A 144,179-nucleotide genomic window follows, 5' to 3' on the forward strand; every position below is an offset into this window, starting at 1 on the left:
GCATACGATAATTCGTTAATCTATAAGGAAAGAACGAAGAAATGGCATGATAAAAGAATCAGAAGTTTAAAAGAATTTAAAGAAGGAGACAGAGTTCTTCTTTTCAATTCACGATTCAAGCTATTTCCTGGAAAATTGAAATCAAGATGGTCTGGACCATTCATAGTTAAAAGAGTTTTCCCATACGGAACGATAGAATTAATAAATTCAAATGGGATTGAATTTAAAGTTAATGGTCACAGAGTTAAACACTACATAGATAGTCCGATGGAAGTCGACAACGAAGTTAATCACAATTTCAACACCAAAGCTAACTAAGTGTGGGGAGAATCAAGTCTTTAAAGGATAATATGTATTTCTGTTAGAGTTAGATTGTCTGTTTTCATGTAGTTCTCGAAAATGGAATCCGAATGGTCTTTCCCTAGAAGACCCTAAAGAACTAGTCTTCTCCCCCCATTCTGAAATTTTATTTTTTTAGGAAATGAAGACTGCCTGTGAACTAAACCATGGTCTAATGCTACACGCTTTGATCACTAAACGTAATAATGACACACTACCGAGTGAAATAGTATCAGTAATCAGAGAAAGATTGGACGGAGTTAGAAAAGAATCCAGATGCGAAGATAATAAGTTACAATTTGGTAAAGGAAAATCAAAATCCGCAGCGAAAAGAAGAGCACGACACCTAGAAAGATGTCACAAATGCGAAAAATGGTCACATGGAGGTAAATGTTCAAATAATCAAACCTATTCAAATACCGAATTTGTTACTTTATGCAGAGACGGACCGTTCATATGTTTAGAAGAAAAAACACTGAATGCTCGAGGTTACGCCTATGTAGCTATGGAAAACCAATTAAACCGACTATCTTATGAATGGGATAGATCATATAACTAAGAATACTATCTCACAGGTAAGTCTGTACAGTTTTTTTTTAACCTTTTGATAATAAACGCTAATTTGTTCGCTATAAAGTATTAAATTGGTATTGAATAAAATTAGGTTTGGCGACCGAAATTATTGATATCATACAAAAATTTATTACATCACTGCGAAATTTAACGTTTATTCTTAAGGTATAAATATCTTTAATCAATCAACACAAAATATTTCAAAAATTCGTCATGAGTTAAATTAGGTTTTGGAACCGAAATTACTTTACCGAAAAAAGGGGCGTATATTTTTGATAATATTTGATTGATTAAAGTGGGATAAAAAGCCAAAAACATTTTTAATTTTATTTTTACCATGTTTTTAAAATTAATATATAAATCTTAAATTAATATTGTAAACTTTGTAAAATCAATATATTTAAAATTGTAAATATTTGAAAAATTAATATAAGTTTGATGTGAATTTATAATATGAATTTTTAAATTAAGTTTAGTGTGAATTTTTAATTTTTAAAATATGAATTTTTAATTTTATGCATTTCAAATTTTAAGTTTGGTGTGAATTTTTAATATTAATTTTGAATTTTATATTTAAGTTGTGTGAATTTAAAAACAAAAATTTACTTTATCTCATTAAGTTAAAAATATGATTTTTAAAATTCGTCGTAAGTTGAAGACTAGGTCTTTGAACCGAAATTGCTTTACCCGAGGGAGGGACGAGAACTTTTATTATCATTATTTTTAATCTTATTGAATTAAAGTAAGCCAAAAACATTAAAAAACCCAAAAAAATCTTTACTTTTAAAAACCGCGCTTTGATTTGACAAATTTTAAAATTTTGTCGAGGGACAGACTAGGACAACGATCCGAAACGCCCTCGCTCCTAAAGGAAAACAAAATTTTTAAAATTTAATTAATTATAAGTTTTATAAAGTATAAGGTTTTATAAAAAAAAAAAAATCAGAAATCACTGTAGCCGGCACCCCATGCGATCGCATGGGGTTTGCACTTGGAACCCATGCGATCGCATGGGGACCAAATGCAGGCCTAATACATACAGCAGTTCGGTTCTGCCTCACCACAAACACACACATACATTCACGAAACTCACCCAAAAATTCACCGATTTTCGCCATTTTTCCACCGTAATTCATCAAATTTCTTGCTCTAATCATGCCTAGATTCTCATTCTTCAGCAAATTGGTAAAAGTTACACCCCTAAACTCTATAAATTCCTAGTTTTTGTGATAATTACCAATTTTTTTACCTAATGCAATTTTGTTAATTTCTAGTGTAATTAGTGTTAAATTGTTAGTATTTTATGCATGTATAACCTAGATTGATGCTATTTAACATGATTTGAAGCCAAAAACTTCAAAAATTTTAGAAATCTAGGGTTTGTGTTCTTGAGCAATTTGGGACTTTTTGATATAAACAGGTTATGGCCGATTTTTGTCATGAATTATTGCTAAATTGAGTAGTGTAACATGTTTAGATAGTTAAATGATCCAAACAATGATCCTAAACATGATTTTTGGAGATTAAAGTGGACTTTTTAAGTCCAAAATTCATGAACTTGATTAATTTGATGTAATTGTCATTTGAGACTTGTTTAATTATTAGTAATGACTATTTTGACATGTTATTTGAGTTAAATGCTTATGAATTTTGTATACATTTTCATATGTGCTTATTTGAAAAATGTAGAATTGTGAAAAATTGTGAAAATGTGTATAAGTTTAATTTTGATTTAACATGTTATAGTGATTGTTTTAAGTTGTTATTTTGCTAACACTAATGCATATTTGGATGCACAAATTTTGTGTTTAATGTGTTTTGCAGAAAGCCGATACTGGAGGTTCAGGAGCATCATCATCTAGACGACCAGCACCAGCACCAGAACCAGAACCAGAAATGCAACACGAACAAGAACCACAACAGGAACAACAACAACAGCCTGATCAGCACATACCTTATTATGATCCGGTACAGTTTGTTGATGAATTCATAGTATTCCCAATGAGGCCTCCAGTAGAATTCCCAACGATTCCTGAGCACACTCTACATCCTAATCTGAGATTTGATAGAAGATGGAGAGATTACGAGTCATATCAAAGGAACAAATTCAAATTGGTAACAAAAAATGTAGAGGTGCCAAGCGTAATCGATTGGGCCCCTTTGGAAACGGTCCATCTAGCTGACCGTGTTAGACAGCTTTTAGTTCAAAGGTATGGCAGTTCTTCTTTTACAGATTGGGAACGTCTTTTCACCATTCGTAAACCTGTATATAAGGAATGGTGTGTTGAGTTGATGAGTACTGTATCACTTGATACAAATATTGTTAGAATAGATGATAGAAGATTTCTTAGGTTTATCCTTGGCGGTAGGATGTACAGAATGTCCATACTGGACATGGCCAGGGCCTTACAGATATATACTCCTGGTGAGTTGCTATTACCCGATTGTACAAACTTGATTCATTATGGTGAACGGGTAGATAGTAACTTTGACGCCGACGCCATTTGGAGGCGTATGTCACATTTTGATGTTTTTACACGAGCAGGAGGACACTCCTATACACATATTGACAGAGCCGAGCTTCGTATTATTCATAGATTTTTGGCTAACTCGATTACACAAAGAGGTCATAATAAAGAAAAAATTACCTTATATGATTTATTCTACCTAAAGTGTATTCGGGATCCTAGAAGCTTTGTCAATATCCCTTACTGTGTTGCTTTTTATTTATCTAAAATGGTAGAGGGAATGCAGGACGGGAGTATAATAGGACGAGGTATTTTTGTTACTCTTATTGGAGAGTATTTAGGTGTTGATAGGAACCAAGGGGTCCATTACAGATTTGTAGAGAACAGGTTGAGCCCTTAGGATTGAAAGTTTATGTGGGTGCTAAGGTATTGAAAAGTAGATGTAACTAGGCAGTACCCTATGAGGGATCTCATCCTCAGGTAGAGAGAGGCTCAGACGAGGAAATGGAGGAGGCGGAAGACATTAGGGATGTCTTTCGAGATGCTATTCTTGACGTCCACGTTCGTATAGATGACGAAGCAATGACGAACGCGGCAAGACATAGTATGTATGAGCAGTGGAACTCCGAGCGAGTATACGAGGATTATAGGCGACGCCAACACGATAGCTAGTTAGTTCATCAGCACCAAATCATGAGCCAGCTATCATATCAGGTACCAAATAACTATGTACCTACGCGACCTGCTCATTTTCCGCCACATAGCCCCGATATCCGACTACCCTTTAACCGGTATGACTATAACCAAGCCTATCAAAACACCTATAACCAACAATGGAACCCACCTGACGAGATGAACTGGAACCCATATCCAGACTGATTTAGTTCCATTTGGTTATTTTTATGATTTTTATGTTTTTATCTTTTGACTTTTTCATGTTTAAACTTATGTTATTGGATATATTTGTGTAATTTTTATTATTTTATTATTATTGTGTACTAATATTTCATATTTAGAATTTGAAAGTGGGATATTAAGTCCCATTTCAAATTGCCATGCATGATTATATTTGTATGTATGTATATTGTCGATTGTACAAAATAGGGTAAAACAGCGCATTTTCAAAGACTGGCATTAAGTTCAGCAAAAGCTACTAATTTTGACGACAAGATGACAAATAAATGTGATGTAACAACAGAAGAAATGAACAAATGATATGCACCATTTATCATTCAGCAAACAAACGCCAATATGTTTGGAAACTTTGGTAAAATTTAATCATTTCTACGCTAATCACCCTCAATAATTTAAATTGTACTGATTTCTTGCAAATGAGGGCATTGCAAGATCTTAAGTGTGGGAAGGGGTTAAATTCTTTCGAATTTTTAAAATTTTTATCTTTATACACTTGGTTACCATTAAAAATACTAGTAACGTAGTAGTTGTATTAGAATCTAGTGCTCTCTGATAATAAAGAACAGCCCTAGTCTTATATACTGACTACCCAATTCTAGTAAAATTTTTCAAAATTTTCAATTAAATGAACTCAAAATCATGTTTATACATATTTATGAATGATAAAACTAGGTGTTAACACCGAAATTATTGTTACCTCGGAAAGGACATAAATTGAGAAACAAACCAAAATGTTAAAATTCATTTAAAATGGAATAGAGAACAATAAAAAGTAAAATAAAAGCCAAGTGTGGGAAAAATTACCAAGTTATCTTAAACATATGTCACATATTTCTGTAACAAATAACTGAAAATACTTTTGCTTTGGACTAAACTAAACTATTTTACCCGATGAAAGAAAAGAAGAGATGGATCTACACGATGAATCAATTCCATCATTAAAAGGAAGTAAAGTCTTCCGAAAAAGAAACGCGCTTCTTGAGTTAGGTCATGAAGTTGTCGTCCAGACCAGCTGTAGGTTGACGAAAAACCTAGAAAAGTCATCACTAAAATCAGCAGGAAATCCACGAACCTCAGCATTAAACAGGGTCGCCAAGTGGTCAGATTTATCCTAACCATGAGAAGGATTTATCTCGTAAAATGGGGGGGCACCGTGCAAATTAGCTGGATAAGACTAATGAATCAGATCCCCAGAAAGGATAATCTCCTTAAAGATTAAAAATTAGCTTTTAAGCCTGATATTACTCAATCCTAGAGATTGACCTTAAAGATTGAGAATTCAAACTCATGGAATTCAATGATATCTAAACTCGAGCTTGAACGAGAAAATATTTTGATCAAAATTACAAACCGATTTGTTTTCTGAAAACCCTATTTTCAATGCGTTCATTACCATTGAACGTAAAATCCTAGGAATTCACCTGGAATTCATTAGGTCACCTGAACCAAATCGGGTGTCAACCGTAAGAACGGTGGTTGCATAGTGGTCAAAGACAGGACCTTGTGCCAAACCTACAAATTATAAGGGTGAGCTTTACTATTGCTCCTACAAAGGATAGTAATTGCGTCCGACACATTATAGACCATAATTAAAAGCATGTCAGGGGACATTGCCTTAACAGTTGATTGTTCAACGCTTTCCTTTACAACCGGACGGTAGTTTACCGAAAGGTAATATACGGGACAAGTAAACTGGACGTGTTGCTTTCCTAATACAAGGTTAGCAAGTGGGTGACACAAAACCATAAGTTTTGAGCTAAAATTTTCAAATCTGAAACCCACCAAGCCCACAAAAATATTTTGCAAACACCGGTGAAGGGTTATTCCGGAAAACTTATCTAGGGTAAAAACTAGATTTAATTTTCAAAAGATCAAATGTTTTCATAAAGATCCAATTTCCTTAATGGATCTAAATTTTTATAGTCATGTGGGACTGTAAACCATATCGTTACTACCATTGTTTATACCGCCGTATAGAAATCACTGATGTACAAAGTGTGAAGAATAAAGAAGTGATTCTAGTATTTCAAGACGATATTGCTTGAGGACAAGCAACGCTCAAGTGTGGGAATATTTGATAATGCTAAAAACGAACATATATTTCATAGCATTATTCCTCAAGAAAGACAAGCATTTAGTTGCAATTGTTCTATTTACAAGTAATATTCGTTTAAATAATAAAAGGTGAAGACAAAAGACAGATTCGACGAATTGAAGACACAAACGACCAAAAAGCTCAAAAGTACAAAATACAATCAACGAGGTTCCAATTATTGATAAGAAACGTCTCAAAATTACAAGAGTACAAGATTCAAAACAAAAAGTACAAGATATTAAATTGTACGCAAGGACGTTCGAAAATCCGGAACCGGGACCAGAGTCAACTCTCAACGCTCGACGCAACGGACTAAAAATTACAAGTCAACTATGCACATAAATATAATATAATATTTAAATAATTCTTATAATTATTTAATATATTATATTTATTTATAAAACCGTCGGCAGAAGAAAACAACCAAATGTGAGCCTCCCCAGCTGGCCATGCGATCGCATGGCCTTGAAGAGCAAAGCTCATGCGATCGCATGAGCTCCTTTTTCAATTCACAGGCCTATAAATTCGCAGTTTGGTGAACGTAAAATCCATCTATCTTTCTCTTCTCCATTCATACGTAATATTTATATTTATAATTTATATTTTAATTTTAATTTAAATTATAATTCTAATAATAAGGGTATTTTAGCGAATGTTGTAAGGGTGTAAGTCGAAATTCTGTCCGTGTAACGCTACGCTATTTTTAATCATTGTAAGTTATGTTCAACCTTTTTAACTTAATGTCTCGTAGCTAAGTTATTATTATGCTTATTTAATCCGAAGTAATCATGATGTTGGGCTAATTACTAAAATTGGGTAATTGGGCTTTGTACCATAATTGGGGTTTGGATAAAAGAACGACACTTGTGGAAATTAGACTATGGGCTATTAATGGGATTTATATTTGTTTAACTAAATGATAGTTTGTTAATGTCAATATAAAGATTTACAATTGGGCGTCCCTATAAATAACCATTTACACTCGATCATACACGATGGGCAGGGTATTTATATGTACGAATAATCGTTCATTTAACCGGACACGAGAATGGGTTAATAGCCACTAGAATAATTAAAACAGGGGTGAAATTATGTACAAGGACACTTGGTATAATTGATAACAAAATATTAAAACCTTGGGTTACACTCAGTCGACATCCTGGTGTAATTATTAAACAAAGTATTAAAATCTTGTTACAGTTTAAGTCCCCAATTAGTTGGAATATTTAACTTTCTGGTATAAGAATAATTTGACGAGGACACTCGCACTTTATATTTATGACTGATGGACTGTTATGGACAAAAACCAGACGGACATATTAAATAATCCAGGACAAAGGACAATTAACCCATTGGCATAAAACTAAAATCAACACGTCAAACATCATGATTACGGAAGTTTAAATAAGCATAATTCTTTTATTTCATATTTAATTTCCTTTATTTTATATTTAATTGCACTTCTAATTATCGCATTTTTATTTATTGTTATTGTATTTAATTGCACTTTTAATTATCGTATTTTTAATTATCGCAAGTTTATTTTATCGCACTTTTATTACTCGCGATTTCATTATCGTTATTTACTTTACGCTTTAATTTAAGTCTTGTATTTATTTTTAATATTTTACATTTGGTTTTAACTGCGACTAAAGTTTTAAAATCGACAAACCGGTCATTAAACGGTAAAAACCCCCCTTTATAATAATAATATTACTTGTATATATATTTGTATTTTTATAAAAGTAAACTAATATAGCGTTAAGCTTTGTTTAAAGATTTTCCCTGTGGAACGAACCGGACTTACTAAAAACTACACTACTGTACGATTAGGTACACTGCCTATAAGTGTTGTAGCAAGGTTTAAGTATATCCATTCTATAAATAAATAAATATCTTGTGTAAAATTGTATCGTATTTAATAGTATTTCCTTATAAAATTTAATAGTATTTTATATACACCTCGCGAAACATCAAGCCTATATATATCGCATTATAATAAATTTACACCCACGAGTTTATCATTGTTTAACACTATTAAACCCGAGCAATAGTCGAACGTGTTCTATCTGAAACCCTTCGACAACCAATCTCCTTAGTGAAAAGAAGCTCTAACCTGCCCACATATTTCAAGCATATTAAAATATCCGACCAGTCATTTGGTTATACCGTTTCAAAACACGCAAGCACCAAACCTCCCTAATAACTCCCACTGTCGATTTCCAAACCGATGCGTTCCGTTCGTTACCCAACCACTCTAACCCCAAGAGAAACCACCCTTTTGAGCTCCCATAACAACTAACATTCCTAAAAATCAGCTCGTATCGCTTGAAGTTTTACAAGACAAACCGCCTCGCACTCGCGTCATCAAACCCAAATAATTCATCCTGAAACTTCAGCATTTCAAAAAATCATATTTGAAAACCTAACGGTCCGATCATCACAAAATTTATACTGCGTGTATGATAATGCTAAAAATGAACATATATTTCATAGCATTATTCCTCAAGAAAGACAAGCTTTTAGTTGCAATTGTCCTATTTACAAGTGATATTCGGTTAAATAATAAAAGGTGAAGACAAAAGATAGATTCGACGAATTGAAGACGCAAACGACCAAAAAGCTCAAAAGTACAAAATACAATCAAAGAGGTTCCAATTATTGATAAGAAACGTCTCAGAATTATAAGAGTACAAGATTCAAAATGCAAAGTACAAGATATTAAATTGTACGCAAGGACGTTCGAAAATCCGGAACCGGGACCAGAGTCAACTCTCAACGCTCGACGCAACGGACTAAAAATTACAAGTTAACTATATATAAATATAATATAATATATAATTAATTATATAAATTATATATATATATATATATATATATATATTATATTTATATATTTAAACCGTCGGCAGACTAGGATCCAAACTTGTGTGAGCTGGATTTACGAACTCCGCGACTCGCGGAGTTTGTAGTGCAAAAATGCCGCAACTCGCGGAGTTGTCCTGGACAAAAATGCCTATAAAAGCTCGCGCATTCTGAACGTATCATATATCTTTTTCTTCTCCTCATTCATACGTAATATATATATATATTTTAATTTTAATTTTAATTTTAATTTTAATTTTAATTTTAATTCTAATAATAAGGGTATGTTAGCAAATGTTGTAAGGGTGTAAGTCGAAATTCTGTCCGTGTAACGCTACGCAATTTTTAATCATTGTAAGTTATGTTCAACTTTTTTTAATGTCTCGTAGCTAAGTTATTATTATGCTTATTTAATACCGAAGTAATCATGATGTTGGGCTAATTACTAAAATTGGGTAATTGGGCTTTGTACCATAATTGGGGTTTGGACAAAAGAACGACACTTGTGGAAATTAGACTATGGGCTATTAATGGGCTTTATATTTGTTTAACTAAATGATAGTTTGTTAATTTTAATATAAAGATTTACAATTGGATGTACCTATAAATAACCATATACAATCGATCGGACACGATGGGCGGGATATTTATATGTACGAATAATCGTTCATTTAACCGGACACGGGAATGGATTAATAGTCACTAGAATTATTAAAACAGGGGTGAAATTATGTACAAGGACACTTGGCATAATTGATAATAAAGTATTAAAACCTTGGGTTACACGCAGTCGATAACCTGGTGTAATTATTAAACAAAGTATTAAAACCTTGTTACAGTTTAAGTCCCCAATTAGTTGGAATATTCTAACTTCGGGTATAAGGATAATTTAACGAGGATACTCGCACTTTATATTTATGACTAATGGACTGTTATGGACAAAAACCAGACGGACATATTAAATAATTCAGGACAAAGGACAATTAATCCATGGGCATAAAACTAAAATCAACACGTCAAACATCATGATTACGGAAGTTTAAATAAGCATAATTATTTTATTTCATATTTAATTTCCTCTATTTTATATTTAATTGCACTTCTAATTATCGCACTTTTATTTATTGTTATTGTATTTAATTGCACTTTTAATTATCGTACTTTTTAATTATCGCAATTTTATTTTATCGCACTTTTATTTATCGCAATTTCATTATCGTTATTTACTTTACGCTTTAAATTAAGTTATATTTATTTTTAATATTTTACATTAGGTTTTAACTGCGACTAAGTTTTAAAATCGACAAACCAGTCATTAAACGGTAAAAACCCCCTTTTTATAATAATAATATTACTTATATATATTTTTATTTTTATAAATTAAAACTAATATAGCGTTAAGCTTTATTTAAAGATTTTCCCTGTGGAACGAATCGGATTTACTAAAAACTACACTACTGTACGATTAGGTACACTGCCTATAAGTGTTGTAGCAAGGTTTAAGTATATCCATTCTATAAATAAATAAATATCTTGTGTAAAATTGTATCGTATTTAATAGTTTTTCCTAGTAAAATATAAGCTATTTCATATACACCTCGCATAACATCAGTGTAGATCCATGTGTTCTCTATCTACAGTCCAAATTTCAAAGCTATCCGACGGTTAAAGAATCTGCAATGAATTTTCTCCTACAGTTGTGCAAGAACTTCCAAATTTAGCTTGATCATTCCTTCACACAGGATAGCGAGTAACAAGAACTCAGATGCGACACCCGAATCTCCTAAAAATTTCTCCTGCAACAAAACAAATCGATATGATCACCAACTTCACTTCCGTAGCAAAAAACCATCGTCATAATGCAACTTGGCCTGGTTACGTTATCACTAAATTAGAATCAGACTGAATGATCAACTCTTGAGTATAAAGACCGTACTCGTTAAGTTCATCGCGAGCAACCTAAAAATATCCCTTGATCACGATACATGTTGTATACAAAAACCTATATCTGTCATTCGTTCACCCGATAATAACCGAATCATCATATCGAAAATGGTGCTTTCAATTCGCCATCGTGCTCGATCTTCGAATCTTGAAGCACTGCTACCACTTGTTAGGAATTGTGGACCCAACAAGACAAACACAGAGAAAGGTTTAGTCCATGGGCGCAAACCATAGATTTTCTACGTGGTTATACCATAACTCCAAACACGGAGAAGGGCTTAGTCCATGGGCGCAAACCATAGATTTTCTACTATAAATTTCGTGCACACATGTACAGGTTACGATAGGGCATCATTTATAGTGAAAACCTAACAAGGATGTACCGACCCGCAAAATTTTGACTAATTTTAAATCAAACTCTCGATACGATTTAACATTTTTGACACAATAAGCAAAGTCTGTTAGGTTGAGTCTCAAAATTTTGAACTGTTTCATATATTCAGTTAACAGTGACTATTCCCAACGATTCACGAACAATTATGTGTAAATAAATATGGAAATATATATATATATATATATATATATATATATATATATATATATATATATATATATATATATATATATATATATATATATATATATATATATATATATATATATATATATATATGAAAACCACTACCCCAAGAGCAAAGTATGGAAAGACAGATGCTATGAAGAATTATGAAAACCACTACCCCAAGAGCAAAGTAGAAGTAAACAGATTCCTCTGGTGGGAGTTAGAATAGAAGGATGGTTGTTGCGATAGTCAGAATGAGATCAAGGATCAGAACGAGATTAAGCATTTTCACAATCTTTGAAATAAAAATTGAGGAAGAGAAGAAAGGAGTTGTGAAAATAATGGAACGTGTGATGACCCGGAAATTTCTGGCCAAATTTAAACTTAATCTTTAACATTTCCGACACGATAAGTAAAGTCTATGAAGTTGAATCTCAAAATTTTGAACTATTCAATTACCCTTCAATTGTTCTCAACAATTCGCGAACAATTATAGATACATATACTATAACTTGAAAACGTAACAAAGTGTTATGAAAATGATACTGTGCATTAACCTTATCGGTTTGATTATCTGATTGATATTTAGATAAGTTAACTAAAACGTATAAGATGAACCAGTAAAACACTAATTTGCTACAGTATTTTAGAATTGCTACGATACCCGAAAAGCTACAGTGTTTTCGAAAATCACTATTTGCTACAGTAAAAAAATTTTGCTACAGTAACTTTGCTACAGTAAAACACTATTTTAAAATGTATTTTAACAAATAACGAGACAATGATTTATAGAAGTAAATGACCAAAACACTCGAAAGATTAAGATATACTTTGAGTGGTATAGTTTATGGATAATTTAAGACTATATTTTGACAAAGGTACGTGACACGAAACGTGAAATGCAAGTTTTCTAAATGTACGAAAGGACATTCGAAAAACCGGAACCGGGACATAAGTCGAGTGACGACTTACGACTTATCGGAACAAAAATTACAAATCAACTATGCACGTGAATTTAATATAATATATAATTAATTATATAAATTAAATATATTATATTTATATTTATATTATAAAAACATGTCGACAAGCAAAATGTTAAAACAATGTGAGCTGGATCCCTTAGCCATGCGATCGCATGGCCAAGAAGGCTAAACCCCATGCGATCGCATGGGGTACTATTTTAGGCCAGGTCTATAAATTTCGAAGTTTTCAGTTCGTTTGTGGCACACTCTTTTCTCTGATATATATTACTCCGTAACTATTTGGTTATTTTATTTATATTATTATTATTATTATTATTAAGATTAATATTATTATTAATCTTATTATTATTAATATTATTAATTAGTATTATTCATAAAATACTACGACGAGGTTATGAGCGTGTCACTTTCAAAATGGTTTTCAAGCGGGATAGAGCTAAGGAAATTATGGGTTATAGCCAAGGAGGTTATGGGTAATGTTCGGGAGTATATTTGTGAATCAAACCTAGTGTTTATCATCTCCGTTGCGTCTACGTACTTTTCTACAATATTAAATCACAATATTGATACGTAAGCATTCATATCTTATCTTTTATATATTAATTGTGTATCCATGTCTAGTGCTCGAGTATATATATTTATGTATGCTTGTATGCTAAATTTTGTCGTTAAACAGTTATGATGAATCACAAAGTAAATACATATATTACTGGTAAAAGGTATATGATATACATATTTTTAGAAATCTGACGAAAAATCAATAACTTTTCATTTAGATATCGAATAGTTTCGATGAACGGATTAAAAGATATGATCAACTGAATTATGATTGACGTTAATTGAAATTACTTTTGAATCTGCAATTAAGATTTAAAAAACTTATTTACAAGATTGATAAAATGGATTTTTAAATATTACCAGCCGAGTAAATGAATCCTTATATAAGGTACGTCTCGTTTGTTGGACTATTGTCAAAATTGACTTTTTGAAACGACTTTGGATAACTTTTGTATGTCGATCTCGAGCATTAGGATTATGATACACTATGACCTGAACTAGCTTGATAGACATTTATTGACCAACATATGTTCTCTAGGTTGAGATCTACGATTAATTGGTAATCCGAGTTTCGATCACATTTTGATGAACAACTTTATATGCGGCGAAGGTGAGTTTCATTGCTCCCTTTTTAATTGCTTTTGCAATATATTTTTGGGCTGAGAATACATGCACTTTATTTTAAAACGCAATGGATACAAGTACATACTAAATTCTACACTGAGTTTGAACCGAAAATCCCTTAGCTTTGGTAAATGTTAACTGCCAGTTATAAGAACTGGTGGGCGCGAGTAGTAGTATATGGATCCATAGGGCTTGACATCCCCGTCTGTTCCAGGTATAGAAACCCTAGCCTGAACTATAAAACAGACGTATGCTATTTGAGTGTATCGTACATGTTGGTTGCATGTTAAACACAGGGGTACTTATTAGATAGACGTTAAAGCTTAGTTACCAGAGTGCTCAATCTTATAGAATATTTTGATAAACGTTTCTGGATGAAACAACTGAAATCTTGTGATCCACCTTTATATACAGATTATGTGAAACACTAAAACAATGAACTCACCAACCTTTGTGTTGACACTTGTTAGCATGTTTATTCTCAGGTTTTCTAGAAGTCTTCCGCTGTTTGCTTATATGTTAGACAAGCTATGTGCATGGAGTCGTACATGGCATATTTTTCAAGGAAACGTTGCATTCACCAAATCATCACCATGTATCTTATTTTAACTGCATTGTCAACGGAAGTACTATTGTAAACTATTATTTACGGTGATTGTCTATATGTAGAAATCATCAGATGTCGAAAACCTTTGATTTAAATATTCATTTATGGTGTGCCATTTCAAAAGAATGCAATGTTTACAAAACGTATCATATAGAGGTCAAATAACTCGCAATGAAATCAATGAATGACGTATTGTCCATATGGATTTGGAGTGACCGTCACAGTTGGTATCAGAGTGTTGGTCCTAGTGAACCAGGTCTTGCATGAGTGTGTCTAACTGATAGTTGTTAGGATGCATTAGTAAGTCTGGACTTCGACTGTGTCTGCATGTCAAAAGTTTTGCTTATCATTTCTTGTCAGAAATTACCTGCTTATCATTCTTAAGTCTAGACACATTTTCCTGCATTTATTGCATAAATAGTGTATAGACAAAAATTCATATCTTAGTGTATCTGTTACTGTAAACTTTTCCTGACATCTTCCGAAAATTTCTCCGTGATTTATGGAATTTGGTATTATATACTATTATATATACATATGTAAATTATGTATTGAAGAATACCAAACTAAATTCTATAATCTAATTCATATCAAAAATCATCTCCCTAATTATACAAGATGAATCCCGTATCTAGTTCAAATTCCTTAAACTCCGACAGCTATTCCGATATGGATATTCACCTGAATTCCGAAGACAGTGTAACCGGAATGGATCAACCAATTAGCCATAATCTATTCAGGATGAATTTGAGATGGGTTCATAATCTACTTAATCATTGGAGACAGGAAGAAGGCGATCCCTTCCATCCACCACATTCACCTCTTGGCGAAGAACCTGAAGCACTTATCGGCGTACCCGTTCGTAACACCATGTTCACCCTCATTTCCAGAACAACTCGCAACGACTACGTAATATCCAATATTCTAAATCTTATTCATCCGCTTGTCCGAACCGCCAACCATCCGGGGGTAGTAGAAGAAGTCAACGAGCTTCGCGCTCGAGTAGTTACTTTGGAGAACATGATGTGCAACTTGCAGGCATCACAGGCACCACCAGCATCGGCGGCAACATTACTACCGACAACAACACCAACAGTACCATTACCACCACCAACAACATCCGCATCGTAAACCTCAACTTCACAATCTGTTCCATGAGCATCAACGTCATACGCACCGTAGTTACCAAGAAATACCAGCAACAATAACCGATGAAGTATTAACTCATTTTCCCTGAAGAAATTTTATGTATATTTAATATATATGAATTTTGAAATCAAAATAAATCTTTTCGTACTAAGCTATTACGTGTGAATCTTAACTGGTAGGTACTACTCGGTTAGTTCATATTACTAATATGCAATGATGTACATCCTTCCTTAACAACTTAGTGATTGTTAACTACAATCTCTGTTTCAACCCAATGAATTCCATTTCATAATAAACCAAGTGTATTAATCAATTACATAATTGATTTTACATTTTCAATTTTGATATACTCGAAACTTTCCAGAAAACATCATCTGTGCCTTGTAAGGTTCACAAAAATTCCACGATCACCAACATCCTTCACCGAGGAATATCAATAAGAATAAATAATGAAGTATTGATTTCATTAGTGAAAAACTCCGCAAAGATTATGTAATCTTTAATGTTTTAGAGATTAATCATTTCTAAGTCAAGTCGAAAATCAAATGAGCTTAATATGATATTAACTCATTAAATCCGTATTACGTCTGAAGAAATATACATACATATATTTTTATAAAGACTGCAATGAAAATTCTTTTGTACAATATATTACTTGTGAAATCTTTAACGGGTAGGTAATTCCCAGGAAATATATAAGTTCACAATTAATATGTTATACTGTACATTCTTCAACTTTGATTCAAAAATTATTAACTATACTCACAGCGATATACAATCGTTTCCATACAAATTCAATTACATATTCTGATATTGACGGATCAGAATCCAAGTCATAACTCTGAACTAGTGACATCATTCTTAGATCTCTACATCTTTCAAAGCTATACTTTGACTTCAAAACTGTGAAAGATCCTTTAGCATTGTTATTACCGAAAATAATCTTGCAATTCCTTTTCAAAGTATCCAGTTTTATCACACTTCCAATTAGTCAACTTCAACTTTTCAAATTAGCCTTATTATTACCTTGACATATACGTTCTTGTTACTGGGGAACCTTTCATGTTCCACCACATTAGCAGTAAATTTACCAACAACTTTATTAATCCTTGACCTTTATAAAAATCCTTATACTCATTGAAACCCTATCATGTACTCATCTACATCCTGTAACAATAATTGTCATACCAACCACCGGAAATTAGCAATCAGTATTTTGAATCTCGTAGCATTTTCTACGACAACAGTTATGTATAGATAACATCTATCTTCTAGACTTACATACTTCGAATGTGAAGTTTCTGAAAAACACCCCAAACTACGAAACTAGTTCTCCGAATTTTGGAAAAATGCTGATGAAGCAGCAAAAACTGTAAACGACCTTAACAGTCAAAAGTTTGATGATAAAGAATAGTATGGTGGTAAAGCTGAGAAAAAGAGAAGGTTTGGAACTGGAAAACGGATTGAGCAGACCATGAAGGAGGCTGTGGACAAATCACAAAAACGAAATCTACCTTCAAAGAATACAAATGATTCAGTGTCTGCTAAAATCCTTAGCAAATACCTTGCTCCTTACTCTAAAATCTTTGCGGACAATATTCTTCATCATCATCTTATCTTAAATATTCTAAGATATCATCGTATCTTCCATTATAAATATCCTCCATATTTCTGAAGATATTTTTTATAACCATTCTTATCTGAAATCATTCATCTCTTCGCGCTATCTGTGTTACATCATAAAAGAAACTATTTTAGTTTCTAAAATCTGAAAAATTTGAAAAATAGATGTTTTGAAGTAATGTTGGGAATTGAAGCATGAGTTAGTATAATATAATGACACTTGATCAACGTGATTATATTACAGTAAGTCATGCTGAGTTTCTAATGGAATGTGATAAAGGTTCACAGATCACACCCTCGTCATGAACCATGTTACATAACTCTTTCATTCTATTTAATCTCTAAATATATCAAGAAAATACTTTTCTTGATGATTCGGTCTTTTCCAGATATTCTGGTAATTTGTCAAATCAAGATCGTGCCATTACAATTTCTTTCTTAGAACATTAACTATGTTCATTCCGAAATGTATAGCTACGAATTCTGGACCATTATTCGCTTGACTTGAAGTCGGGAAGGAAAAATGAAAGCATGGAGCTCCTAAATATAAGGGAAAATATAAAGCCTGACAACAACACATATATTACAAACTGTGTATATCAATGCGTATAGCAATATAAAGACACGGGAGAATGAAAAATACTATAACCCCAAGGTAATAGTAGAAGAAAATAACTTCCTCTGGTGGCAGATGAAAAAGAAGAATGAAGGATACGATAGCCAAGAAAATATCAAGAATCAGAACTGGATTAAGCATTTCACAATCTTTTGGATGTATGAAATAAGGAAGAAGATGTAGGAGTGGTGAAAATAATGAAACGAAAGAGGTTAATTTATAACGAAATATCAGACATAGCAATCGAGGCAGATTACGCATTTAATCAAAGAAAATCCTAATTTCCGCAAATTCCAAAAAATCAAATCTTATTTAGATAATGAAGATTTTCTATTCCTTAAATTCCGGAAATCAATCGTTACTACGTCAAGAGTTAAAAACGAATCTCTATTCTCCATTTCACTCTATTACGATAACTTCCCTCATACGCTTCAAGTAATTGGATTGTTTTATCCATATTATTCAACGGTGATAAAAATTCTATTTATCAACTCATATTCATCATGAAAACATTTTTATTGTTAGCCATGACGACCTCACTCAAATTTCGGGACGAAATTTCTTTAACGGGGTGGTACTGTGATGACCCGGAAATTTCTGACCAAATTTAAACTTAATCTTTAACGTTTCCGACACGATAAGCAAAGTCTATGAAGTTGAATCTCAAAATTTTGAACTATTCAATTACCCTTCGATTGTTCTCAACAATTCGCGAACAATTATAGATACATATGCTATAACTTGAAAACGTAACAAAGTGTTATGAAAATGATACTGTGCATTAACCTTATCGGTTTGATTATCTGATTGATATTTAGATAAGTTAACTAAAACGTATAAGATGAACCAGTAAAACACTAATTTGCTACAGTATTTTCGAATTGCTACGATACCCGAAAAGCTACAGTGTTTTCGAAAATCACTATTTGCTACAGTAAAAAAACTTTGCTACAGTAACTTTGCTACAGTAAAACACTATTTTAAAATGTATTTTAACAAATAATGAGACAATGATTTATAGAAGTAAATGACCAAAACACTCGAAAGATTAAGATATACTTTGAGTGGTATAGTTTATGGATAATTTAAGACTATATTTTGACAAAGGTACGTGACACGAAACGTGAAATGCAAGTTTTCTAAATGTACGAAAGGACATTCAAAAAACCGAAACCGGGACATAAGTCGAGTGACGACTTACGACTTATCGGAACAAAAATTACAAATCAACTATGCACGTGAATTTAATATAATATATAATTAATTATATAAATTAAATATATTATATTTATATTTATATTATAAAAATATGTCGACAAGCAAAATGTTAAAACAATGTGAGCTGGATCCCTTAGCCATGCGATCGCTTGGCCAAGAAGGCTAAACCCCATGCGATCGCATGGGGTACTATTTTAGGCCAGGTCTATAAATTTCGAAGTTTTCAGTTCGTTTGTGGCACACTCTTTTCTCTGATATATATTACTCCGTAAGTATTTATTTATTTTATTTATATTATTATTATTATTATTAAGATTAATATTATTATTAATCTTATTATTATTAATATTATTAATTATTATTATACATAAAATACTACGACGAGGTTATGAGAGTGTCACTTTCAAAATGGTTTTCAAGCGGGATAGAGCTAAGGAAATTATGGGTTATAGCCAAGGAGGTTATGGGTAATGTTCGGGGGTATATTTGTGAATCAAGCCTAGTGTTTATCATCTCTGTTGCGTCTACGTACTTTCCTACAATATTAAATCACAATATTGATACGTAAGCATTCATATCTTATCTTTTATATATTAATTGTGTATCCATGTCTAGTGCTCGAGTATATATATTTATGTATGCTTGAATGCTAAATTTTGTCGTTAAACAGTTATGATGAATCACGAAGTAAATACATATATTACTGGTAAAAGGTATATGATATACATGTTTTTGGAAAGCTGACGAAAAATCAATAACTTTTCATTTAGATATCGAATAGTTTCGATGAACGGATTAAAAGATATGATCAACTGAATTATGATTGACGTTAATTGAAATTACTTTTGAATCTACAATTAAGATTTAAACAACTTATTTACAAGATTGATAAAATAGATTTTTAAATATTACCAGCCGAGTAAATGAATCCTTATATAAGGTACGTCTCGTTTGTTGAACTATTGTCAAAATTGACTTTTTGAAACGACTTTGGATAACTTTTGTATGTCGATCTCGAGCATTAGGATTGTGATACACTATGACCTGACCTAGCTTGATAGACATTTATTGACCAACATATGTTCTCTAGGTTGAGATCTACGATTAATTGGTAATCCGAGTTTCGATCACATTTTGATGAACAACTTTATATGCTGCTAAGGTGAGTTTCATTACTCCCTTTTTAATTGCTTTTGCAATATATTTTTGGGCTGAGAATACATACACTTTATTTTAAAACGCAATGAATACAAGTACATACTAAATTCTACACTGAGTTTGAACCGAAAATCCCTTAGCTTTGGTAACTGTTAACTGTCAGTTATAAGAACTGGTGGGCGCGAGTAGTAGTATATGGATCCATAGGGCTTGACATCCCCGTATGTTCCAGGTATAGAAACCCTAGCCTAAACTATAAAACAGACGAATGCTATTTGAGTGTATCGTACATGTTGGTTGCATGTTAAACACAGGGGTACTTATTAGATAGATGTTAAAGCTTAGTTACCAGGGTTCTCAATCTTATAGAATATTTTGATAAACGTTTCTGGATGAAACAACTGAAATCTTGTGATCCACCTTTATATACAGATAATGCGAAACACTAAAACTATGAACTCACCAACCTTTGTGTTGACACTTGTTAGCATGTTTATTCTCAAGTTTCCTAGAAGTCTTCCGCTGTTTGCTTATATGTTAGACAAGCTATGTGCATAGAGTCGTACATGGCATATTTTTCAAGGAAACGTTGCATTTACCAAATCATCACCATGTATCTTATTTTAACTGCATTGTCAACGGAAGTACTATTGTAAACTATTATTTACGGTGATTGTCTATATGTAGAAATCATCAGATGTCGAAAACCTTTGATTTAAATATTCATTTATGGTGTGCCTTTTCAAAAGAATACAATGTTTACAAAACGTATCATATATAGGTCAAATAACTCGGAATGAAATCAATGAATGACGTATTGTCCATATGGATTTGGAGTGATCGTCACAGAACGGAAGAGATTAATTGATAGTGAAAATATCAGACATTGCAATCGAGGAAAATAACCGTATTTAATTAAAGAGATCCTAATTTCCTTAAATCCCGAAGTATCAGATCTTATATAGATTACGAAGATTTCCTTCAAATCCCTTCAATTCCGGAATTCAACAGTGGCTACGTCAAAAGTTAAGACGAACCTCTATTTACTTCATTTCACTCTTTTGTTATAGCTTCACTCGTACGCTTCACATAATCGAATCGTTTTATCTATATTACCCAATGATGATAAAACTCTATTTATCAACTCTTATTAGTCATGAAAACATTTTTATGGTTAACCATAACGACCTCACTCAAATTTCGAGACGAAATTTCCTTAACGGGTAGGTACTGTAACGACCCGCAAAATTTCGACTAATTTTAAATCAAACTCTCGTTACGATTTAATATTTTTGAGACAATAAGCAAAGTCTGTTAGGTTGAGTCTCAAAATTTTGAACTGTTTCATATATTCAGTTAACCGTGACTATTCCCAATGATTCACGAACAATTGTGTGTAAATATATATATATATATATATATATATATATATATATAATTGATATATTAATATTATTATTACTTGCATTACTATTATTAATATTAATATTAAAATCAGTATTAGTTATATTATTGTATATATAGATATGAAAATTGATATATTTAATATAGTATTATTACTACTAATATTATTGTTATCCTTGTTAATATCATTATTATTATTAGTAGTAGAAAAATTACGAGTAAGATTATTATTATTATTATTTTTAGAATTACCATTATCATTAAAAATTATTATTTTTATTATAAATAGTAGTAGAAAATAATATAATTTATTATTAGCCATAAATAATATTATTATTACTATTTTTATTAATTATTATTAAACTCATTAAAATTATCGCTATGGTTAATATTAATATAATTATATTATTATCATTATTTTTAAATTTATTGTTTGTATCTTGTCAATAATAATATTATTATTATTAATATAATTATTTAGTATTATTATTATTAATTATATATTTATTAAAATTAAATAATTTATAAAATTCAGAAAATAAGAATGGATTTAGTTTCACGTAACTATCAAATTTTTATTGAAATTGTTTCCTGACTCTAAACTGGATTCCAATCAATCTGTGGATATCACAGATAAATACAAAACGTAAAGATTGAATTATTTTCTTCTGTTAGCAATCACAATCAAGCTTTAATTGTTTTATATATTTTTCTATCCTGGTGATCTGCTAGAATTGAGAAAAGATTTTCATTGCCATTACAAACAAAATTTTTAAGATACATAAATCAGATATAATCAAATTCAGTTGAGTATCACTATCATTTTTCTTTCTTTTTCTCTTCGTTCTTTATTCTTTCTCCAAACTCTGTTGAGCCAACCAAAGCTACAAAACAAAAATTAAATCGATTCAAAATCCGTTTTTTACAACACTGGTTTTAACCTCATAAACACTATATAAAACTGTAACTGATACAATTCAGGAAGAAACAGAAAAAGAAAAATCAATAAAAATCAGGGAATCTGTTTTACATCGATTCAATTGTCCTTCCTGTCTGTTAAAAGTAATTGAGTTGAATAAATTACCGCTATAAGACAATTGATCGATCACATATCGTAACAAATTCAGTTGCACATCATTATCTACTTTGTATATTTTTATCTTCTGTTTCCTCCTTTTGAACTTGATTATCGTCGACCAAATCATACTATATAAACGACCAAGACATATAGCTCGATCAACCAAAAAACCACCTTCACACCATATCATCATTTTCTATATATATATATATATATATATATATATATATATATATATATATATATATATATATATATATATATATATATATATATATATATATATATATATATAAGTGTGTATATATAAATACATACACATATATACTAGATATAAACGTTTACATACCTTCTTGTTTTTCTTCTTGATGAACCGACACCACCACCACCGACATCCTCTAACCATTTGTGTAGCGACCCGACCAAATCATGTTTGACGGCGCCGTCTACTTAGGTCCCGTTACGTGGTCATAAGTCTTTAAGACAAAGTTTGACCAAAATATGTCGCCTTCATTTCAAAATAAAGATTGTTCCCAAAGTTTACAAGAATTGTTCAACCAATAGTTAAGTTACAACGTTATATTACGAATGAAATCTAGGCGACACGGTTTAAAGTAAAGTCAAAAGACGCTCCATGAAATGCACGTATACTCGACATCCAATGCAAGTATCAAATAATGAGCGGAAGCATGTATCATGTATCGTTCAAGGACCTGAGAAAAACATAGAAATCTGTCAACGAAAACGTTGGTGAAATCATAGGTTTAAGTAAGTAAGTACAAGTGAACCACAAGATTTGCATCAATGAAATAATAGTAATACATTCCAAAAGTTTGTTTCACGAGCACCCAATTATCAAAGCTTAACATTCCTTCCATTGTATACCCCATCACTTAGTGCTAGAACAAACACTGATTCTCGAAAATATATTTCATCCGTAGACGGTAGCGAACCGTCAAAGATGAGGGTTGTCAACCCATATGGCCATATAACATAAGTTCTCGCTTACACCCGGCAAGTGTAACTAATGATAATCGAATTGAGGATTTTTGTTCTAAACTCGTATGTAGAATGTTTGTTTTCCCGTTCTTGTGTTCACTTAGTTCAAAAGAATCGTTTATGTTTTCTCATCCCAATATAAGTTCAAAAAGAGTAAAAGTGGGACTATGATCTCACCTTGAGTGCACGAGTAGTAAAGTACTTCGACAAGTAAACGTGTGCAAAGAACAATGCTAGTCTTGACCTAAACAAATAGGTCGTATCAATAACGGTAAACACGATAGGTCAAAGATGTTCAATTAGTCCTATGGCTCGTTACGACTCGATTATTTAGCATGTGAAATCAAATTGTCAAGTTTCATGCAAGATACAAGTATATAAACAAGTTAGGAAGGTTGCAAAATCATTTGGTTAAGTTTGACAAAAAGTCAAACTTTGGTCGGTCAAAGTCAACGAAAAAGTCAACACGTTCGGGTCGTGTCCCGAACTATTTTTCTGAGGTTTTTAATCATGTATGAGCATGCTAGGACAAGTTACATGTGAATCGGAGGTGCGTAGCATAGCAAACATTATTCGAAATTTGACCAAGTTGGACAGACCCAATCGGCGCGCCGCGCGGGTATATGGCGCGCCGCGCGGGTACCTGTGCAGGGAATTCTGGCAGTTTTTAAGTTTTATGCACGAACCTAACTTCAAACAATCACCATTTATGATCCGCAAACAATCAAGACAAGTATCTTATACCGTTGGGAAGGTAATTTGACGAGGAAAACAACTAAACACATTTCATCAATCAATCTACCTATCACAACAACCAAAACCGCATCTAATGCTTAACATTAACCGCATACAAGTTCATAAATGCAATTCAATGATTCGGGCAACCAATTTACATGAATGATATGCCGTTTCGAAGGTAATCAAGCATTCAATCCAACTAAACACTTACCAATAATAATCCATGGCATTCAATGCATCAAAAGTCCATTTCAAGTTCATCAAACCCTAACCCAAATTCACCAAAATCAATAATCAAGTTCATGAAGTTTTCTAAGGCAACCTACACATCAAATTGAAGCTAGTGATGCTAGTAACACAATTAAAGCATCAACTTTTAACATCTAACAACATATGATCATCCAAAATTCAAGAACAACACACCAAAATTCAAGTTCATGCTAGTTACACTAAAACAACGAGATCGAGCATATAAATCATATATTCATGTTAGACTTGAGCCATAGACACTAATTAACACTTTTATAAGTTAAAAACATCAAGAACACAAAATCTAGTGATTTTAGAAAGTTACCCAAATGAGATGAGGTTGGTACCAAAACGAAGAGGATGAAGAGAGGATCACGAATATGTAATTTAATTGGTTGCTAGCTCCCTAATCCGGATTTAGATGATGAATGAATGAGAAAGGAAATTGGGTGTGTTCTTGCTAGAGAGAAAGAGAGAGAGAGAGAGAGATGGTAATGAATGGGTGAAAGGAGTTGACCCTTTGACCTAGTCAAGGGTTTGATCCCTTGTCAAGTTTAGTCCCTCAACTTTCGTTCGGGTGCGGGAATTACCTAAACGAGATAATTTAAAACGCGTATCAACGGGAGATGTTATAAACATATAACGGACTTTATATTAGTATAACGGAAAAGCAAAATGGAAAAAGGCGGGATGTTACATTACCTACTCCTTAAAAGAAATTTCGTCCCGAAATTTAAGTAGGCGTAGTAGTCGTTGTTTCTTCCTCGAGATCTTGCGTTTCCGAATTCACGAATAGATGAGGATACTTCCTTTGCATTTGATCTTGTCTTTCCCAAGTAAACTCGGGTCCTCTTTTGGCGTTCCAACGGACTTTAACAATCGGGATTCGACTTTGTTTCAATGTCTTGACGGAGGTGTCCACAATTTCAACCGGTTCTTCCACAAAATGAAGTTTGTCATCAATAATAAGTTCTTCGAGAGGGATGACGATATCGGGTTCGGCAAGACACTTTTTCAAGTTAGATACATGGAAGGTGGGATGAACGGAGTTCAATTGAGGCGGAAGATCTAAACGATAAGCAACGGTTCCAATACGCTCCAAGATTTCGAAAGGACCAATATACCGCGGATTTAGCTTCCCGCGTTTCCCAAAACGGATTACACCCTTCCAAGGTGCGACTTTTAACATTACTCGGTCACCGACTTGAAATTCAAGATCGTTGCGTCGTTTGTCGGTATAGCTCTTTTGACGACTTCGGGCCGTCCTAAGCCTATCTCGGATTTGAACGATTTTCTCGGTGGTTTCGTGAATGAGTTCGGGTCCGGTGATTTGTACGTCGCCTACTTCGGCCCAACAAAGAGGTGAACGACATTTGCGGCCATATAGCGCTTCAAAAGGTGCGGCTTTAATACTCGCGTGATAACTATTGTTGTAAGAGAACTCGGCGAGAGGTAAGTGCTTGTCCCAAGCTTTTCCGAAATCAATCACGCAAGCTCGTAACATGTCCTCTAAGGTTTGAATTGTACGTTCACTTTGTCCATCGGTTTGAGGATGATATGCGGTGCTCATGTCTAAACGCGTTCCCAACGCTTCTTGCAATGTACGCCAAAATCTAGAAACGAAACGGCCATCTCGGTCGGAGATAATCGATAAAGGTACACCGTGTCGGGCTACGATCTCCTTAATGTAAAGTTGTGCAAGTTTCTCCATTTTGTCCGTTTCTTTCATGGCAAGGAAGTGTGCGGATTTGGTGAGACGGTCAACAATAACCCAAATGGTATCATAACCGCCCATCGTTTTTGGTAGCTTGGTGATAAAATCCATCGTTATCCTTTCCCACTTCCATTGCGGGATCTCGGGTTGTCGAAGTAGTCCGGACGGTCTTTGGTGTTCGGCTTTGACTTTGGAACATGTCAAACACTTGGAAACATAAGTAGCTACGTCCCTTTTGATGTTCGGCCACCAATATAGTTGTTTAAGGTCGTGGTACATCTTATTGGCACCGGGGTGAATCGAGTATCGTGACTTATGGGCTTCATCTAAAATAAGGCTTCGTAGATTCCCATAACTAGGCACCCAAATTCTTCCGGCGAAATATCGGAGTCCGGTTTTGTCATAACCCGTCCTTAACCATAAGAACGTGTTAGATAACGTATGATTTCATTGCGAGGTATTGACCTCTATATGCGACATTTTTAAAAAAAGAAAACTGCATATATTATACCTTACAAACCAAACCATTATTTTTGTTACAAGCTTTAGACAATAAAAAGATGATTATCGTTTAACGATAATCTTCGACTTACAAACTTTACAAATGATAATAACAACACGATTTCTAGCATATTTTACAACACACGTCCTCGGATATGCAGTTTTATTTTTGACACAAATATGAGTACGCATGATCCTGCTTAGATTCAACATAATGCAGCGGAAGCTTTAATTATCACCTGAGAATAAACATGTTTAAAAACGTCAACATAAAGTTGGTGAGATATAGGTTTAGTGCGCAGCAATATATATATATAGACCACAAGATTTCGTATATAAACATTTCAATAAAAATATTCTAAGTGGTTGAGCACTTGGTAACCATACTTAACATTTTCACGTCGCATATTCCCTTTAATATGAAATCTTACTACACCGTACCAAGTGTAGTCACAAAACGAAGTACTGTGCAACCGTTGAATACTGGTCGTCCAGTCCGGTTGGGGTTGTCAGGCCCGATAGATCTATCAACAGGATTCGCGTTTACAATACCGCTGTAAATAACAGTTACCAAGCTACAGGGAAGTATGCCAGTGGTACAACTCAACGTAGAATATATTTTTCAGTTACTTGTGTCCATATCGTAAAACATAAAATACATGTATTCTCATCCCGAAATATTTAGAGTTTAAAAGTGGGACTATATACTCACTCTTGTCTTGATGATATAAATAATTTGACTCGGTCTTCCGGTTGATATCACGAACCTATCCATATAATATATCAATATGTTTTCATTTTTAAACAAACGTTATAAATATATACTTGTTATACTTTTAATACTTTGAATAATTCCTTAGTCCGTAGTTAGCAGTCCGAGGTTAGCAATTCAATTTTAATGGTTCATTTTTAGATGTTTAATATACCCGCAATGAATAAATATAACCCCCAACGAAATAAATAAAACTCCCGTAAAACCCCATCATAAATGTATTGGTCGAGATTAATCTTGACCCATGGTACCGGTGTTGTCAAATGACGTGTTGCGTACATAAAGTACTGGTGTTGTCAAATGACGTGTTGCGTACAATCATGGGATCTTATGATTAATCTTCTCGTGTTGTTTACGGGTGATCCTGAACCATATAAAATTGAATTATAAGTACATATATATAAAATATCATGTTATCTTAGAAATATGTGATTTATATCATTTTTTTCCAATTGATCCCGTAGTTGAAATGATCTAGGATAACCAATTTTGTTTCGGTCATAGTTTCTTCGTTACAAATCCGTTTTCGTTGATTCAAATTGCCATCTTCTTGGATCGAGTTCTTCTTTAAGACTATGAACTGTAAATACCTTGGTTTGTATTCAAAATCATACGGCATAAGTGAAACATTAGTGAAACATATGAAGTTAAACATTTTTGTTACAACAAAATCATTTAATGACCATTTTTCTAAAAATACTTATACTTTGAAAAACCAAGTTTTACCTTGTTAAATTAGCATATACATAAGTTATATTACAGGTCTTGAAGTATTTTAAAAGTTAAGTTAGAAGGATCTATTTAGTTTGCAAACAAGTTTGAAAACATTCAAACTATGTTCTTGTTGTTAAACTTTTGTACCACAAAATAAGATAGCTATATATATATGAATTGAATAAGGTTATGAACATAGTTACTACCTAAAGTTCCTTGGATAAGTTTGCTGTAAAAGAGGAGTAAGAAGCTAGAATCAAAAGGGTGATAGAAGTGGATGAAAGATTGGAAGTAAGTTGGTGTTCTTGGAGGGTTTTCTTGAAGTGTTTTTGTATGGTTTTCTTATGGTGTTTTAGTATGGTTTTTGAAACTAGATCTTCTTGGAAACTTTGCTGAATTGATTAAGGGTTTTAAGGGTTGTGAAAGAGTGTGTGTTTAACTAAAAATGAGGTTAGAAAATGAACTAGAAATGGTGATACTTATAACCTAAAAAAAACATGTATCATGTAATACATGATAAGATTTTTAGTTTGTAATTTTGTTAATTAGTCAAGTAATCATCCAAAAGTAATTACCTAGCTCTAAGGGCATGAATAATGGCTGGTTAGGTGGTGATTTTGATTTGTATTTACTATTAGTAAATACGTATAGGAGCTAGGTATGATACGAGTACAAATACTCTAGGTATACGTATAGAAATTTTGTGAAAAATGAAATGAGAATTCAAATATAGCTATCTTTTGTGAATACACTTATATGGTTTTATGTATTTAAGTTCTTTAAAAGTAATTAAATACATTACTTATACAATATATGTATAACATTATAAGTCTTAAGTATATATGTCAAATAACGTTACGTATTGTTATCGTTTTGAAAACTTAAGTTAGTAGTTTCAAAATACACATATAACTTGTTGTTATTAATATAAAATGAGATATTAAATCATTCTTTAATCATGTTAAATATGTATATATACATATATATACACAGACGTATAATTATCATATATTGTATAGTTCGTGATATCATCGGTCAAACTAGACGGTCAAACGTTGTATAAAACTCTTTTCGGAAATATAAGTCTCAACAATTTGGATTACTTATCATGTTGGTAAGGTTTAATTTATGTAAATATCAATCTTATAAGTATAGAACGATCGAAAAAGTGTGGGTCGTTACATTACCTCCCCGTTAAATAAATTTCGTCCCGAAATTTTAAAATTGTACCTATTTTGCGTTATCGAGAAACAAGTGCGGATACTTTCGTTTCATCTGATCCTCGCGTTCCCAAGTAAACTCGGGACCTCTTCTAGCATTCCAACGAACCTTAACAATCGGTATATTACTCTGTTTGAGCTGTTTAACTTCACGGTCCATGATTTCGATTGGTTCTTCGACGAATTGTAGTTTCTCGTCGACATGGATTTCTTCAAGAGGAATGGTGAGGTCTTCCTTTGCAAGACACTTCTTAAGGTTTGAGACGTGAAAGGTATTATGTACTCCGGCGAGTTGTTGCGGTAACTCGAGTCGATAAGCTACCGGTCCAATGCGTTCGATGATCTTGAACGGGCCTACGTACCTTGGGTTTAGTTTACCCCTTTTTCCAAAACGTATTACACCTTTCCAAGGTGACACCTTTAACATAACCATGTCACCGATCTGAAACTCTAATGGTTTCCTTCGAACATCGGCGTAGCTCTTTTGGCGACTACGGGCTGTTTTCAATCTCTCCTTGATTTGCACTATCTTCTCAGTCGTTTCATGTATGATCTCGGGACCAGTTAAATGCCGATCTCCTACTTCATTCCAACAGATAGGAGATCTACACTTCCTTCCATACAATGCTTCGAATGGTGCAGCTCCAATGCTCGCATGATAACTATTATTATACGAGAATTCTGCTAACGGTAGATACTTATCCCATCCGTTTCCAAAATCGATCACACATGCCCTGAGCATATCTTCAAGAGTCTGAATTGTTCTTTCACTCTGCCCATCGGTCTGCGGATGATATGCGGTACTCATATCCAACCGAGTTCCTAGTGCCTCCTGTAGTGATTGCCAAAACTTTGAGGTAAATCTACTATCACGATCGGATATAATGGAAATAGGTATTCCATGCCTTGAAACAACTTCCTTTATATACAATCGTAATAGTTTCTCCATTCTATCCGTTTCCTTTATAGGCAAGAAATGTGCAGACTTGGTAAGACGATCAACAATTACCCAAATGGTGTCGTATCCCCAGGCAGTCTTTGGTAACTTCGTGATGAAATCCATGGTAATACCGTCCCATTTCCATTCTGGAATTTCTGGTTGTTGAAGTAACCCTGACGGCTTCTGGTGTTCTGCTTTAACCTTGGAACAAGTTAAACACTCCCCAACATATGTTGCAACGTCTGTTTTTAAATTAGGCCACCAATAATGCGTCTTAAGATCTTGGTACATCTTTCCAACTCCAGGATGTATCGAATATCTTGTCTTATGTGCCTCGTTCAATATCAACTTCCTTAATCCACCCAACTTCGGTACCCAAATACGATTTGCAAAATATCGAATTCCATCTTCCCGCATAACGAGTTGCTTCTCATACTTCTTCATTATTTCATTTCCTATATTTTCTTTAGTAAGTGCTTCTCGTTGAACTTCTTTGATTTGTGAGTTGAGATTCATGCGAATTTTTATGTTCATCGCTCGTACTCGAATTGGTTCTCGTTCCTTTCTGCTTAGAGCGTCGGCCACCACGTTCGCTTTCCCGGGATGATAACGAATTTCACAATCATAGTCATTTATTAACTCAACCCACCTACGTTGCCTCATGTTCAGCTGTTTTTGATCGAAAATATGTTGAAGGCTTTTATGATCAGTAAACACAGTGAATTTAACCCCATACAAGTAATGTCTCCACATCTTCAATGCAAACACGACTGCTCCCAGTTCTAGATCATGTGTCGTATAATTCCGCTCGTGAATCTTCAATTGTCGGGATGCAAATGCAATTACTTTCTTTCGTTGCATAAGAACACAACCAAAACCTTGTCGCGAAGCGTCACAATATATTTCAAAATCATCGTTCCCTTCAGGTAACGATAAAATAGGCGCCGTAGTTAACTTCTTCTTCAATAATTGAAATGCGTTCTCCTGCTCCGAGGTCCATTCGTATTTCTTCCCTTTTTGCGTTAATGCTGTCAACGGCTTAGCTATTCGAGAAAAATCTTGAATAAACCTTCTATAATAACCGGCTAAACCCAAAAATTGGCGTATCTGCATTGGTGTCTTAGGAGTCTCCCATTTTTCAATGGCTTCAATTTTTGCTGGATCAACCTGAATTCCTTTGCTACTAACAACGTGGCCAAGAAATTGTACTTCTTTCAACCAGAAAGCACACTTAGAAAATTTAGCATAAAGTTGTTCTTTTCTCAACAACTCCAGTATCAACCTTAAATGCTCTTCATGCTCTTGCTCACTCTTGGAATAGATAAGAATATCATCAATGAAAACGATAACAAACTTATCTAAATACGGACTACAAACTCGATTCATGAGGTCCATGAATACAGCTGGCGCATTTGTCAATCCAAATGGCATGACCAAAAATTCGTAATGACCATAACGTGTCCGAAAAGCAGTTTTCGGAATGTCCTCTTCTTTGACGCGTAGTTGATGATAGCCCGATCTTAAGTCGATTTTCGAATACACACATGATCCTTGCAATTGATCAAATAAGTCATCAATTCTCGGTAGTGGATACCGATTCTTGATAGTTAACTTATTTAATTCACGATAATCTATACACATCCTGAAAGATCCATCTTTCTTCTTAACAAACAAAATTGGAGCTCCCCACGGTGAAGTACTCGGTCGTATGAATCCACGGTCCAGTAATTCTTTTAACTGACTTTGAAGTTCTTTTAACTCGGACGGTGCAAGTCTATATGGAGCACGAGCCACTGGTGCAGCTCCTGGTACTAAATCTATTTGAAATTCTACCGATCTAAATGGAGGTAATCCCGGCAATTCTTCCGGAAAAACTTCGGGAAAATCTCTTGCCACAGGCACGTCATTGATGCACTTCTCTTCCTTTTCGACTTTATTAACATGTGCTAAAATAGCGTAACATCCCTTTTCTAAACACTTTTTGGCTTTCAAACAGCTAATGAGTTTTAGCTTTGAATCACCCTTCTCTCCGTAAATCATCACCGGCATTTTATCCTTACCAGGAATACGAATTGCCTTCTTGGCACAAACAACTTCCGCTCCTACTTTGGACATCCAGTCCATGCCGACTATTACATCAAAACTTCCTAATTCTACGGGTATCAAATCAATCTTAAATGTTTCTCCGGCTAAATTTATCTTACAATCACGACAAATTTTATCGGCTTTAATTAGTTTACCATTAGCTAACTCAATCAAGTACTTAGCATCTAGAGGTAATGATGAACAATTCAATTTAGTGTAAAAATTTATACACACGTAACTTCTATCGGCGCCAGTATCAAATAAAATAGATGCTGATAAGTTATTAATGGTAAACGTACCCGTAACAAGCTCCGGGTCTTCTCGTGCCTCTCTAGCATTAATAACAAACGCTCTTCCACGTGCAGGTCCGCCATTCTGATTCGGGCACTGACTCTTATAGTGACCTTGTTTTCCACAACCAAAACAAGTAATGGTAGCCAAAGCAGTTCTATTTGCGTTGGTGGCAGGAGTCTTGTTGCCATTTGTAACGAGAGCCTTACAATCTTCCGCAAGATGACCTTGTCGATTACACTTGGTGCATAACACACTACAGTAACCAAAGTGATGTTTGTGACAACGGTTGCATAAAGGATTTTGTCCTTTATAACCAAAGCCTGAACCGCTACCCGCACCTTTCGTGGTTTCTTGTTTCTTATAAGGTTGTTGTTGGTTACCTCGATCATAACCTCCATTCCACTTTTTCTTGTTCCCCAATACTTTCACCTCAGTATTGAATGCTTTCTTGTCCAAAATGACCTGATCCATTAGCTCGTTTGCCATGGTTATAGCTTCATGAATTGTCTTAGGTTTCGATGCTGTAACATTTGCCTTGACCTTTTTGGGCAAACCAGCTTTGTACATTTCAATCTTCCGTTCTTCGGTTGGAACCAATTCAGGACATAGCAAAACTAATTCCATGAATCGCTGGTTGTAGTTGGTGATTTCAGTACCAACCACCTTCAAACTTCGTAACTCATCTTCTAACTTAATAACCTCATTCCTTGGACAATACTCGGTGATTATCATTGCTTTGAATTCTTCCCATGGAGTATCATAAGCTACATCTCCTCCTACCGCCTTCACATAATTCTTCCACCATGTGAGTGCACTATCTTGTAAAGTGCACGATGCAAACTTGGTCATGTCTTTTTCATCACAACCGCTGATTTTGAACACCGTCTCCATCTTTTCTATCCATCGGGTTAAACCGATAGGTCCTTCCGTTCCACTGAATGATGATGGCTTGCAAGCTTGGAACGTCTTGTAGGAGCATCCTACACGAGGATTTGGATTAACTGCAGCAGCTCTTGCAGCCTCAACCCATAACATTCTGTCGTTCACTCGCTGGTTGATGAGTTCCCCGAGTTCTTGTTCCGTCATTCGATTCAATCGCGCCATTTCCTAATGAAAGAAAATAATTATTCACATGGATTATTATAGATGTAGTGTGTATTTATAGTACATTATAGCTTATTAATAATATGAACTAGGTATTATTATAAAAGCCTTTTCTTCTTATTAGCGTTTTATAATTATATCTTGGGTAGTACCTACCCGTTAATGTTCATACTTAATAGCTTAGTACAGAATCAATTACTACAATCTAAATAATACTTAACCATGGAAAATTATTGCATTTCATACTTCAATATTTTACATATGCTTATCTTACATCGAACATTAAGCAAACCACACTATTAATATTATACAAAACATTATTCGGTTCCATGGTTTGACACAGCAGCGCATCGTTTGATCTATTTTCTAGGACGTTTAGACACAAAGATTTGCTTAACGCTTATCCTAACAGTCTGCCTATATTTTGGCTGTGGGACTGAAGAACTGGATGCCGGGACAGAACGAATAGGAATAGCGGGGATAGGGGTGGTAGTGTTGAGTGGAATTGGTGCCACATCATTCTCATTAAACTCGGGATTTGGATTTTCTAATTCATTAGCCTTTCGTTTCTTTCCTAGTTCGAACTCGTCTTTTGTAATTTCCTGTATTTCTTCCTCGGGTTCACTTTCCTCCTCGGGTTCACTTTCCTCCTCGGGTTCACTTTCCTCCTCGGGTTCACTTTCCTCCTCGGGTTCACTTTCCGGGTTCTTTATAGTTGGTTCATCCGGAATTTGTGAGTCTTCCCCAAGGATATCATTTTCGTCATCGGACAGGTTAATGACTGGAACGCCATCTGAAGATTCTGATTCGGAGTCGTTGATTGTGATAACAATTTTTGAGCTCGACATCTATCACACAACAACTAACCCATTAGTACTTATATAATATTTACATATAAATTTTAACCAACAGTGATAAGCAATGGTTTTTTTTTTTATCAGACCCGGTCAAAGTCCAGACTTACTAATGTATCCTAACGGCTTCTCGGTTAGACACACTAATGCAGACCTGGTTCGCTAAGACCAACGCTCTGATACCACATGTCATAACCCGTCCTTAACCATAAGAACGTGTTAGATAACGTATGATTTCATTGCGAGGTATTGACCTCTATATGCGACATTTTTAAAAAAAGAAAACTGCATATATTATACCTTACAAACCAAACCATTATTTTTGTTACAAGCTTTAGACAATAAAAAGATGATTATCGTTTAACGATAATCTTCGACTTACAAACTTTACAAATGATAATAACAACACGATTTCTAGCATATTTTACAACACACGTCCTCGGATATGCAGTTTTATTTTTGACACAAATATGAGTACGCATGATCCTGCTTAGATTCAACATAATGCAGCGGAAGCTTTAATTATCACCTGAGAATAAACATGTTTAAAAACGTCAACATAAAGTTGGTGAGATATAGGTTTAGTGCGCAGCAATATATATATATAGACCACAAGATTTCGTATATAAACATTTCAATAAAAATATTCTAAGTGGTTGAGCACTTGGTAACCATACTTAACATTTTCACGTCGCATATTCCCTTTAATATGAAATCTTACTACACCGTACCAAGTGTAGTCACAAAACGAAGTACTGTGCAACCGTTGAATACTGGTCGTCCAGTCCGGTTGGGGTTGTCAGGCCCGATAGATCTATCAACAGGATTCGCGTTTACAATACCGCTGTAAATAACAGTTACCAAGCTACAGGGAAGTATGCCAGTGGTACAACTCAACGTAGAATATATTTTTCAGTTACTTGTGTCCATATCGTAAAACATAAAATACATGTATTCTCATCCCGAAATATTTAGAGTTTAAAAGTGGGACTATATACTCACTCTTGTCTTGATGATATAAATAATTTGACTCGGTCTTCCGGTTGATATCACGAACCTATCCATATAATATATCAATATGTTTTCATTTTTAAACAAACGTTATAAATATATACTTGTTATACTTTTAATACTTTGAATAATTCCTTAGTCCGTAGTTAGCAGTCCGAGGTTAGCAATTCAATTTTAATGGTTCATTTTTAGATGTTTAATATACCCGCAATGAATAAATATAACCCCCAACGAAATAAATAAAACTCCCGTAAAACCCCATCATAAATGTATTGGTCGAGATTAATCTTGACCCATGGTACCGGTGTTGTCAAATGACGTGTTGCGTACATAAAGTACTGGTGTTGTCAAATGACGTGTTGCGTACAATCATGGGATCTTATGATTAATCTTCTCGTGTTGTTTACGGGTGATCCTGAACCATATAAAATTGAATTATAAGTACATATATATAAAATATCATGTTATCTTAGAAATATGTGATTTATATCATTTTTTCCAATTGATCCCGTAGTTGAAATGATCTAGGATAACCAATTTTGTTTCGGTCATAGTTTCTTCGTTACAAATCCGTTTTCGTTGATTCAAATTGCCATCTTCTTGGATCGAGTTCTTCTTTAAGACTATGAACTGTAAATACCTTGGTTTGTATTCAAAATCATACGGCATAAGTGAAACATTAGTGAAACATATGAAGTTAAACATTTTTGTTACAACAAAATCATTTAATGACCATTTTTCTAAAAATACTTATACTTTGAAAAACCAAGTTTTACCTTGTTAAATTAGCATATACATAAGTTATATTACAGGTCTTGAAGTATTTTAAAAGTTAAGTTAGAAGGATCTATTTAGTTTGCAAACAAGTTTGAAAACATTCAAACTATGTTCTTGTTGTTAAACTTTTGTACCACAAAATAAGATAGCTATATATATATGAATTGAATAAGGTTATGAACATAGTTACTACCTAAAGTTCCTTGGATAAGTTTGCTGTAAAAGAGGAGTAAGAAGCTAGAATCAAAAGGGTGATAGAAGTGGATGAAAGATTGGAAGTAAGTTGGTGTTCTTGGAGGGTTTTCTTGAAGTGTTTTTGTATGGTTTTCTTATGGTGTTTTAGTATGGTTTTTGAAACTAGATCTTCTTGGAAACTTTGCTGAATTGATTAAGGGTTTTAAGGGTTGTGAAAGAGTGTGTGTTTAACTAAAAATGAGGTTAGAAAATGAACTAGAAATGGTGATACTTATAACCTAAAAAAAACATGTATCATGTAATACATGATAAGATTTTTAGTTTGTAATTTTGTTAATTAGTCAAGTAATCATCCAAAAGTAATTACCTAGCTCTAAGGGCATGAATAATGGCTGGTTAGGTGGTGATTTTGATGTGTATTTACTATTAGTAAATACGTATAGGAGCTAGGTACGATACGAGTACAAATACTCTAGGTATACGTATAGAAATTTTGTGAAAAATGAAATGAGAATTCAAATATAGCTATCTTTTGTGAATACACTTATATGGTTTTATGTATTTAAGTTCTTTAAAAGTAATTAAATACATTACTTATACAATATATGTATAACATTATAAGTCTTAAGTATATATGTCAAATAACGTTACGTATTGTTATCGTTTTGAAAACTTAAGTTAGTAGTTTCAAAATACACATATAACTTGTTGTTATTAATATAAAATGAGATATTAAATCATTCTTTAATCATGTTAAATATGTATATATACATATATATACACAGACGTATAATTATCATATATTGTATAGTTCGTGATATCATCGGTCAAACTAGACGGTCAAACGTTGTATAAAACTCTTTTCGGAAATATAAGTCTCAACAATTTGGATTACTTATCATGTTGGTAAGGTTTAATTTATGTAAATATCAATCTTATAAGTATAGAACGATCGAAAAAGTGTGGGTCGTTACAGGTTTCTTTAACTTCGAATCGAGAGGTGAGGACGTTCAAGTGTTCGAGAGAGATGTTTTCATCCTTGAGAGCCTCATCTTGGGCTACCCGAATTTGGCTATTAAGGTTTGTGTGGATGGTGATGTTTAAAGCTCGGACACGGAGAGGCACCGCTCTTTCTTTTCGACTTAAGGCATCGGCTACTACATTTGCCTTCCCGGGATGGTAACGAAGCTCGTAATCGTAATCGTTTAAGGTTTCAATCCACCTTCGTTGTCTCATGTTTAGTTGCTTTTGATCGAAAATGTGTTGAAGGCTTTTGTGATCGGTGAAGATAGTACTCTTGGTTCCATAAAGATAGTGTCTCCACATTTTAAGTGCAAAGACAACGGCTCCGAGTTCGAGATCATGTGTCGTATAGTTTCGTTCATGAATTTTGAGTTGTCGAGAAGCATAAGCAATGACTTTCGTTCGTTGCATCAATACACACCCAAAACCATGTTTTGAGGCATCGCAATATACAACAAAGTCATCATTGCCTTCGGGAAGTGACAAGATAGGAGCGGTGGTTAGCTTCGTTTTCAAGATTTGGAATGCGGATTCATGTTCGGTCGCCCAAATGAATTTCTTTCCCTTGTGAGTCAATGCGATTAGAGGACGTGCAACCAAAGAGAAATTTTCGATGAATCTACGATAGTACCCGGCGAGACCCAAAAATTGACGAATGTGAGTAGGAGTAGTAGGAGTCTCCCATTTGCTAATGGCTTCGATTTTCGTTGGATCGACTTTAATACCTTGGTCACTTACAACATGACCAAGAAATTGAACTTCCTTTAACCAAAATTCACACTTGGAGAATTTGGCATAGAGTTGTTCTTGTCTTAAAAGTTCAAGCACAAGTCGGAGATGTTGTTCGTGCTCTTCTTCATTTTTAGAATAAATCAATATGTCATCGATGAACACAATAACGAATTTATCGAGATACGGTTTGCACACGCGGTTCATAAGATCCATGAACACCGCCGGTGCGTTAGTGAGACCAAATGGCATGACGAGGAATTCATAACTACCATAGCGAGTCCGGAAAGCGGTTTTGGAGACATCTTCCCCCTTAACCCTTAATTGGTGATAACCCGAGCGGAGATCGATTTTCGAATATACACAAGACCCTTGTAGTTGATCAAAGAGGTCATCGATGCGAGGAAGAGGATATCGGTTCTTAACCGTCAATTTATTTAGTTCACGATAATCAATGCACATTCGTAGGGATCCGTCTTTCTTTTTAACAAACAAAATCGGAGCGCCCCAAGGTGAATGGCTAGGTTGGATAAAACCACGATCAAGTAGTTCCTGGATTTGACTTTGCAATTCTTGCATTTCAGATGGAGCGAGTCTATATGGTGCACGTGCTACGGGTGCGGCTCCCGGAATAAGATCGATTTGGAATTCAACCGGTCGATGAGGCGGAAGACCCGGCAATTCATCGGGAAATACATCGGAATAGTCACTAACAATTGGCACATCATCGATATGCTTATCATCGGACTCGACTTTCTTAACGTGGGCAAGGATCGCAAAACAACCCTTACGGAGCAGTTTTCTAACTTTAAGGCACGAAACGAGGTTGAGTCTGGTGCAACTCTTATCGCCATAAACAATCAAAGGTTCACCATTCTCGATAGGAATTCGGATTGCGTTAAGATCACAAAGAATGTGAGATTTCGTTTTGACTAACCAATTCATACCGATTATTACATCAAAGCTTCCTAGTTCCATGGGTATCAAATCAATTTCAAATTCCTTACCCAAAATGTTTATCGTACACCCCTGGTAATACGTGTCGGCACTTAATAGTTTCCCGTTAGCCACTTCAATGGTATAAGTGGTATCTAATGGAAGAGGTGGAGTGCTAAAAGAATGAGTCAAAGTCTTGGATACAAAGCATTTATCGGCACCTGAATCGAATAAGCAAGAGACATAAGAATTGTTGAGAAGGAACGTACCCGTGACTAGTTCAGTGTCATCCCGGGCTTCCTCGGTGTTGATGTTGAAAGCTCGACCGCGCGTGTGGGGGTTATCTTTCTTCTTTGGGCATGCATTTCTATAATGACCCGTTTGACCACATTCGTAACAAGTGCCCGTCTTTGGTACATTGGGCCACTTTCGAGCAACGGGAGTGGCACTTTTACAATCGTTGGCCTTATGACCAACTCCTTGGCACCGGTGGCAAATTAACTTGCCACATTCACCAAAGTGATGTTTGTTGCATTTGTTGCAAAGAGGTAGGTTCCCGGCATAACCCTTCTTGCCGTCGAAAGTGAAAGATTTCTTGGCAAAGTTGTTGTTGCTTGATTGGGAGGGTTCCCACTTTCTTTTGTTGCCGCCCGATTTATCCTCGGCCTTAGATGCCGGAACTACGATTTCGTCAACCGTTTCAATTAGTTGGCGAGCCATGTTCATAGCGGCTTAATGAGTAGTGGGTTTGGATGACATCACCCCTTGTTTGATGCTTTTTGGAAGACCGAGCATGTAGAGCTCAATCCTTTGAGATTCGGGGTTAACAAGATTAGGACACATCAAGGATAGTTCGGCGAAGCGTTGATTATAAGCTTTAAGATCGTTTCCGACCGCTTTCAAAGCTCTTAGTTCTTCCTCAAGCTTTCGGGTTTCTTCGCGCGGAAAATATTCAACAATCATCTTTTCCTTTAGATCGGCCCAAGAGAGGGCATGAGCTTCATCGGTACCCACCGATTGTACATAAGTATTCCACCATGTAAGAGTGACACCGGCGAAGGTGTGAGTGGAGTATTTGACCTTGTCTTGGTCCCGACAACCGCTTATGCTAAAGACGGCTTCCGTTTGCTCAAACCATCGGGTGAGCACGACCGGTCCCCCGGTTCCATCAAAAGTGTGAGGTTTGCACCCCATGAAAGCTTTATAGGAGCATCCCTCGTTTGAGTTTCCGCCTCCATTGTTGTTGTTGTTGTTGTTGTGGTTGTTATTATTATTGTTGTTGGATGAGTGACCGGCCATGGCCGCATCTACGGCGGTAGCTATCATCCGTTCGAGAGCTTGTTCGGGAGTTTCATTGCGGCGTACACGACGAGGAGCCATTGTTCCTTCAAGACACAAGAATATCATTGATTAGTATTCTCAATAATACTAACCGTGATATAGAATAAAGATAAAGAGAAGTTTTTCCTCGACTCGCCTTAAATTCTTTATGTCATAATGTCGGAACGTTCATACGAGTCACCGTAATATAATCCCGGAAATTATATTACCCTGATTCGTATGTGCATTCGACATCATTTCATATAGTCAAGGTGGCGCGTCAATCAAATTAAACAACGTGAGATTAAGATGAACTAAGAGTAGATATGAGTAGAAGCGTTCGAGTATAAATGCACAAGTAGTCAAGTAATTCCTACTTCAAGTCTATATGCCGGTTGTAGTCTAGACTCACCAATGTACCCTATGACTCGAGGTTGACACCAATGAACTCTAAATCCCTACAACCAACGCTCTGATACCATCTGTAGCGACCCGACCAAATCATGTTTGACGGCGCCGTCTACTTAGGTCCCGTTACGTGGTCATAAGTCTTTAAGACAAAGTTTGACCAAAATATGTCGCCTTCATTTCAAAATAAAGATTGTTCCCAAAGTTTACAAGAATTGTTCAACCAATAGTTAAGTTACAACGTTATATTACGAATGAAATCTAGGCGACACGGTTTAAAGTAAAGTCAAAAGACGCTCCATGAAATGCACGTATACTCGACATCCAATGCAAGTATCAAATAATGAGCGGAAGCATGTATCATGTATCGTTCAAGGACCTGAGAAAAACATAGAAATCTGTCAACGAAAACGTTGGTGAAATCATAGGTTTAAGTAAGTAAGTACAAGTGAACCACAAGATTTGCATCAATGAAATAATAGTAATACATTCCAAAAGTTTGTTTCACGAGCACCCAATTATCAAAGCTTAACATTCCTTCCATTGTATACCCCATCACTTAGTGCTAGAACAAACACTGATTCTCGAAAATATATTTCATCCGTAGACGGTAGCGAACCGTCAAAGATGAGGGTTGTCAACCCATATGGCCATATAACATAAGTTCTCGCTTACAACCGGCAAGTGTAACTAATGATAATCGAATTGAGGATTTTTGTTCTAAACTCGTATGTAGAATGTTTGTTTTCCCGTTCTTGTGTTCACTTAGTTCAAAAGAATCGTTTATGTTTTCTCATCCCAATATAAGTTCAAAAAGAGTAAAAGTGGGACTATGATCTCACCTTGAGTGCACGAGTAGTAAAGTACTTCGACAAGTAAACGTGTGCAAAGAACAATGCTAGTCTTGACCTAAACAAATAGGTCGTATCAATAACGGTAAACACGATAGGTCAAAGATGTTCAATTAGTCCTATGGCTCGTTACGACTCGATTATTTAGCATGTGAAATCAAATTGTCAAGTTTCATGCAAGATACAAGTATATAAACAAGTTAGGAAGGTTGCAAAATCATTTGGTTAAGTTTGACAAAAAGTCAAACTTTGGTCGGTCAAAGTCAACGAAAAAGTCAACACGTTCGGGTCGTGTCCCGAACTATTTTTCTGAGGTTTTTAATCATGTATGAGCATGCTAGGACAAGTTACATGTGAATCGGAGGTGCGTAGCATAGCAAACATTATTCGAAATTTGACCAAGTTGGACAGACCCAATCGGCGCGCCGCGCGGGTACCTGTGCAGGGAATTCTGGCAGTTTTTAAGTTTTATGCACGAACCTAACTTCAAACAATCACCATTTATGATCCGCAAACAATCAAGACAAGTATCTTATACCGTTGGGAAGGTAATTTAACGAGGAAAACAACTAAACACATTTCATCAATCAATCTACCTATCACAACAACCAAAACCGCATCTAATGCTTAACATTAACCGCATACAAGTTCATAAATGCAATTCAATGATTCGGGCAACCAATTTACATGAATGATATGCCGTTTCGAAGGTAATCAAGCATTCAATCCAACTAAACACTTACCAATAATAATCCATGGCATTCAATGCATCAAAAGTCCATTTCAAGTTCATCAAACCCTAACCCAAATTCACCAAAATCAATAATCAAGTTCATGAAGTTTTCTAAGGCAACCTACACATCAAATTGAAGCTAGTGATGCTAGTAACACAATTAAAGCATCAACTTTTAACATCTAACAACATATGATCATCCAAAATTCAAGAACAACACACCAAAATTCAAGTTCATGCTAGTTACACTAAAACAACGAGATCGAGCATATAAATCATATATTCATGTTAGACTTGAGCCATAGACACTAATTAACACTTTTATAAGTTAAAAACATCAAGAACACAAAATCTAGTGATTTTAGAAAGTTACCCAAATGAGATGAGGTTGGTACCAAAACGAAGAGGATGAAGAGAGGATCACGAATATGTAATTTAATTGGTTGCTAGCTCCCTAATCCGGATTTAGATGATGAATGAATGAGAAAGGAAATTGGGTGTGTTCTTGCTAGAGAGAAAGAGAGAGAGAGAGAGAGATGGTAATGAATGGGTGAAAGGGGTTGACCCTTTGACCTAGTCAAGGGTTTGATCCCTTGTCAAGTTTAGTCCCTCAACTTTCGTTCGGGTGCGGGAATTACCTAAACGAGATAATTTAAAACGCGTATCAACGGGAGATGTTATAAACATATAACGGACTTTATATTAGTATAACGGAAAAGCAAAATGGAAAAAGGCGGGATGTTACAATTTGAATCGCCACCACCCTCACTTTCATTTAAATCAAACCACCAACACCACCATATGATCACTCATGTGTGCCTTCTACTTCTATATATATTCGACCACCACTATCACCATTACATCACCACAAACAACCACACATCACCATAATCTATTCGCCACCCAAACCGTCACCTCAAGAACCACCTTCACCACGAGCAACCACTGTTAGTCACCATGACAAACTGCCACCATTATATTTTTTTTTTTACTTCCTGTTATTGTCTGAATAAACCTTCACCCAAACCAATAGACTACCTTTACTATTTCTAACCGACTGTTTCTGCTGTGCTGTTCGTGACCCCCCATCCATGGTGCTGCTAATTATTTTTCCTGCTTTTCGTGAATACAAAAAGAAAAGATGATATAGGTAACGAATATATATATATATATATATATATATATATATATATATATATATATATATATATATATATATATATATATATATATATATTATGAGGGGTCGCAAAATAAAGTGGTCATATTGAATGTATTGAGATTTCTTTATAAAAAGCTTTAGAATTTTCGGACTTAAGTGGTTCCTGTGGGACAACTCGAGATCCATTTGGCCGACAATTGCTAAAGCATTGGAATTGTTTATTACTTCTTTTGCAAGTGGACTAATAATTAAGATACCTAGTAGACTGAGTTATAGATATAGGGAAATCGAAGTGGCCATCTTATATACATTTAAGAGAAGATTAAATTAGTAAATATGATGAAATTTTGAGGTGTACAGGCATATTTTTTTTTGTCTGCCATTCGAAATTCCTGAGACTAGATAAAAGCCCACGCATTATTTTTCAGTTGGGCCGTGGTTATATTTGGGTTTGTGTACTACTTGCGTTTGGTGAATTGTTTCTTGGGCCATGGACTATCCTACAAAACATGATGATGAAAATGATAGTTTAAGGATAATCGAATGATGATACTCTAAGATGATTCTGTTATATTTGATGAGGTAAGGATGTTAGATTAAGAATTAAGAATATATGAGAATGATTATGATCGGTTATGATAAAGATGTTAATGATGATGCCATAGATGATAGTTATGATAATGATAAAAGAGATGACAAGTAGATGATGACGAATGGAATTGGTGTTAGTGATGATAATGTTGTTATGATTTTATGATGATAATGAAGAGACGGTGATGATTTTATGATTTCACGCGAATCCTAAAGGTAGCTACCGCGTTTAACACCCCCACCCAGAATGTTCACAAGACGGAAGAGCTAGTGGGCGTGGTGTTTAGTACTTCGAGGTTTATACATTGATTACAGACTGAAAGTTCTGTTTATTTGGGGATATTTATGATGCGGATTAAATGTTAAGGTCGGTTACCAAGCAATGAAAGCAAGCAAAGAAAAGCGAATGTTATGTATCGAGATAATGATTTTTATACACAGGTTATGTGTATGATAATTTGTACACGAGATATGTGTACGGTTATTAAGCATTTTGAAAAATGATTTCGTACACGAGATATGTGTACTGTATTTAAAGAAAATCGCATGTACATTACAGGTGGGTGTAGGATTCGGGCCCATTTGTACCATGCACATTTAAATCTTGTGGTATATCAAAATTATGAATTTTATTGTTTATGATAAACCTATTAACTCACCAACCTTTTGGTTGACACTTTTAAGCATGTTTATTCTCAGGTATGAAAGAAATCTTCCGCTGTGCATTTGCTCATTTTAAAGATATTACATGGAGTCGTACATGACATATTTAGGTCAGAACCTCGCAATGGGACCATATGTTGAAGACTTCGTCCAGGTGGATTAGGACGAGTTATGACAAAGGAAACCAAAACGTGACTCCTAATCGTATAAGAAATCCAACTCGTGTCTACATTTCGCGATCGCGAGCTGCTTTGCGCGGTCGCGAGCCCCTCATATGAAAGAGCTCCAATATGCTCGATCACTTATTGTACCAGAATAGTTCATCGGTTAAATCGACTTCACACATCCAATAGAAGCGTACCGACCCAATTACTAGTATTGGATATTAGATCGAATGGAATTTAGAGAAGGTTTTGCCAAATCCAACATGCTTGTGTATATACGTGTGTTATTTTCTGACTTGTGAGAGCCAACAAACAAATCTAAAGAGTGAAAATCATTTATGAGTCAAGGATCGAGTCAATCCGGTTTTTCTAAATTTTTGACTCGACTTGTAATAGTCGACTCGCAACAAATAAGAATGTAAAATGTGTCATGTCAAATACTTATCACACAAATAAGTGTATATGCCGACAATATAGTGGGTGGAATTTTTATACTCCATTTAACATATTTGGAAAATTGGCGTTTATATATTGAATTATTTAGAATTGACTTAACATATTAGCATTTATATAAATATAATGCCTCTTTTATCAACAATGTGTATAGATTATTCCATAAAGATCAACTGAAGTTAATTTGTTAAATAATTAAAACTATCAGAGCCATGCTTCCGTCTTTATCATTCGAGTTTTTTATTTCCTTCTCTATTTTCATGATTTTAATTCATTTTATATGGATTTATTTATATCCTAAAACCATGAAAAAATCACCACCATCTCCATTGAGGCTTCCAATTATTGGAAACCTGCACCAACTAGGCTCAGCCCCTCATCGATAAGATATGTAATTGAAAAAAATGTTCAAATGTTTAGACGTGTGAGAGAAGATGAGACGAATCTTATGATAGATAAGATACGAAATACTTTAGGTTCTGTAATTGACTTGAGCGAGATTCTTAAAACGCTCACAAATGATGTCATATGCCGGTCAGTTTTGGGAAGGAAATATGGTGAGGGGACGCTTGTGGAACAAATGAGCGAGTTAACAGAATTGGTAGGTGTGTTTAGTGTTGGAAATTACGTTCCATCACTTTCGTGGGTGGATCGAGTAAGAGGTTTGGAAGCAAGAGCGAGAAAAGCTCATACAGTTTTTGATGAGTTTATACAGAGTGTAATTGATGATCATTTGAATAGGAACAGAAAAATGGTTGATGATAAAGATAGAAGTGAGGGTGAAAGATGTAGTCGACATGTTACTGGAAGTTCAAAAAGAACAGGCAACTACAGATGTTGTTCATAGTGATACCATTAAAGCTTTAATATTTGTAAGTTTATCTCTAATCACTACAAGAAAAATTGAAAATCAATTTTTCTGGATGATAAATTGTCGTCCAGAAAAACCTAGCTACACGAAAATTTTACACTTTTTTGAGATGCTCTTTCGCCGGGTAACTATTCTAGGCTCAAAAAGACATTTTCCCCGGGTAACTATTTTGGACGACATGTTGTCCTCTGGGAAACTTAATTTATTTTGATTTTTGATTATTTTGCTCCGGAAATTTTAATTTCCTGAGTTGTCATCCGGAAATTGTAATAGTTTATGTTTATTTTCTTTAGTTTTTTTATTTTATTTTTGCAAGAGTTTGATTTTATTATTTTCTTTTTATTTTGCTCCTTTCAACATTATTTATTATTAATATATAATTATATAACTAAATATATAATTTTATATATAATTGTTTTTTTGGTAAAAGTTATAATCATTTTTATTATTTTGCAACTTTAAATTTCAACAGAATTACATTGAACAATTGCCGCATGAAATTCACCAAATGGCTCATGAAAGGTGATAAAATATCCAAACGACATGTCATTCTGAAAGATAATTAATTAATTCTTTATTTAATTATTAAATATTTGTTACGGACGATAAGTCCGGAAAAGGTCGCCATACCCCTGGACGACATGTCCGAATAGGGTTATAGGGACGACATGCCGTCCGGGTATGTCGTCCTGAAAGAGTCTGTTTCTTCTTGTAGTGAATTAAAAGCTTTATCTTCTTAGTTGTAGAAGATTTACGTCTCTCATATTCTGGTAACTATAAGTATACCTTTTATCTCTTGTAGGAAATGTTTGTTGCAGGGACAGATACTTCATTCACAAGTTTAGAGTGGGCGATAACTGAGCTAATAAGGAATCCAAGAGTAATGAAAAAACTTCAACAAGAAGTAAGAAAAATAGCCCAAGGAAGACCTGAAATCACAGAAGAGGATTTAGAGAGCATGCAACACCCATATTTGAAAGCTGTAATGAAAGAGAGCATGCGCTTGCATACGCCTCTTCCGCTACTTATCCCTCGAGAATCAACTCAAGACGTTAAAGTAATGGGGTACGACATTGGAGAGGGAACACAAGTACTTATCAATGTTTGGATGATATCAAGAGATCCAACTATATGGGAAGAACCCGAGGACTTTATACCGGAGAGGTTCTTAAATAATAATATTGACTACAAAGGTCTTCATTTTGAATTTATACCGTTTGGCGCTGGGAGGAGGGGGTGTCCTGGCATTGAGTTTGCAATGGCTCTTAGCAAGCTTGCTTTAGCTAATTTGGTCTACAAATTCGACTTCAAAATCCCAAATAATCGGCGAGTAGAAGAATTAGACATGATTGAGTCAACTGGTATTACAATCCACATGAAGGGTGTGTTTGGATGAAACTAGCTGGAGCTTGTAGCTGTAGTTGAAGCTGGAGCTTATGGAAGCTGAAGCTTATCCTTAAAATTGGTAGCTGGAGCTTATTATTTTTCATAAGTGTTTGGTAAACTAGCTGGAGCTTATTTTCCAATTCATAAGCTCTACTTTTTTTCATAAGCTACTAGAAGTAGGGTGTGTTTGGACGAAAGTAGCTGGAGCTGGAGCTTATAGCTGGAGCTGGAGCTTATGAGCAGGAGCTGGAGCTGGAGCTTATTTTTGAAGGTGGTAGCTGGAGCTTATTATTTTTTATAAATGTTTGGTAAACTAGCTGGAGCTTATTTTTCAGTTCATAAGCTCTACTTTTTTTCATAAACTAATACAAGTAGCTTATTTTTTCAGAGCTTATGATTTTCATAAGCTCCAATTTTTTTTCTACCAAACGAAGCTTATAACTTGGAGCTTATTAAAATCATAAGCTCAAGCTCCCATAAGCTTTCATAAGCTCCAATAAGCTACGCGCCAAACACACCCGTAGCTTATTTTTCCAGAGCTTATGATTTTCATAAGCTCTACTTTTTTGATCTACCAAACGAAGCTTATGACTTGAAGCTTATTAAAATCCTAAGCTTAAGCTCTTATAAGCTCCCATAAGCTCCAACAAGCTCGTCACCCAAACACACCCGAAGAATCCTTTGTTGGTTATAGTAACTACTTGTTGAAGTTTAAGACTTCTATGATGGATTGTTGGTCATTGTTACCCTTAAGATGATTGTCTTACCTTCCGATAAAATCTGATATTCGTACTATGTATGTTAATGAGTATCTAATAAAGTAATTAATGTCTAAACAAGTTTGGACATCTGAATGCAACTTAATTAAACTGCTAAATTATATATATTCTCACACTTTTGTATCTTTTTGTAGTTCTTGTTTAAACATTTGACAGTATATATAAGCAAGTTTTGCTTGCTGCCAGGAACGTGAATAATGTTATTGCCCCTACTGTGGCCGATGAAGCTAGATTATCATATTTTTTTCAATATCTGCAACTAAACAATTTTGTTACCCCATTTTTATATGGGCCAACTAATACACATTTACGTGGGGATGGGATAAAGATATAATGAGGTAATTAATATCCTTTGCATCTCACTTTAAGTGTGCTTTAAGATTATTGAGATACTTGAAGGGTGCACCTGGTTTAGGGATTCATACTACTCAGTCTTGTGAGTTAATGTTGGAGTGTGGAGACGTCTAAACAACAAGAAAACTGAAAAAGGGAAGTGATGCGGCGCATCATAGGCAGATGTGGCGCATTCATTGAGCAAAATAGTTCGAAGGTTTTAGATGCGGAGCATTGGGCTGATATGGCGCATCAAAGGGCAGAGATGTGGCGCATCTCCTTCAGATGCGGCGCATCTGCTGCTGGTTCTTAATTTCTGTCGTAGAAATTGAAGGGATGCGGCGCATCACCTTCAGATGCGGCGCATCCCTTGCTGCCTGCCACTTGCTCAAGTTGCAACCAAAAGATCCGTTCTTGATTGAGTCCACTTGCACTTTAGGTGCATGCTTGGCTGCTTTTGTCCACCATTTATGGTTGTGATCATGCCATAGCATGGGTGTAAAGCCTTACAACTTGTCCATGATGATTCCATGAAGATGATCAAGTTGATACACTTGTGTTTGTTACTTCTCCTATAAATTGAACTCATTGTATGAAATTGTAACACACCATTCTAAAATATTCAGTAAATAAACAATCTCTAGTTGGTCCGTGGACTAAAGCAATCACAACGATTGCATATAACCACGTTATATCTTGTGTCGATTTATTTTTCGTATTTATTATCTTTCGTTCATTAAGTGGGTTTGAGTGATCTTGATAGAATCACTACTTGGCTAGTAATCTTGTAGAATTACTAGCGTTGTTTGGGTCCTAATATTCTAACAACTGGTATCAGAGCACAAGGTTTCGTTAAGGGAACGATGGCGGAAGATGAAAAATTTAGAATCGACCGATTCGAGGGGAGAGACTTTGGCTTTTGGAAGATGCAAATTGAAGATTACTTGTATCAAAAGAAGCTACACCAACCCTTGTTAGAAACCAAGCCTGAAAGCATGGACGATGCCGATTGGCCGCTTTTGGATCGTCAAGCTTTGGGTGCTATTCGTCTTTCACTTGCTAAGAACGTTGCATACAACGTTGTGAATGAGAAGACGACGTTTGCTTGTTTGAAAGCACTCTCTAACATGTATGAGAAACCTACCGCTGCAAATAAGGTATTTCTCATGCGTCAATTGTTCAATACTAAGATGAAGGAAGGTAAGAGTGCAACGGATCATATCAATGAATTTAATAATATCGTTTCAAGACTTGAATCGGTAGAGATTAAGTTTGATGATGAACTAAAAGCACTTATCTTGCTTTCATCATTACCGGAAAGTTGGTCGGGTACGGTTACCGCATTTAGTAGCTCTACGGGAACTACTAAGCTAGCGTTTGAAGCTATAAGGGATTTGATTCTTGGTGAAGATACTCGTAGGAGAAACTCGGGATAATCAACGTCCGGTTCTTTGTTAAGTACCGACAACAGGGGTAGGAAAGTTGAACGCGGTGACAAGAAGGGTAGGAAGAAGTCTAAGAAGAGGAATCCATCGAAAGATAGAAGTGAAGTTACTTGTTGGGGATGCAATCAAAAGGGGCACTTTCAAAGGAATTGCAAAAATGGTTCCGCGAAAGGTGTAAACTTGGCCGAACGGGAAAGTGATGATACACTTTTGTGTAGTGTTGAAAATTCTATGGAGTCTTGGATTTTAGATTTGGGAGCTTCGTTTCATGCTACTCATGTCAAAAGCATGATGAAGAATTTTCGTTCATATCAAGGCAAGGTGATATTGGCGAACAACAAGCAACTCAACATAGAGGGCATTGGAGATGTTGTTTTGAAGACTACTCTTGGTTCTAATTGGACTTTAAAGAACGTAAGGTACATTTCTAAATTGAAAAGGAAACTTATTTCGGTTGGTCAATTAGATGATGAAGGTAACGCGGTTACTTTTGAAAACCGCCAATGGAAAGTGGTTAAGGGTAGTTGTGTAGTGGCTCGTAGACATAAAAGGGGAACTCTTTATATGGTTGAAGTGTTAGATGAAGATACGATGGTTGCTACGGTTAATGTTGAGTCCGAATCAACTCTATGGCACTGAAGACTCGGGCATATGAGTGAGAAGGGTATGAAGATGCTTGTTTCGAGTGGGAGAATTCCGTATTTGAAGAAGGTAGAACTTGGGTTTTGCGAACCATGTGTTTATGGGAAGCAAAAGAAGGTGACTTTTGGGAAATCAGGGAATACACCTAAGTTAGAGAAATTGGAGCTCGTTCATACGGATGTGTTTGGTCCAACAAATGTAGAATCACATGGAGGTTCTCGCTATTATGTCACCTTCATTGACGACTCCACTCGAAAGGTATGGGTTTATTTTCTTAAAGCTAAATCCGATGTGTTTAATACTTTTGTGAAGTGGAAAGCTATGGTAGAAAATGAAACTAACTTGAAAGTCAAATGCTTGAAGTCGGATAATGGAGGGAAATATGGTAGTCTTGAATTTAAAGACCATTGTGCAAAGCTCGGTATTAGAATGTTGAAAACGGTACCGGAAACACCGCAACACAATGGGGTCGCCGAACGTATGAATCGTACGTTAAATGAAAGGGCTAAGAGTATGAGACTATATGCCGGTTTGCCTAAGATGTTTTGGGAGGATGCGGTTAATACGACGGCTTATTTGATAAATAGGGGACCCTCAACACCGTTGGGTTTCCGAATTCCCGAGGAAGAATGGCAAGGTATTAAGGTGAGTTATGGTCACCTTAGGATCTTTGGGTGTAATGCATATGTGAAGACCAAAGATGCGGATAAAGACAAGCTTGAAGCTAAGTCAAATAAGTGTATTTTCATAGGCTACGGGTCGGATGAAATGGGTTATCGTTGTTGGGACAACGAAGCTAGAAAAGTAATTCGTTCGCGAGATGTTACTTTTGATGAAGATTCGGTCTATGGCAAACCGGAAACGGGGAGTCCTAAACCGAGTCAAGTTACTTTTGACGATGTTTCTATTGATGATCTTGCAGGTTCTAGTGGGAGTTTGAAAAACAATGAATTGCCGAATGACGGTGAGGCGTCGGAAAATGCTAAAGATGGGGATGATTCGGAAAGCGGTGATGATTCCGAACATAGTGCGAGTTCTAGTGATGAGGAGGACACATATGAAACCGGTCCAACCATTCTGGTTACTCCTATACCAAGACGCTAGACTAGAGTGCCCAAACCTAATCCTAGGTATTCTCCATCAGCAAACTACTTGCTCTATACCGAGAATGGTGAACCCGAAAGTTACTTTGAGGCAAGAAAAACAAAAGAATCCATACAATGGGAGCTTGCCATGAAAGAAGAGATGGGATCACTTGAAAAGAACAAGACTTGGTCACTAGTGAAGTTACCTCATGATAAAAGGGCATTGCAAAGCAAATGGGTGTATAGAATTAAGAATGAGTTAGATGGCAAGAGAAGGTACAAGGCTCGTTTGGTAGTCAAAGGCTTTCAACAAAAGGAAGGGGTTGACTACAAAGAGATATTTTCACCGGTAGTTAAAATGACTACTATCCGTTTGGTACTTTCTATTGTTGCATCCGAAGACTTACATCTTGAGCAACTATCTTGTTGAAGAGATCTACATGAGGCAACCCGAGGGCTTTGAGTTAAAGGGTAAAGAGAAGTGGGTTTGTAAGCTAAAGAAAAGTTTGTATGGATTGAAGCAAGCACCTCGGCAATGGTACTTGAAGTTTGACGAGTTTATGAAGAAGATTGGTTTCTTAAGATGTGAAGCGGATCACTGTTGCTACTTGAAGAAATTCAAGTCTTCTTACATAATCTTATTATTGTATGTTGATGACATGTTGCTTGCAGGTTCTAACATGTCTGAAATTAACAAGTTGAAGGGCTTACTTTTCCGAGAATTCGAGATGAAAGATCTTGGTGGTGCTAAGCAAATACTTGGCATGAGTATTGTGTGTGATCGTGTGAAGGGTACTCTATACTTGTCTCAATCTAAATATATTGAGAAAGTAGTAGAGAGGTTCAACATGGAAGATTCAAAGGCTCGTTCTATGCCTTTGGGAAGCACCTTAAAACTATCGAAAAGTCAATCACCAAAGACGGAAAGAGACAAGAAGAATATGGAAAAGATTCCATATGCATCGGCCGTGGGTAGTATTATGTATGCCATGGTTTGTACAAGACCCGATATTGCTCAAGCAGTGGGAGTTGTAAGTCGTTATATGTCTAATCCGGGGAAAGAGCATTGGGAAGCGGTCAAATGGTTGCTTCATTATTTGAAAGGTACTTCTAATATGGGATTGTGTTTCTCCAAAAACAATCTCATACTTAGAGGTTATGCGGATGCTAATTTAGGTGGATGTGATGATAGGGGAAAAGCACTACGGGTTATGTTTTCACAATGGGGAAGACGGCGATTAGTTGGTTATCTCGATTGCAAAAGAGTGTTGCTTTGTCAACCACCGAATCCGAATACATGGCTATTGCGGAAGCTTCTAAAGAGCTAGTGTGGTTGAAGAACTTCTTAGGCGAGTTGGGAAAAAGATTGTGATAATCAAAGTGCGGTTCATCTTGGGAAGAATTCGGTGTTTCATAGTCGTACGAAACACATCAAGATAAGGTATCATTTTATTCGACAACATATAAATGATGACACTTTATTCTTGGAGAAAATCCTTGGTACGAAGAATCCTGCCGATATGTTTACTAAGGTGGTCACGACGGAGAAATTGAGGTTTTGCATTACCTCAATTGGTCTTCTCACGAATTGATGAGAAAAGACCCCAGCTAGAGATGTGAATGGTGTTACAAGTTTAACAAGTAGTTTTGAAGACCTTTTATCGAAAGTCTACTCATCCGAAGTATGTGTTGAGCGTGCGTGTCCCAAATGGTATTTGGCGGTAATCGAAGGTGGTTTAATGTTCTTGGTTAATTCATTGATATGATTAGAGTTTGTTCAAAGTCTCCAAGTGGGAGATTTGTTGGAGTGTGGAGACGTCTAAACAACAAGAAAACTGAAAAAGGGAAGTGATGCGGCGCATCATAGGCAGATGCGGCACATTCATTGAGCAAAATAGTTCGAAGGTTTTAGATGCGGAGCATTGGGCTGATATGGCGCATCAAAGGGCAGAGATGCGGCGCATCTCCTTCAGATGCGGCGCATCTGCTGCTGGTTCTTAATTTCTGTCGTAGAAATTGAAGGGATGCGGCGCATCACCTTCAGATGCGGCGCATCCCTTGCTGCCTGCCACTTGCTCAAGTTGCAACCAAAAGATCCGTTCTTGATTGAGTCCACTTGCACTTTAGGTGTATGCTTGGCTGCTTTTGTCCACCATTTATGGCTGTGATCATGCCATAGCATGGGTGTAAAGCCTTACAACTTGTCCATGATGATTCCATGAAGATGATCAAGTTGATACACTTGTGTTTGTTACTTCTCCTATAAATTGAACTCATTGTATGCAATTGTAACACACCACTCTAAAATATTCAGTAAATAAACAATCTCTAGTTGGTCCGTGGACTAAAGCAATCACAACGATTGCATATAACCACGTTATATCTTGTGTCGATTTATTTTTCGCATTTATTATCTTTCGTTCATTAAGTGGGTTTGAGTGATCTTGATAGAATCACTACTCGGCTAGTAATCTTGTAGAATTACTAGCGTTGTTTGGCTCCTAATATTCTAACAGTTAAGTATGATTGTCTATGTTGATTTTGATTGGGGAAAAACTTGTATGATAAAGATATCTGTTATAGGTTATTGTGTGTTTTTAATGGCTCCATTGTTTCATGAAAGAGTAAGAAGCAATCTACTGTATCAAGATCATCGGCAAAAGTTGAATACAAGCTCTTGTTGATGTTACGTATGTTGGTGGTTGAAGGGTTTAGACACTTTTTGGATCACGTGTTGTCTAGCTGAACGACATACCTGGTATAGGGGTCAAGCTAGATAGCCAGGGGCGTCCCGTCGATTTCAGTTTTTCATATGTGCCATGTTCAATCAATAAAAAATAGGCCTTTTGTATATACTAAAATTAGGTTAAGTTTTTCGTTAGTACTATATATTTTTGGATTATGGGCCCCTTGGGATTATGGGCCCTGTGCAAACGCACGTGTTGTACGCCTTCAAATCCGCCCCTGCAGATAGCGCATAGGTGGGACATAGCTCCAGGACCAGGACCAGTTGTGCCATAGTGCCAAAGTTAGACGGTCCTGAATGTGAAGTCGGTTTAAACTTTGTTATATATAAATAGTTGGTTCTAGGGTTTTATTTTATTTCAGTTTCATTCTGTATATTGTAATTAAATACGTATTTGGTGGTGGTTATTCTCTCTTTGATAAAATTGTTCAATCTGAATATATTTTAGTGTTGTTTGTTGTTTCTAGAGTTTAGAATCTGTATTATGGTTGTAGTTTGTACATCACTCTGCTTTTTAAATTTTTGACTAGACATGTAATAATCTACTCGTGACTCATAAGAATGTAAAATATGTCATGCTAACTTATTTATGACATAAATAAGTATAGCGACATTATAGTCAGTGTAATTTTATATTCCATTTAACATTTATAAGAAGTTGGCATTTATACACTGAAATATTTTGAGTTGACTTTAGCATATTAGCATCTATAAAATGCCCTTCTATCAATAATGTGTAATGATTATTCAATAAAGATCAACTGAAGTTTGTTAATTGTTAAATAATTGAAATTATCAGAGACATGTTTCCATCTTTATCTTTTGAGGTTTTTATTTACTTCTCTATGTTGATGACTTTTATTCATTTTATATGGATTAATTTATATCCTAAAATCAAGAAAAACACACCACCATCTCCATTAAGGCTTCCAATCATTGGAAACCTGCACCAACTAGGCTCAGCCCCTCATCGGTCACTTAAGGCATTAGCCCAGAAACATGGTTCACTCATGTTGCTTCATCTAGGAAGTGTGCCTGTGCTCATTGTTTCATCTGCTGAATCAGCCAAAGAAATCATGAAAACTCATGATGTAATATTCTCAAACAGGCCTAAATTGAACATTCCAAACATAATAAGTTATTGTGGTAAAGCTATATCATTTGCTCCTTATGGAGACTATTGGAGGCAGTCAAAGAGCATATACGTGCTCCACCTCTTGAATTCAAGAAAAGTTCAAATGTTTAGACACGTGAGAGAAGATGAGACGAATCTTATGACTAATAAGATTAAGAGTACTTTAGGTTCTGTCATTGACTTGAGCGAGATTCTTAAAACGCTCACAAATAATGTCATATGCCGGTCGGTTTTGGGAAGGAAATACGGTGAGGAGAAGCTTATGGACCACATGAATGAGTTAACGGAATTGTTAGATGTCTTTAGTGTTGGAAATTACATTCCATCACTTTCATGGGTGGATCGAGTAAGTGGTTTGGAAGCAATGGCAATAAAAAATCATGAAGTTTTTGATAAGTTTATCCAGAGTGTAATTGAAGAGCGTTTGGATAGAAATAGAAAAATGATTGATGACGAAGGTATAAGTTACGGTGACAAAGATGTAGTCGGCATGTTACTCGAAGTTCAAAAAGAACAGGCGACCACCGATGTTACTGTTCATAGTGATACCATTAAAGTTTTAATATTGGTAAGATAATCTCTAGACTCTAGTTAAAAGCTTTATCCTTACATTTCTCAATCTTAATATGCCATATTATACTAACTATTTGGGAGTTATCATGTGTTTAATCAAGCTTTTAAGCTCATTATAAGTAACTAATATTTACATGATATTTTTGGTAAACTCGCATATTCTACAAACTATATTGGTTCTTGTAGGAAATGTTTGTTGCTGGGACTGATACTGCATTCATAAGTTTAGAGTGGGCAATATCTGAGCTAATTAGGCATCCAAGAGTAATGAAAAAAATCCAACAAGAAGTAAGAAAAATAGGCCAAGGAAGACCTAAAATAACAGAAGAAGATTTAGAGAACGCGCAACACCCGTATCTGAAAGCTGTAATGAAAGAGGCAATGCGCTTACATACGCCGGTCCCATTACTTGTCCCTCGAGAATCAACTCAAGATGTTAAAGTAATGGGGTACGGCATTCGAGCCGGAACGCAAGTACTTATCAATGCTTGGATGATATCAAGAGATCATGCTATTTGGGAAGAACCCGAGGAGTTTAAACCAGAGAGGTTTTTAAATAATGATATCGACTATAAAGGTCTTCATTTTGAATTTCTACTGTTTGGCGCTGGGAAGAGGGGGTGTCCTGGCATTGAGTTTGTAGCGACCCGACAAAATTGTCATTGACGGCGCCATCTACTTAGATCCCGTTACGTGGTCATAAGTCTTTAAACAACGTTTGACCAAAAGTATGTCGCATTCATTTCATAAGTAAAGATGTTTCAAGTGTTACAAAGTAGTTCAAAGGCTAGTTACGTTACAACGTTTTAAGTACGAATGAAACCTATGCGACACAAATTTAAGTAAAGTCAAAAGACGCTCCGTATGCATGTATACTCGACATCCAAACAAGTATCAAAAAGTAGAGTGCGGAAGCATGTATCATTTAGCGCTCAAGGACCTGAGAAAACATATAGAAAACTGTCAATGAAAAACGTTGGTGAAATCATAGGTGTAGTAGTAAACGTTGTTTTTGAACCACAAGATTTTGTGTTGCCATAACGTTGATTATCAAAATCGTTTTCATTCCAAAGTTGTTATACGTTTGTGGAGCACCCAATTATCAAGATTTAACTGTTCACGTACCCCGTTATCATAATGTTAGAACCTACACTATATACTCGAAAATTTATTTCATCCGCTAACGGTAGCGAACCGTCCGAATGAGGGCTTGTCAAGCCTATGTGATCACATAACATAAGTTCACGTTTACACCCTGTAAGTGTAACTAATGATAATTGAATTGAGGCCTTTTCTTTGTTCTAACTCGCACGTGAAATGTTTGTTTTCGCACTTGTGTTTAAAGCATAAAAGTATAATACGTATACGTTTCTCATCCCATAGTTTAAAGAGTAAAAGTTGTTGAAAAGGTGGGACTATAATCTCACCTTGGTTGCACGAATAGTATAATGTACTTCACAAAGTAATGTGTGCAAGAACGAATGCTAGTCTTGACCTAAACAAATAGGTTCGTATCAATATCGGTAAATGGTCGGTCAAAGTGTTCAATTAGTCATATGGCTCGTTACGACTCGATAATATAGCATGTGAGTCACGTTGTCAAGTTTCATGCAAGAGACAAGTATGAAAGCACGTTAGAACGATTGCATAAGTATTTGGTCAAGTTTGATCAAAAGTCAACTTTGGTCGGGTCAAAGTCAACGAAAAAGTCAACACGTTCGGGTCGGGTCCCGAACTATTTTTCTGAGGTTTTTAATCATATATAAGCATGTTAGAACAAGTTACATGTGAATTGGAGGTGCGTAGCATACTTAGAATTAAACGAAAAATGGCCAACCAAATCAGAACCTGACAGTTCATCTGGACGGCATCCAGATAGGCTGGACGGCGTCCATATGTGAAGGCCTGGACAGCGTCCAGGAATTTGGAAGGCGTCCAGATCAGTGCTCAGGTCTGATTACTGAATTTGCACGAACCAAAACCCAAACAAACACAATTTATGATCCGCAAACAATCAAAACATGTATCTTATACCGTTGGAAAGGTAATTTGACGAGGAAAACAACTAAACACATTTTACCAATCAATCTACCACTTACAACAACCAAAACCGCATTTAATGCTCATCATTAATTGCATCCAAGTTCATAATTCTCATTTCATGATTCGGTGATCCATTTTACATGAATGATATGCCGTTTCGAAGGTAATTAAACATACATTGCAACTAAATACTTACAAGCAACATTGTCAAGCATTCAAGGCATCAAAATTTGCATTGAAGACCACCAAACCCTAACCAAAAATCATAAACTCATGAATCATGTTAGTGAAGCTTTCTTAATCAACCTACACATCAAAATGAAGCTAGTGATGCTAGTAACACATTTAATACATGAACTTTTGACATCTAACAACTTTTAAGCAACCAAATCACAAGATCAAACACACCAAATTCCAAGTTCATGCTAGTTACACTAAAACAAAAGATCGAGCATACAAATCATATATTTATGTTAGACTTGAGCCATAGACACTAATTAACACTTTTATATGTTAAAAAAAATCAAGAACAAAGAATCTAGTGATTTTAGAAAGTTACCCAAATGCAATAAAGTTGGTATGGATTCGAAGAGGAAGTTGCAAGGATTCCAAATATGCAATTTGTTTTGAAAAACGATTGCTAGATTGCAAATAGATGATGATTCTTTGATTTGTAATTTGAGAGAAAAAGTTGGAAGTAAGAGAGAAGGTGAAAGATGAATGAATGGAGGAGGGTGGAGTTGACTAGTTGACCTAGTCACCTCTTTGGCCTCTTGGCAAGTTTAGTCCCTCAAGTTTGATTCGGGTGCGTGAATTACCTAAACGAAATATTTTAAAACGCGTATTAACGGAAGGTGTTATAAATATATAACGGAATTTAAAATAGTCTAACGAAAAGTAAACGGAAAAAGGTGGGATGTTACATTACCTACTCCTTAAAAGAAATTTCGTCCCGAAATTTAAGTAGGCGTAGTAATCGTTGTTTCTTCCTCGGGATCTTGCGTTTCCGAATTCACAAATAGATGAGGATACTTCCTTTGCATTTGATCTAGTCTTTACCAAGTAAACTCGGGCCCCCTTTTGGCGTTCCAACGGACCTTGACAATTGGAATTCGACTTTGTTTTAGCGTTTTGACTGAGTGGTCCACAATTTGAACTGGTTCTTCCACAAAATGAAGTTTGTCATCAATAGTAAGCTACTCGAGAGGGATGACGAGTTCGGGTTCGGCAAGGCACTTCTTCAAGTTCGATACATGGAAAGTAGGATGAACGGAGCTCAATTGAGGCGGCAGATCTAAACGATAAGCAACGGTTCCAACGCGCTCCAAAATCTCGAAAGGACCAATATACCGTGGATTTAGTTTCCCGCGTTTCCCGAAACGGATTACACCTTTCCAAGGTGCGACTTTTAACATTACGCGATCACCGACTTGGAATTCGAGGTCATTGCATCTAGTGTCGGTATAGCTCTTTTGACGACTTCTGGCCATCCTAAGTCTATCTCGGATTTGAACGATCTTTTTGGTTGTTTCATGAATGAGTTCGGGTCTGGTGATTTGTGTGTCGCCTACTTCGGCCCAACAAAGAGGTGAACGACACTTTCGGCCATATAATGCTTGGAATGGTGCGGCGTTGATACTTGCATGATAACTATTGTTGTAGGAAAATTCGGTGAGAGGTAAGTGCTTATCCCAAGCTTTTCCGAAATCGATAACGCAAGCGCGTAACATATCTTCCAAAGTTTGAATTGTGCGTTCACTTTGTCCATCGGTTTGTGGATGATATGCGGTGCTCATGTCTAAACGCGTTCCCAACGCTTCTTGTAGAGTACGCCAAAATCTAGAAACAAAACGGCCATCTCGGTCGGAAATTAATGATAAAGGTACACCGTGACGGGCTACGATCTCTTTAATGTAAAGTTGTGCGAGTTTTTCCATGTTGTCGGTTTCTTTCTTGGCGATGAAGTGTGCGGATTTGGTGAGACGGTCAACAATAACTCAAATAGTATCATAACCGCCCACCGTTTTTGGTAGTTTGGTGATAAAATCCATCGTTATCCTTTCCCACTTCCATTGCGGGATTTCGGGTTGTTGTAGTAGTTCGGACGGTCTTTGATGTTCGGCTTTGACTTTGGAGCAAGTTAGGCACTTTCCAATATAAGTAGCAATGTCCCTCTTAATGTTCGGCCACCAATATTGCTCCTTGAGGTCGTGGTACATCTTATTGGCATCGGGGTGAATCGAATATCTTGACTTATGGGCTTCGTCTAAGATTAGGCTTCGTAGGTCCCCATAACTAGGTACCCAAATTCTTTCGGCGAAATATCGGAGTCCGGTTTCTTTAACTTCAAATCGAGAGGTGAGGACGTTCAAGTGTTCGAGAGAGATGTTTTCATCCTTGAGAGCCTCATCTTGGGCTACACGAATTTGATTATTAAGATTGGTGTGGATGGTGATGTTTGAAGCTCGGACACGAAGAGGCACCACTCTTTCTTTTCGACTTAAGGCATCGACTACTACATTTGCCTTCCCGGGGCGGTAACGAAGCTCGCAATCGTAGTCGTTTAAGGTTTCAATCCACCATCGTTGTCTCATGTTTAGTTGCTTTTGATCGAAGATGTGTTGGAGGCTTTTGTGATCGGTAAAGATGGTACTTTTGGTCCCATAAAGATAGTGTCTCCACATTTTAAGTGCAAAGACAACGGCTCCGAGTTCGAGATCATGTGTCGTATAGTTCCGTTCATGAATTTTCAGTTGTCGAGAGGCATAAGCATTGACTTTCTTTCGTTGCATCAATACACACCCAAAACCATGTTTTGAGGCATCGCAATATACAACAAAATCATCATTGCCTTTGGGAAGTGACAAGATAGGAGCGGTGGTTAGCTTTGTCTTCAAGATTTGGAATGCGGATTCTTGCTCGGTTGCCCAAATGAATTTCTTTCCCTTGTGAGTTAACGCGGTTAGGGGACGAGCAACCAAAGAAAAATTTTCAATGAATCTACGATAGTACCCGGTGAGACCCAAGAATTGACGTATGTGAGTAGGAGTAGTAGGAGTCTCCCATTTGCTAATGGCTTCGATTTTTGAAGGATCGACCTTAATACCTTGATCGCTTACAACATGACCAAGAAATTGAACTTCCTTCAATTAAAATTCACAGTTAGAGAATTTGGCGTAGAGTTGTTCTTGTCTAAGAAGTTCGAATACGAGTCGAAGGTGTTGTTCATGCTCTTCTTCACTTTTAGAATAGACCAAGATATCATCGATGAATATAATAACGAACTTATCGAGATACGGTTTGCACGCGCGGTTCATAAGATCCATGAACACCGCCTGTGCGTTAGTGAGACCAAATGGCATGACGAGGAATTCGTAACTACCATAGCGAGTACGAAAAGCGGTTTTGGAGACATCTTCCCCCTTAACCCTTAGTTGATGATAGCCCGAGCGGAGATCGATTTTTGAATATACACAAGACCCTTGTAGTTGATCAAAGAGGTCATCAATGCGCGGAAGAGGATACCGGTTCTTAACCGTCAATTTATTAAGTTCACGATAATCGATGCACATTCGTAGGGATACATCTTTCTTTTTAACAAACAAAATCGGAGCGCCCCATGGTGAATGGCTAGGTTGGATAAAACCACGGTCAAGTAGTTCTTGGATTTGACTTTGCAATTCTTGCATTTTGGAGGGAGCAAGTCTATAAGGTGCACGTGCTACGGGTGAGAATCCCGGGATAAGATCGATTTGGAATTCTACCGGTCGATGAGGTGGAAGACCCGGCAAATCGTCGGAAAATACATCAGAAAAGTCACGAACAATTGGCACATCATTGATATGCTTCTCATCGGACTCGACTTTCTTAACGTAGGCAAGGATCGCAAAACAACCCTTACGAAGTAATTTTCTAACTTTAAGGCACGAGACGAGGTTGAGTCCGGTGCAACTCTTGTCACCATAAACAATCAAAGGTTCACAATTCTTGATAGGAATTCGGATTGCGTTAAGATCACAAAGGATGTGAGATTTTGTTTTTGCTAACCAATTCATACCAATTATTACATTGAAGCTCCCTAGTTCCATAGGTATCAAGTCAATTTCAAACTCTTTACCCAATAAGTTTAACGTACACCCCCGGTATTATTCGTCGGCCCTCAATATTTTCCCGTTGGCCATCTTAATAGTATAAGTAGTATCTAGGGGGAGTGGTGGAGTGTGAAAAGCGTGAGTTAAAGTCTTGGATACAAAACTCTTATCGGCACCTGAATCGAATAAACATGTAACATAAGTGTTGTTGAGAAGAAACGTACCCTTAACTAGTTCATTGTCATCTCGGGCCTCCGCGGCGTTAATGTTGAAAGCTCGATCGCGTGCGTTGAGGTTGGCTTTCTTCTAAGGGCATGCATTCCTAAAATGACCCGGTAGACCACATTCAAAACAAACACCCGTCTTTGGTGCATTGGGCCCCTTTTGAGCGACGGGGGTGGCACTTCTACAATCATTGGCCACATGGTCACTCCTTTGACACCGGTGGCAAAACGGCTTGCCACATTCTCCATAATGATGCTTGTGGCATTTGTTGCAAAAAGGTTGAGTTCCGGCATAACTTTTCTTGCCGTCAGAAGTGAAAGGCTTTTTGGTGAAGGTGTTGTTGTTGTAGTTGTTTAATGGGGTGGCTTCCCATTTTCTCTTGTTGCCACCCGATTTATCCTCGACCTTAGGTGCTGGTACTACTATTTCGTCCACCGTTTCTATCAATTTACGGGCCATATTCAAAGCTTCTTGGTGATTAGTGGGTTTGGATGGCATTACCCCGTGTTTGATGCTCTTAGGGAGGCCATCCATGTAAAGTTCGACTCGGAGGGATTCGGGAGTCACAAGAGCCGGACACATTAAGGCTAGTTCGGCAAACCGTTGATTATAAGTTTTGAGGTCATTTTCGACCACTTTTAGAGTTCTTAGCTCTTGCTTGAGCTTGCGAGTCTCTTCACGTGGGAAGTATTCGGTGATCATCTTCCCCTTTAAGTCGGACCAAGAGAGAGCGTGGGCTTCATCGGTACCCACCGATTGGACATACGTGTTCCACCACGTGAGAGCGATACCGGTAAAAGTGTGGGTGGAATATTTGAACTTGTCTTGGTCTCGGCAACCGCTTATGCTAAAAACGGCTTCTGTTTGTTCGAACCATCGGGTGAGAGTAACCGGTCCCCCGGTTCCATCGAAAGTATGAGGTTTACGCCCCATAAAAGCTTTGTAGGAGCATCACTCATTTGAATTTCTGGCTCCATTGTTGTTGTTATTGTTGGGGTTGTTGGTGTTGGATGAGTGACCGGCCATGGCCGCATCTACGGAGGTGGCGATCATTCGTTCAAGAGCTTGTTCGGGTGTTTCATGACGTGGTACACGGCGAGAAGGCATTGTTCCTTCAAAACTGTAGTGACCCGGAAAATTTTGACTAATTTTAAATCAAACTCTCGATACGATATTGTATTTTCAACACGATAAGCAAAGTCTGTTAGGTTGGATCTCAAAAAATTTTGAACTGTTTCATATATTCAATTTACCTTCGACCATTCCCGACGATTCACGAACAACTATTTGTAAATAGTTACATATATATATTTAAATATATATATATATATATATATATATATATATATATATATAATATATATAAAAATATATATATAAATATTACTTGTAAATATATAATATTATATTTAGTTGTTTAAAAGAATATAATCAATATATTTATTTACTTAAACTTGTTAATTAAGATTTGATATATATATATATATATATATATATATATATATATATATATATATATATATATATATATATATATATATATATATATATATATATATATAGAGTGTGCATATTGAAAATGAATGATTTCTAGCCTAATTAGTAAACGTCAGTAACACTCAGTTGACGTTTCATTATGTTAATATAGATATATTACATGTTCATGAAGGACTAAAATAAAAGTTGAACTGTAAATAGATTACGAAGATGTTAGATTTGTTAAAAATATTTTTACCTTTTTAAGTTTAAACATTAGTACTCCGTACATATAAATTGGAACAGAAAATAAACAATTATCGAACCTTTTTGATCAGGTTTCAAAAAGATAATGAGTGAAATAATTAAATATATTTAATCTAAAAATTTGGGATTTTTAGGAACACTTTTATATTCCAACTGTTTAGCAATGAACTACGTTATAGCACAGTCCGTGAAAACTGTCGGTAGGATACATACAATTATATGTCACGAGAGTTCAATTAGATACGGTGACTAATTGAAAATTGAATCACTTTTACATCTCATTTCAAAACACACGTTTCCTATAAGTGATGTATGTGATTATAATAATAAAATTTAATATATGTAAAATATAGATACATGAATATTACTCAATTCATGTTTTACTTTACAGCTAGCATCTCTTTCTCTCTAGATATATATAGATATATACATGTGCTCAAGCTAGTGACTAAGCAATAGCAGCTTTAATGAACCAATTCCTGAATTATTATCTCATCTTGGTGGACTCCCTCTCGAGCACCATTTAAAAACCCAACACCATCGTTGCCACCATAAACGACCACCACCTTAACCCACACGATTAACCCACCTGCGTTTTTCTTTCTTTTCTTGCACGATCAAACACCAACAACAAAGAATAGTTGCTGCTTCTATTCGGTTTAACCATCAAACCCATCATTATCAAAAATCATCATCAACTACCCTATAACCACCATTAAACCCCCGAAACCCACTTAGGTTACAACTGCTATATTTGTTCAATCTAATAACATAATGGAACCACTCTTATGGTTTACCTTGTGGTCATTTTCATGGAAACCACAAGCAACCACCTTCGATTCTAAAATCTTTTCTTTTTCTTTCTACCATCGACCACCAAGACACTCCTGTATACAACCACCATCTTAACAACCAAGATCATCACCACTTTGCTACTTTATTTTTATTTCTCTTTGAAGTAAAACCGTCGCCACCACCATCAATTCATGCTACTATGAATGTGTTTGTTTTCTGTTACGACCAACCAATATCACCATCCAATACCGCCACCACAGCTCCACCATCTATCCACCATTACCTGTTTCTATTTTGGCTGTATCATCGAAAAACCAATCTAAACCCACGTGAATTGTGCTTGATCGATAAAACCCATCATGCGACTACCATCAATATATTAACCGCCACCTGCCTCCTTTCTAACCACCATCTTTAGAATCATTTAAACCATCATAAAAAGATTGTGATGCTCGTAAATTGTTTTCATTTTTCTGTTTCTGTTTAGCCGAGAACCCACACCACAACTGTAGTGACCCGAACTTTTCCATGTTTATATATATATTAATTGAGATTGATATTTACATGATTAAATGTTTCCAACATGTTAAGCAATCAAACTTGTTAAGACTTGATTAATTAAAATATGTTTCATATAGACAATTGACCACCCAAGTTGACCGTTGATTCACGAACGTTAAAACTTGTAAAAACTATATGATGACATATATATGGATATATATATATAGTTAACATGATACTATGATAAGTAAACATATCATTAAGTATATTAACAATGAACTACATATGTAAAAACAAGACTACTAACTTAATGATTTTTAAACGAGACATATATGTAACGATTATCGTTGTAAAGACATTTAATGTATATATATCATATTAAGAGATATTCATACATGATAATATCATGATAATATAATAATTTAAAATCTCATTTGATATTATAAACATTGGGTTAACAACATTTAACAAGATCGTTAACCTAAAGGTTTCAAAACAACACTTACATGTAACGACTAACGATGACTTAACGACTCAGTTAAAATGTATATACATGTAGTGTTTTAATATGTATTTATACACTTTTGAAAGACTTCAATACACTTATCAAAATACTTCTACTTAACAAAAATGCTTACAATTACATCCTCGTTCAGTTTCATCAACAATTCTACTCGTATGCACCCGTATTCGTACTCGTACAATACACAGCTTTTAGATGTATGTACTATTGGTATATATACTCCAATGATCAGCTCTTAGCAGCCCATGTGAGTCACCTAACACATGTGGGAACCATCATTTGGCAACTAGCATGAAATATCTCATAAAATTACAAAAATATGAGTAATCATTCATGACTTATTTACATGAAAACAAAATTACATATCCTTTATATCTAATCCATACACCAACGACCAAAAACACCTACAAACACTTTCATTCTTCAATTTTCTTCATCTAATTGATCTCTCTCAAGTTCTATCTTCAAGTTCTAAGTGTTCTTCATAAATTCCAAAAGTTCTAGTTTCATAAAATCAAGAATACTTTCAAGTTTGCTAGCTCACTTCCAATCTTGTAAGGTGATCATCCAACCTCAAGAAATCTTTGTTTCTTACAGTAGGTTATCATTCTAATACAAGGTAATAATCATATTCAAACTTTGGTTCAATTTCTATAACTATAACAATCTTATTTCAAGTGATGATCTTACTTGAACTTGTTTTCGTGTCATGATTCTGCTTCAAGAACTTCGAGCCATCCAAGGATCCATTGAAGCTAGATCCATTTTTCTCTTTTCCAGTAGGTTTATCCAAGGAACTTAAGGTAGTAATGATGTTCATAACATCATTCGATTCATACATATAAAGCTATCTTATTCGAAGGTTTAAACTTGTAATCACTAGAACATAGTTTAGTTAATTCTAAACTTGTTCGCAAACAAAAGTTAATCCTTCTAACTTGACTTTTAAAATCAACTAAACACATGTTATATATCTATATGATATGCTAACTTAATGATTTAAAACCTGGAAACACGAAAAACACCGTAAAACCAGATTTACGCCGTCGTAGTAACATCGCGGGCTGTTTTGGGTTAGTTAATTAAAAACTATGATAAACTTTGATTTAAAAGTTGTTATTCTGAGAAAATAATTTTTATTATGAACATGAAACTATATCCAAAAATTATGGTTAAACTCAAATTGGAAGTATGTTTTCTAAAATGGTCATCTAGACGTCGTTCTTTCGACTGAAATGACTACCTTTACAAAAACGACTTGTAACTTATTTTTCTGACTATAAACCTATACTTTTTCTGTTTAGATTCATAAAATAGAGTTCAATATGAAACCATAGCAATTTGATTCACTCAAAACGGATTTAAAATGAAGAAGTTATGGGTAAAACAAGATTGGATAATTTTTCTCATTTTAGCTACGTGAAAATTGGTAACAAATCTATTCCAACCATAACTTAATCAACTTGTATTGTATATTATGTAATCTTGAGATACCATAGACACGTATACAATGTTTCGACCTATCATGTCGACACATCTATATATATTTCGGAACAACCATAGACACTCTATATGTGAATGTTGGAGTTAGCTATACAGGGTTGAGGTTGATTCCAAAATATATATAGTTTGAGTTGTGATCAATACTGAGATACGTATACACTGGGTCGTGGATTGATTCAAGATAATATTTATCGATTTATTTCTGTACATCTAACTGTGGACAACTAGTTGTAGGTTACTAACGAGGACAGCTGACTTAATAAACTTAAAACATCAAAATATATTAAAAGTGTTGTAAATATATTTTAAACATACTTTGATATATATGTATATATTGTTATAGGTTCGTGAATCAACCGGTGGCCAAGTCTTACTTCCTGACGAAGTAAAAAATCTGTGAAAGTGAGTTATAGTCCCACTTTTAAAATCTAATATTTTTGGGATGAGAATACATGCAGGTTTTATAAATGATTTACAAAATAGACACAAGTACGTGAAACTACATTCTATGGTTGAATTATCGAAATCGAATATGCCCCTTTTTATTAAGTCTGGTAATCTAAGAATTAGGGAACATACACCCTAATTGACGCGAATCCTAAAGATAGATCTATTGGGCCTAACAAACCCCATCCAAAGTACCAGATGCTTTAGTACTTCGAAATTTATATCATATCCGAAGGGTGTCCCGGAATGATGGGGACATTCTTATATATGCATCTTGTTAATGTCGGTTACCAGGTGTTCACCATATGAATGATTTTTATCTCTATGTATGGGATGTGTATTGAAATATGAAATCTTGTGGTCTATTATTATGATTTGATATATATAGGTTAAACCTATAACTCACCAACATTTTTGTTGACGTTTTAAGCATGTTTATTCTCAGGTGATTATTAAGAGCTTCCGCTATCGCATACTTAAATAAGGACGAGATTTGGAGTCCATGCTTGTATGATATTGTGTAAAAACTGCATTCAAGAAACTTATTTTGTTGTAACATATTTGTATTGTAAACCATTATGTAATGGTCGTGTGTAAACAGGATATTTTAGATTATCATTATTTGATAATCTACGTAAAGCTTTTTAAAACCTTTATCTATGAAATAAAGGTTATGGTTTGTTTTAAAAATGAATGCAGTCTTTGAAAAACGTCTCATATAGAGGTCAAAACCTCGCAACGAAATCAATTAATATGGAACGTTTTTAATCAATAAGAACGGGACATTTCAACAACCATCATAAAACTGCGACGACTACACCATTTTTTTTAGTCAGGCTACTGTTATTTATTTATTTTTTTTACGAAAGAGATGATGAACAGTGGAAACAACGATGAAGATAACGATGGTGAGTCGAATGATGCTATTGCTTTGTTGTTCTGCTATTTTGATCGGACTAACACCACACCCACCAAGGTGATGCAAAGATGATGATGATTATATACGATGATTATGATGAGCTGTGAGGATGACGGAAAAGATTATTATGATGATGAAGATAGGATCGTGATACACGATGAAGGTTGATGATGATATACAGAAAACTAAATAATGATAATATGATGTTGAAGATAGAAATGATTCATCGATGATGATGATAAACAGTGTTGTTAACGATGATGATTAGAAGTCGTTAAGAGATGATGAGATGTTTGTTGTTCCTGTTTCCTGACGACCCCACCCACAAAAACCCAACGAGCAATTTATTAAAACATGATACTTGACTGAGAATTTGACTTGTGAATTTGTTATGAGCCAATTATTTGATACTTGGGCCTGATCTAGTTTTTATTTATATTGGGCCAATTTTTATTAATTAAGCTTAGACAAAGTGTTGGGCCGTGAACTTTATTCTAGACTTGGGCCGAGTTCTTTTATTAGTCCGAGGTTAATGGGTTAAATAAATATCAGTATGATATTTATCACGAAAAACAGAAATGGTTGAGTGGTTTGTGTTGTTGTTGGATTAGCGAAAGGTCGTGGGTTTGAACCCGGGCAGCGGCGTTACTTTTTAAATGCTTGTTTCTTCAAAGGTTGTATTCTAAAATTATTATTATTATTATTATTATTATTATTATTATTATTATTATTATTATTATTATTATTATTATTATTATTATTATTATTATTATTATTATTATTATTATTATTACCATTTATTGTTATTATTATTATTATTAAAAGTAACATTATTATTAAAGTTATCATTATAATTGAAATTATCATTTTAATTAAAATTACCATTAAAAGTATCATATTATTAAGAGTATCATTATTATTATTATTTTTATCATTATTATTATTACTATCATTAAACATGATTTTATTTTATTATTATTATCATTATCATTATTTTCATTACTAGTATTATCATTATTATAAGTATCATCATTTCTAATATATTATTATTATTATCATTATCATTAATTGTTATTACTACAAATAAAATGACTAGTATTATTATCAAAGATTAATATTGTTATTATTAAATCTAATTATTATTATTACCAACACTATTTTAGTATTATTAAAGTCATTATTTAAACAAACCAAAAGTTATTTATATAAAATATATCAAATACATATATAATAACTATATAACTATTACATTACTATTTAAAAAAATTAATATATAATTAATATATACAAACGGGTTTGATTATTATTACATGTTAATTATATGTGTTAATATATATATACATGATATAGGTTCGTGAATCCGAGGCCAACCCTACACTTGTTTAATGCCGTCATATGTATTTTTACTACAAAATACAGTATGGTGAGTTTCATTTGATCCCTTTTACTCTTTACATTTTTGGGACTGATAATACATGCACTGTTTTTTACAACTGCAATATTAAATGCTTTTGAAATATATTTTGAACTGCAAATATATGAAATGCTTTTATAAATGTTTGACGAGATAGACACAAGCAAAACATTCCTCGAATGAATTATTATGCAGACAGAAGTTATGCGGATTATTGTTGAATTATGTGGACATGATAATTGTCACCATTGAATTATGTGGACATGATAATTGCCACCATTGAATTATGTGGACATGATAATTGCCACCATTGAATTATGTGGACATGATAATTGCCACCAATTGATATGAATGTTATGTATCGAGAGAATGATTTTATACACAGGTTATGTGTATGTTATTTTTTGTGCACCAGATATGTGTACGGTTACTAAGATTTATGAAAAATGGATTGTGTACACGAGAAAGGTGTACTGTATTTAAAAGATATCGCATGTACATTACAGGTGGGTGTAGGATTCGGGCTCATTTGTACCATGCAGAATTTTAAATCTTGTGGTCTATCAAAATGATGAATTTTATTGTTTTATGATAAACCTATGAACTCACCAACCTTTTGGTTGACACTTGAAAGCATGTTTATTCTCAGGGATGAAAGAAATCTTCCGCTGTGCATTTGCTCATTGTAAAGACATTATTTGGAGTCGATCATCGCAATGGAACCAGATGTTGGTGACTTCGTCCGGACGGATTAGGACGGGGTATGACAAGAACACAAGAATATCGTTGATTAGTATTCTCAATAATACTAATCGTGATATGGAAAGAGGATAAAGAGAAAATTTTCCTTGACTCGCCTTAAATCCTTTATGCCATAATGTCGGAACGTTCATATGAGTCACCGTAATATAATCCCAGAAATTATATTACCCTAATTCATATGTGCATTCGACATTATTTCACTAAGTCAAGATGTCGTGTCAATCAAATTAAACAACGTGAGATTAAGATGTAATAAGAGTTAGGTACAAATAGAAGAGTTCAAGTATAAATGCACAAGTAGTCAAGTAATTCCTACTTCAAGTCTATATGCCGGTTGTAGTCTAGACTCACCAATGTACCCTATAACTCGGGGTTGACACCAAACTCTAAATCCCTACAACCAATGCTCTGATACCATCTGTAGCGACCCGACAAAATCGTCATTGACGGCGCCATCTACTTAGGTCCCATTACGTGGTCATAAGTCTTTAAACAACGTTTGACCAAAAGTATGTCGCATTCATTTCATAAGTAAAGATGTTTCAAATGTTACAAAGAAGTTCAAAGGCTAGTTACGTTACAACGTTTTAAGTACGAATGAAACCTATGCGACACAAATTTAAGTAAAGTCAAAAGACACTCCGTATGCATGTATACTCGACATCCAAGCAAGTATCAAAAAGTAGAGTGCGGAAGCTTGTATCATTTAGCGTTCAAGGACCTGAGAAAACATATCGAAAACTGTCAACGAAAAACGTTGGTGAAATCATAGGTGTAGTAGTAAACGTTGTTTTTGAACCACAAGATTTTGTGTTGCCATAACGTTGATTATCAAAATTGTTTTCATTCCAAAGTTGTTATACGTTTATGGAGCACCCAATTATCAAGACTTAACTGTTCACATACCCCGTTATCATAGTGTTAGAACCTACACTATATACTCGAAAATATATTTCATCCGCTAACGGTAGCGAACCGTCCGAATGAGGGCTTGTCAAGCCCATGTGATCACATAACATAAGTTCACATTTACACCCTGCAAGTGTAACTAATGATAATTGAATTGAGGCCTTTTCTTTGTTCTAACTCGCACGTGGAATGTTTGTTTTCGCACTTGTGTTCAAAGCATAAAAGTATAATACGTATATGTTTCTCATCCCATAGTTTAAAGAGTAAAAGTTGTTGAAAAGGTGGGACTATGATCTCACTTTGGTTGCACGAATAGTATAATGTACTTCACAAAGTAACGTGTGCAAGAACGAATGCTATTCTTGACCTAAACAAATAGGTTCATATCAATATCGGTAAATACGGTCGGTCAAAGTGTTCAATTAGTCCCATGGCTCGTTACGACTCGATAATATAGCATGTGAGTCAAGTTGTCAAGTTTCATGCAAGATACAAGTATGAAAGCACGTTAGAACGATTGCATAAGTATTTGGTCAAGTTTGATCAAAAGTCAACTTTGGTCGGGTCAAAGTCAACGAAAAAGTCAACACGTTCGGGTCGGGTCCCGAACTATTTTTCCGAGGTTTTTAATCATATATAAGCATGTTAGAACAAGTTACATGTGAATCGAAGGTGCGTAGCATACTTAGAATTAAACGAAAAATGACCAACCAAATCAGAACCTGACAGTTCATCTGGACGGCGTCCAGATTGGCTGGACGACGTCCAGATGTGAAGGCCTGGACGGCGTCCAGATCAGTGCTCAGGTCTGATTGCTGAATTTGCACAAGTGCACGAACCAAAACCCAAACAAACACAATTTATGATCCGGAAACAATCAAAACATGTATCTTATACCGTTGGAAAGGTAATTTGAGGAGGAAAACAACTAAACACATTTTACCAATCAATCTACCACTTACAACAACCAAAACCTCATTTAATGCTCATCATTAATTGCATCCAAGTTCATAACTCTCATTTCATGATTCGATGATCCATTTTACATGAATGATATGCCGTTTCGAAGGTAATTAAACATACATTGCAACTAAATACTTACAAGCAACATTTTCAAGCATTTAAGGCATCAAAATTCGCATTGAAGACCACCAAACCCTAACCAAAAATCATAAACTCATGAATCATGTTAGTGAAGCTTTCTTAATCAACCTACACATCAAAATGAAGCTAGTGATGCTAGTAACACATTTATTACATGAACTTTTGACATCTAATAACTTTTAAGCAACCAAATCACAAAATCAAACACACCAAATTTCAAGTTCATGCTAGTTACACTAAAACAAAAGATCGAGCATACAAATCATATATTCATGTTAGACTTGAGCCATAGAAACTAATTAACACTTTTATAAGTTAAAAAAATATCAAGAACAAAGAATCTAGTGATTTTAGAAAGTTACCCAAATGCAATAAAGTTGGTATGGATTCGAAGAGGAAGTTGCAAGGATTCCAAATATGCAATTTGTTTTGAAAAATGATTGCTAGATTGCAAATAGATGATGATTATTTGATTTGTAATTTGAGAGAAAAAGCTGGAAGTAAGAGAGAAGGTGAAACGTGAATGAATGGAGGAGGGTGGAGTTGACTAGTTGACCTAGTCACCTCTTTGCCCTCTTGGCAAGTTTAGTCCCTCAAGTTTAATTCGGGTGCGTGAATTACCTAAACGAAATATTTTAAAACGCGTATTAACGGAAGGTGTTATAAATATATAACGGACTTTAAAATAGTCTAACGGAAAGTAAACGGAAAAAGGAGGGATATTACAGAGTTTGCCATGGCTCTTATTAATCTTGCTGTAGCTAACTTGGTGTACAAATTCGAATTTAAAATCCCGAATGATGGACGAGTAGAAGAGTTAGACATGGTCGAGTCAACTGGTATTACAATCCACAGGAAGAACCCTTTGTTGGTTATAGTAGGAGAAACTACTTGTTAAAAGTTAAGACTTCTATGATGGTATTTGACTATTTGTATATCGTAAAATAAAGGATGTATTTTGGATTGCTGGCCATAGTTATCTTGATATGATTGTCTTATGTTTTCATAAAATCTAATACTATGTGTGTTATAATAAGTATCTATATCTATATATCTATAAGTTTAATTTCCAAAGACCAACTGAGAGGATCCAAAAACGAGACCAAATGTAAATGCTGAGAATTATGGTAACATGTGTATTTCAGTCCGCATTATCAATCCTAATGGACACCTAAACAAACAAGTAATGCATATGGTCAATGAACTCTCATCCAATCAAATTATTGATCAAGTAAGTACCAAAAATATAAAAGTAATCAAATCAATAAACACAATAACTGCAATTAATTAAAATGAATTCACTACATAAAAAAGGTGCATAACACGATGCTTAATAAACTATTGGATAACCACCATAAACACAATAATTCTAAATCATACGTTATGTAACGACCCGGATTTTTCCGCTAATATATAGAAGATTAATATTTACATAATTAATGTTTCCAACATGTTAAGTAATCAAACTCATTAAGATTTGGTTATTTAAAATGAATTTTATACAAATGTTTGGCCACCTAGTTTGTCTGACGATTCACGAACGTCATAACTCGAAATAATTATATAATGATGTATATATGGATATATATATACTTATGATTTGATAAAATGATATTTAAGTATCTCATTAAATATAATAACAATTGGTTATATACATAAAATGAGATTACTAACTTAAAGACTTCAAGACTATATACATATATATATATATAACGATTAACGTTGTAATAACTTCTAAATTAAAATGTATGTATATGTATTGTATTAATATGTATTAATACACTTTTGAAGGACTTAAACATATATACTAACATACTTATACTCAACAAAGATAGCTATACTCATAATCTCATTCAATTCCATCAAGAATTCTATTCGTATTCATTCGGTATTTACACCTGTATCATACCCATCTTCCATACTTAAATACTATGAGTATATACCAATATAAAATACTAATTATAGCCTCCTTAGCAGCCCTATGAGTCACAATACAAGGATATACATGATGGAGACTTGTGGGAACCAACATTTAACTTCTAGTTTGCATTATTATGCTATATTCCAAATTTTGATAAAGTCTCTTAACTATATGCATGAACCATGACTTTTAACACTCTTTTTACTCATTCATATCAGCTATTTAACTTTCCTTCACTCTCATAATACTCACACACAAGAACTCCAAGTATTCTCTCTATTTCTTACTCTTTAAACACTCTTTAAACACACATACTTCAAGTATTAGAAAATCTTCATTCACTTTTATCATAAACTAGCTTCAAGAACACTTTGTTAACTCATATACTCCTCTTTATCAAGGTAAGAATCATATATAAGCTTTGGTTCAATTCATATACTTAGAACTATCTTAATTCAAGATAGAAATCTTATTCGAACTTTTGTTCATTCTATGATTCCACTCTAAGGATTACAAGCCATCAAGGATATCTTTGATCACAAGATTATCATCTTATTTTCTCAGCAACTTTGTTCATTTGATTTGAGATAGTCACCTTATTCATAATCTTTTTCGATTCATATCCATATAGCTATCTTATTTTGAGTTATAACTAATAACAACAAGAACATAGTTTAGATTATTTCTAAACTTGTTTGCAAATAAATTTAATCCTTCTAACTTGACTTTTAAAATACTTCAACACATGTATTATGACAGTATGTCAAGCTAACATAAGGATATAAAACTTGTAAACACGAAGAACACCTTAAAACTGAACATAAGCCGTCAAAGATCATCGGGGGCTGTTTTGGGTTTAATTTTAAAAACCTATCTTAAACTTTGAATTAAAAGATTTCCTTTGGTGAAAAATCTTATTTTATATGGATATGAAATATATCCAAAATCCATGGTTAAACTCTAAGTGGAATTATGTTTTTCAAAAGGGTCATCAAGATGTCGTTCTTACGACAGATATGACTATCTTCTCTTATTTGACACCTAAGCTGTATTTTCAACTGTAAACCTATACTTTTTCTGTTAAGATTAATAATATTGAGTTCGATACAAAACCATGGCAACTCGAATCACTCAAAACGGATTTGTAACGAAAAAATTATAGGTAAAACCAAATTGGATATTTTTGCTTGTTTTTAGCTACGGTTTTGATTAATAAGAATGGATGCTATGTAACATCCCATTTTTGCCATACGTATCAAAAGGTACATACTTAATCATTTGTACATTTGTAACTCATTGTTTATTCGTAATTGTGTAGATACATATATATATGTACTTGTTAATGTGAGCGTATATAAGTTTGTAAATGAGTCTTGGTTAGCGTTAAGTCTTGTGAGGCTTAGATACGATGTTTAGACGTGTATTGGAAGCTTGAATGACTTGAATGTTGTGTAAAACGATTTTTGTGTTTAAGGTTGTCGAGCTGGCCAGATAGTGCCTTAGGCCGCGCCGCGACAAACGGGTCCGCGCCGCGGCAAAGCAAGCAAACCAGGAACAGAAGTTGAGTTAAGGGAGGTCGATTTTTATGTTGTATGTCGCGTCGCGACAAATGGGCCGCGCCGCGGCAATACTGCTGGACAGACTCCGGTTTTAGCTCAAATTAAATGAATTTAAGGGGTAAATTGGTAATTTAACGTGTAGATCTGATGGGAGCATTAAATCTCCACCACTAGTTCATTTAATTCATTTCCTTTTTCTATTTTCTTTCATTTTCTCTCCCAAAACTTAAAACCCATTTGAATTAGAAGTGAGATTTGAGAGCGAAGGATTGAGGGTTGATCTTTGGAGCAAGAATTAAAGTTGTTCCTTGTATCTCTAGCTACGCGTTGAAAGTCTCGGTAAGCTCTAACTCTAAGTTTTGAGTTTTAATTGGTTAATGGCTAGGGTTTTGGTTACTAGAGAATTGTTTGACCCATTTGAGGGTAAAATGGGCGAATTTGGGTTATGTGGTTGTAATGAAACCCTAATAGCCACAAGCTAGGGTTTGGTCTAATGAAAATAGGATTTGTAAGTGTTGATGGTGTTGTTAAGCATTAAACACTTGTTAAAATGTTGTTGAAATGGTAAATAGGTCATGTTTGACAAGTTTAGTAGTGTAAGAGTTAAAATGGGTTAAAAGGAGTAATGTTGACCTAGTTTGGGTGAATTGGGTATGAATTACCCTAAGTTGGTGCTAGTTGAAGTTACTAGACTTTAATTCACTAGCTTTAATGATTAAAGTCGAGTCTTGGCCATTAAAGGGGCGGTTGTGGTGTGTTTGAGTCATTTAATGCGAGTTGGGTCATTAAATGCTCAAGTAGGTGTAATGTGGTTAATTCCACTAGTTGTGCATTGAAATTGTACTTAATGTATTAGGTACTTTGCTTTGAAGCTCGGAAGTGCATAATCATCACCGAAGTGTTAAGGTGAGTGGAATAATTATATGCGTGCATATATGATGTATTTATTTGTGTAGTTGAGTTGTGAAGTGTCGACGTGTTAAGACACCACTTCTCACGTGGAGAGTGAAGTGTCGATGTGTTAAGACACCACTCGGGAGTGAAGTATCGATGTGTTAAGATGCCACTCCGAGAGATGTAACGAGTGAAGTGTCGATGTGCTAAGACACCACTCGGGGTGAAGTGTCGAAGTGTTAAGGCACCACCCGGGGTGAAGTATCGACGTGTTAAGATGCCACCCGTGGGGTTAGTGTACGAAGTGTTAAGTGCACTAATGGTTGTTATGAACTCCGACGGCCTTTAAACACCGTTCCCTCGTTCGTTTGGTTAACCAAGGTTGTGTGTGTGTGGATTGTAGCATATTATATTGTTTAAACTATATGCTATTGTTATGTTAGCTCGTATGGTGGAAGGTTTAGTATTATACTTGTGATGGTATGATTACTTATAATGCTAGCATATATGCTGTAAATGCGTAAGTGATTGCAAGTAAGTAGGTTGTATATGTAAACGTATAATTGTTGCACTCACTAAGCATTAGCTTACCCCTCTCGTTGTTTATCTTTTTAGATGCAGGTGTGGACAAGGGCAAGGGGTTTGTTTGGCACTAGGTGTCCCTTGATGATGTTATGTTGGAGCTTTTGGAAGTTGGCCTAGCGTTTTGGGTAGTTTAGTCCCAAACCATGCTCGATGTGTTGTTTGGTTTAAAACTATCATTTTTGTATTGGTTAAACTTGTATCACATTCATTAATGGCCTTTGTGCCTTTTGTAAACACTAAACTTGTTGTATGTTTTAACGAAACGTGTGGAATGGTTTACATATTTAATTGGCGCGTAAATGTGTATTATTTTAAAAAAAAAATTATCGTATGGAATACGGGCTGGGTTGTTTCATGCTAACCTTATCCGAGCTAACTTACCTTGTATCCTACATGTATTTATACATGTCTTGTTCCCGAACTTATGGAAATACAATTTATAATAGTCGTGATTAAGTTCGACGACAATATATTATAGTCTTAATAAAGATCGTAAGGCACCATATATATATATGACTTGATCACCGTGGATCCGTATACAGCGTTTTGACATATCATTTTGATTTCTTCTATATATATTATTGGAACGAACTATAAGACACCATTGGCAGTAATTTCAAGTTAGCTGTGGGTCGATGTGGATTTCAAAATATTATATACTTTGAGTTGTGATCGAGCTTGAGACATGTATACAATGGGTCGCGGATTGCTTCAGACAATATACATATTATGTGTCTTATTATATTAAGACAATATATTATAGTGTTAGTGAATCCTAAAACAATATACGCATTTATATTTATATATATATTTATACTGTTGGACTACTGGACTATTGGACTACGAACGTTGGACTACTAACAATGGACAATTAAAATTATCACAAGTATCATAAGTATGGAATATTAATTATATATATATATATATATCTTGACACAAGAATATTATTATTAGGTTCGTGAATTTGTCAAAAGGCCAAGTCTTATCACCATCTATTCGGAAATCATCACAAGTGAGTTATAGTCCCATTTTTACAATCTAAATTATTTTGGGATGAGAATACATGCAAATTTATAAATGTTTTACAAAATAAGAACAAGTTCATGAAACTACATTCTACGACTATTTTGTTATACCGGATATCTGTACTTATTATTATTATTCTTGGTAACCTAAGAATTAGTGAAAAACACTAATTGACGCGAATCCTAAAGGTAGATCTACGGGCACCAACCACCCCCATTTTCGAATAGTGGAAATGCTTTAGTACTTCGAAGGGTTCTTGTCATACAGTTGAATAGTGGAATGTATGATGCCAGATATCTTAAGCGCTCTATGTTAAGGTCGGTTACCAGGCAACTCATCGTATGAATGATTTTTTTTGCAGTTGTAATGATCCTGCGCATTTAATTAAATGAAATCTTGTGGCTTATTAAATGTTATGATTATTATATAGAAATTAAAACTATGACTCACCAACATTTTTGTTGATGTTTTAAGCATGTTTATTCTCAGGTGAATATTAAAAATGCTTCCGCTGTCGTATGCCAACCCAAGGTCAAGATTTGGAGTCGGCATAATTGTTTATATTGTTTAAACTTGCATTCGGAGTATTTGTTGTAATATATTTGATCATATTGTAATGGGTTGTGTAAAAACTTATTTATTTGAGGAGATTGTCTTTGATAGACAATCTAAATTATGTCATTAAGACCTTTATTCAATAATAAAGGTTATGGTTGTTTTTAAAAACGAATGCAAGATTTGAAAAACGTCTCATATAGAGGTCAAAACCTCGCAAAGAAACCAATTAATATGAAACGTTTATAATTAATATGAACGGGGCATTTCAGTTGGTATCCGAGCGTTGGTCTTAGAGAATCAGAAAATTTTTCATTAGTATGTCTAACTGATTTTTTGATGCATTAGTGAGTCTGGACTTCGACCGTAATTATTTTAAAAATGATTGCTTAATATAATTGTTGGAAACATAAGATTATTAACATATAAATATTATAAGATATATCATTATCTTAACGTACCTGCTATTATGTGATAGATGACTTCATCCGATCATATAAGCATCTCTAGTGATTCAGATTTCATTTACTTATCAAGTGATTCGGAAGCTGAGTCAAAGCATACGACTTATGAACCAACGAAAAAGTTAACTTTTGGTGCTACCATTAAAGTGGAAAATTGTTGGGAAAATTGGGAAGATTCACAATTGCTAGAAGAGGTTCCGGAAGAGGATCCGGAAGAAGATCCAGTGGAGGAACCCGAAGAAGAGGATCATGAAGAAGTTGTGGAAATTACCGAATCACAACGTGATTTGGGAAAAATTTTGGCTGTTATACCCGATCCCAAACCCAATGAACCTATTATGACCCAAAATGTTTGTGATCATCCACCTGAACCACCTAAGAGACCAGTTTATAAAATGACCGCTCGTATAACGACTGTTGGTTTTGCTCCCAAACAATTAGCCGAAAGAACCAATTGGGAGGAATTGGAAAAAGAACTATCCAAACGAAAATCCAAACGTTTGGCCGAGAAAGAAACAATGTCAACATCTAAGAAACTCGCCGTTCTTGAACCATCGGCAGCTATCTTGTATTCCATGCATTGTATAATATGTATTATATTGTGTATTTAAGTTTGTAAGAAAATCCGCAATGTAATTTTTCTTATGATTGTATAATAATAAGAATAAGCATGGAAGGTTTATTATTATTATTACAACTTATTATTACGTAGTAACGTAATAACTTACCATAGTTTTTCATATTAGAATTTTAGTAGTTAATTTGTGTGTTAGCTGCTAAGTATGAACATTATTATAGTTATAAAACGCTAATATGAAGAAAAGGCTTTTATAATAATAAGTTCATATTAAGCTACAAAATACTTTTTGGCTACTTCTAAAAATTCTATATGATTAACTCATTCGGCTATTTTTGAAGGAAATGGCTCCTCCAGCTACTAGACAACAACAATTGAACACAGAAGAACTTCAAGCTTTCGCTGCAAATATGGCTGCAGTGGTGAATGCAATGAACAACAATAACTAATCGGGTTCCAGCAGTGGAGGAAACAATGGCAACCGGGTAGGATGTTCCTACAAAGCTTTTATGGCCTGCAAACCCAATGAGTTTGAAGGAACTGAAGGACCCGTTGGACTAAAGCAGTGGACAGAGAAGGTTGAAGCCGTGTTCGCAATCAACAACTGCGCAGAAGAGGATAAAGTTAAGTATGCCACACATACTTTCAGGGGTACTGCTTTGACATGGTGGAATACCTACTTGGATTACGTAGGACAGAATACCGCCTACGCACTTCCATGGTCCGCTTTCAAGCACATGATGACGGAAGAATATCGTCCCAGAACTGAAATCAACAAGCTCAAGGCAGAGCTTAAAGCACTGACAACCCAAGGGTTAGATGTCACTACCTACGAGCGACGTTTCAATGAACTGGCTTTAATGTGTCCTGGAGCATTTGAGGACGAAGATGCAAAAATTTAAGCATTCATAAAAGGGTTGCCGGAACGAATCCAAGAGCATGTAGGTGCTAACGACCCTGCAACAATGCAGAAAGCGAGCCGTATAGCCCACAAATTGATAGGCCAAATTACAGGAAGGATAAAGAAAGAAGCGGTCGAGGAGGCCATAATGAAACAGGGGAAAAGAAAGTGGGAGGAAAGCGGTGATCAGGGTCACCAGTACAACAATTACAACAACAATCGCAACCACCCCAACAACAACAATAATCGCAACAACAACCGCAACAATAACCGCAACAACCATCCCAATAATAATAACAACAACAATCCCAATCACAACAATAACAACAACAAACGTCTAAACAACAATAACCCTAACAACAACAAAAACGACACCAAAAAGCAAAGGACTATATGCCCAAGGTGTGATACGTTTCATCCGGAATGGTTTTGTAGAGAATTATGTACCAAGTGCAATAGGAATGGCCATATTGCGGCAAAGTGTGAAGTCTACGGACCAAATAGAAACAGAGGAGCAAATAATGCCGGAACAAATAATAACGGCGTTGTTTGCTATGGATGTGGAAAACCAGGCCATACCATAAACCAGTGCTGGAATGAAAATAGGCAAGGCCGTGGGAGAGCCTTCAACATTAATGGGGAGAAAGCACAGGAAGACTCGGAGCTTGTTACGGGTACGTTTCTTATCAACAATTCACCTGCTTATGTTTTATTTGATTCGGGTGCTGATAGAAGTTATATGAGTAGAGAATTTTGTGCCAAATTAAATTGCCCGTTAACGCCTTTGGATAAAAAGTGTATAGTTGAAGTAGCAAACGGTAAACTAATTAAGGTTGATAAAATTTGCCGAAATTGAAAAATTAGTTTAGTTAGCGAAACGTTTGCAATTGATTTAATACCGGTGGAATTGGGAAGCTTCGACGTAATTATTGGAATGGACTGGATGTCCAAGGTGAAAGCCGAAGTTGATTGTCATGAGAAGGCGATTCGTATTCCGAGAGAAAACGGGTTACCCTTAATGGTGTACGGAGAAAAGGGTAATGCCAAATTAAATCTTATTAGTAGTTTAAAGGCGCGCAGACTAATAAGAAAAGGTTGCTATGCCATACTAGCACATGTCGAGAAGGTTGAAAAAGAAGAAACGAAAATCGATGACGTTCTCGTTGCAAGAGAATTTCCTGAGGTTTTTCCGGACGAATTACCGGGACTACCTCCACACCGATCCGTTGAATTCCAAATAGATCTTGTACCAGGAGCCGCACCAATAGCTCGTGCTCCATATAGACTTGCACCCACCGAAATGAAAGAATTACAAAGTCAGCTACAAGAATTATTAGAACGTGGTTTTATCCGACCGAGTACGTCACCATGGGGAGCTCCAATTTTGTTCGTTAAAAAGAAAGATGGGTCTTTTCGCATGTGTATCGATTACCTTGAGCTGAACAAAGTAACCATAAAAAACCGATACCCTTTACCTCGAATCGACGACCTATTTAATCAACTCCAAGGTTCGAGCGTATACTCCAAAATTGACTTAAGGTCGGGTTATCATCAACTGAGGGTTAAAGAAGCCGATATACCAAAAACAGCCTTCAGAACTCGTTATGGCCATTACAAATTCATGGTTATGCCATTCGATCTAACCAATGCACCCGCAGTTTTCATGGATCTCATGCACCGAGTATGTAGTCTATATTTAGATAAGTTTGTTATTGTCTTTATTGATGACATTCTTATCTATTCGAAGAATAACCAAGAACACGAACAACACTTGAGACTTGTATTAGAGTTGTTAAGAAAAGAACAACTTTATGCAAAATTCTCTTAGTGCGCTTTTTGGTTAAATGAAGTACAATTTATTGGCCACGTAGTCAGTAGTAATGGAATCAAAGTTGATCCCGCCAAGATTGAAGCCATCAAAAATTGGGAGATCCCAAAAACTCCAACGCAAATACGTCAATTTTTGGGTCTAGCCAGTTATTATAGGAGATTTATTCAAGATTTCTCCCGAGTAGCTAAACCTTTAACTGCCTTGACACATAAGGGGAAGAAGTATGAATGGACTTCCGAACAAGAGGGTGCCTTCCAATTGTTGAAAAAGAAGTTGACTACGGCACCTATTTTATCGTTACCTGATGGAATGGAAGATTTTGTTATTTACTACGACGCATCAAGAATGGGTTTTGGGTGTGTTCTTATGCAACGGAAGAAGGTGATTGCATATGCTTCTCGACAACTCAAAATTCATGAACAAAACTACACCACACATGATCTGGAATTGGGCGCCGTTGTTTTTGCATTAAAGATGTGGAGACATTATCTGTATGGGGTCAAGTTTATCATATACACCGACCACAAAAGTCTCCAACATATTTTAAATCAAAAGCAACTAAACATGAGGCAGCGTAGATGGGTTGAGCTGCTAAATGATTATGATTGTGAAATCCGTTACGACCCGGGGAAAGCGAATGTGGTAGCCAATGCCTTGAGTCGAAAGGAAAGAGAACCTATTCGAGTAAAAGCTATGAACATGATTATTCATACTAATCTTACTACTCGAATAAAAGAGGCACAACAGGAGGTTTTGAAGGAAGGAATTTTTGGAAAGGAAATACCCAAAGGATTAGAAAAACAGCTTAATATTCAGGAAGACGGAACCAGGTATTTAGCTAAAAGAATTTGGGTACCAAAGAATGGGGATTTGAGGAAAGTGGTACTAGATGAAGCACATAAAACCAGATATTCAATACATCCCAGAGCGGAGAAAATGTACCAAGACCTCAAGAGAAACTTTTGGTGGCCAGGAATGAAGGCCGATATAGCCACATATGTAGGAGCATGTTTGACTTGTTCTAAAGTCAAAGCTGAACATCAGAAACCATCGGGTCTACTCCAACAACCTGAAATCCCAGAATGGAAATGGGAAAACATTACCATGGATTTCATTGCTAAGTTACCGAGAACTGCAGGAGGTTATGATATGATTTGAGTAATAGTCGATCGTCTTACTAAGTCAGCACACTTTCTGCCAATAAAAGAAGAGGATGGTATAGAGAAATTAGCACGATTATACCTGAAAGAAGTTGTTTCTAGACATGGTATACCAATCTCTATTATCTCTGATCGTGATAGCAGATTTACTTCCAGATTCTGGCAGGCATTACACGAAGCGTTGGGAACTCGTCTAGATTTAAGTACTGCCTATCACCCACAAACTAATGGGCAGAGTGAAAGGACGATCTAAACACTCGATGACATGCTACGAGCATGTGTTATTGATTTTGGAAGCAGTTGGGATCGACATCTACCGTTAGCTGAGTTTTCCTACAACAACAGCTATCATTCTAGTATTGAGGCTGCACCATTCGAGGCACTTTATGGGAGGAAGTGCAGGTCTCTAATTTGTTGGAGTGATGTGGGGGATAAACATATTACAGGTCCGGAAATTATCCAAGAAACCACCGATAAAATCATTCAGATTCAGCAACGATTGAAAACAGCCCGGAGTCGACAAAAGAGCTATGCGGATGTTAGAAGAAAACCTTTAGAGTTTGAGGAAGGTGATATGGTTATGCTTGAGGTATCACCTTGGAAAGGTGTTATTTGTTTTGGAAAGCGTGGGAAATTGAGCCCAAGATACATTGGGCCATTCAAGATTGAAAAATGCATTGGGCCGGTGGCCTATCGACTTGAGCTACCTCCACAATTAGAAAGGATTCACAACACCTTCCATGTTTCAAACCTGAAGAAATGCCTAGCTACCGAAGATCTAATTATTCCTTTAGACGAGATTAAAATTGACGAGAAACTAAATTTCGTCGAAGAACCCGTCAAAATTATGGATCGTGAGGTCAAACAACTTAAACAAAGTAAGATACCAATCGTTAAGGTTCGATGGAATGCTCGTAGAGGACCTGAATTTACTTGGGAACGAGAAGACCAAATGAAGCTGAAGTACCCACATTTGTTTCCCGATATCGCACGTTAACTAGGTACAATTCTAAATTTCGGGACGAAATTTAATTTAACGGGTGTGTAATGTAACGACCCGGATTTTTCCGCTAATATATAGAAGATTAATATTTATATAATGAAATGTCCCGTTCTTATTGATTAAAAACGTTCCATATTAATTGATTTTGTTACGAGGTTTTGACCTCTATATGAGACGTTTTTCAAAGACTGCATTCATTTTTAAAACAAACCATAACCTTTATTTCATAAATAAAGGTTTAAAAAGCTTTACGTAGATTATCAAATAATGATAATCTAAAATATCCTGTTTACACACGACCATTACATAATGGTTTACAATACAAATATGTTACATCGAAATCAGTTTCTTGAATGCAGTTTTTACACAATATCATACAAACATGGACTCCAAATCTTGTCCTTATTTTAGTATGCAACAGCGGAAGCTCTTAGTATTCACCTGAGAATAAACATGCTTTAAACGTCAACAAAAATGTTGGTGAGTTATAGGTTTAACCTATATATATCAAATCGTAACAATAGACCACAAGATTTCATATTTCAATACACATCCCATACATAGAGATAAAAATCATTCATATGGTGAACACCTGGTAACCGACATTAACAAGATGCATATATAAGAATATCCCCATCATTCCGAGACACCCTTCGGATATGATATAAATTTCGAAGTACTAAAGCATCCGGTACTTTGGATGGGGTTTGTTAGGCCCAATAGATCTATCTTTAGGATTCGCGTCAATTAGGGTGTCTGTTCCCTAATTCTTAGATTACCAGACTTAATAAAAAGGGGCATATTCGATTTCGATAATTCAACCATAGAATGTAGTTTCACGTACTTGTGTCTATTTTGTAAATCATTTATAAAACCTGCATGTATTCTCATCCCAAAAATATTAGATTTTAAAAGTGGGACTATAACTCACTTTCACAGATTTTTACTTCGTCGGGAAGTAAGACTTGGCCACTGGTTGATTCACGAACCTATAACAATATATACATATATATCAAAGTATGTTCAAAATATATTTACAACACTTTTAATATATTTTGATGTTTTAAGTTTATTAAGTCAGCTGTCCTCGTTAGTAACCTATAACTAGTTGTCCATAGTTAGATGTACAGAAATAAATCGATAAATATTATCTTGAATCAATCCACGACCCAGTGTATACGTATCTCAGTATTGATCACAAATCAAACTATATATATTTTGGAATCAACCTCAACCCTGTATAGCTAACTCCAACATTCACATATAGAGTGTCTATGGTTGTTCCGAAATATATATAGATGTGTCGACATGATAGGTCGAAACATTGTATACGTGTATATGGTATCTCATGTAACGACCCGACCAAAACCGTTATTGACGGCGCCGTTAACTTAGGTCCCGTTGCGTGGTCGTAGTCCCTATATGAGACTCGTTTGACCAAAATTATGTCGCATTCATTTGAAAGGTACAAGACTTGCAAGTTTAGTTTACAAAACCGTTCGACAACAAGTCTAAGTTTACAAAAGTCATAAAGTATAAATGAAATAACTTGCGACATAATTAGTTTAAAAACACAGTTGCTATAAATAGCGTAAGTATGTAAACAAAAGTTTGAATCCAAAAGTGCTATCCCTAGCGTATGCATGCATGGTTGACTCCAATCAAGTAATCAAAGAGTGCGGAAGCATGTATCAAGTAGCCAAGTATGAACCTGAGAAAACATGTAGAAAACTGTCAACGAAAAACGTTGGTGAGATCATAAATGTATTTGTAAAAGTATATTTTGAACCACAATAGTTTGTATAGATGATTATCCAAATCGTATTTATTCCGAAGAATGTAGTTTGTATTGCGAGCACCCAATTACCAAAGCTTAACTGAATCTTCCCTCTGAATTTTGAATATAGTGTTAGAACATACACTATGCACGTTGAAATTATATTTCATCCACTAACGGTAGCGAACCGTCTGAATGAGGGTTCGTTAAACCCGTATGGCCACACAACATAATCACTCGCTTACACTTACACCCTGCAAGTGGAACTAATGATAATTGGATTGAGGACTTTTGTTCTAACTCGTCTGTATCTTTGTATTCGTATTTGTGTTCAAAGTATAAAAGTATGAAAAGTATATATACATGTGAAATGTATATAAGTATGTAATGTATATGTTTCTCAGCCCACGATTTAAAAGAATAAAAGTTGTTGAAAAGGTGGGACTATGATCTCACCTCGAGTGCACGAGTATAAAAGTACTTCACAAAGTAACGTATGCATTAAAGTTGCTTAGCCTTGACCTAAACAAGTAAGTTGTGTCAATTAACCGGTTACGATACAAGGTCGGGTGAAATGTGTTCAATTAGTCCTATGGCTCGTTACGACTCGATTAATATAGCATGTGAATCAATTTTTCAAGTTTCATGCACGATACAAGTAGTTAAGTATGTTAGAACGATTGTATAATCGTTTGGTTAAGTTTGACTAAAAGTCAAACTTGGTCAAAGTCAAAGTCAACGGGGTCGGGTCGGGTATCCGACAATTTTCCCATGATGAGAAATCATTTATGAGCAGAATGGCCAAGTTTCATGTTAATCGGAGTTACGGTTAAGCGGGAAACATTTTATGAAAGGAAAAATAAAAACAAAAATGAGCTGGGCATATTCGCGGCGCGCAATGGGTTGCGCGGCGCGCACCCAAGTGTAAATTCTGGTCAGAACTTAACCACGAAGGCAAACATCTGGGATTTCTAATTCTGCGCGGCGCGCGGGTATATGCGCGGCGCGCAATACCTGGGAAACATGCAGTTTGCAGAAAAATGGTCCAAGTCACGAACCAAAACTCAAATTAACATATTTCATGATCCGCAAACAATTAGAACATGTATCTTATATCATCGGAAAGGTATTTTGACAAGGAATACAACTACCCACTTTTCATCAAGCAAAAACATCATTTACAATAACCGAAAACTCGTCAATTGATCAAGAAAGGTTTATTTTCAAAGTTTCAAGTTCGTAAAACGTATTTTATGATTCGGGAATCCAATTTACACATACGATATGCCGTTTTGAAGGTAATGAAGCATACATTACTACTAAACACTAACAATTAACATTTCATGGCATTCAAGCATCAAAAGTTCATGTCAAGAACTATCAAACCCTAGTCAAACATCACAAAATCATTAATCGGGTTTTTGAAGTTTTCTTAATCAACCTACACATCAAAATGTGGCTAATGATACTAGTAACACAATTAAAACATGCACTTTAACAATTAAACAACATTTAATCATCCAAAATCAAAGATTAAGCACACCCATTTCAAAGTTCATACTAGTTACTCTAAATCAACAAATCGAGCAAACAAAACATATATTCATATTATACACGAGCCATAGACACTAACTAACACAATTTCAAGTCAAAAACACGAATTTAAAGAAAATTAGAGTTTTAGAAATGTTACCCAAACGAGATGAAGTTGGTATCAAATTGTAGAGGATGAAGAGAGGATTCCAAATATGTAATTTGTTTTGTTGCTAGCTCCCTAAACCGAATTTAGATGATGATTTTGTGTTTGAGGTTTTGAGAGAATAAAAATGGAAGTAATGAAATGGGGAGGTTGAAATGAATGGAGGAGGGTGAAGGTTGACTAGTTGACCTAGTCATCTCTTTGCCCTCTTGGCAAGTTTAGTCCCTCAAGTTTCAAAGCGGGTGCGGGAATTAACCAAACGAATATTTTAAAAACGCTCGTGTAAACGAGTGATGTTATAATTAAATAACGAGAATATTATGAACGTTTGTTAACGGAATCTACGAATATAAATAACGAAAGATATTATTTAAAAAAAAAAGACAGTGTTAAAATAATTTTAACGGAAAAAGGCGGGATGTTACATCTCAAGATTACATAATATACAATACAAATTGATTAAGTTATGGTTGGAATAGATTTGTTACCAATTTTCACGTAGCTAAAATGAGAAAAATTATCCAATCTTGTTTTACCCATAACTTCTTCATTTTAAATCCGTTTTGAGTGAATCAAATTGCTATGGTTTCATATTGAACTCTATTTTCTGAATCTAAATAGAAAAAGTATAGGTTTATAGTCAGAAAAATAAGTTACAAGTCGTTTTTGTAAAGGTAGTCATTTCAGTCGAAAGAACGACGTCTAGATGACCATTTTAGAAAACATACTTCCACTTTGAGTTTAACCATAATTTTTGGATATAGTTTCATGTTCATAATAAAAATCATTTTCTCAGAATAACAACTTTTAAATCAAAGTTTATCATAGTTTTTAATTAACTAACCCAAAACAGCCCGCGGTGTTACTACGACGGCGTAAATCCGGTTTTACGGTGTTTTTCGTGTTTCCAGGTTTTAAATTATTAAGTTAGCATATCATATAGATATATAACATGTGTTTAGTTGATTTTAAAAGTCAAGTTAGAAGGATTAACTTTTATTTGCGAACAAGTTTAGAATTAACTAAACTATGTTCTAGTGATTACAAGTTTAAACCTTCGAATAAGATAGCTTTATATGTATGAATCGAATGATGTTATGAACATCATTACTACCTCAAGTTCCTTGGATAAACCTACTGGAAATGAGAAAAATAGATCTAGCTTCAAAGGATCCTTGGATGGCTTGAAAGTTCTTGAAGCAGAATCATGATACGAAAACAATTTCAAGTAAGATTTCCACTCGAAATAAGATTGTTATAGTTATAGAAATTGAATTAAAGTTTGAATATGATTATTACCTTATATTAGAAAGATAACCTACTGTAAGTAACAAAGGTTTCTTGATCTTGGATGATTACTTGGAATGGATTTAGAAAACTTGGAAGTAAACTTGCAATCTTGGAAGTATTCTTGATTTTATGAAACTAGAACTTTTAGAATTTATGAAGAACACTTAGAACTTGAAGATAGAACTTGAGAGAGATCAATTAGATGAAGAAAATTGAAGAATTAAAATGTTTGTAGGTGTTTTTGGTCGTTGGTGTATGGATTAGATATAAAGGATATGTAATTTTGTTTTCATGTAAATAAGTCATGAATGATTACTCATATTTTTGTAATTTTATGAGATATTTCATGCTAGTTGCCAAATGATGGTTCCCACATGTGTTAGGTGACTCACATGGGCTACTAATAGCTGATCATTGGAGTGTATATACCAATAGTACATACATCTAAAAGCTGTGTATTGTACGAGTACGAATACGGGTGCATGCGAGTAGAATTGTTGATGAAACTGAACGAGGATGTAATTGTAAGCATTTTTGTTAAGTAGAAGTATTTTGATAAGTGTCTTAAAGTCTTTCAAAAGTGTATGAATACATATTAAAACACTACATGTATATACATTTTAACTGAGTCGTTAAGTCATCATTAGTCGTTACATGTAAGTGTTGTTTTGAAACCTTTAGGTTAACGATCTTGTTAAGTGTTGTTAACCCAATGTTTATAATATCAAATGAGATTTTAAATTATTATATTATCATGATATTATGATGTATAAATATCTCTTAATATGATATATATATACATTAAATGTCGTTACAACGATAATCGTTACATATATGTTTCGTTTCAAAATTATTAAGTTAGTAGTCTTGTTTTTACATATGTAGTTCATTGTTAATATACTTAATGATATGTTTACTTATCATAATATCATGTTAAATATATATATATATATATATATCCTTATATATGTTATCATATAGTTTTTACAAGTTTTAACGTTCGTGAATCACCGGTCAACTTGGGTGGTCAATTGTCTATATGAAACCTATTTCAATTAATCAAGTCTTAACAAGTTTGATTGTTTAACATGTTGGAAACACTTAATCATGTAAATAACAATTTCATTTAATATATATATAAACATGGAAAAGTTCGGGTCACTACATATAATTAATGTTTTCAACATGTTAAGCAATCAAACTCATTAAGATTTGGTTATTTGAAATGAATTTTATACAAATGTTTGGCCACCCAGTTTGTCTGACGATTCACGAACGTCATAACTCGAAATAATTATATAATGATGTATATATGGATATATATATATATACTTATGATTTGATAAAATGATATTTAAGTATCTCATTAAATATAATAACAATTGGTTATATACATAAAATGAGATTACTAACTTAAAGACTTCAAGATTATATACATATATATAACGATTAACGTTGTAATAACTTCTAAATTAAAATGTATGTATATGTATTGTATTAATATGTATTAATACACTTTTGAAGAACTTAAACATATATACTAACATACTTATACTCAACAAAGATAGCTATACTCATAATCTCATTCAATTCCATCAAGAATTCTATTCGTATTCATTTGGTATTTACACCCGTATCATACCCAGCTTCCATGCTTAAATACTATGAGTATATACCAATATGAAATACCAATTATAGCCTCCTTAGCAGCCCTATGAGTCACAAGACAAGGATAAACATGATGGAGATTTGTGGGAACCAACATTTAACTTCTAGTTTGCATTATTATGCTATATTCCAAATTTTGATAAAGTCTCTTAACCATATGCATGAACCACGACTTTTAACACTCTTTTTACTCATTCATATCAGCTATTTAACTTACCTTCACTCTCATAATACTCACACACAAGAACTCCAAGTATTCTCTCCATTTCTTACTCTTTAAACACTCTTTAAACACACATACTTCAAGTACTAGAAAATCTTCATTCACTTTTATCATAAACTAGCTTCAAAAACACTTTGTTAACTCATCTACTCCTCTTTATCAAGGTAAGAATTATATATAAGCTTTGGTTCAATTCATATACTTATAACTATCTTAATTCAAGATAGAAATCTTATTCAAACTTTTGTTCATTCTATGATTCCACTCTAAGGATTACAAGTCATCAAGGATATCTTTGATCACAAGCTTATCATCTTATTTTCTCAGCAACTTTGTTCATTTAATTTGAGGTAGTCACCTTATTCATAATCTTTTTCGATTCATATCCATATAGCTATCTTATTTTGAGTTATAACTAATAACAACAAGAACATAGTTTAGATTATTTCTAAACTTGTTTGCAAATAAACTTAATCCTTCTAACTTGACTTTTAAAATACTTCAACACATGTATTATGATAGTATGTCAAGCTAACATAAGGATATAAAACTTGTAAACACGAAGAACACCTTAAAACTGAACATACGCCGTCATAGATCATCGGGGGCTGTTTTGGGTTTAATTTTAAAAACCTATCTTAAACTTTGAATTAAAAGATTTCCTTTGGTGAAAAATCTTATTTTATATGGATATGAAATATATCCAAAATCCATGGTTAAACTCTAAGTGGAAGTATGTTTTTCAAAAGGGTCATCAAGATGTCGTTCTTACGACGGATATGACTATCTTCTCTTATTTGACACCTAAGCTGTATTTTTGACTATAAACCTATAATTTTTTTGTTAAGATTAATAATGTTGAGTTCGATATGAAACCATGGCAACTCGAATCACTCAAAATGGATTTGTAACGAAGAAATTATGGGTAAAACAAAATTGGATATTTTTGCTTGTTTTTAGCTACGGTTTTGATTAATAAAAATGGATGCTAACCTTATCCTAGCTAACTTACCTTGTATCCTATATGTATTTATACATGTCTTATTCCCGAACTTATGGAAATACAATTTATAATAGTCGTGATTAAGTTCTACGACAATATATTATAGTCTTAATAAAGATCGTAAGGCACCATATATATATATGACTTGATCACCGTGGATCCGTATACAGCGTTTTGACATATCATTTTGATTTCTTCTATATATATTATTGGAACGAACTATAAGACACCATTGGCAGTAATTTCGAGTTAGCTGTGGGTCGAAGTGAATTCCAAAATATTATATACTTTGAGTTGTGATCGAGCCTGAGACATGTATACAATGGGTCGCGGATTGCTTCAGACAATATACATATTATGTGTCTTATTATATTAAGACAATATATTATAGTGTTAGTGAATCCTAAAACAATAAACGCATTTATATTTATATTTATATTTATACTGTTGGACTATTGGACTATTGGACTACGAACGTTGGACTACTAACAATGGACAATTAAAATTATCACAAGTATCATAAGTATGGAATATTAATTATATATATATATATATATATATATATATATATATATATATATATATATATATATATATATATATATATATATATATATATATATATATATATATATCTTGACACAAGAATATTATTATTAGGTTCGTGAATTTGTCAAAAGGCCAAGTCTTATCACCATCTATTCGGAAATCATCACAAGTGAGTTATAGTCCCATTTTTACAATCTAAATTATTTTGGGATGAGAATACATGCAAATTTATAAATGTTTTACAAAATAAGCACAAGTTCATGAAACTACATTCTACGACTGTTTTGTTATACCGGATATCTGTACTTATTATTATTATGCTTGGTAACCTAAGAATTAGTGAAAAACACTAATTGACGCGAATCCTAAAGGTAGATCTACGGGCACCAACCACCCCCATTTTCGAATAGTGGAAATGCTTTAGTACTTCGAAGGGTTCTTGTCATACATTTGAATAGTGTAATGTATGATGCCAGATATCTTAAGCGCTCTATGTTAAGGTCGGTTACCAGGCGACTCATCATATGAATGATTTTTTTGCAGTTGTAATGATCCTGCGCATTTAATTAAATGAAATCTTGTGGCTTATTAAATGTTATGATTATTATATAGAAATTAAACCTATGACTCACCAACATTTTTGTTGATGTTTTAAGCATGTTTATTCTCAGGTGAATATTAAAAACGCTTCTGCTGTCGTATGCCAACCCAAGGTCAAGATTTGGAGTCGGCATAATTGTTTATATTGTTTAAACTTGCATTCGGAGTATTTGTTGTAATATATTTGATCATATTGTAATGGGTTGTGTAAAAACTTATTTATTTGAGGAGATTGTCTTTGATAGACAATCTAAATTATGTCATTAAGACCTTTATTCAATAATAAAGGTTATGGTTGTTTTTAAAAACGAATGCAAGATTTGAAAAACGTCTCATATAGAGGTCAAAACCTCGCAAAGAAACCAATTAATATGAAACGTTTATAATTAATATGAACGTGGCATTTCACGTTACAGCAGTGAAGAGCATCTTCGCGATGACGAAGATGAGGATTAATGTAATCTATGAACAGCCACAGCAGATGAAACAAAGATGATGAGTCGTAATCGCTCAGGGAGAAAATTGAAGTTAGGGTTTAAGAACGATAATTTTATATTCTGATAGCATGTGCGACGCACATGCCTTTCAAGTTTACATTCTATTTAATTAAAAAAATATTAACCGTTATTTCCCCACGCATATTTAATCGTTTTAACATAAGCCGAGAAAAGAAATACGGAGTATATTAAATACTCAAAAAATATTTAGAACAATCGTTTTAGAATTATCCAAAGAGGTATTAACAATATTTGCGATCATATTATACACACAGAAAAACGTATTAAGGATGTTCCCAATAACTCCAACACAGATATCAATCCGTACAGAGAACCCAAGACCTTTCGAAATCCAAGAACCTTAGGGTACCACTCAAGCACAAGTTCTAGTGATTAAAAAACTCAAAATAAATGCTTGATAAATGTTACTCCGTATTAAATGTATGATTTAAGTAGGATATTATTGAAAACTTAGGTGCCTAACTGCCTAATGATTAATAGAGTGTTACAACTCTGAATGTTTCAGCAATAAATGCTGAACCACTTAACATCATATGTCATTCACAGATTGGAAACAAACGCGCTTAATAGTTTATCATTTAGCACATAATCATTTAATTAAGATAAACAAACGTTGTTAGGAATATAAATTCCTAATAATATATATATATATATATATATATATATATATATATATATATATATATATATATATATATATATATATATATATATATATATATATATATATATATATAGATTAGTGATTGATTAAGGGATGAGTTTGCTAGGCTTAGTGTTTGTGTGCTAAATTGTTAGTGAATTAGTATGAGTATAAATACTAAGTCACATCCTAAGAATGCTTTAGACTTCCTCCCATAGCTCACAATTACACACACCTTCAAGGCATTTTTCCCAAACTCTCTCAAACACATCGAGAGACTTGAGTTTAGCTGTCACTATCAATTTGATCCTAATCGAATTGATTGTTGAAAGCCTTGGATTAATCTAAGTTAGATTAATCCATTGGCTATAGGATTTCATTGTGCAAATCACAAATTCAGATTCAATAAATGAGACGACCCATCCTGATCCATAAGGATGAATACAATAACATATGGATACATTGCGAAGAATTTGACCTCTATATGATACATTTTACAAACATTACATTCGTTTTTAAAAGACAAACTTTCATTTCATCGAAAGATGACAGGTATGCATACCAATTCATAATATATCCAAACTATAATGACTTAATCTGTCATTTACTTAATAATAATCTTTATTGAACTCTACGACTTGAATGCAACATCTTTTGAAATATGCCATGAATGACTCCAAGTAATATCTTTAAAATGAGCAAATGCACAGCGGAAGATTTCTTTCAAACCTGAGAATAAACATGCATTCAAGTGTCAACCAAAAGGTTGGTGAGTTCATTAGTTTATCGTAATCAATCATTTTCATAATTTTAATAGACCACAAGATTTCATATTTCAATTTCTCATAAACATCATGCATGCATATAGCCATCTGCATAAAAATCATTCATATGGATTGAACACCTGGTAACCGACATTAACCATAATGCATAGAATATCTCCACAGACATCGACGTCTGTATAATAATAATCTCGAAGTACTAAAGCCATCCATATACATGAATGAGGGTTGTTAGGCCCAATAGATATATCTTTAGGATTCGCGTCAATTAGGGGCCATTTCTCTAATTCTTACGTTACCAGACTTGGGCAATATTCGATTTCGATAATCCAACCATATAATGTAATTTTCGAGTACTTGTGTCTATTTCGTCAAACATTTATAAAAGAGCATGTATTCTCAGTCCCAAAAATATATATTGCAAAAGCATTTAAAATGGGAGCAAATGAAACTCACAATACGATATTTTGTAGTAAAAATATGCATACGACGGCACTGAACAAATGCAGGGTTGGTCTCGGATTCACGAACCTATATCAATTATATATATTAACACATATAATTTTAATTGAACAAATTTATATATTATTAGTGATATAAATGTTATCTTAATAAATTATGTGTTTTGTTAATAACTTAATTAATATATTTATTTTATATAAGCTTTTAAATAAATAACTAATATTTATTATAAGAATATTAATATAGTTTTTGTTAAATATATTTATATATAATTAATTTTTATTGTAATAATAATAATAATAATATTAATAGTAGTTTTGATAATAATAACATCGTTATAATAATAATAATAATAATGACACTCATAATAATAATGTTAAAAATAATAATATTAATGTTAAAAATAATAATAATAATGATAATAGAAATAACAATGATAAAAGTAATGATAATTCTAATAATAATAATAATAATAATAATAATAATGATAGTTTTAATAATAACGATAATTTTAATAAAATTGATATTTTTAATAATGATAATAATAATAATAATAATAATAATAATAATAATAATAATAATAATAATAATAATAATAATAATAATAATAATAATAATAATAATAATAATCTACCTAATAAAGAGTGGATCTGCATTTAATGGCGGCTCAAACAGATCGAGGATAGCATAAACAAACACGCAGGAGAAAGATCATGGTTCATGTGTTCTTCGATTCATCAATTAAACAATCGATAAATATTTAGTAGGCCATCGATTCATCAACATCATCGTTCAATGTCATCATCAGTCTCTATCATCATCGTTAATCGCCGTCATCATCAATCGATTAAGAAATCAATTCATCAATTGATTGAGTAAGTAATCAGTTCATTGATATTCTCTTACTTCCTTCATCTCTATATATATATATATATATATATATATATATATATATATATATATATATATATATATATATATATATATATATACTTTTTAATTTAGATCAAACATAAATAGTAATACATGGTGTTCTTGGTGGGTGTTGATTTAGTGTAACAACAATAATGGTCTCAATTGTTCCTCATTCGCTCAGAATTAAGGACGAACAACAATAGTTAATTACAATTTTGGAGATGACTGTTATAGTTTGGTTCTTTGCTACAACATGTAACTGGAAGTGATGCTTGTATCGAACAGTTGCAGTTCAGTTTACAACGATTAGTGTTGGTGATGTTTGATTGTGATGATGTTTGTTTTGGTCGAAAAAAACAGAAAACAGCAGTAGTTGTCGAACATAGGTGGTGTCTTGCTTCAATTAGGATTGGACAGCAGGTTGTAGCAGCAACAAGTAAGAGTTCGATGAAAATGGTGATCAGTTTTTGGTTTAAAATCGAAACAGAACAGTGATCAGGTAATGGATTTTTGTTATGGTTCTTGTTAATAATGATATATATAGATGATGGTGATTAAGAATGGTTTGATTGTTTTGTTCTAATCATAAACAGAAAACGTACCACAATAGTTGAAATGTGTTCGGTTATGTTGCAGGTTTGTTATAGTGATGTTTTTGGACAGAAACAGATAAACGAAGGCAGTAGGAAGAAGAAGAGTAGCAGCAGGAACTTACAGCAAGTTTACTTGTGGGGTTCTCGTGGGCTGTTCGAGCAGACAGGAAAAGAGCGGCCACAATTATCAATACAACGGATTTCAAATTAGCTCAGATAAGTGTTTGTTTACTCACGATGATTGCAGGTTATTTCATTATGAAACAGAAACAAGGTAGCAGTAGGTCGAGTTTAAAGAATTGATGTTTGTGATGGTTTTGAGGTTCACGAAGAAGAAACAATCAAGAAAGAAGTGATGATTGTTTTGATTCCATTTGAAACAGAAACAATATACATCGAGTAGGTGGTTAATCGAAGTGGGTGAGTGGTGTAGTTTGTAGTTGAGTAAGATGGTTGCTCTTGATGTGTGATGATGGTTGTGCAGGGTGGTGAAGGATGGCGACCTTGAAGGTGGACAAAAAGAATAAAAATAAAATGACAGTGGTATATAGTACTCATATATTTTATATATGTAAATATGTTCTCTATATGTGTATATAAAAACTTGGATGAATTTAAGATTTGTGATATTTGTAACCTGTGACATATGGTGCCCCTTTTTAAATTTCCACTTCTACCAATTATATGTAGAATTGGATAGTGAGAAAAACAAAAGTTGGCTAGTGGGTGAAAGGGATTTAAAACATAAAGTAATCCATCTTGTATGTATATATAGATAGAGCATCTAGCATTTAACTTTAGATAGATAGTGGAATGGATTGTAAACAAAAACAGTGACAATGAATTTGACAGGAAATAAGAAAAGGAGAAATAGAATATTGTGGGGTTCATGAATCAGATAGAAAACATAAATATGATATGAATTACAAAGGTGATGATTGATCAAGTGGGTTTTTGGATTTGAGTTAGTGGATGAGTGTATGCATATCATGCATATATGATACAATAACATGGTAAATTTAGTCAAGAATGCAAAACAGTAAAATCCACTTTTAATTCGATCATTTGAGACAGAAACATATATAATAATATAATATAATAATAATAATAATAAACGTGTGATTAGGTTAGTCGTCGCCTATTTCGATCTCCGTCGTTTAATCAGTGGCGGGTAAAAATTATTCAAAAAAATACCAAATTTTTACATTAAATATAATTATTTATTTTAGTCATTAGATAATTAATCAATAAAAGTTGATCGATCATTAGCGCTCAATCCTAAGTAAAATATAAAAAGTGTTAAAATTTATTATTTAGCTTCTAAATATATTTTTAATAGTCCTATGATTCATATAACTCATTTTCGGATCACCGTTTATTTTTAAAATCATATAAGTTTGATTTTAACTTGCTCTCTATCAATCGAATGACAATTGAGTGTTACTGTCGTTACTAAATAGATTCGAAATCACAAAACATATATTTAATATACTTTATTTATATATAAATATATTTTAAATAATAATTATTATATATTATTTTATTTTACATTATTAATTTTAACGATTACATCATAAATTATATATATATATATATATATATATATATATATATATATATATATATATATATATATATATATATATATATATATATATATATATATATACATATCTATTTACAAATAGTTGTTCGTGAATCGTCGGGAATGGTCGAAAGTCAAATGAATATATGAAACAGTTCAAAATTTTTGAGACTCAACATTACAGACTTTCCTTATCGTGTCAAAAATATTAAATCGTATCGAGAGTTTGATTTAAAATTAGTCAAAATTTTCCGGGTCGTCACAATAAACAATTTCAGTTCATTCAGATCTGTGTACTTGTTCATATCATCTTCAATATGATATATTCATCATATAATCCACTGTTATTAATCGGATCATATGAAAATACTGAATTGAAGCTTATTCTAGCATTGCTAAATGTACCCTCGAATTTTTTTAGTGTTTTTTATTGTACATATTGAAGTGTAACAGTGTAAGAATGACCATAAATGTTTTGTTCGACGTTTATGAGATAAAATAGGTTCATAAAATAACTTTTACTTGAGTGGAACTACACCACAACATCCTTTAATGGAAAATCACGGTACATGTTTGAATTAAGATTTGTTTTTCTTAGACAAAATTACGACGTTAGTTCCTAAACTTTGTATCAAACACCATATGTGACTTTTTTAATTTTTTTGACCTTGTTTCTCCATTTATCAATCTATTTCACGAATGATCTTGAAACTAACGTCCGTTAAAAACCAATCAAACAATCTTTATTGCTTTTCAATTTACTAATGGGCCAACAATGATCAAAAGAAAGCCCAGCCCATTAGGACTTGCCATTTTCCTTGATAGTTGAAACAGTAACCGGTTGTCGCCTGCAAAATCGAAAAATTAAATAAAAAACTGATGCAGTTTCCGGGATTCATGAAGCAATATCCGTGTTCAACGAGATTGATTACGACGTCGTTTCTTCTAACTCCGCAATGGCCTCTGCCTCATAGTGAGGAGCTTCTTCTAGCGATGGAGGAATCCGATTTCGATCATAAGGTCCGTACTTGTTGTTTTCCACCTAATTTGGTTGTATCACTATCATCATCATTCATATCATATATCATATTATCATTATATCATCATTTTACTTATAATAATAGATAGATAGAAATTAGTCGACATAATACTGTAAATCTCAATTCGTATTAACAAAGGGTCTATCTTAGAGTTATGATTAATTGTGAGAAATTGGTATGTGAGGAACCCTAGTTTCCTCCATTTATTTAATTGGTTTCAAAAGGGAAGAAAAATCGAAATCAAAGCGAAAAATCGAATTCATATTTTCAAACTCAACGAAAACTGCATCAAAATCGAACTGATCGAAAACAGAATTTGAATTAGGTTCGGTTAAAATCGAAAAACAAACAAAATTAAAATCCTATGGAAAACACATTTCTACATATAAAGCTACAAGATGTGCAGAATTATATATTATACAAAATACATAAATCTAGCTTTTAACGTAGAGATTATGAATCTAATTAAGCCTCATGCATTTGTGCTTGAATTTACATATTTATAAGACTGATATATCTTGTGGCCCTTTTTAGTTTTTTGAATTAATTAATACTATAAAAAACGTATAATCCTCTCATTTTGGTCGCCATTGAAAAAGTTGAGAACACATTTGTGTTTGCAGTGTAACGAGATCAGGAAAATAGATAGCAACCAGACTGTGATAGGGAAGACGACACTCGAAATGGACAAAGAAGACTTTGATAACGATGCAAATGATGATGATGACGATGCTGACAATGCAGAACAATCTGAAGGCGACGAATTTGAGCAGGAAACTGGTTGATCATCTTATTCTTTGTTGTTTCATTCCACTCTAGATGCAGGAGATCGAGATCTTATCTCTTTGTGTATTCACATTTTGTAACACTCAACTTGATTTTTGTTGAACACGTACATCCTCAAATTTTCAGTCCTTCACTCTATTTGATTTTACCTTTTCAACAAAGTGCACACATACATTTAGAGGTGTAAACGAGCCGAGTCATGCCCGAGCTCGACTAAGCTCGAGCTAGGCTCGTTTAAATTTCTAAGAGCTCAAGCTAGAGTGCGGCTCGTTTCGAGCTTAGTATATTAAGTTCGAGCTCGGCACGTTTGACAATGTACAAACTCTAGCTCAACCCGAGATCAACTCGTTTGTATATTATGATTATGTAATTATTTTTTAGATCATAATAAAATTTGATTTTTATTGAACACATACGTCCCAAAACTTTTAGTCTTTCACACTCTGTTTGATTTTACCTTTTCAACAAAGTGACACACATACATTTAGAGGTGTAAACAAGCCGAGTCATGCCCGCGCTTGACTAAGCTCGAGCTAGGCTCGTTTAAAATTTTAAGAGCTCAAGCTAATTAATTAAACAAAATAATAAAATAACTAAAAAGAAGTGGGACCATCACTATTAAAAGTGGTTTTAAGATTTTTGGATAGTTGGCATTTATATTTAGAGCTGACTTGGCATATTAGCATCTATATAATGCCTCTTATATCGACAATGTTTAAAGATTTATACCATAAAGATCAACTAAAGCTTGTTAAATAGTTAAAATTATCTGAGCCATGCTTCCATCTTTATCTTTTGAAGTTTTTATTTCCTTATCTATTTTGATTGTTTTTACATGGATTTATTTATATCCAAAAACCAAGAAAAACTCACCACCATCTCCAATGAGGCTTCCAATCATTGGAAACCTGCACCAACTAGGCTCAGCCCCTCATCGCTCACTTAAAGTGTTAGCCCATAAACATGGTTCACTCATGTTGCTTCATCTAGGAAGTGTGCCTGTGCTCATTGCATCATCAGCAGAAGCAGCCCAAGAAATCATGAAAACTTATGACGTAATATTCTCAAGCAGGCCTCAACTGAACATTTCAAGCATAATAAGTTATGGTGGTAAAACTGTCTCATTTGCTCCTTATGGAGACTATTGGAGGCAGTCAAAGAGCATATACGTTCTCCATCTGTTAAGTTCGAAAAAAGTTCAATTTTTTAGACGTGTGAGAGAAGATGAGACGAATCTTATGATTAATAAGATTCGAAGTAGTTTAGGTTCTGTAATTGACTTGAGCGAGATTCTTTTGACGCTCACAAATGATGTCTTATGTCGGTCAGTTTTGGGAAGGAAATACGATGAGGGGACGCTTGTAAAGCAAATGAGTGAGTTATCGGAATTGGTAGGTGCGTTTAGTGTTGGTAATTACGTTCCATCACTTTCGTGGGTGGATCGAGTAAGAGGTTTGGAAGCAAGAGCGCGAAAAGCTCATAAACTTTTTGATGAGTTTATACAGAGTGTAATTGATGATCGTTTGGATAGGAATGGAAAAATGGTTGAGGACGAAGGTAAAAACGATGGTGACAAAGATGTAGTCGACATGTTATTGGAAGTTCAAAAAGAACAAGCGACCAACGATGTTACTGTTCATAGTGATACCATTAAAGCTTTAATATTGGTAAGTTTATCTCTACAATAAAACCAATTTTTCCAGAATGATATATTAGCGTCCGAGAAAACCTCGCTACGCGAAAATTTTACAATTTGTTGACCAATTCAGACCCATTTTTCGGATGACATGTCTTCCGAAAATACTATTTAATTTCTTTATACACAAGAGCTTTTTGACTTAAAAAGACATTTTTTCCCGGGGTAGCTATTCCGGACAACAGTCGTCCAAGAAACTTAATTTATTTTGATTTTTGACTCTTTTTTTTCCTCCTAAAGACATAAATTTTCCCGGGCCGTCATCTGAAAATGGTAGTAATAATTTATTTTATTTTCTTTACCTTTTATTTTATTATATTTTGGCGGCAAATTTTTTTTTTTCTGAAAACTGCAAAATTTTTATTAAAATAATACAATCCTCTAACAAGGAGCTAGAGGGAATACAACTAATATTTACACCGGCTTAATGAGTCAATCATTCTGACTTATGTTCGATTTTCCTCTACTTAATAACCAACTAAACGAATACAATTCAATAGAATCGAAAATGCGATCCTTTTTTTTTAACTTTTTAGAGTTAAAAATATAATTATATTATTATAATTATATATAATTATTTTTTGGTAAAAGTTATAAATCGTTATTTTTATTTTGCGCCTTTAAAATTCAAATCAAATTACATAGAACAATTGCCGGAAAACGGTTCACGAAAGGTGATAAAATATTGGACGACTTATCCGGAAAAGTATATAATCATTTCTTTTAATTAATATTTATTGATTATTGATTTATTGATTGGAAAGTTAATGCGGGGCCCACACGTCGTCCTCCAAACCTCATACTTATAGTCCAGAAAAACATGCTACAACGAGATTTTACAATAAGGTTATACGGATGGTATGTCGTCCGGATATGTCCTTGTGAAAGAGTGAAATAGTGAAAGAGTGAAATAGTGAAAGAGTTTGTTTCTTGTAGTGAATTAATACTTCTATCAGCTTAGTTATAGAAGATTTACCTTTCTCACAATTCTACAAACTATGTTTATACCTTCTATCTCTTGTAGGAAATGTTTGTTGCCGGGAGCGATACTTCATTCACAAGTTTAGAGTGGGTAATATCTGAGCTAATCAGGCATCCAAGAGTAATGAAAAAACTCCAACAAGAATTGAGGAAAATAGCCCAAGGAAAACCTGAAATCGTGGAAGATGATTTAGAGAACATGCAACACTCATATCTGAAAGCTGTAATGAAAGAGAGCATGCGCTTGCACACACCTCTTCCACTACTTCTCCCTCGAGAATCAACTAAAGATGTTAAAGTAATGGGGTACGACATTGGAGCGGGAACACAAGTACTTATTAATGCTTGGATGATATCAAGAGATCCTGCTACATGGGAAGAACCTGAGGAGTTTAAACCAGAGAGGTTCTTAAATAACGATATCGACTACAAAGGTCTTCATTATGAATTTCTCCCGTTTGGCGCTGGGAGGAGGGGGTGTCCTGGCATTGAGTTTGCTATGGCTCTTAGCAAGCTTGCTTTAGCTAACTTGGTCTATAAATTCGACTTCAAAATCCCAAATAATGAAAGAGTAGAAAAATTAGACATGGTTGAGTCAACAGGAATTACAATCCACAGGAAGAATCCTTTGTTGGTTATAGCAACTATGAGTTAAAATTTAGGACACTAATGATGATATTGTATATCCTAAAGGATCTATGTTGGATTGCTGGCTATAGTTACCTTTAAGATTATTGTGCTACCTTTTCAATACTCGTACTATGTATGTTAATGAGTATCTAATATAATAAGAGACGGTTTATTTTTCACAATCTGTTTTTGTATATCTCTTAATTCAATAAATAAAATTGTTATTTCTTTGTCACTTAATTTATTACTTAATCTGAAAAATAGTTGTTTGTAGAAGACATGGAAACAAAGACTACTTCTTAAACAGAGGCATATGAAAACAACATTTAATGCAAAATAAAAGTAACAACCCGTAAGTAATGTCTAAACAAGTTGGACATCTGAATGTATCTTAATTAATCTGCTAAATCACATATATATTCTCGCACTTTTATATTTTTTGTGGTTCTCGTTTAAACATTTGACTATACATATAAGCATGAGATAAAGTGAGAGCAGCTTTCCTTTACTTCAAAGTTCAAAGTTATCAGCTCGGTATGTATTCAACATAATCTTGGAACAATCATAACAAAAACCAATTAGTAAAAAGAGTTGGTAACATTTGAGGATTTGAAGGGTAATAAGTAAATATAGCTTGGAGCAAACTTGACAGGTTTTGCTTGTTGGTCTTCCAGGAACAGGAATAATGCTATTGCCCCTTGTGTGATCGATAAAGCTAGATTAGAATTTTCATTATCCACTAGTAAACAATTTAGTTACCCCATTTTTATATGAGCTATTAAGACCGTTAACGAACCGAACTCGGATCGAACAATAACAACTTGAGCTCGGCTTGTTTAATTCCTACTCAGTTCAAACTCGAATTGAGTTCAATTAAAAATTTCATTTTTAGTTCGAGTTCAAACTCGTATATTTTTTCCATGTCCGAACACGATGTTCATTTAAAATACAAAAAATTCATAATCCTATCTTAGCTCGAATTCGAGCAAACTCGAACTCGGACTATATTAAGCTAGAACGCAAACTCCATTAAGCTTGAACGTGAGCTCAATTAAGCCCGAACTCGAATTTGAGCTTAATTAAACTTGTTTCAACTCTTAAGATATAAAATATCTATTTATAGAGAAAAAGAAAGTATGTTATTATACAAAATAACTTTACATTTAAAGTTTTTATATTAAATAATGTATATTAATAGATATTACATGTTTAATTATTGAAGATGATATGTTTGTTTAGTCTCTATTTATACTTGATTCCTCTCTTTAAGTTTTTTTCTTCATCCAACGTGGAATAACACTTCTTGATTCTTTTATCCTTTTTGATAAGTTAATTTCAATGTCATATATATTATTTAATTGTTATACATGTTTTAATGTTTTATTAGCTTTATTGTAAAAACAAATAATATAGTGTACTACAATTTTTTTGTAACTTTTTAATGTGTACAAACAAATTCTTTATTAGTCTTTGATCATATATTTAGTATTGTTATCTTAGTATTTAGTATATATTTATAGTAAATCTTACGTAAATGTATATTATTGTATAAATATTGTGACTATGTGCATATGTATATGTATTATGTATGTGTGTATATAAGTATAATGTTACATGTGATTTTGTATGTTACTGTTTGATATTAGTTGTATGTTAAATGCATATACTAGATACAAGTTTATGAGGTAGTCAATATGTGACGCTTATATGTGTTTGAGTATATGCTAATATATGTGGAATTTGTAAATACATGCATATGTGTGTATTTATCTCTTAAATATAAAATTATTAATTTGTATATAATCGCATTTCAAGATTATTATAAATCAAATAACTTATAACTTATCTCTTAATGGCGGGAGGCTTGAGAATCTCCAGGAAAGACTAAAGTCCGATCTCCACAAACTAAAACTTTAAGACATTGCCTTTCAGAATATATATATATATATATATATATATATATATATATATATATATATATATATATATATATATATATATATATATATATATATATATATATATATATATATATATATATATATATATATATAGTGGTAGGATCAAGAGGGAAGTAACTATTCGGGGGGAAGCAAAAACTTTTTTTTTTTTTTCGTTTTTTGAAAAAACTTTGTTCACGAACATTATAAATGAGATGAAAATATGAACATTTAGTAGAGACACTTTGTGATAAATGTTTTTATTTTGGCGGAAAAACGCTCGAAGAAGTAATATATTGTAGCGACCCGACAAAATCATCATTGACGGCGCCGTCTACTTAGGTCCCGTTACGTGGTCATAAGTCTTTAAAACAACGTTTGACCAAAAGATATGTCGCATTCATTTCAAATGTAAAGATTGTTCAAAGTTTACGAGAATGGTTCCACCACAAAATTTCGTTACAAAGTTATAAGTACAAATGAAACTTATGCGACACAATTTAAAAGTAGTCAAAAGACGCTCTGTGTATGCATATATACTCGACATCCAATGCAAGTATCAAAATAATGAGCGGAAGCATGTATCATGTATCATTCAAGGACCTGAGAAAAACATAGAAATCTGTCAACGAAAACGTTGGTGAAATCATAGGTTTAAGTAAGTAAGTACAAGTGAACCACAAGATTTGCATCAATGAAATAATAGTAATACATTCCAAAAGTTTGTTTCACGAGCACTCAATTATCAATGCTTAACATTCCTTCCATTGAACCCCATCACTTAGTGCTAGAACATACACTGTTTCTCGAAAATATATTTCATTCGTAAACGGTAGCGAACCGTTTGAACGAGGGTTTGTCAAACCCATATGGATCCATACAACATAAGTTCTCGCTTACACCCGGCAAGTGTAACTAATGATAATCGAATTGAGGATTTTGTTCTAAACTCGTATGTAGAATGTTTGTTTTTCTGTACTTGTGTTCACTTAGTAAAGAAATGTTTATGTTTTCTCATCCCAAATGTAAGTTCAAAAAGAGTAAAAGTGGGACTATGATCTCACCTTGAGTGCACGAGTAGTAAAGTACTTCAACAAGTAAACGTGTGCAAAGAACAATGCTAGTCTTGACCTAAACAATAGGTTGTATCAATAACGGTAAACACGATAGGTCAAAGATGTTCAATTAGTCCTATGGCTCGTTAAGACTCGATCATAATAGCATGTGAATCAAATTGTCATGTTTCATACAAGGTACAAGTATAAAAGCATGTTAGAACGATTGCACAAACAATTGGTTAAGTTTGATTAAAAGTCAACTTGGTCGGGTCAAAGTCAACGAAAAAGTCAACATGTTCGGGTCGGGTCCCGAACTATTTTTCTGAGGTTTTTAATCATATATGAGCATGTTAGAACAAGTTTCATGTGAATCGGAGGTCCGTAGTATGCCAAACATTTTTCGTATTTTGGACATGGAGGTCAGAACCTGACCCCCTTATATGTCGCGCCGCGACAGGAAAGGCCGCGCCGCGGCAAAGGCCGGGTGCTGGTGCCTGGCCAGTCCCAAATGTTCAAGTCTCAATCCAAAATCTTTTTGTGCATAAAACACAAACCGCTAACACTTAGGACTCGCACCTTATATCGTTGGAAAGCTCTTTTGACAAGGAACACAACTAAACATGTATCATCAATCAAAAACATCATTTTCAACAACCGATTTCTCGTCAAGTGATCAATAAAAGTCTATTTTCAAATTTTCAAGTTCATCAAATGCATTTTGAGTTTCGGGAATCCAATTCTCACATATGATATGCCGTTTTGAAGGTAATGAGGCATACATTACAACTAAACACTAACAATTAACATTCCATGGCATTCAAGCATCCAAAAATTCATGTCAAGAACTATCAAACCCTTGTCAAACATCTCAAAATCAATAATCATGCTTTTGAAGTTTTCTTAATCAACCTACACATCAAATTGAAGCTAATGATGCTAGTAACACATTTAATACATGAACTTTAACAATTAAACAACATTTAATCATCCAAAATCAAAGATTAAGCACACCCATTTCAAAGTTCATACTAGTTACTCCAAATCAACAAATCGAGCAAACAAAACATATATTCATATTATACACGAGCCATAGACACTAACTAACACAATTTCAAGTCAAAAACACGAATTTAAAGAAAATTAGTGATTTTAGAAAGTTACCCAAAATGGATGAAATTGGTACCAAATCGAAGAGGATGAAGAGAGGATCACGAATATGTAATTTGTTTTGAAGTTTGCTTCCCGATCCGGATTTAGATGATGATTTATGTTTGTGTTCTTGAGAGAAAAAAAAAGAAAGAAAGAAAAAAAATAGAAATGGATGAATGAGTGGGTGGAGGTGGAAGATGGTTGACTAGTCAAGTGCTAGTCACCATTTTGGGGTTTTGGCAAAACAAGTCCCTCAAGTTGTAGTCGGGTGCGGGAATTACCTAAACGGAATATTTTAAAACGCGTATTAACGGAGGATGTTAAAATCCAATAACGGAAAAATATTAAGAATGTTAGCTAACGGAGGATACGAATTTAGTTACGAAGGATATTATTAAAATAAAAAGACGGGCGTTAAAATAATTTAACGGAAAAATGCGGGATGTTACATTACCCACACCTTAAAAGAAATTTCGTCCTGAAATTTAGTTGGAAGTAATGGTCGAGGTCTCTTCCTTGAGACCTTGCATTGTCAATGCTATGAATAAGTGAAGATACGTCCTTGGGCATTCCCACGAATTTGGACAGTCGGGGTTTTATGTTGTATTAAGGCTTGGTTTTACGATCCACAATTTCAACCGGTCTTTCTACGAAGAGGTGTTGTCATCAATAGTAAGTTTATCTAGAAGGATAGCACGTTCCTGTTCCTCAGGACACGTATCTAAGTTTGTTACATGGAACGTAAGGTAAACGGGAACTTAATTGAGTCGGAAGTTCTAAACGGTAGGAAGCGGTTCCAATACGCCCCAAGATTTCAAAAGGATCAATATTGCGGATATAAATTTCCTCGATTTCCCGAAACGGATTACACCTTTCCAAGGTGTGGTTTTCAATATTACACGGTTACTGACTTTAAATTTGAGAGATTTTCATCTAACATTGGTATAACTCCTTTGGCGACCACGGGCCGTCTTGAGCCCTTCTCGGACTTGAACTATCTCAAAGGTTATTTCTTGAATGATTTCGGATCTGATGATTTGCTTGTCACCTACTTCGGTCCAACGAATAGGAGAACAACATTTGTGGTTATATAAAGTTTCGAAAAGTGCGCGTTAACACGCGAGTGGTAACTACTGTTGTAAGAGGGATCAACTAAAGGCGACAGCACAAGTTTGTAACGTGTTCCGAAGGCTTCTTGTAAACAAGATGTGTAGCGAGTATTTACGATCCGGGATAATTGACAATGATACACCGTGTTGGAATATAATTTCTTAAGATATGTTTGGACAAGTTAGTTAGGGTTCGAAAGCGTTTGTTGGAACAGGTTTCTTGTCGGCTACTGAAAAATGTTCGTAAGGGCTAGTCACCCTCGTGGCGAATACTAGTAACACGTGAATGGTCTCTCTCTCCATTGAGAAATTATATAAAAAGGTTTCCGTATACGGAAGTACAAGCGAAAAGATAGGAGTGAAATGAGAACTTAGAATAGGATGAGTTCACATTTTGAGGTAGCCATATCGCGCATCTAGTGGCCAAATGTTGAGACTTGGTGGGAAACGAGATAGTACACGTAGTTGTATAGCTCGGGGTTGAGTAGTAGTTGGCCGTATAACAGAAGCACAAGGACGTTAAGTCAAAGAAGAAAGGGGTATCCTTGGATTGTGTGTTATCTTTTGGTCCCAGTAATATCAGACGGTAATAGTGAAATAGCATAGCTATGTATCGTGGTACGCGATGACGAGAAGATTGATCGGATCCATAAATAAGTATTCAAATTCTCCGTGTAAAATAACGAATTTCAGCTTCCTTGATTTCGAGTCGAGAGGGGTTGCCTTTCAGGCATTCACGTAGAAGTATTTCTATATTTGAGTTCCATTTTGTGCCACACGAATTTATCTAGTAAGGTTGGTGTGAAAAATCACGTTCAAAGTCCGGACACGAAAAATGTTTAATTCTTTCCCTTAGTACGTTAACAAGGTTAAAGGACGAGCGATACGGAAAAATTGGAAATTAATCTTTGGTAATAATCGCGAGATCCAAAATTTTACGAATACAAGTCGGAGTCGTGAGGGTTTCTCCAAAATTAATTATTTTTTTTTTTTTTTTTTTTTTTTTTGCGAGATCTACTGTAATACCTTGACCACTAACAACATGGTTTAGAATTTGGACTTCGTTTAACCAAAATTCTCACTTGGAGAATTCGGCATAGAGTTGCTCTTTTCTCAAGAGTTCGAGCGTAAGACGGAGACGTTGTTCGTTTTTCCTTTCCGCTTGAATAGCTTAAAACATCAATTATAAGTACGGTAACGGATTTGTCTAGATAAGTTTGCATACGCGGTTCCGGAGGTCTATGAATACGGGCGGAGCCTTAGATAAACTGAACGGCACTAAAAGAAATTTATAACTATCGTAGCGAGTTCGGAAAACGGTTTAGGAGACATCTTCTCCCTTAACCCTCAATTGATGATAACCAGAATGAAGGTCGATTTTAGAATATACGCGAGATCCGTGTAACGGTTCAAGAGGTTGTTGATACGGGGAAGAGGATATCGGTTCTTAACCGTCAATTTATTTAGTTCACGATAATCAATGCACATTCGTAGGGATCCGTCTTTCTTTTTAACAAACAAAATCGGAGCGCCCCAAGGTGAATGGCTAGGTTGGATAAAACCACGGTCAAGTAGTTCTTGGATTTGACTTTGCAATTCTTGCATTTCGGATGGAGCGAGTCTATATGGTGCACGTGCTACGGGTGCGGCTCCCGGAATAAGATCGATTTGAAATTCAACCGGTCGATGAGGTGGAAGACCCGGCAATTCGTCGGGAAATACATCGGAAAAGTCACTAACAATTGGCACATCATCGATATGCTTCTCATCGGACTCGACTTTCTTAACGTGGGCAAGGATCGCAAAACAACCCTTACGGAGTAGTTTTCTAACTTTAAGGCACGAAACGAGGTTGAGTCCGGTGCAACTCTTATCGCCATAGACGATCAAAGGTTCACCATTCTCGATAGGGATTCGGATTGCGTTAAGATCACAAAGGATGTGAGATTTCGTTTTGGCTAGCCAATTCATACCGATTATTACATCAAAGCTTCCTAGTTCCATGGGTATCAAGTCAATTTCAAATTCCTTACCCAAAATGATTAACGTACACCCCCGGTAATATGTGTCGGCACTTAATAGTTTCCCGTTAGCCACTTCAATGGTATAAGTGGTATCTGATGGAAGAGGTGGAGTGCTAAAAGAATGAGTCAAAGTCTTGGATACAAAGCATTTATCGGCACCTAAATCGAATAAGCAAGAGACATAAGAATTGTTGAGAAGAAACGTACCCGTGACTAGTTCAGTGTCATCCCGGGCTTCCTCGGTGTTGATGTTGAAAGCTCGGCCGCGCGTATTGGGGTTATCTTTCCTCTTCGGGCATGCATTTCTATAATGGCCCGTTTGGCCACATTCGTAACAAGTGCCCGTCTTTGGTGCATTGGGCCACTTTCGAGCGACGGGAGTGGCACTTTTACAATCGTTGGCCTTATGACCAATTCCTTGGCACCGATGGCAAATTAGCTTACTACATTCGCCAAAGTGATGTTTGTTGCATTTGTTGCAAAGAGGTAGAATTCCGACATAACCCTTCTTGCCGTCGGAGGTGAAAGATTTCTTGGCAAAGTTGTTGTTGCTTGATTGGGGAGCTTCCCATTTTCTTTTGTTGTTACCCGACTTGTCCTCGGCTTTAGGTGCCGGTACTACCATTTCGTCCACTGTCTCTATCAATTTGCGGGCCATGTTCAAAGCTTCTTGATGATTAGGGGGTTTGGATGACATTACTCCGTGTTTGATGCTCTTTGGAAGACCATCCATGTAAAGTTCAACCCTTAAAGCTTCGGGGTTCACAAGATTTGGGCACATCAAGGCTAGTTCGGAAAATCGTTGATTATAAGCCTTGAGATCATTTCCGATCGCCTTTAAAGTTCTTAGCTCTTGTTCGAGCCTTCGGGTTTCTTCACGAGGGAAATATTCGACAATCATCTTTTCCCTCAAGTCGGCCCAAGAGAGGGCGTGAGCTTCATCGGTACCCACCGATTGTACATAAGTATTCCACCATGTAAGAGTGACACCAGCGAAGGTGTGAGTGGAGTATTTGACCTTGTCTTGGTCCCGACAACCGCTTATGCTAAAGACGGCTTCCGTTTGCTCAAACCATCGGGTGAGCACGACCGGTCCCCCGGTTCCATCGAAAGTGTGAGGTTTGCACCCCATGAAAGCTTTATAGGAGCATCCCTCGTTTGAGTTACCGGCCCCATTGTTGTTGTTGTTGTTGTTGTGGTTGTTGTTGTTATTGTTATTGTTGTTAGAAGAGTGACCGGCCATGGCCGCATCTACGGCGGTAGCTATCATCCGTTCGAGAGCTTGTTCGGGAGTTTCATTGCGGCGTACACGACGAGGAGCCATTGTTCCTTCAAGACACAAGAATATCATTGATTAGTATTTTCAATAATACTAACCGTGATATAGAATAAAGATAAAGAGAAGTTTTTCCTTGACTCGCCTTAAATTCTTTATGCCATAATGTCGGAACGTTCATATGAGTCACCGTAATATAATCCCGGCAATTATATTACCCTGATTCATATGTGCATTCGACATTATTCTATAAAGTCAAGGTGGCGTGTCAATCAAATTAAACAACATGAGATTAAGATGAACTAAGAGTAGATATGAGTAGAAGCGTTCGAGTATAAATGCACAAGTAGTCAAGTAATTCCTACTTCAAGTCTATATGCCGGTTGTAGTCTAGACTCACCAATGTACCCTATGACTCGAGGTTGACACCAATGAACTCTAAATCCCTACAACCAACGCTCTGATACCATCTGTAGCGACCCGACAAAATCATCATTGACGGCGCCGTCTACTTAGGTCCCGTTACGTGGTCATAAGTCTTTAAAACAACGTTTGACCAAAAGATATGTCGCATTCATTTCAAATGTAAAGATTGTTCAAAGTTTACGAGAATGGTTCCACCACAAAATTTCGTTACAAAGTTATAAGTACAAATGAAACTTATGCGACACAATTTAAAAGTAGCCAAAAGACGCTCTGTGTATGCATATATACTCGACATCCAATGCAAGTATCAAAATAATGAGCGGAAGCATGTATCATGTATCATTCAAGGACCTGAGAAAAACATAGAAATCTGTCAACGAAAACGTTGGTGAAATCATAGGTTTAAGTAAGTAAGTACAAGTGAACCACAAGATTTGCATCAATGAAATAATAGTAATACATTCCAAAAGTTTGTTTCACGAGCACCCAATTATCAATGCTTAACATTCCTTCCATTGAACCCCATCACTTAGTGCTAGAACATACACTGTTTCTCGAAAATATATTTCATTCGTAAACGGTAGCGAACCGTTTGAATGAGGGTTTGTCAAACCCATATGGATCCATACAACATAAGTTCTCGCTTACACCCGGCAAGTGTAACTAATGATAATCAAATTGAGGATTTTGTTCTAAACTCGTATGTAGAATGTTTGTTTTCCTGTACTCGTGTTCACTTAGTAAAGAAATGTTTATGTTTTCTCATCCCAAATGTAAGTTCAAAAAGAGTAAAAGTGGGACTATGATCTCACCTTGAGTGCACGAGTAGTAAAGTACTTCAACAAGTAAACGTGTGCAAAGAACAATGCTAGTCTTGACCTAAACAATAGGTTGTATCAATAACGGTAAACACGATAGGTCAAAGATGTTCAATTAGTCCTATGGCTCGTTAAGACTCGATCATAATAGCATGTGAATCAAATTGTCATGTTTCATGCAAGGTACAAGTATAAAAGCATGTTAGAACGATTGCACAAACAATTGGTTAAGTTTGATTAAAAGTCAACTTGGTCGGGTCAAAGTCAACGAAAAAGTCAACATGTTCGGGTCGGGTCCCGAACTATTTTTCTGAGGTTTTTAATCATATATGAGCATGTTAGAACAAGTTTCATGTGAATCGGAGGTCCGTAGTATGCCAAACATTTTTCGTATTTTGGACATGGAGGTCAGAACCTGACCCCCTTATATGTCGCGCCGCGACAGGAAAGGCCGCGCCGCGGCAAAGGCCGGGTGCTGGTGCCTGGCCAGTCCCAAATGTTCAAGTCTCAATCCAAAACCTTTTTGTGCATAAAACACAAACCGCTAACACTTAGGACTCGCACCTTATATCGTTGGAAAGCTCTTTTGACAAGGAACACAACTAAACATGTATCATCAATCAAAAACATCATTTTCAACAACCGATTTCTCGTCAAGTGATCAATAAAAGTCTATTTTCAAATTTTCAAGTTCATCAAATGCATTTTGAGTTTCGGGAATCCAATTCTCACATATGATATGCCGTTTTGAAGGTAATGAGGCATACATTACAACTAAACACTAACAATTAACATTCCATGGCATTCAAGCATCCAAAAATTCATGTCAAGAACTATCAAACCCTAGTCAAACATCTCAAAATCAATAATCATGCTTTTGAAGTTTTCTTAATCAACCTACACATCAAATTGAAGCTAATGATGCTAGTAACACATTTAATACATGAACTTTAACAATTAAACAACATTTAATCATCCAAAATCAAAGATTAAGCACACCCATTTCAAAGTTCATACTAGTTACTCCAAATCAACAAATCGAGCAAACAAAACATATATTCATATTATACACGAGCCATAGACACTAACTAACACAATTTCAAGTCAAAAACACGAATTTAAAGAAAATTAGTGATTTTAGAAAGTTACCCAAAATGGATGAAATTGGTACCAAATCGAAGAGGATGAAGAGAGGATCACGAATATGTAATTTGTTTTGAAGTTTGCTTCCCGATCCGGATTTAGATGATGATTTATGTTTGTGTTCTTGAGAGAAAAAAAAAGAAAGAAAGAAAAAAAATAGAAATGGATGAATGAGTGGGTGGAGGTGGAAGATGGTTGACTAGTCAAGTGCTAGTCACCATTTTGGGGTTTTGGCAAAACAAGTCCCTCAAGTTGTAGTCGGGTGCGGGAATTACCTAAACGGAATATTTTAAAACGCGTATTAACGGAGGATGTTAAAATCCAATAAAGGAAAAATATTAAGAATGTTAGCTAACGGAGGATACGAATTTAGTTACGAAGGATATTATTAAAATAAAAAGACGGGCGTTAAAATAATTTAACGGAAAAATGCGGGATGTTACATTACCCACACCATAAAAGAAATTTCGTCCTGAAATTTAGTTGGAAGTAATAGTCGAGGTCTCTTCCTTGAGACCTTGCATTGTCAATGCTATGAATAAGTGAAGATACGTCCTTGGGCATTCCCACGAATTTGGACAGTCGGGGTTTTATGTTGTATTAAGGCTTGGTTTTACGATCCACAATTTCAACCGGTCTTTCTACGAAGAGGTGTTGTCATCAATAGTAAGTTTATCTAGAAGGATAGCACGTTCCTGTTCCTCAGGACACGTATCTAAGTTTGTTACATGGAACGTAAGGTAAACGGGAACTTAATTGAGTCGGAAGTTCTAAACGATAGGAAGCGGTTCCAATACGCCCCAAGATTTCAAAAGGATCAATATTGCGGATATAAATTTCCTCGATTTCCCGAAACGGATTACACCTTTCCAAGGTGTGGTTTTCAATATTACACGGTTACTGACTTTAAATTTGAGAGATTTTCATCTAACATTGGTATAACTCCTTTGGCGACCACTGGCCGTCTTGAGCCCTTCTCGGACTTGAACTATCTCAAAGGTTATTTCTTGAATGATTTCGGATCTGATGATTTGCTTGTCACCTACTTCGGTCCAACGAATAGGAGAACAACATTTGTGGTTATATAAAGTTTCGAAAAGTGCGCGTTAACACGCGAGTGGTAACTACTGTTGTAAGAGGGATCAACTAAAGGCGACAGCACAAGTTTGTAACGTGTTCCGAAGGCTTCTTGTAAACAAGATGTGTAGCGAGTATTTACGATCCGGGATAATTGACAATGATACACCGTGTTGGAATATAATTTCTTAAGATATGTTTGGACAAGTTAGTTAGGGTTCGAAAGCGTTTGTTGGAACAGGTTTCTTGTCGGCTACTGAAAAATGTTCGTAAGGGCTAGTCACCCTCGTGGCGAATACTAGTAACACGTGAATGGTCTCTCTCTCCATTGAGAAATTATATAAAAAGGTTTCCGTATACGAAAGTACAAGCGAAAAGATAGGAGTGAAATGAGAACTTAGAATAGGATGAGTTCACATTTTGAGGTAGCCATATCGCGCATCTAGTGGCCAAATGTTGAGACTTGGTGGGAAACGAGATAGTACACGTAGTTGTATAGCTCGGGGTTGAGTAGTAGTTGGCCGTATAACAGAAGCACAAGGACGTTAAGTCAAAAAAGAAAGGGGTATCCTTGGATTGTGTGTTATCTTTTGGTCCCAGTAATATCAGACGGTAATAGTGAAATAGCATAGCTATGTATCGTGGTACGCGATGACGAGAAGATTGATCGGATCCATAAATAAGTATTCAAATTCTCCGTGTAAAATAACGAATTTCAGCTTCCTTGATTTCGAGTCGAGAGGGGTTGCCTTTCAGGCATTCACGTAGAAGTATTTCTATATTTGAGTTCCATTTTGTGCCACACGAATTTATCTAGTAAGGTTGGTGTGAAAAATCACGTTCAAAGTCCGGACACGAAAAATGTTTAATTCTTTCCCTTAGTACGTTAACAAGGTTAAAGGACGAGCGATACGGAAAAATTGGAAATTAATCTTTGGTAATAATCGCGAGATCCAAAATTTTACGAATACAAGTCGGAGTCGTGAGGGTTTCTCCAAAATTAATTATTTTTTTTTTTTTTTTTTTTTTTTGCGAGATCTACTGTAATACCTTGACCACTAACAACATGGTTTAGAATTTGGACTTCGTTTAACCAAAATTCTCACTTGGAGAATTCGGCATAGAGTTGCTCTTTTCTCAAGAGTTCGAGCATAAGACGGAGACGTTGTTCGTTTTTCCTTTCCGCTTGAATAGCTTAAAACATCAATTATAAGTACGGTAACGGATTTGTCTAGATAAGTTTGCATACGCGGTTCCGGAGGTCTATGAATACGGGCGGAGCCTTAGATAAACTGAACGGCACTAAAAGAAATTTATAACTATCGTAGCGAGTTCGGAAAACGGTTTAGGAGACATCTTCTCCCTTAACCCTCAATTGATGATAACCAGAATGAAGGTCGATTTTAGAATATACGCGAGATCCGTGTAACGGTTCAAGAGGTTGTTGATACGGGGAAGAGGATATCGGTTCTTAACCGTCAATTTATTTAGTTCACGATAATCAATGCACATTCGTAGGGATCCGTCTTTCTTTTTAACAAACAAAATCGGAGCGCCCCAAGGTGAATGGCTAGGTTGGATAAAACCACGGTCAAGTAGTTCTTGGATTTGACTTTGCAATTCTTGCATTTCGGATGGAACGAGTCTATATGGTGCACGTGCTACGGGTGCGGCTCCCGGAATAAGATCGATTTGAAATTCAACCGGTCGATGAGGTGGAAGACCCGGCAATTCGTCGGGAAATACATCGGAAAAGTCACTAACAATTGGCACATCATCGATATGCTTCTCATCGGACTCGACTTTCTTAACGTGGGCAAGGATCGCAAAACAACCCTTACGGAGTAGTTTTCTAACTTTAAGGCACGAAACGAGGTTGAGTCCGGTGCAACTCTTATCGCCATAGACGATCAAAGGTTCACCATTCTCGATAGGGATTCGGATTGCGTTAAGATCACAAAGGATGTGAGATTTCGTTTTGGCTAGCCAATTCATACCGATTATTACATCAAAGCTTCCTAGTTCCATGGGTATCAAGTCAATTTCAAATTCCTTACCCAAAATGATTAACGTACACCCCCGGTAATATGTGTCGGCACTTAATAGTTTCCCGTTAGCCACTTCAATGGTATAAGTGGTATCTAATGGAAGAGGTGGAGTGCTAAAAGAATGAGTCAAAGTCTTGGATACAAAGCATTTATCGGCACCTAAATCGAATAAGCAAGAGACATAAGAATTGTTGAGAAGAAACGTACCCGTGACTAGTTCAGTGTCATCCCGGGCTTCCTCGGTGTTGATGTTGAAAGCTCGGCCGCGCGTATTGGGGTTATCTTTCCTCTTCGGGCATGCATTTCTATAATGGCCCGTTTGGCCACATTCGTAACAAGTGCCCGTCTTTGGTGCATTGGGCCACTTTCGAGCGACGGGAGTGGCACTTTTACAATCGTTGGCCTTATGACCAATTCCTTGGCACCGATGGCAAATTAGCTTACTACATTCGCCAAAGTGATGTTTGTTGCATTTGTTGCAAAGAGGTAGAATTCCGACATAACCCTTCTTGCCGTCGGAGGTGAAAGATTTCTTGGCAAAGTTGTTGTTGCTTGATTGGGGAGCTTCCCATTTTCTTTTGTTGTTACCCGACTTGTCCTCGGCTTTAGGTGCCGGTACTACCATTTCGTCCACTGTCTCTATCAATTTGCGGGCCATGTTCAAAGCTTCTTGATGATTAGGGGGTTTGGATGACATTACTCCGTGTTTGATGCTCTTTGGAAGACCATCCATGTAAAGTTCAACCCTTAAAGCTTCGGGGTTCACAAGATTTGGGCACATCAAGGCTAGTTCGGAAAATCGTTGATTATAAGCCTTGAGATCATTTCCGATCGCCTTTAAAGTTCTTAGCTCTTGTTCGAGCCTTCGGGTTTCTTCACGAGGGAAATATTCGACAATCATCTTTTCCCTCAAGTCGGCCCAAGAGAGGGCGTGAGCTTCATCGGTACCCACCGATTGTACATAAGTATTCCACCATGTAAGAGTGACACCGGCGAAGGTGTGAGTGGAGTATTTGACCTTGTCTTGGTCCCGACAACCGCTTATGCTAAAGACGGCTTCCGTTTGCTCAAACCATTGGGTGAGCACGACCGGTCCCCCGGTTCCATCGAAAGTGTGAGGTTTGCACCCCATGAAAGCTTTATAGGAGCATCCCTCGTTTGAGTTACCGGCCCCATTGTTGTTGTTGTTGTTGTGGTTGTTGTTATTGTTATTGTTGTTAGAAGAGTGACCGGCCATGGCCGCATCTACGGCGGTAGCTATCATCCGTTCGAGAGCTTGTTCGGGAGTTTCATTGCGGCGTACACGACGAGGAGCCATTGTTCCTTCAAGACACAAGAATATCATTGATTAGTATTTTCAATAATACTAACCGTGATATAGAATAAAGATAAAGAGAAGTTTTTCCTTGACTCGCCTTAAATTCTTTATGCCATAATGTCGGAACGTTTATATGAGTCACCGTAATATAATCCCGGCAATTATATTACCCTGATTCATATGTGCATTCGACATTATTCTATAAAGTCAAGGTGGCGTGTCAATCAAATTAAACAACATGAGATTAAGATGAACTAAGAGTAGATATGAGTAGAAGCGTTCGAGTATAAATGCACAAGTAGTCAAGTAATTCCTACTTCAAGTCTATATGCCGGTTGTAGTCTAGACTCACCAATGTACCCTATGACTCGAGGTTGACACCAATGAACTCTAAATCCCTACAACCAACGCTCTGATACCATCTGTAGCGACCCGACAAAATCATCATTGACGGCGCCGTCTACTTAGGTCCCGTTACGTGGTCATAAGTCTTTAAAACAACGTTTGACCAAAAGATATGTCGCATTCATTTCAAATGTAAAGATTGTTCAAAGTTTACGAGAATGGTTCCACCACAAAATTTCGTTACAAAGTTATAAGTACAAATGAAACTTATGCGACACAATTTAAAAGTAGCCAAAAGACGCTCTGTGTATGCATATATACTCGACATCCAATGCAAGTATCAAAATAATGAGCGGAAGCATGTATCATGTATCATTCAAGGACCTGAGAAAAATATAGAAATCTGTCAACGAAAACGTTGGTGAAATCATAGGTTTAAGTAAGTAAGTACAAGTGAACCACAAGATTTGCATCAATGAAATAATAGTAATACATTCCAAAAGTTTGTTTCACGAGCACCCAATTATCAATACTTAACATTCCTTCCATTGAACCCCATCACTTAGTGCTAGAACATACACTGTTTCTCGAAAATATATTTCATTCGTAAACGGTAGCGAACCGTTTGAATGAGGGTTTGTCAAACCCATATGGATCCATACAACATAAGTTCTCGCTTACACCCGGCAAGTGTAACTAATGATAATCAAATTGAGGATTTTGTTCTAAACTCGTATGTAGAATGTTTGTTTTCCTGTACTCGTGTTCACTTAGTAAAGAAATGTTTATGTTTTCTCATCCCAAATGTAAGTTCAAAAAGAGTAAAAGTGGGACTATGATCTCACCTTGAGTGCACGAGTAGTAAAGTACTTCAACAAGTAAACGTGTGCAAAGAACAATGCTAGTCTTGACCTAAACAATAGGTTGTATCAATAACGGTAAACACGATAGGTCAAAGATGTTCAATTAGTCCTATGGCTCGTTAAGACTCGATCATAATAGCATGTGAATCAAATTGTCATGTTTCATGCAAGGTACAAGTATAAAAGCATGTTAGAACGATTGCACAAACAATTGGTTAAGTTTGATTAAAAGTCAACTTGGTCGGGTCAAAGTCAACGAAAAAGTCAACATGTTCGGGTCGGGTCCCGAACTATTTTTCTGAGGTTTTTAATCATATATGAGCATGTTAGAACAAGTTTCATGTGAATCGGAGGTCCGTAGTATGCCAAACATTTTTCGTATTTTGGACATGGAGGTCAGAACCTGACCCCCTTATATGTCGCGCCGCGACAGGAAAGGCCGCGCCGCGGCAAAGGCCGGGTGCTGGTGCCTGGCCAGTCCCAAATGTTCAAGTCTCAATCCAAAACCTTTTTGTGCATAAAACACAAACCGCTAACACTTAGGACTCGCACCTTATATCGTTGGAAAGCTCTTTTGACAAGGAACACAACTAAACATGTATCATCAATCAAAAACATCATTTTCAACAACCGATTTCTCGTCAAGTGATCAATAAAAGTCTATTTTCAAATTTTCAAGTTCATCAAATGCATTTTGAGTTTCGGGAATCCAATTCTCACATATGATATGCCGTTTTGAAGGTAATGAGGCATACATTACAACTAAACACTAACAATTAACATTCCATGGCATTCAAGCATCCAAAAATTCATGTCAAGAACTATCAAACCCTAGTCAAACATCTCAAAATCAATAATCATGCTTTTGAAGTTTTCTTAATCAACCTACACATCAAATTGAAGCTAATGATGCTAGTAACACATTTAATACATGAACTTTAACAATTAAACAACATTTAATCATCCAAAATCAAAGATTAAGCACACCCATTTCAAAGTTCATACTAGTTACTCCAAATCAACAAATCGAGCAAACAAAACATATATTCATATTATACACGAGCCATAGACACTAACTAACACAATTTCAAGTCAAAAACACGAATTTAAAGAAAATTAGTGATTTTAGAAAGTTACCCAAAATGGATGAAATTGGTACCAAATCGAAGAGGATGAAGAGAGGATCACGAATATGTAATTTGTTTTGAAGTTTGCTTCCCGATCCGGATTTAGATGATGATTTATGTTTGTGTTCTTGAGAGAAAAAAAAAGAAAGAAAGAAAAAAAATAGAAATGGATGAATGAGTGGGTGGAGGTGGAAGATGGTTGACTAGTCAAGTGCTAGTCACCATTTTGGGGTTTTGGCAAAACAAGTCCCTCAAGTTGTAGTCGGGTGCGGGAATTACCTAAACGGAATATTTTAAAACGCGTATTAACGGAGGATGTTAAAATCCAATAACGGAAAAATATTAAGAATGTTAGCTAACGGAGGATACGAATTTAGTTACGAAGGATATTATTAAAATAAAAAGACGGGCGTTAAAATAATTTAACGAAAAAATGCGGGATGTTACATATATAACAATTATCGTGTTTTTCGAGCGTATTTTGAGATTTTAGCTTTTGGGGTTTAGATATTAGGGTTTAGATATTAGGGTTTATAGGGTTTAGATATTAGGGTTTAGAAATTTAGGGTTTAGGGTTTAGATTTAGGATTTAGATTGAGTTTTTAACACGAACGGTTTAGAGTTTAGGGTTTAGGGTTTAGGGTTTAGGGTTTGGTGTTTTGGGTTTATTGGCTAAATTTTACTTCACAAAACATGAAGAAAAAAAACGTTCACATTCTTCACGAACAATATTATCTTGAATGTTATTTTTGTCGATCGTTTTCCCGCCTAAATAATAACATTCATCACGAAGTGTCTCTTCTAAATGTTCATATTTTTGTGTAATCTTGATGCCGAAAAAAAATTTCAAAAAAAACGAAAACAAAATTTTTTTGCTTCCCCCCGATTGGTTACTTCCACATTGATCCTGCCCCTATATATATATATATATATATATATATATATATATATATATATATATATATATATATATATATATATAAAGTGAAAGGATTCATATAAAACTAGAGTATGTAGATAACCCATAGAACTCATGGATTGAACTTCAATCTATGTGTAGATTGAGCTTCAAAAAAAAAAAATTCAATCTGCAAAAAAAAAAAAAAAGACTGAAAAAAACAGTCAATCTGCACACTAAAAAAAGTCAATCTACACAAAAAAAGTCAATCTGCAAAAAAGAAAAAAAATACTGAAAAAAACATTCAATCTGCACGAAAAAAAGTCAATCTACACAGAAAAAAAGTCAATCAGCAAAAAAAAAAGTCAATCTGCACGCAGATTGACTCAATTTGCACAGAAAAAAGTCAATCTGCAAAAAAAAAAAAAAACTGCAAAATAGTCAATCTGCATAAAAAAGTCAATCTGCACAAAAAAAAGTCAATCTACAAAAAAAAAAAACTGCAAACAAAGTCAATCTGCAAAAAAAAAAAAGTTAATCTGCACAGAAAAAAAAGTCGATCTCCAAAAAAAAAAAAAGTCAATCTGCACGAGTTCCATGGGTTCTCTACTACCTTTGGTTCTCCATGGATCCTCACCATATATATATATATATATATATATATATATATATATATATATATATATATATATATATATATATATATATATATATATATATATATATATAGGGAGAGGATACAGTGAGAACTTTTTTAGTGTGAGAACTCCGGGAACTCAAAAATATACTGAAATTCAAGCAAAAAATGTGGTGGAAGAGCAAAAAAAGGGGAATTCGAGCAAAAATACAAAACACGGACGAACAAAAATTTCATAGTCGAACAAAAAAAAAAAATTTCGAAAAAAAATGTAGAACACATTTTTGTTCGAATATCAAAATTTTTGTTCGACTACCTATGTGTTCTACATTTTTGCGTTCGAATTTCAAAATTGTAGAAAACATTTTTGTTCGAATATCACAATTTTTGTTCGAATATCAAATTTTTGTTCGTCCTTGTTTTTTTTTGTTTGACTTTCTCCATTTTTGCTCGACTATCATGTTTGTTGCTCGTCTGTGTCCTTTTTTTGCTCGAATTTTTCATTTTTGCTCGAATTTCAGTGTATTTTTGAATTCTCAGAGTTCTCACACAAAAAAGTTCTCATTTGATCCATCTACTATATATATATATATATATATATATATATATATATATATATATATATATATATATATATATATATATATATATATATATATATATATATATATCTTTTTAATAGGTATATTTCTATAGAAACTTTTATTTATAAGTATTACTACTTACACATATTAATATGATATCGTTATCATGATATAAAATAATAGTATTCGCTATTTATATATTTATATATGACATGTATGTTTACAATACTGATATGTGTGTGATTATGTACATATATGAAATATATATAAATTGAAAACCTTTGTATGATGAAAAGATTAAAATAATAAGTAAATAAATCAAATATTATACATTATATAAAGCGTTTGAATGTTTATATAATTAAAAGATTCATTGAGTTCATAAAAGACTTGGTAATTAAATATTTTTGATTGATAGTGTTGGAGTGCGAAGCAAGTTAAACATAGATTTGAAAAACGAGAAAAAAAAGTTTCTGTTTTGGTTTTTGCCTTGGAGGCGCGACGCGGCTCCTTCTGGCGCGACGCGACTATGGTCTGACGAGGAAGTTTCAAAAAACGTGTTTTCTTATTTCCAAAGTTATTTCCTTGTTGAGTTTTGCCTATTTAACCATCTTATTGTAACTCATACATGTATCCACGAAAATTATCAATAAAAGAACTCTCTTTGGTGGCCGAGGATTAAAGTAATCATTCGTGATTACATATAACCTCGTTAAATTCTCTTATCTTTATCGTTTTTACTAGTTTTTTCATATACATCAACTATTTTCGTTTATTGTAAGTAGGTTTGATAACCTAGGGTTATCAAATCTTGTTAGGGCTCACGTGCTCTATTCCTAACAGATAGTGGATGGAATGAGTGTTCTAATAATAGATACGGTCCCTAGTCGTGATTCTCTTTTCACTAACATTTATGATTTTCGCAACATCACCTCTTGATTTGATTCTATGATTGATCTACTCGGTTTAAAGGTTCATTGAATATTGTCTTAATGTCAGGCACAGGCGAAACTAGGATTTTTTTCACCGCGGGTAAAAAAAAAATTTAAACCGTAGCAATTTTTTTGGACAAAATTTGAAGATTTTGGTGCAAAAGTTGGAGATTTTGGGGCAAAATTTGAAGATTTTGGGGCAAAAGTTGGAGAATTTGGGGCAAAATTTGAAGGTTTTGGGGCAAAATATGTAGGTTTGGGGGCAAAAAAAAAATCCACCGGGGACAAAGTCGAAAAACCCAAAAATTTTACACTGAAAAAAAAAAATCCACTGGGGGCGCCCGCCCCCCTGCCCCATACCATTTTCGCCTCTGATGTCAGGTTTAGGGTGACAGGTTGATTATAGATTGTTAGAGTATACGCCGTAGTTATTAAGGGTTATGTTGGAAGTTTGTTTTATGACATATAATTTGGGGTCGTAATATTGTGGTCTTGACTCTTGTGTTTATCGAAGTTGTGTTTGTGATTGTTGAAGTTATCACATAAGATCATTGTAAATAGTAGCTTCTTGCTAGTCACTAATTTATTTATAAAATTGTTGTCCTTTGTATAAAAAATGTAGTGAAATACATTGACTTAAATATTAATATTTAATGTTGTTTGTATATGATAACATGTTGAAATATAAAAATTATGATTAATTTTATGGTGACATATATTTATATGTGTAAGTTTAACTTCTATTTAGAAATTGGAGTTATGTTTTCAAGAAAAAACTAGATATGTGAAGGACGTTGGATGGGAAAAAACAAAAGGATATGAAGATTGTGCTTATAAATAAAAAAACTCTATCTATTGATGATTCAATATCTAATATTTATACTTTTGCTAGTTTAATTATCATATTTTTTAAGACCACTCCCAATCATGACGTACTTTCTCTCCAGGACACACCGCCACATCAGCGTCACATCAGCTTTCTCTCTCAATTTATTTTTCACCTCCTCCCCATCACACCCCACTACCAACCATGACATACTTCCTCCCCATCAGATACCCCACAAAATTAATTAAATATGTAATGTACAAGTTATTTATGGTAATGTACAAATAAATAATGTTGAGAAATAAAGAAAAAGAAAATACTTCCGTGCTGCAACATGTCATGAGGAAGAAGGAAAGGAGGCGGAGGAGTGAGGGCGGATGAGGGAGGAGTGAGGGCACACCAATGCCAATAAAGTCCTCGAGAGGCGGATGAGGGAGGAGTGGGGGCGGAGCCTGGTCTAACAAGAATATTTCAATATCGCAATCATTTGGATCATGTAGATACTTTGAATTCGGCTAACATAAGTATTCCAATTTGCTTTATTAACGTGATCGACACCTAAACTAACAAGTAATGCATATTAATCAATAAATTATCATCCAATTATTATGTGAAGAAATATCATCTCATATCGGATGGGAGAAACAAAAAAAAAAAAAATACAAAGAATATGTTTATGAATACAAAACTCAAATATTGATAATTCATTGTCTAACATTTACTTTTGCTAGTTAAACCTTCATACACTTTAACTAGAGTATTTTCAGTTGGTCAAATATGTAGTTCAGTGCATGTAAATACTTTGAATTCGGCTAACATGATTATTTCAATTTGCTTTATTAACGTGATCAACACCTTGACTAACAAGTAATGCATATGAATCAATAAATTTTCATCCAAATATTGATCAAGTGAGTAACAAAATTCAAAAGTAATCAAATCACAAAAAATGGAAATTGCAATTTGTTGGATGGTAGTCTAAGTTGATGGCTCAGTTGCATGGAAAGTATCAAAGACTATTGGTAAATAGTCTTGGAAATAATGTGGTGACTTTTGGTTCTTACGAACGCATATATTATTCCCGGAATAGTTGGCTGTATTTCTAAGATTGTTTATATAAGTATGTTTGGCCTAGAGTTTTTGAAAGCTTTTGGGAGCTTTTATCTATTAGCCTTTATAAAAAAGCTGATATTAAATAAAAAATTCTGTTTTGCCAAACTTTTACTCTTCATTTAACAAATTCAACTACTTTATCAAACACCAAAATATATTTAAAAATTAAAAAGCTACCAGCTAAAAGCTACAAACTACAAGTTAAAAGCTACCATCTACCAACTAGTTTTGCCAAACATAATTTAACTTTCACATTTGGAAGAAAACAATATACATGAACATTCATGCACTCAGTTGAAATCATCACAAAGTAAAAGCGGGTGTTGATCGATAATACTAATTGTATTGTTACAAATACAACAACAACATCAATATCCAATCTCACAAAAGTGAGGTATGAGGAATCCTAACAACCAAACACCTTTTAACAACAAAAATACAACATATTTACATGTGGACCTCGAACTATCAACAAATGACAGTTAATCCTTGTACTTGAAACTATTAGCTATTTACATATTGTCCCTTGTAGTTTCTGTTAACTTCATTTGACCGCAATAGCATAACGGGCCACTTGTTGATGCAAAGAAAGCCCAGCCCATTAGAACACCATTTTCAGTGATAGTTGAAAAAGTAACCGGTTGTCGGCTTGTCGCCGGCAAAATTGAAAAAAATTATCTAAAAAACAATGCAGTTTTCGGGATTCATGTAGCAATATTCGTGTTCAACAAGATTGAATTCTGATGTTTCTTCTAAACCCGCAATGGCCTGTGCCGCATAGTGAGGAACTTCTTCTAGAGAATGAAAATTCCGATTTCGATGATAAGGTCATACTTCTTGTTTTCAACCTAATTTGGTTGTATCACTATCACACTATCATTATTCATTATTATATGAATTTAACAATAGAAATTAGGCAAAGAAATGTGACTTGATAAATGATAATGGAAATTGATAATACGCATATTCAGTCCGTATCAAATAAGTCTTATTCGTATAAAACTTATATACATTTAGACAAGCAAAATCCTCCTGACTTGTAAATAAAGAGACGTCACCGGCTAGAAACAAGATCCATGACAAAAGTAAGAGCAAAGGACAAAGAACTGACACCAAGTCCGGTCACCGAATAAAATGTGACGGATGTAATTAAGGCATGTAAGCCGTCCAAAATGTGACAACCCGGAAATTTTCAACCAAATTTAAACTTTATCTTTATATTATTCCGACACGATAAGCAAAGTTTGTTAAGTTAAATCTCAAGAATTTTAAACTGTGTTCATACATTCATTATAACCTCGACCAAATTCTGACGATTCACGAACCGTTATATATAAATAGATATGTATATATATGTATATGTATATATATATATATATATATATATATATATATATATATATATATATATATATATATATATTTTATAACTTGAGAATATTAATAAAGTATTAAACGTATAATACTTTACACGAATGTATTTGTTTCAATATGTTTATCGATGGAATTAGAAGATAATATCAAATGATTGATTTATCAGATATATTGTGATATGATTACGGGTCCACTGTGATTTAAGAAATCTATTCTTTTTGACAACATTCTGAAAAAGGTAAAGTGATTTATAAGTAAGAACGTGGAGTGTAAATAACTTAGATGTTGGATATCGACAAGTTAAGTAATTCAGCATTTTTTATTAAGATGATTTCATACGTTTATTTAACCTTTGGACTTTATCCCATGCTTCACCAACAGACTGTAATTTAAAAACTTGAAACCTATTATGAATATATATGATTATACTTTTCTAAAACGTTTTATGATATAACGATTTCCATTATTTTAACCTTTAAACAAAATGATTCTTAAATATATTTAGTTTTGGAAAACAAAATTATCATATTTATTTGATTTAGTTTCAAACGTACAAAAATATTTTCAGTTTAAAAAGAACTTTATTATTAAAACGTATATAACTTTTATAAATATCTAGAACCACTTTTGACAACTCATTACTTAACCAGTATGATAAAGATAACGATATTTATGTTTTATTTTATTAAATATATATAACGATTTAAATTAATATTATATATATTTATATGCGTATTATACGTACATAGTTTTATACTTTTACTATACTTAAACTTTACCTTTACTTTATTTTTACTTTACTTTAACTTTAATAATTCACTTTAATAATTCATACTTTAATAATTCACTTTAATAATTCATACTTTAATAATTTACTTTAATAATTCATTCTTTAATAATTCACTTTAATAATTTAAAAATCTATTATAAATAGAATTCAATAGGTTTCATTATTTCATAGAAACTTGAAAATATTTTTGTCTCTAAACTCTCTCAATCGATTTACATATATATATTTACTCCGTATTATTTCAAGATATTATTAGTATACATAAAATATTACGACGGAGTGATGTCCGAGTGATTTCGAAATTGTTTTTCGAGCGGGATAGAGCTAAGGAAATTATGGGTTATAGCTATGGAGGTTATGGGTATGGTTCGGGAGTATTGTGTCACGACCCTACTTTTTCTGTTATCTTTTACCGTTAATTATTTAACGACCGTTAACTGTTATTCGTGCCACGTCATCTCTATGACCTATATTATTATTTTTGTAATATATATATATATATATATATATATATATATATATATATATATATATTAATTATTATGTGTTATGTGAATATTTGCATTCATATTTTAAGTTATACGTTTCTACGTGTCGCGAATTTCTATCCGGCGAATCTTTTCGGTTTTCAAACCAATGGTCGAGCTTTTGGGATTTTTAAATCCTAAATATTTTAAATATGATATTTTAAGGTCATATTTTTATATATAGTATTTATATTTATTTTTTCGTCGCTCATTTGTTATCTCTCCGAATTTTCAATCGCGTAAGCGTGTTTTCGCGTTTCGGGTTTCGTTCGGGCATTCGGGCCACTAGTAAATCAACATTTAACAAATTTGGGCCATGAGGGCCCACCCCATGACCCATTCGGCCGAAGCAACCAAGGGAGGGAGTAATACTCCCTTGTTTCTCATTTTGTGATTTCTATTTTTCATTCCACCAAAATTTCCAAAACCTTAATTGCTCCCATTTTCCTCTCCTCCCTCTCTTATGGCCGTCGCCCTACACACTCACCATCATCATCATCTTGCATCAAATCAACGCTTGGATCAAGAAATAATTAACATCAACGCGTTCTACTAATCGTCCTCTACACGATTCTATCACTTGTTTCTCGATTAGGGTATAAACCCTAACCCTAGAATTTTTAATGTTTCATTAATTTTCTGTTTTTGATGTTTATTTTAATAGTATGATGATTACTTGTTATTGTAATGATGATTGTATGCGTAGAATTGATCAAATACATATGTTTTCGGTTTGATTTGATTGGGACAGTAGATTTTTCGTTCATTTATGATATTGTAACTGATATAAAAGTGAAATTAAAGTATTTAGATGAGTTCCTCTCATCAATACATTAATTTTAGACTCCGGATTCATGTCATTTCGATTCCCGGAACTCTAGATATGATTGAAATGGTGTTTTGTTAAGATTGAATTTTGAAAACGAATTGAACCAGGTTTGATCTGACTTTGTGACCACTTTTAGAGTCTTTAGGGTGTACTAGTGTGTTAGGATTGATGATGGGATGAACTTTCATGTTCGGGTCATCTAAATCCGAGCCATGGATCACCCGTTATGACTAAATCAAGATTTTGAAAGAATTGAAGTTCCAAGTGGTGTAATATGTGACGCCCCGTACTAAATCATCATGTACGGACCTTCATCAACAGGATCATTACAAGGTTAAGTACTATATGCGTTTTCAAAACAGAGTTTGCATTCATTAATAAAAGTGACGTCATAACATACGTCAATTGTTTTACAAATCAAAGTATGCTTCACAGAGTAGAAGCATTAAATAAGTGTACGTGACCATAATGGTCGTTACATAACATAAGTTCATAAGTAAAAAGTTTGAATGCAACATAAGTAGTCATGCGATAACAACTCTAGGCAGCGGGTTCTACAGCACGACTAGTAAGATAGCGGAAGCGACTTCAAGCACCTGAGAAAATACATGCTTAAAAAGGTCAACACAAAGGTTGGTGAGCTATAGTTTAAGTATAACAGTAATGTAAGTAGGCCACGAGATTTCAGTGCTACAACGAGCGTTTCAAAAGTATGTAAAAGTATATGCTTAACCGTGGGCACCCGGTAACTAACTTAACGTTTAATGTACCCCCTTAAAGTGCACTTGGCAAGTGCGTATAACCTCGAAGTATTAAACACTCGTTAAATGCTAGCGCTACTAGCCCGAGTGGGGATGTCAAACCCTATGGATCCATATCTAAGATTCGCGTTCACGGTTCAAAAACCGATGATTAAACGTTACCGAGCTAAAGGGAATCTTTATGCCGTTGTATAACCCACACATATATAAGTTTAAGTACTCGTGCCTAGTATGTAAAACATAAAATCCGCATGTATTCTCAGTTCCCAAAATAAGTTAAAGTAAAAAGGGAATGCTATAACTCACAATGATTAGTAGTAATGGTAAGGTAGTAGTCGGAAAGTGGTGTGCAAGTAACGGTCCAAACGTCCTCAACCTAAGTCAAATAGCACTAAGTCAATAAGTCGTCTCAAAAGGTTTACAAGTACGTAATTAAGGTCATAAGGGTCATCATCAATCATCATTAAACAAAAGGTAACAAGTAAGACTCGTTTATGAAAGTCGTTTAAAACAAAGGCTGAATTCGGTCAGTCACCACGGCCTCTACCCTTACTGAATTAAGGTGAGACCAGTGGTCATGGCTCCGTCTATGAGTCCCTTAAGTGTGGTAAAATTTACAGAAGCAAACTCGTCTTGGTTTGACCGTGGCGACGGTCTAAGTGCGAGTAGGTCAGAAATTTCTGCACAACGTTAAAGGACATGGTAACGATCGGAGGGCCATAAATCCTAAACCGTAACTCGGATTAAGACGAGTCCTATATGAAAAGTTATCTACTCGAAAAGTTCTATCTAAAAATCAAGGTTAGAACAGCCCAGGTCTGCTGGTCTGTTCCAGAAGCAGTAGGTCAGAAACTTTTGGACAGAATGCAGTGGGTTTTCAAGGGTTCCGGTGATCTTGGTGTTGGATGCTCATCATGGTTCTCATCCTTGATGCGTCTAGCTTCAAGTGCACCACTCATGGATGTGTATACATCATCTTAACCAAGATTTGTCCATCATAACCTTAGTGCAAGTCTAAGACATGAATTTGATGAACCAAAGTTACATCAAGTCCTAGATCTACACACACATGAACTTTTAAAACAATAATAAGTTACAAACTTGAATTGAACTTAAGTAAGCAAGATCTTAGCTTGTAGAACATAGTTCTTAGTTAGGTCTTGAAGATTCAAGACTCAAAGTCTAGATCTATAGTTCTTAAGTCAAATCAACACAAGTTAGAGAGTTTAAAGTGTTGTTCTTGTACTAACAAGTTAGATCCAAGAAATATAAGATCAAGATTAACTAGTAATCATGACCAAGGTTACATGTAAGTTTAGGAACAAGTTCATGAACACTAAGAAAGATCACAACCAAGTGTTGGATCCATGATACTTGCACCAAAGTGTAAGCTCTTGTTGGTTTCATGTCCTTGTTCAAATGTGTAGTAAGTAACTAACAATAAGAAATAAAGAAAATGAATGATAAGCCTAAACCAACCATGAAGGTGGTATTCTAGTAACATACAACAAACAAGAACACAAGTAACAATTATAAAGATTATAAACTTTAAATCTTTTGAAACAAAATATGTAGAACATAACTAGATAGATTATGTTCTTGGATGTTCTTGATAAACACAAGATATTATGAAGAATCAAAACTAGGAAGTTAGATTCTTGAAAGTTAGTAAGTAAGTAACAACAACATGTAACAAGAATCAAACAACAAACAAAGATTGATGATGATGAATGCTTATGAAATCAGTTTTTACCAACAAAGAAAAGAAGAAAAGAAGTTGTTTCAAACACTTACAAGTATGAGAGAAAAAGAGAAGAAAGTTTGAGGGAATTTGCAAGTAAAGTGTGTGTGTTTTTAGAGAGCATACAAGTGAGAGTAATGAAGGAAAAATGAAATCAAACACCACTAAATGGTCTTCATGGATTCGGCATTCAGCAGAAAAGAGAGGGGGAGAGGTTAAGTTTAATGGTTATTAGCATGTAAAGTTCATAAAGGTGGATATAAGAGTTGATTTCATGGGGATTATGTGTCAACTAGATTCCAAGTCTTCCTAAACCAACTAGTTGCATGTTAAATGGTACTTACAAGTTGCAAGAGTGGGCTAAAGGTTCATTAATAAATGTAGGGTGGGCTTATAAGCCCAAGTTCAAGAGTCCATTTACTAATCAAAGCCCAAGTTCAAATAAATCACAAGTTAAACCAATTAAAGCCCAAGTAACTAACTAATAGCCTTAGTTAATTAAAATGATTAATAAAATTAATCATGAATGTAAATAATACTTGAAAATATTATTCGTGCAAGTTCCGGGTGTCACAAAGACGTTTCGGGCATTTAAAGTTCAAGTACGGGCAATTAAAGCAACATGTAAATGTAATAACATACATTCTTTTAATCAAGCGTATTAATAATAATAATTATTAATAAATAACGTTAGAAAAACCAGGGTCGTTACATTACCCACCTGTTAAAGAAAATTTCGTCCCGAAATTTAAGCTGAAGTAGATGGAGGAGTCGGGAAAAGATGAGGATATTTCCGCATCATTTGATCCTCTCGTTCCCAAGTAAACTCAGGTCCTCGTTTGGTATTCCATCGTACTCGTACAATCGGAATCTTGTTGCGTTTCAAAGTTTTGATCTCACGATCCATAATCTCAACAGGTTCCTCCACAAAGTGGAGTTTGTCATCAATAGTAAGTTCTTCCAATGGTATGATGAGTTCGGGTGCAGCATGACACTTCTTCAAGTTTGACACATGGAAGGTAGGATGAACTGAGCTCAATTGTGCTGGTAGATCCAAACGGTATGCAACTGGTCCAACACGTTCCAAGATCTCGAATGGACCAATGTATCGTGGGTTCAACTTTCCACGTTTTCCAAAACGGATCACACCTTTCCAAGGTGCAACCTTCAACATTACACGATCACCAACATTAAATTCAAAGTCTTTCCGTTTAAGATCGGCATAGCTCTTTTGGCGATCACGGGCAGTCTTAAGTCTAGCTTGGATCTGAGCAATCTTCTCCGTGGTTTTGTGAACTACCTCGGGTCCGGTGATTTGCTTTTCGCCTACTTCGGCCCAACAAATAGGAGATCGGCACTTACGACCATACAATGCTTCAAAAGGTGCAGCATTAATGCTTGAGTGATAACTGTTGTTGTACGAGAATTCGGCGAGTGGCAAATGCCTTTCCCAGGCCTTTCCAAAATCAATGACACATGCACGCAGCATGTCCTCCAAGGTCTGAATCGTTCGTTCACTTTGCCCGTCAGTCTGAGGATGATAAGCAGTACTCATGTCAAGACGAGTTCCCATGGCTTCTTGCAAAGAACGCCAAAATCTGGAAGCAAAACGGGGATCGCGATCGGAGATGATTGATAAAGGTACACCATGACGAGATACAACCTCTTTGATGTACAGCTGAGCAAGTCTTTCCATTGTATCAGTTTCCTTCATCGCTAGGAAGTGTGCAGATTTGGTGAGGCGGTCAACAATAACCCAAATAGTATCGCATCCGCCCACCGTCTTCGGCAGCTTAGTAATGAAATCCATTGTGATCCTTTCCCACTTCCATTGTGGGATTTCCGGCTGTTGAAGTAACCCAGATGGTCTCTGATGCTAGGCTTTAACCTTCGAGCAAGTCAAACACTTACCAACATAAGTCGCAACGTCCTTCTTAAGATTCGGCCACCAATACTGTTCTTTAAGGTCGTGGTACATCTTACCTGCACCGGGGTGAATCGAATATCTCGATTTGTGTGCTTCATCAAGTATCAGGCTTCGTAGATCTCCATAGTAAGGTACCCAAATTCTTCCGGCATAACATCGGAGTCCAGACTCTCTAACCTCGAATCGAGAGACAAGTATGTTCAAATGCTCGTGAGATATGTTCTCCTCCTTGAGAGCCTCAACTTGGGCTACTCTGATTTGGTTGTTGAGGTTCGAATGGATGGTGATGTTCAGAGCCCTAACACGGAGAGGTGCCGTCCTCTCCTTTCGGCTTAAAGCGTCAGCTACAACATTGGCCTTGCCAGGGTGATAACGGAGTTCACAATCGTAGTCGTTGAGCGTCTCGATCCATCGACGCTGTCTCATATTCAATTGCTTCTGATCGAAGATGTGCTGGAGACTCTTGTGATCGGTGAAGATAGTGCTCTTAGTTCCATACAAATAATGTCTCCACAATTTGAGTGCAAAGACAACGGCTCCAAGTTCAAGATCATGTGTAGTGTAGTTCCGCTCGTGAATCTTCAATTGGCGGGAGGCATAGGCAATAACCTTTGATCGTTGCATCAGTACACAACCAAAACCACTCTTCGATGCATCGCAATAAACAACAAAGTCGTCACTGCCTTCAGGAAGTGATAGGATAGGTGCGGAGGTTAACTTCTTCTTCAAAGTTTGGAATGCTGATTCGTGTGTGGGTTCCCAAATGAACTTCTTGCCCTTGTGAGTCAGTGCGGTCAAAGGACGCGCAATCAGAGAAAATCCTTCGATAAACCTTCGATAATAACCGGCGAGACCTAGAAATTGGCGAATATGCGTTGGAGTAGTGGGGGTCTCCCACTTGCTGATGGCTTCAATCTTGGCGGGATCAACTTTGATACCCTGGTCGCTCACAACATGACCCAAAAACTGTACTTCCTTCAACCAAAATTCGCACTTGGAGAATTTGGCGTAAAGTTGCTCTTGTCTTAAGAGTTCAAGCACTAGCCGAAGGTGTTGCTCATGTTCTTCTTCGCTCTTAGAGTAGATGAGGATATCATCTATGAAGACGATAACAAACTTATCCAAGTAAGGCTTGCAGACACGATTCATGAGATCCATGAACACGGCAGGTGCATTGGTTAGACCGAATGGCATTACAAGAAACTCATAATGACCATAGCGGGTTCTAAATGCAGTTTTCATCACGTCGCTTTCTTTCACCCTCAACTGGTGATAGCCCGATCGCAAATCGATCTTTGAGTAAACACACGATCCTTGCAGTTGATCAAAAAGATCATCAATTCGTGGAAGAGGATATCGATTCTTGATAGTCAATTTGTTGAGTTCACGGTAGTCGATACACATACGGAAGGATCCATCCTTCTTCTTTACAAACAACACAGGTGCGCCCCAAGGCGAGAAGCTTGGTTGGATAAACCCTCGATCTAATAGCTCTTGTAGTTGACTCTGTAATTCTTGCATCTCGGAGGGTGCGAGTCTATAAGGTGCGCGAGCTACAGGTGCAGCTCCTGGCACTAAGTCAATCTGAAACTCTACTGCCCTCGGTGGCGGTAATCCAGGCAGTTCTTCGGGAAAGACATCGGAAAACTCGTTCACAATACGCACATCGTTCACGTTCTTCACCTCAGTTTCTACCGCTTTCACATGTGCTAGGACAGCAAAGCGTCCCTTCTTCATAATCTTTTGTGCTTTCACGCAACTAATGAGGTTCAACTTCGAGGTACATCTCTCTCCATAGATAACCAGTGGTTCGCCATCTCCTTGTGGTATGCGAAGTGCTTTATCTCCACAGATAACATCGGCCTTTATCTTGCTCAACCAATCCATACCGACGATCGCGTCAAAACTTCCCAGTTTGATAGGTATCAAATCAATTTCGAAATCTGCACCAGCTATGTTGATAATAGCTCCACGACTAATATGGTCGACCTTTTCAAGTTTTCCATTGGCGACCTCGACAAGCATACTTTCCTTCAAAGGAACTAACGACCAATCTAACTTATCACAAAAATGTCTACACACATAGCTCCTATCGGCACCAGTATCGAATAGGACAGAAGCTAAAAGATTGTTGATCTTGAATATACCTGTCACCAAGTCGGGGTTGTCGCGAGCGTCCCTTGCATTAACGTTGAAGGCTCTAGCACGTGGTGGTCCGCCATCCTTACGCTTGTTAGGACACTCGTTTCTGAAATGGCCCGTCTTTCCACATTCATAACACTTCTTAGGCCCATTGTTGTTGTGGTTTGGCTTCACATTCAAAGTGGTAACCTTGCAATCCTTGCCAACATGTCCAGATCGTTGGCACTTCTCACAGATAACATTGCAATACCCAGTGTGGTGCTTGTAGCACCTATTGCATTGTGGTAAGGTTCCTTTGTAGTTCGGATTGGTGCGGTTGTTGTTGTTGGGGTTGGTGTTGTTGTTGTGCATGTTGTTGTTTTGCCTAAACCCTTCATGTCGCTTTGCCGGGTTTTGATCATAGTTCCTACCCCTGTTGTTGTTGTGGTTGTTGTCCCATTTCCTCTTTTCACCACTAACAGTTTCAAACTTAGCCTTCTCCGGCTCGTCAAGGATGATTTGATTCAAGAGAGTATGCGCCATGCGCATTGCTTCGGGAACACTTGGTGGCTTGGATGAGGTAACATTACCCTTGATGGACTTAGGAAGTCCCGAGAAGTATTTCTCCAAACGCTTAAATTCGGGGGTGACCATGGTTGGACACATAAGAGCCAATTCCAAAAACCTACGGTTGTAGCTGTTAAGGTCGTTCCCTACGGTCTTCAATTGCATAAATTCGATTTCCATCTTTTGAATCTCGGTTCTCGGACAGTATTCCTCGATCATAGCACATTTAAATTCTTCCCAAGGCGTAGCATACGCCTCATCAATTCCTTGCGCTTGGGCCATGGTATTCCACCATGTAAGCGCGCCATCCGAAAGTGTGCAAGATGCAAATTTCGTTTTGTTAGCCTCAGAATAATTGCTAACCCTGAATACCGACTCCAACTTTTCGAACCATCTGGTGAGACCGACGGGTCCCTCAGTGCCACTGAAGTAGTGTGGCTTGCAGTTTTGGAATTCCTTGTAAGTACACCCATCTCGGACGACAGGTGGATTGACAGGCGGTGGTGGTGGAACTTGGGGTTATCTTTCAGCTAGTGCAGCAGCGACTCGCTCGTTAATCATTTCCTCAATTTGTGCCGCGGTGGGGATAGATCTCCCGTTGGCCATGATGTTCTATACAAACATTTTGACTCAAGTCAAAATCCATTATGCAAATAATAATAGTACATTATATAACAACCAACATGAAAACAGCACAACACATGTTGATTAAATAACGCAAGCAGATATAGGTACCACAAAACCATGAGATGATAACGTAAATAGAACACTTGCGCAAGAAGTAAGCAACACAAATTCCATTCATTACTGATAATAAGTTCATACATTACAATAAGTTCGTACATTACATAAGTGAAATATGAAATTACAAAAGAGATTACAATACAGAATCTAGTACAAAGTCCTACGGCGATGGTGGGTACAAGATGTCCAAAACATGAGCCATCTGCTCCTCGAGCTCAGTAACTCGAGTCTGGAGAATCTCAATCTCCCGCCTCATTTCCTCATTAGAGGAAGATGGTGGGGCAGGTGGTGCTGGCGGTGCAGGTGGAGCCGGTGGTGCTGAAGTGGATGGTCCGGCTCTGGGTGGAGACGGTAATATCAGTGGGTCGGCGGGGTACGGCACCAGCCGTTTACGAGCAGTGATCCTACGACGCCGACCATAAGCGTCAGTGACAGTACGACCAGGAATTATGCCAGCGAAGCGATACCGCTTCTTCGGCGGGGTAGAAGGTGCCTGAATCGGTCGGTCAGCGGGATCCTCCTCATCACTGGAGTCGTCAGATGAGGTGTCGTCTGAAGAAGCATCGGTGGAAGAACCGTCGTCTGAATCATGCGGTGGTGGCGCGGGTGGCTCAACATATCCGAAAGCGGCCAACATCTGTCGGTGTCGGCCTGGCGTAATCACGGCTAAGCGGCCGTCGGCAGTGCGTCGGCAAGGTGTGCGCCAGTGATTACGGAAGGGACCTTCCCCGAACTCCGCGGGGATCTCCATGCCACCAATGCGAGCCAGTTGCCTCAGGGGTCTGGAAGAAGATGCCGGGATAGGCACACTAGAGCTAGCTCCAGAACTAGAGGCACCGGGGTCGCCAGTGGGTGTCGGGGCCGGAATGTCGGCAGCAGCAGCAGCAGCAACAGGTGCAGCAGTGGGTGGAACAACGGGGCCTGAGCCGCTCGGGATGTCAGTAGGTGGAACGTCCGACATCTGAACAAGGAAAAATAAATTTTCCATGTCAGTATGTCATAAAGCAAGCAAATAATAGGCCAACAGTTTATATCATGTATAACAATAAGTAGCATGGCAATATCAGTAATCGTATAAAACTAGCATGCAATCGAAGGCAAGTAATAGCATGCAGTAGTGAAATCATGTAGTAGCATACGGCATATAGCAGTAACAGTAAGCAGCAGCATGCAGTAAGTTCAGCGGAAACAAGTAAACTAACAAGTTGTAGATTAGCCCTATTAGTGAATCCTACTCGGGTCGGTCTTAGACTCACTAATGCATCCTAATTCCCTACAACCAATGCTCTGATACCAAATGTGACGCCCCGTACTAAATCATCATGTACGGACCTTCATCAACAGGATCATTACAAGGTTAAGTACTATATGCGTTTTCAAAACAGAGTTTGCATTCATTAATAAAAGTGACGTCATAACATACGTCAATTGTTTTACAAATCAAAGTATGCTTCACAGAGTAGAAGCATTAAATAAGTGTACGTGACCATAATGGTCGTTACATAACATAAGTTCATAAGTAAAAAGTTTGAACGCAACATAAGTAGTCATGCGATAACAACTCTAGGCAGCGGGTTCTACAGCACGACTAGTAAGATAGCGGAAGCGACTTCAAGCACCTGAGAAAATACATACTTAAAAAGGTCAACACAAAGGTTGGTGAGCTATAGTTTAAGTATAACAGTAATGTAAGTAGGCCACGAGATTTCAGTGCTACAACGAGCGTTTCAAAAGTATGTAAAAGTATATGCTTAACCGTGGGCACCCGGTAACTAACTTAACGTTTAATGTACCCCCTTAAAGTGCACTTGGCAAGTGCGTATAACCTCGAAGTATTAAACACTCGTTAAATGCTAGCGCTACTAGCCCGAGTGGGGATGTCAAACCCTATGGATCCATATCTAAGATTCGCGTTCACGGTTCAAAAACCGATGATTAAACGTTACCGAGCTAAAGGGAATCTTTATGCCGTTGTATAACCCACACATATATAAGTTTAAGTACTCGTGCCTAGTATGTAAAACATAAAATCCGCATGTATTCTCAGTTCCCAAAATAAGTTAAAGTAAAAAGGGAATGCTATAACTCACAATGATTAGTAGTAATGGTAAGGTAGTAGTCGGAAAGTGGTGTGCAAGTAACGGTCCAAACGTCCTCAACCTAAGTCAAATAGCACTAAGTCAATAAGTCGTCTCAAAAGGTTTACAAGTACGTAATTAAGGTCATAAGGGTCATCATCAATCATCATTAAACAAAAGGTAACAAGTAAGACTCGTTTATGAAAGTCGTTTAAAACAAAGGCTGACTTCGGTCAGTCACCACGGCCTCTACCCTTACTGAATTAAGGTGAGACCAGTGGTCATGGCTCCGTATATGAGTCCCTTAAGTGTGGTAAAATTTACAGAAGCAAACTCGTCTTGGTTTGACCGTGGCGACGGTCTAAGTGCGAGTAGGTCAGAAATTTCTGCACAACGTTAAAGGACATGGTAACGATCGGAGGGCCATAAATCCTAAACCGTAACTCGGATTAAGACGAGTCCTATATGAAAAGTTATCTACTCGAAAAGTTCTATCTAAAAATCAAGGTTAGAACAGCCCAGGTCTGCTGGTCTGTTCCAGAAGCAGTAGGTCAGAAACTTTTGGACAGAATGCAGTGGGTTTTCAAGGGTTCCGGTGATCTTGGTGTTGGATGCTCATCATGGTTCTCATCCTTGATGCGTCTAGCTTCAAGTGCACCACTCATGGATGTGTATACATCATCTTAACCAAGATTTGTCCATCATAACCTTAGTGCAAGTCTAAGACATGAATTTGATGAACCAAAGTTACATCAAGTCCTAGATCTACACACACATGAACTTTTAAAACAATAATAAGTTATAAACTTGAATTGAACTTAAGTAAGCAAGATCTTAGCTTGTAGAACATAGTTCTTAGTTAGGTCTTGAAGATTCAAGACTCAAAGTCTAGATCTATAGTTCTTAAGTCAAATCAACACAAGTTAGAGAGTTTAAAGTGTTGTTCTTGAACTAACAAGTTAGATCCAAGAAATATAAGATCAAGATTAACTAGTAATCATGACCAAGGTTACATGTAAGTTTAGGAACAAGTTCATGAACACTAAGAAAGATCACAACCAAGTGTTGGATCCATGATACTTGCACCAAAGTGTAAGCTCTTGTTGGTTTCATGTCCTTGTTCAAATGTGTAGTAAGTAACTAACAATAAGAAATAAAGAAAATGAATGATAAGCCTAAACCAACCATGAAGGTGGTATTCTAGTAACATACAACAAACAAGAACACAAGTAACAATTATAAAGATTATAAACTTTAAATCTTTTGAAACAAAATATGTAGAACATAACTAGATAGATTATGTTCTTGGATGTTCTTGATAAACACAAGATATTATGAAGAATCAAAACTAGGAAGTTAGATTCTTGAAAGTTAGTAAGTAAGTAACAACAACATGTAACAAGAATCAAACAACAAACAAAGATTGATGATGATGAATGCTTATGAAATCAGTTTTTACCAACAAAGAAAAGAAGAAAAGAAGTTGTTTCAAACACTTACAAGTATGAGAGAAAAAGAGAAGAAAGTTTGAGGGAATTTGCAAGTAAAGTGTGTGTGTTTTTAGAGAGCATACAAGTGAGAGTAATGAAGGAAAAATGAAATCAAACACCACTAAATGGTCTTCATGGATTCGGCATTCAGCAGAAAAGAGAGGGGGAGAGGTTAAGTTTAATGGTTATTAGCATGTAAAGTTCATAAAGGTGGATATAAGAGTTGATTTCATGGGGATTATGTGTCAACTAGATTCCAAGTCTTCCTAAACCAACTAGTTGCATGTTAAATGGTACTTACAAGTTGCAAGAGTGGGCTAAAGGTTCATTAATAAATGTAGGGTGGGCTTATAAGCCCAAGTTCAAGAGTCCATTTACTAATCAAAGCCCAAGTTCAAATAAATCACAAGTTAAACCAATTAAAGCCCAAGTAACTAACTAATAGCCTTAGTTAATTAAAATGATTAATAAAATTAATCATGAATGTAAATAATACTTGAAAATATTATTCGTGCAAGTTCCGGGTGTCACAAAGACGTTTCGGGCATTTAAAGTTCAAGTACGGGCAATTAAAGCAACATGTAAATGTAATAACATACATTCTTTTAATCAAGCGTATTAATAATAATAATTATTAATAAATAACG

General features: G+C 35.1%; 3 protein-coding genes and 1 pseudogene across 3 annotated transcripts; all 4 read left to right on the forward strand.

Moving 5' to 3' along the window:
• The first annotated feature begins 46,133 nt into the window (after positions 1-46,133).
• Positions 46,134-48,427, forward strand: LOC139850091 (3-beta-hydroxylase-like; annotated as a pseudogene).
• Positions 48,428-56,114: 7,687 nt separating this feature from the next.
• Positions 56,115-99,681, forward strand: LOC139848571 (3-beta-hydroxylase-like). Its single transcript, XM_071838297.1, has 7 exons — positions 56,115-56,972; positions 57,164-57,616; positions 74,687-74,827; positions 98,796-99,052; positions 99,155-99,307; positions 99,402-99,428; positions 99,639-99,681. The coding sequence occupies exons 1-7, from the start codon at positions 56,115-56,117 to the stop codon at positions 99,679-99,681; spliced, it is 1,932 nt and encodes a 643-aa protein (XP_071694398.1).
• A 1,926-nt stretch (positions 99,682-101,607) lies between these two features.
• LOC139846532 (uncharacterized) lies at positions 101,608-102,976 on the forward strand. Its single transcript, XM_071836014.1, has 2 exons — positions 101,608-101,759; positions 102,403-102,976. Exons 1-2 carry the CDS (start codon positions 101,619-101,621, stop codon positions 102,562-102,564), a joined length of 303 nt encoding a protein of 100 aa, XP_071692115.1. The 5' UTR covers positions 101,608-101,618; the 3' UTR covers positions 102,565-102,976.
• Positions 102,977-103,300: 324 nt separating this feature from the next.
• On the forward strand, positions 103,301-106,029 carry LOC139847743 (3-beta-hydroxylase-like). The gene is made up of 2 exons (XM_071837465.1): positions 103,301-104,232; positions 105,286-106,029. The coding sequence occupies exons 1-2, from the start codon at positions 103,342-103,344 to the stop codon at positions 105,895-105,897; spliced, it is 1,503 nt and encodes a 500-aa protein (XP_071693566.1). The 5' UTR covers positions 103,301-103,341; the 3' UTR covers positions 105,898-106,029.
• The last annotated feature ends 38,150 nt before the right edge of the window (positions 106,030-144,179 follow it).

The sequence above is a fragment of the Rutidosis leptorrhynchoides genome, chromosome 5, assembly GCF_046630445.1.
Source record: "Rutidosis leptorrhynchoides isolate AG116_Rl617_1_P2 chromosome 5, CSIRO_AGI_Rlap_v1, whole genome shotgun sequence".
NCBI lineage: Eukaryota > Viridiplantae > Streptophyta > Magnoliopsida > Asterales > Asteraceae > Rutidosis > Rutidosis leptorrhynchoides.

What these genes read in the sequence shown, in the direction of transcription:
- LOC139848571 (XM_071838297.1), top strand. Translation starts at nt 56,115, where the DNA reads ATGTTGATGACTTTTATTCATTTTATATGGATTAATTTATATCCTAAA. An exon ending in TTTAAAATCGAAACAGAACA is followed by an intron (nt 99,053 to 99,154) that starts GTGATCAGGTAA and finishes AATCATAAACAG; the next exon opens with AAAACGTACCACAATAGTTG. An exon ending in CATTATGAAACAGAAACAAG is followed by an intron (nt 99,429 to 99,638) that starts GTAGCAGTAGGT and finishes ATGGTTGTGCAG; the next exon opens with GGTGGTGAAGGATGGCGACC.
- LOC139847743 (XM_071837465.1), top strand. Translation starts at nt 103,342, where the DNA reads ATGCTTCCATCTTTATCTTTTGAAGTTTTTATTTCCTTATCTATTTTG. An exon ending in CCATTAAAGCTTTAATATTG is followed by an intron (nt 104,233 to 105,285) that starts GTAAGTTTATCT and finishes TATCTCTTGTAG; the next exon opens with GAAATGTTTGTTGCCGGGAG.
- LOC139846532 (XM_071836014.1), top strand. Translation starts at nt 101,619, where the DNA reads ATGCAGTTTCCGGGATTCATGAAGCAATATCCGTGTTCAACGAGATTG. An exon ending in AATCCGATTTCGATCATAAG is followed by an intron (nt 101,760 to 102,402) that starts GTCCGTACTTGT and finishes TTGTGTTTGCAG; the next exon opens with TGTAACGAGATCAGGAAAAT.